General features: G+C 45.7%; 5 protein-coding genes, 1 long non-coding RNA gene and 1 pseudogene across 7 annotated transcripts; 6 read left to right on the top strand and 1 right to left on the bottom strand.

Annotated features, from left to right (window-relative positions):
- Positions 1-31,838: 31,838 nt before the first annotated feature.
- LOC142911189 (uncharacterized) lies at positions 31,839-35,610 on the bottom strand. Of its 2 annotated transcripts, none has more exons than XR_012933333.1 (3): positions 35,347-35,610; positions 32,340-32,484; positions 31,839-32,059 (listed from the first exon to the last, which is right to left on the bottom strand). It is a non-coding gene; the product is annotated as an uncharacterized LOC142911189 (long non-coding RNA). The 2 variants fall into 2 exon arrangements; XR_012933332.1 differs by lacking the exon at positions 35,347-35,610 and adding an exon at positions 33,169-33,364.
- Positions 35,611-42,368: 6,758 nt separating this feature from the next.
- Positions 42,369-53,678, top strand: LOC142911171 (uncharacterized). The gene is made up of 4 exons (XM_076060277.1): positions 42,369-42,378; positions 42,663-43,651; positions 48,208-48,415; positions 53,024-53,678. The coding sequence occupies exons 1-2, from the start codon at positions 42,369-42,371 to the stop codon at positions 43,565-43,567; spliced, it is 915 nt and encodes a 304-aa protein (XP_075916392.1). The 3' UTR covers positions 43,568-43,651; positions 48,208-48,415; positions 53,024-53,678.
- A 7,286-nt stretch (positions 53,679-60,964) lies between these two features.
- Positions 60,965-64,523, top strand: LOC142911129 (beta-1,4-galactosyltransferase galt-1-like). Its single transcript, XM_076060203.1, has 2 exons — positions 60,965-61,527; positions 62,675-64,523. Exon 2 carries the CDS (start codon positions 62,759-62,761, stop codon positions 63,644-63,646), a length of 888 nt encoding a protein of 295 aa, XP_075916318.1. The 5' UTR covers positions 60,965-61,527; positions 62,675-62,758; the 3' UTR covers positions 63,647-64,523.
- LOC142911170 (uncharacterized) lies at positions 63,722-93,801 on the top strand. The gene is made up of 3 exons (XM_076060276.1): positions 63,722-64,120; positions 91,577-92,323; positions 93,757-93,801. The coding sequence occupies exons 1-3, from the start codon at positions 63,722-63,724 to the stop codon at positions 93,799-93,801; spliced, it is 1,191 nt and encodes a 396-aa protein (XP_075916391.1).
- A 7,165-nt stretch (positions 93,802-100,966) lies between these two features.
- On the top strand, positions 100,967-116,705 carry LOC142911169 (uncharacterized; annotated as a pseudogene).
- LOC142911128 (uncharacterized) lies at positions 115,427-119,058 on the top strand. The gene is made up of 3 exons (XM_076060202.1): positions 115,427-115,480; positions 115,798-115,866; positions 116,964-119,058. Exon 3 carries the CDS (start codon positions 116,974-116,976, stop codon positions 118,072-118,074), a length of 1,101 nt encoding a protein of 366 aa, XP_075916317.1. The 5' UTR covers positions 115,427-115,480; positions 115,798-115,866; positions 116,964-116,973; the 3' UTR covers positions 118,075-119,058.
- A 3,257-nt stretch (positions 119,059-122,315) lies between these two features.
- Positions 122,316-136,290, top strand: LOC142911168 (uncharacterized). Its single transcript, XM_076060275.1, has 4 exons — positions 122,316-123,714; positions 123,836-123,845; positions 133,377-133,461; positions 134,559-136,290. The coding sequence occupies exons 1-4, from the start codon at positions 122,383-122,385 to the stop codon at positions 135,772-135,774; spliced, it is 2,643 nt and encodes an 880-aa protein (XP_075916390.1). The 5' UTR covers positions 122,316-122,382; the 3' UTR covers positions 135,775-136,290.
- The last annotated feature ends 7,889 nt before the right edge of the window (positions 136,291-144,179 follow it).

The raw sequence follows: 144,179 nt of genomic DNA, 5'->3' as shown, positions 1-144,179 counted from the left end.
AAGTGTCTGTATGTAAGTGTCTGTATGTAAGTGTCTGTATGTTAAGTGTCTGTATGTAAGTGTCTGTATGTAAGTATCTCAGTGTTTGTATGTAAGTTTCTGTATGTAAGTGTCTGTATGTAAGTGTCTCAGTGTCTGTATGTAAGTGTCTGTATGTAAGTGTCTGTATGTAAGTATCTGTATGTAAATGTCTGTGTGTAAGTGTCTGTATGTAAGTGTCTTAGTGTCTGTATGTAAGTGTCTGTATGTAAGTGTCTGTATGTGTCTGTATGTAAGTGTCTGTATGCAAGTGTCTGTATGTAAGTGTCTGTATGTAAGTGGCTGTATGTAAGTGTCTGTAAGTGTCTGTATGTAAGTATCTGTATGTAAGTGTCTGTATGTAAGTTTCTGTATGTAAGTGTATGTTTGTAAGTGTCTGTATGTAAGTGTCTGTATGTAAGTGCCTGTTTGTAAGTGTCTTATGTAAGTGTGTGTATATAAGTGCATGTATGTAAGTGTCTGTATGTAAGTGTCTCAGTGTCTGTATGTAAGTGTCTGTATGTAAGTGTCTCAGTGTCTGTATGTAAGTGTCTGTATGTAAGCTTCTGTATGTAAGTGTCTGTAAGTAGTGGCTCTATGTAAGTGTCTCAGTGTCTGTATGTAAGTGTCTGTATGTAAGTGTCTCAGTGTCTGTATGTAAGTGTCTGTATGTAAGTGTCTGTATGTAAGTGTCTGTATGTAAATGTCTCAGTGTCTGTATGTAAGTGTATGTAAGCGTCTGTATGTAAGTGTCTATGTAAGTGTCTCAGTGTCTGTATGTAAGTGTCTGTATGTAAGTGTCTGTATGTAAGTGGCTTAGTGTCTGTATGTAAGTGTCTGTATGTAATTGTCTGTGTGTAAGTGTCTTTATGTAAGAGTCTGTATGTAAGTGTCTGTATGTAAGTGTCTAAGTGTCTGTATGTAAGTGTCTTTATGTAAGAGTCTGTATGTAAGTGTCTGTATGTAAGTGTCTAAGTGTGTGTATGTAAGGGTCTGTATGTAAGTGTCTGTATGTAAGTGTCTGTATGTAAGTGTCTGTATGTAAGTGTTTGTATGTAAGTGTCTGTATGTAAGTGTCTCAATGTCTGTTTGTGTCAGTATGTAAGTGTCTGTATGTAAGTGTCTATGTAAGTGTCTGTATGTAAGTGCCTCTATGTAAGTGTCTGTATGTAAGTGTCTGTATGTAAGTGTCTGTATGTAAGTGTGTGTATGTAAGTGTCTGTATGTAAGTGTCTGTATGTAAGTGTCTGTACGTAAGTGTCTGTATGTAAGTCTCAGTGTCTGTATGTCAGTGTGTGTTTGTAAGTGTCTGTATGTAAGTGTCTGTATGAAAGTGTCTGTATTTAAGTGTCTCAGTGTCTGTAAGTAAGTGTCTAAGTAAGTGTCTGTATGTAAGTGTCTCTATGTAAGTCTCAGTGTCTGTATGTCAGTGTGTGTTTGTAAGTGTCTGTATGTAAGTGTCTGTATGTAAGTGTCTCAGTGTCTGTATGTAAGTGTCTGTATGTAAGCATCTGTATGTGTCTATGTAAGTGTCTCAGTGTCTGTATGTAAGTGTCTGTATGTAAGTGTCTGTATGTAAGTGTCTCAGTGTCTGTATGTAAGTGTATGTAAGTGTCTGTATGTAAGTGTCTCAGTGTCTCTATGTAAGTGTATGTAAGCATCTGTATGTAAGTGTCTATGTAAGTGTCTAAGTAAGTGTCTGTATGTAAGTGTCTGTATGTAAGTGTCCGTATGTAAGTGTCTCAGTGTCTGTATGTAAGTGTCTGTATGTAATTGTCTGTATGTAAGTGTCTTTATGTAAGAGTCTGTATGTAAGTGTCTGTATGTAAGTGTCTAAGTGTCTGTATGTAAATGTCTCTATGTAAGAGTCTGTATGTAAGTGTCTGTATGTAAGTGTCTAAGTGTCTGTATGTAAGGGTCTGTATGTAAGTGTCTATATGTAAGTGTCTGTATGTAAGTGTCTGTATGTAAGTGTCTGTATGTAAGTGTTTGTATGTAAGTGTCTGTATGTAAGTGTCTCAGTGTCTGTTTGTAAGTGTCAGTATGTAAGTGTCTGTATGTAAGTGTCTATGTAAGTGTCTGTATGTAAGTGCCTGTATGTAAGTGTCTGTATGTAAGTGTCTGTATGTAAGTGTCTGTATGTAAGTGACTATGTAAGTGTGTGTATGTAAGTGTCTGTATGTAAGTGTCTGTATGTAAGTGTGTCAGTATCTGTATGTAAGTGTCTGTATGTAAGTGTCTGTATGTAAGTGTCTCTATGTAAGTCTCAGTGTCTGTATGTCAGTGTGTGTTTGTAAGTGTCTGTATGTAAGTGTCTGTATGTAAGTGTCTGTATTTAAGTGTCTCAGTGTCTGTAAGTAAGTGTCTAAGTAAGTGTCTGTATGTAAGTGTCTGTATGTAAGTGTCTGTATATAAGTGTCTGTATGTAAGTGTCTGTATGTAAGTGTCTAAGTGTGTGTATGTAAGGGTCTGTATGTAAGTGTCTGTATGTAAGAGTCTGTATGTAAGTGTCTGAATGTAAGTGTCTGTATGTAAGTATCTGTATGTAAGTGTCTGTATGTAAGTGTCTGTATGTACGTGTCTTAGTGTCTGTATGTAAGTGTCTGTATGTAAGTGTCTGTATGTAAGTGTCTGTATGTAAGTGTCTCAGCGTCTGTATGTGTCTGTATGTAAGTGTCTGTATGTGTCTGTATGTAAGTGTCTGTATGTAAGTGTCTGTATGTAAGTGTCTGTATGTTAAGTGTCTGTATGTAAGTGTCTGTATGTAAGTATCTCAGTGTCTGTATGTAAGTTTCTGTATGTAAGTGTCTGTTTGTAAGTGTCTCAGTGTCTGTATGTAAGTGTCTGTATGTAAGTGTCTGTATGTAAGTGGCTGTATGTAAGTGGCTGTATGTAAGTGTCCGTATGTAAGTGTCTGTATGTAAGTGTCTGTATGTGTCTGTATGTAAGTGTCTGTATGTAAGTGTCTGTATGTAAGTGTCTGTATGTAAGTGTCTGTATGTTAAGTGTCTGTATGTAAGTGTCTGTATGTAAGTATCTCAGTGTCTGTATGTAAGCATCTGTATGTAAGTGTCTGTATTTAAGTGTCTCAGTGTCTGTAAGTAAGTGTCTAAGTAAGTGTCTGTATGTAAGTGTCTCAGTGTCTGTATGTAAGTGTCTGTATGTAAGCTTCTGTATGTAAGTGTCTGTAAGTAATGTCTCTATGTAAGTGTCTCAGTGTCTGTATGTAAGTGTCTGTATGTAAGTGTCTCAATGTAAGTGTATGTATGTAAGTGTCTGTATGTCAGTGTCACAGTGTCTGTATGTAAGTGTCTGTATGTAAGTGTCTCAGTGTCTGTATGTAAGTGTCTGTATGTAAGCATCTGTATGTGTCTATGTAAGTGTCTCAGTGTCTGTATGTAAGTGTCTGTATGTAAGTGTCTGTATGTAAGTGTCTCAGTGTCTGTATGTAAGTGTATGTAAGTGTCTGTATGTAAGTGTCTCAGTGTCTGTATGTAAGTGTCTGTATGTAATTGTCTGTATGTAAGTGTCTTTATGTAAGAGTCTGTATGTAAGTGTCTGTATGTAAGTGTCTAAGTGTCTGTATGTAAGTGTCTCTATGTAAGAGTCTGTATGTAAGTGTCTGTATGTAAGTGTCTAAGGGTCTGTATGTAAGTGGCTATATGTAAGTGTCTGTATGTAAGTGTCTGTATGTAAGTGTCTGTATGTAAGTGTTTGTATGTAAGTGTCTGTATGTAAGTGTCTCAGTGTCTGTTTGTAAGTGTCAGTATGTAAGTGTCTGTATGTAAGTGTCTATGTAAGTGTCTGTATGTCAGTGTCACAGTGTCTGTATGTAAGTGTCTGTATGTAAGTGTCTCAGTGTCTGTATGTAAGTGTCTGTATGTAAGTGTCTCAGTGTCTGTATGTAAGTGTCTGTATGTAATTGTCTGTATGTAAGTGTCTTTATGTAAGAGTCTGTATGTAAGTGTCTGTATGTAAGTGTCTAAGTGTCTGTATGTAAGTGTCTCTATGTAAGAGTCTGTATGTAAGTGTCTGTATGTAAGTGTCTAAGTGTCAGTGTCTAAGTGTCTGTATGTAAGTGGCTATATGTAAGTGTCTGTATGTAAGTGTCTGTATGTAAGTGTCTGTATGTAAGTGTTTGTATGTAAGTGTCTGTATGTAAGTGTCTCAGTGTCTGTTTGTAAGTGTCTGTATGTAAGTGTCTATGTAAGTGTCTGTATGTAAGTGCCTGTATGTAAGTGTCTGTATGTAAGTGTCTGTATGTAAGTGTCTGTATGTAAGTGACTGTATGTAAGTGTGTGTATGTAAGTGTCTGTATGTAAGTGTCTCTATGTAAGTCTCAGTGTCTGTATGTCAGTGTGTGTTTGTAAGTGTCTGTATGTAAGTGTCTGTATGTAAGTGTCTGTATTTAAGTGTCTCAGTGTCTGTAAGTAAGTGTCTAAGTAAGTGTCTGTATGTAAGTGTCTGTATGTAAGTGTCTGTATATAAGTGTCTGTATGTAAGTGTCTGTATGTAAGTGTCTAAGTGTCTGTATGTAAGTGTCTATATGTAAGTGTCTGAATGTAAGTGTCTGTATGTAAGTATCTGTATGTAAGTGTCTGTATGTAAGTGTCTGTATGTTCGTGTCTTAGTGTCTGTATGTAAGTGTCTGTATGTAAGTGTCTGTATGTAAGTGTCTGTATGTAAGTGTCTCAGCGTCTGTATGTGTCTGTATGTAAGTGTCTGTATGTAAGTGTCTGTATGTAAGTGTCTGTATGTAAGTGTCCGTATGTAAGTGTCTGTATGTAAGTGTCTGTATGTGTCTGTATGTAAGTGTCTGTATGTAAGTGTCTGTATGTAAGTGTCTGTATGTAAGTGTCTGTATGTTAAGTGTCTGTATGTAAGTATCTCAGTGTCTGTATGTAAGTTTCTGTATGTAAGTGTCTGTTTGTAAGTGTCTCAGTGTCTGTATGTAAGTGTCTGTATGTAAGTGTCTGTATGTAAGTGGCTGTATGTAAGTGGCTGTATGTAAGTGTCCGTATGTAAGTGTCTGTATGTAAGTGTCTGTATGTGTCTGTATGTAAGTGTCTGTATGTAAGTGTCTGTATGTAAGTGTCTGTATGTAAGTGTCTGTATGTTAAGTGTCTGTATGTAAGTGTCTGTATGTAAGTATCTCAGTGTTTGTATGTAAGTTTCTGTATGTAAGTGTCTGTATGTAAGTGTCTCAGTGTCTGTATGTAAGTGTCTGTATGTAAGTGTCTGTATGTAAGTATCTGTATGTAAATGTCTGTGTGTAAGTGTCTGTATGTAAGTGTCTTAGTGTCTGTATGTAAGTGTCTGTATGTAAGTGTCTGTATGTGTCTGTATGTAAGTGTCTGTATGCAAGTGTCTGTATGTATGTGTCTGTATGTAAGTGGCTGTATGTAAGTGTCTGTAAGTGTCTGTATGTAAGTATCTGTATGTAAGTGTCTGTATGTAAGTTTCTGTATGTAAGTGTATGTTTGTAAGTGTCTGTATGTAAGTGTCTGTATGTAAGTGCCTGTTTGTAAGTGTCTTATGTAAGTGTGTGTATATAAGTGCATGTATGTAAGTGTCTGTATGTAAGTGTCTCAGTGTCTGTATGTAAGTGTCTGTATGTAAGTGTCTCAGTGTCTGTATGTAAGTGTCTGTATGTAAGCTTCTGTATGTAAGTGTCTGTAAGTAGTGGCTCTATGTAAGTGTCTCAGTGTCTGTATGTAAGTGTCTGTATGTAAGTGTCTCAGTGTCTGTATGTAAGTGTCTGTATGTAAGTGTCTGTATGTAAGTGTCTGTATGTAAATGTCTCAGTGTCTGTATGTAAGTGTATGTAAGCGTCTGTATGTAAGTGTCTATGTAAGTGTCTCAGTGTCTGTATGTAAGTGTCTGTATGTAAGTGTCTGTATGTAAGTGGCTTAGTGTCTGTATGTAAGTGTCTGTATGTAATTGTCTGTGTGTAAGTGTCTTTATGTAAGAGTCTGTATGTAAGTGTCTGTATGTAAGTGTCTAAGTGTCTGTATGTAAGTGTCTTTATGTAAGAGTCTGTATGTAAGTGTCTGTATGTAAGTGTCTAAGTGTGTGTATGTAAGGGTCTGTATGTAAGTGTCTGTATGTAAGTGTCTGTATGTAAGTGTCTGTATGTAAGTGTTTGTATGTAAGTGTCTGTATGTAAGTGTCTCAATGTCTGTTTGTGTCAGTATGTAAGTGTCTGTATGTAAGTGTCTATGTAAGTGTCTGTATGTAAGTGCCTCTATGTAAGTGTCTGTATGTAAGTGTCTGTATGTAAGTGTCTGTATGTAAGTGTGTGTATGTAAATGTCTGTATGTAAGTGTCTGTATGTAAGTGTCTCAGTATCTGTATGTAAATGTCTTTATGTAAGTGTCTGTATGTAAGTGTCTGTACGTAAGTGTCTGTATGTAAGTCTCAGTGTCTGTATGTCAGTGTGTGTTTGTAAGTGTCTGTATGTAAGTGTCTGTATGAAAGTGTCTGTATTTAAGTGTCTCAGTGTCTGTAAGTAAGTGTCTAAGTAAGTGTCTGTATGTAAGTGTCTCTATGTAAGTCTCAGTGTCTGTATGTCAGTGTGTGTTTGTAAGTGTCTGTATGTAAGTGTCTGTATGTAAGTGTCTCTATGTAAGTCTCAGTGTCTGTATGTCAGTGTGTGTTTGTAAGTGTCTGTATGTAAGTGTCTGTATGTAAGTGTCTGTATTTAAGTGTCTCAGTGTCTGTAAGTAAGTGTCTAAGTAAGTGTCTGTATGTAAGTGTCTGTATGTAAGTGTCTGTGTATAAGTGTCTGTATGTAAGTGTCTGTATGTAAGTGTCTAAGTGTGTGTATGTAAGGGTCTGTATGTAAGTGTCTGTATGTAAGTGTCTGTATGTTCGTGTCTTAGTGTCTGTATGTAAGTGTCTGTATGTAAGTGTCTGTATGTAAGTGTCTCAGCGTCTGTATGTGTCTGTATGTAAGTGTCTGTATGTAAGTGTCTGTATGTAAGTGGCTGTATGTAAGTGTCCGTATGTAAGTGTCTGTATGTAAGTGTCTGTATGTGTCTGTATGTAAGTGTCTGTATGTAAGTGTCTGTATGTAAGTGTCTGTATGTAAGTGTCTGTATGTTAAGTGTCTGTATGTAAGTGTCTGTATGTAAGTGTTTGTATGTAAGTGTCTGTATGTAAGTGTCTCAGTGTCTGTTTGTAAGTGTCAGTATGTAAGTGTCTGTATGTAAGTGTCTATGTAAGTGTCTGTATGTCAGTGTCACAGTGTCTGTATGTAAGTGTCTGTATGTAAGTGTCTCAGTGTCTGTATGTAAGTGTCTGTATGTAAGTGTCTCAGTGTCTGTATGTAAGTGTCTGTATGTAATTGTCTGTATGTAAGTGTCTTTATGTAAGAGTCTGTATGTAAGTGTCTGTATGTAAGTGTCTAAGTGTCTGTATGTAAGTGTCTCTATGTAAGAGTCTGTATGTAAGTGTCTGTATGTAAGTGTCTAAGTGTCAGTGTCTAAGTGTCTGTATGTAAGTGGCTATATGTAAGTGTCTGTATGTAAGTGTCTGTATGTAAGTGTCTGTATGTAAGTGTTTGTATGTAAGTGTCTGTATGTAAGTGTCTCAGTGTCTGTTTGTAAGTGTCTGTATGTAAGTGTCTATGTAAGTGTCTGTATGTAAGTGCCTGTATGTAAGTGTCTGTATGTAAGTGTCTGTATGTAAGTGTCTGTATGTAAGTGACTGTATGTAAGTGTGTGTATGTAAGTGTCTGTATGTAAGTGTCTCTATGTAAGTCTCAGTGTCTGTATGTCAGTGTGTGTTTGTAAGTGTCTGTATGTAAGTGTCTGTATGTAAGTGTCTGTATTTAAGTGTCTCAGTGTCTGTAAGTAAGTGTCTAAGTAAGTGTCTGTATGTAAGTGTCTGTATGTAAGTGTCTGTATATAAGTGTCTGTATGTAAGTGTCTGTATGTAAGTGTCTAAGTGTCTGTATGTAAGTGTCTATATGTAAGTGTCTGAATGTAAGTGTCTGTATGTAAGTATCTGTATGTAAGTGTCTGTATGTAAGTGTCTGTATGTTCGTGTCTTAGTGTCTGTATGTAAGTGTCTGTATGTAAGTGTCTGTATGTAAGTGTCTGTATGTAAGTGTCTCAGCGTCTGTATGTGTCTGTATGTAAGTGTCTGTATGTAAGTGTCTGTATGTAAGTGTCTGTATGTAAGTGTCCGTATGTAAGTGTCTGTATGTAAGTGTCTGTATGTGTCTGTATGTAAGTGTCTGTATGTAAGTGTCTGTATGTAAGTGTCTGTATGTAAGTGTCTGTATGTTAAGTGTCTGTATGTAAGTGTCTGTATGTAAGTATCTCAGTGTCTGTATGTAAGTTTCTGTATGTAAGTGTCTGTTTGTAAGTGTCTCAGTGTCTGTATGTAAGTGTCTGTATGTAAGTGTCTGTATGTAAGTGGCTGTATGTAAGTGGCTGTATGTAAGTGTCCGTATGTAAGTGTCTGTATGTAAGTGTCTGTATGTGTCTGTATGTAAGTGTCTGTATGTAAGTGTCTGTATGTAAGTGTCTGTATGTAAGTGTCTGTATGTTAAGTGTCTGTATGTAAGTGTCTGTATGTAAGTATCTCAGTGTTTGTATGTAAGTTTCTGTATGTAAGTGTCTGTATGTAAGTGTCTCAGTGTCTGTATGTAAGTGTCTGTATGTAAGTGTCTGTATGTAAGTATCTGTATGTAAATGTCTGTGTGTAAGTGTCTGTATGTAAGTGTCTTAGTGTCTGTATGTAAGTGTCTGTATGTAAGTGTCTGTATGTGTCTGTATGTAAGTGTCTGTATGCAAGTGTCTGTATGTATGTGTCTGTATGTAAGTGGCTGTATGTAAGTGTCTGTAAGTGTCTGTATGTAAGTATCTGTATGTAAGTGTCTGTATGTAAGTTTCTGTATGTAAGTGTATGTTTGTAAGTGTCTGTATGTAAGTGTCTGTATGTAAGTGCCTGTTTGTAAGTGTCTTATGTAAGTGTGTGTATATAAGTGCATGTATGTAAGTGTCTGTATGTAAGTGTCTCAGTGTCTGTATGTAAGTGTCTGTATGTAAGTGTCTCAGTGTCTGTATGTAAGTGTCTGTATGTAAGCTTCTGTATGTAAGTGTCTGTAAGTAGTGGCTCTATGTAAGTGTCTCAGTGTCTGTATGTAAGTGTCTGTATGTAAGTGTCTCAGTGTCTGTATGTAAGTGTCTGTATGTAAGTGTCTGTATGTAAGTGTCTGTATGTAAATGTCTCAGTGTCTGTATGTAAGTGTATGTAAGCGTCTGTATGTAAGTGTCTATGTAAGTGTCTCAGTGTCTGTATGTAAGTGTCTGTATGTAAGTGTCTGTATGTAAGTGGCTTAGTGTCTGTATGTAAGTGTCTGTATGTAATTGTCTGTGTGTAAGTGTCTTTATGTAAGAGTCTGTATGTAAGTGTCTGTATGTAAGTGTCTAAGTGTCTGTATGTAAGTGTCTTTATGTAAGAGTCTGTATGTAAGTGTCTGTATGTAAGTGTCTAAGTGTGTGTATGTAAGGGTCTGTATGTAAGTGTCTGTATGTAAGTGTCTGTATGTAAGTGTCTGTATGTAAGTGTTTGTATGTAAGTGTCTGTATGTAAGTGTCTCAATGTCTGTTTGTGTCAGTATGTAAGTGTCTGTATGTAAGTGTCTATGTAAGTGTCTGTATGTAAGTGCCTCTATGTAAGTGTCTGTATGTAAGTGTCTGTATGTAAGTGTCTGTATGTAAGTGTGTGTATGTAAATGTCTGTATGTAAGTGTCTGTATGTAAGTGTCTCAGTATCTGTATGTAAATGTCTTTATGTAAGTGTCTGTATGTAAGTGTCTGTACGTAAGTGTCTGTATGTAAGTCTCAGTGTCTGTATGTCAGTGTGTGTTTGTAAGTGTCTGTATGTAAGTGTCTGTATGAAAGTGTCTGTATTTAAGTGTCTCAGTGTCTGTAAGTAAGTGTCTAAGTAAGTGTCTGTATGTAAGTGTCTCTATGTAAGTCTCAGTGTCTGTATGTCAGTGTGTGTTTGTAAGTGTCTGTATGTAAGTGTCTGTATGTAAGTGTCTCTATGTAAGTCTCAGTGTCTGTATGTCAGTGTGTGTTTGTAAGTGTCTGTATGTAAGTGTCTGTATGTAAGTGTCTGTATTTAAGTGTCTCAGTGTCTGTAAGTAAGTGTCTAAGTAAGTGTCTGTATGTAAGTGTCTGTATGTAAGTGTCTGTGTATAAGTGTCTGTATGTAAGTGTCTGTATGTAAGTGTCTAAGTGTGTGTATGTAAGGGTCTGTATGTAAGTGTCTGTATGTAAGTGTCTGTATGTTCGTGTCTTAGTGTCTGTATGTAAGTGTCTGTATGTAAGTGTCTAAGTGTCTGTATGTAAGGGTCTGTATGTAAGTGTCTATATGTAAGTGTCTGTATGTAAGTGTCTGTATGTAAGTGTCTGTATGTAAGTGTTTGTATGTAAGTGTCTGTATGTAAGTGTCTCAGTGTCTGTTTGTAAGTGTCAGTATGTAAGTGTCTGTATGTAAGTGTCTATGTAAGTGTCTGTATGTAAGTGCCTGTATGTAAGTGTCTGTATGTAAGTGTCTGTATGTAAGTGTCTGTATGTAAGTGACTATGTAAGTGTGTGTATGTAAGTGTCTGTATGTAAGTGTCTGTATGTAAGTGTGTCAGTATCTGTATGTAAGTGTCTGTATGTAAGTGTCTGTATGTAAGTGTCTCTATGTAAGTCTCAGTGTCTGTATGTCAGTGTGTGTTTGTAAGTGTCTGTATGTAAGTGTCTGTATGTAAGTGTCTGTATTTAAGTGTCTCAGTGTCTGTAAGTAAGTGTCTAAGTAAGTGTCTGTATGTAAGTGTCTGTATGTAAGTGTCTGTATATAAGTGTCTGTATGTAAGTGTCTGTATGTAAGTGTCTAAGTGTGTGTATGTAAGGGTCTGTATGTAAGTGTCTGTATGTAAGAGTCTGTATGTAAGTGTCTGAATGTAAGTGTCTGTATGTAAGTATCTGTATGTAAGTGTCTGTATGTAAGTGTCTGTATGTACGTGTCTTAGTGTCTGTATGTAAGTGTCTGTATGTAAGTGTCTGTATGTAAGTGTCTGTATGTAAGTGTCTCAGCGTCTGTATGTGTCTGTATGTAAGTGTCTGTATGTGTCTGTATGTAAGTGTCTGTATGTAAGTGTCTGTATGTAAGTGTCTGTATGTTAAGTGTCTGTATGTAAGTGTCTGTATGTAAGTATCTCAGTGTCTGTATGTAAGTTTCTGTATGTAAGTGTCTGTTTGTAAGTGTCTCAGTGTCTGTATGTAAGTGTCTGTATGTAAGTGTCTGTATGTAAGTGGCTGTATGTAAGTGGCTGTATGTAAGTGTCCGTATGTAAGTGTCTGTATGTAAGTGTCTGTATGTGTCTGTATGTAAGTGTCTGTATGTAAGTGTCTGTATGTAAGTGTCTGTATGTAAGTGTCTGTATGTTAAGTGTCTGTATGTAAGTGTCTGTATGTAAGTATCTCAGTGTCTGTATGTAAGCATCTGTATGTAAGTGTCTGTATTTAAGTGTCTCAGTGTCTGTAAGTAAGTGTCTAAGTAAGTGTCTGTATGTAAGTGTCTCAGTGTCTGTATGTAAGTGTCTGTATGTAAGCTTCTGTATGTAAGTGTCTGTAAGTAATGTCTCTATGTAAGTGTCTCAGTGTCTGTATGTAAGTGTCTGTATGTAAGTGTCTCAATGTAAGTGTATGTATGTAAGTGTCTGTATGTCAGTGTCACAGTGTCTGTATGTAAGTGTCTGTATGTAAGTGTCTCAGTGTCTGTATGTAAGTGTCTGTATGTAAGCATCTGTATGTGTCTATGTAAGTGTCTCAGTGTCTGTATGTAAGTGTCTGTATGTAAGTGTCTGTATGTAAGTGTCTCAGTGTCTGTATGTAAGTGTATGTAAGTGTCTGTATGTAAGTGTCTCAGTGTCTGTATGTAAGTGTCTGTATGTAATTGTCTGTATGTAAGTGTCTTTATGTAAGAGTCTGTATGTAAGTGTCTGTATGTAAGTGTCTAAGTGTCTGTATGTAAGTGTCTCTATGTAAGAGTCTGTATGTAAGTGTCTGTATGTAAGTGTCTAAGGGTCTGTATGTAAGTGGCTATATGTAAGTGTCTGTATGTAAGTGTCTGTATGTAAGTGTCTGTATGTAAGTGTTTGTATGTAAGTGTCTGTATGTAAGTGTCTCAGTGTCTGTTTGTAAGTGTCAGTATGTAAGTGTCTGTATGTAAGTGTCTATGTAAGTGTCTGTATGTCAGTGTCACAGTGTCTGTATGTAAGTGTCTGTATGTAAGTGTCTCAGTGTCTGTATGTAAGTGTCTGTATGTAAGTGTCTCAGTGTCTGTATGTAAGTGTCTGTATGTAATTGTCTGTATGTAAGTGTCTTTATGTAAGAGTCTGTATGTAAGTGTCTGTATGTAAGTGTCTAAGTGTCTGTATGTAAGTGTCTCTATGTAAGAGTCTGTATGTAAGTGTCTGTATGTAAGTGTCTAAGTGTCAGTGTCTAAGTGTCTGTATGTAAGTGGCTATATGTAAGTGTCTGTATGTAAGTGTCTGTATGTAAGTGTCTGTATGTAAGTGTTTGTATGTAAGTGTCTGTATGTAAGTGTCTCAGTGTCTGTTTGTAAGTGTCTGTATGTAAGTGTCTATGTAAGTGTCTGTATGTAAGTGCCTGTATGTAAGTGTCTGTATGTAAGTGTCTGTATGTAAGTGTCTGTATGTAAGTGACTGTATGTAAGTGTGTGTATGTAAGTGTCTGTATGTAAGTGTCTCTATGTAAGTCTCAGTGTCTGTATGTCAGTGTGTGTTTGTAAGTGTCTGTATGTAAGTGTCTGTATGTAAGTGTCTGTATTTAAGTGTCTCAGTGTCTGTAAGTAAGTGTCTAAGTAAGTGTCTGTATGTAAGTGTCTGTATGTAAGTGTCTGTATATAAGTGTCTGTATGTAAGTGTCTGTATGTAAGTGTCTAAGTGTCTGTATGTAAGTGTCTATATGTAAGTGTCTGAATGTAAGTGTCTGTATGTAAGTATCTGTATGTAAGTGTCTGTATGTAAGTGTCTGTATGTTCGTGTCTTAGTGTCTGTATGTAAGTGTCTGTATGTAAGTGTCTGTATGTAAGTGTCTGTATGTAAGTGTCTCAGCGTCTGTATGTGTCTGTATGTAAGTGTCTGTATGTAAGTGTCTGTATGTAAGTGTCTGTATGTAAGTGTCCGTATGTAAGTGTCTGTATGTAAGTGTCTGTATGTGTCTGTATGTAAGTGTCTGTATGTAAGTGTCTGTATGTAAGTGTCTGTATGTAAGTGTCTGTATGTTAAGTGTCTGTATGTAAGTGTCTGTATGTAAGTATCTCAGTGTCTGTATGTAAGTTTCTGTATGTAAGTGTCTGTTTGTAAGTGTCTCAGTGTCTGTATGTAAGTGTCTGTATGTAAGTGTCTGTATGTAAGTGGCTGTATGTAAGTGGCTGTATGTAAGTGTCCGTATGTAAGTGTCTGTATGTAAGTGTCTGTATGTGTCTGTATGTAAGTGTCTGTATGTAAGTGTCTGTATGTAAGTGTCTGTATGTAAGTGTCTGTATGTTAAGTGTCTGTATGTAAGTGTCTGTATGTAAGTATCTCAGTGTTTGTATGTAAGTTTCTGTATGTAAGTGTCTGTATGTAAGTGTCTCAGTGTCTGTATGTAAGTGTCTGTATGTAAGTGTCTGTATGTAAGTATCTGTATGTAAATGTCTGTGTGTAAGTGTCTGTATGTAAGTGTCTTAGTGTCTGTATGTAAGTGTCTGTATGTAAGTGTCTGTATGTGTCTGTATGTAAGTGTCTGTATGCAAGTGTCTGTATGTATGTGTCTGTATGTAAGTGGCTGTATGTAAGTGTCTGTAAGTGTCTGTATGTAAGTATCTGTATGTAAGTGTCTGTATGTAAGTTTCTGTATGTAAGTGTATGTTTGTAAGTGTCTGTATGTAAGTGTCTGTATGTAAGTGCCTGTTTGTAAGTGTCTTATGTAAGTGTGTGTATATAAGTGCATGTATGTAAGTGTCTGTATGTAAGTGTCTCAGTGTCTGTATGTAAGTGTCTGTATGTAAGTGTCTCAGTGTCTGTATGTAAGTGTCTGTATGTAAGCTTCTGTATGTAAGTGTCTGTAAGTAGTGGCTCTATGTAAGTGTCTCAGTGTCTGTATGTAAGTGTCTGTATGTAAGTGTCTCAGTGTCTGTATGTAAGTGTCTGTATGTAAGTGTCTGTATGTAAGTGTCTGTATGTAAATGTCTCAGTGTCTGTATGTAAGTGTATGTAAGCGTCTGTATGTAAGTGTCTATGTAAGTGTCTCAGTGTCTGTATGTAAGTGTCTGTATGTAAGTGTCTGTATGTAAGTGGCTTAGTGTCTGTATGTAAGTGTCTGTATGTAATTGTCTGTGTGTAAGTGTCTTTATGTAAGAGTCTGTATGTAAGTGTCTGTATGTAAGTGTCTAAGTGTCTGTATGTAAGTGTCTTTATGTAAGAGTCTGTATGTAAGTGTCTGTATGTAAGTGTCTAAGTGTGTGTATGTAAGGGTCTGTATGTAAGTGTCTGTATGTAAGTGTCTGTATGTAAGTGTCTGTATGTAAGTGTTTGTATGTAAGTGTCTGTATGTAAGTGTCTCAATGTCTGTTTGTGTCAGTATGTAAGTGTCTGTATGTAAGTGTCTATGTAAGTGTCTGTATGTAAGTGCCTCTATGTAAGTGTCTGTATGTAAGTGTCTGTATGTAAGTGTCTGTATGTAAGTGTGTGTATGTAAATGTCTGTATGTAAGTGTCTGTATGTAAGTGTCTCAGTATCTGTATGTAAATGTCTTTATGTAAGTGTCTGTATGTAAGTGTCTGTACGTAAGTGTCTGTATGTAAGTCTCAGTGTCTGTATGTCAGTGTGTGTTTGTAAGTGTCTGTATGTAAGTGTCTGTATGAAAGTGTCTGTATTTAAGTGTCTCAGTGTCTGTAAGTAAGTGTCTAAGTAAGTGTCTGTATGTAAGTGTCTCTATGTAAGTCTCAGTGTCTGTATGTCAGTGTGTGTTTGTAAGTGTCTGTATGTAAGTGTCTGTATGTAAGTGTCTCTATGTAAGTCTCAGTGTCTGTATGTCAGTGTGTGTTTGTAAGTGTCTGTATGTAAGTGTCTGTATGTAAGTGTCTGTATTTAAGTGTCTCAGTGTCTGTAAGTAAGTGTCTAAGTAAGTGTCTGTATGTAAGTGTCTGTATGTAAGTGTCTGTGTATAAGTGTCTGTATGTAAGTGTCTGTATGTAAGTGTCTAAGTGTGTGTATGTAAGGGTCTGTATGTAAGTGTCTGTATGTAAGTGTCTGTATGTTCGTGTCTTAGTGTCTGTATGTAAGTGTCTGTATGTAAGTGTCTGTATGTAAGTGTCTCAGCGTCTGTATGTGTCTGTATGTAAGTGTCTGTATGTAAGTGTCTGTATGTAAGTGGCTGTATGTAAGTGTCCGTATGTAAGTGTCTGTATGTAAGTGTCTGTATGTGTCTGTATGTAAGTGTCTGTATGTAAGTGTCTGTATGTAAGTGTCTGTATGTAAGTGTCTGTATGTTAAGTGTCTGTATGTAAGTGTCTGTATGTAAGTATCTCAGTGTCTGTATGTAAGTTTCTGTATGTAAGTGTCTGTTTGTAAGTGTCTCAGTGTCTGTATGTAAGTGTCTGTATGTAAGTGTCTGTATGTAAGTGGCTGTATGTAAGTGGCTGTATGTAAGTGTCCGTATGTAAGTGTCTGTATGTAAGTGTCTGTATGTGTCTGTATGTAAGTGTCTGTATGTAAGTGTCTGTATGTAAGTGTCTGTATGTAAGTGTCTGTATGTTAAGTGTCTGTATGTAAGTGTCTGTATGTAAGTATCTCAGTGTCTGTATGTAAGTTTCTGTATGTAAGTGTCTGTATGTAAGTGTCTCAGTGTCTGTATGTAAGTGTCTGTATGTAAGTGTCTATATGTAAGTATCTGTATGTAAATATCTGTGTGTAAGTGTCTGTATGTAAGTGTCTTAGTGTCTGTATGTAAGTGTCTGTATGTAAGTGTCTGTATGTGTCTGTATGTAAGTGTCTGTATGCAAGTGTCTGTATGTAAGTGTCTGTATGTAAGTGGCTGTATGTAAGTGTCTGTAAGTGTCTGTATGTAAGTATCTGTATGTAATCAGAATCAGAATCAGAAAGGGTTTTATTCGCCATGTAAGTTCACACCGACACGGAATTTACTTTGGCAGGATGGTGCATACATTCAACATATAGGAATCTAAAATCTTAAATAAGTTTTAAACAAGTCTTACTATAATAAGGGTTAAAAGTCTAACACTAAGGGGCTGAAGTATATAAAATTAAATAAATATCGAATATAAAATAGCTTTAAGATATAATTTAAAAATACAAATAGGGAAACATAGTTAATATCAGCAACGTGTCGTTATGTAGATCAAATGTTAAAAACAGTGTTAGCCCTTGGCCTTGTTTAACAGGCCAGCAGCAGATGGGAAGAAACTGTTTTTATGGCGTGAGGTTTTGGTCCTGATGGACCGAAGCCTTCTGCCGGAGGGGAGTAGCTGAAACAGAGAGTGTCCAGGGTGGGAGAAATCGGCCATAATCTTCCTCGCTCGCCTCATAGACCTTGTCGTGTGCAGGTCCTCGAGGGTCGGTAGATTGCAGGCAATTACCTTCTCAGCAGTGTGGATGATACGCTGCAGTCTGTTCTTGTCCTTGGCAGTGGCAGCAGTGTACCAGACGGTTATGGAGGAGGTGAGGATGGATTCAATGATCGCTGTATAGAATTGCACCATCATTGTCTTTGGCAGGTTGAATTTCTTCAGCTGCCGTAGAAAGTACATCCTCTGTTGAGCTTTCTTGGTGAGGGAGCTGATGTTCAATTCCCACTTGAGGTCCCGGGAGAGAATAGTGCCCAGGAAGCGGAAGGACTCTACAATTTTTACTGGGGAGTCTAACAGGGTGATGGGGGTGAGTGGTGCTGTATTCTTCCTGAAGTCCACAACCATCTCAACTGTCTTTAGAGCATTTAGCTCTAAGTTGTTCTGGCTACACCAGGTCACCAGATTGTCAGCTTCCCACCTATAGTCAGACTCATCCCCACCAGAGATCAGCCCAATGAGGGTGGTGTCATCCGCAAACTTCAATAGTTTGACGGACAGATGATTGGAGGTGCAGCTGTTGGTATACAGGGAGAAGAGCAGAGGGGAAAGGACGCAGCCCTGAGGAGTTCCGGTGCTGATGGACCTGGAGCCAGAGACTTGTGTTCCCAGCTTAACGCACTGCTTCCTGTCAGACAGGAAGTCTGTGATCCATTTACAGGTGGTGTATGGCACGTTCAGCTGGAAGAGCTTGTCCTGAAGCAGGGCAGGGATGATGGTGTTGAAGGCAGAGCTGAAGTCCACAAACAGGATCCTGGCATAGGATGCTGGGGCGTCCAGATGCTGTAGGGTGAAGTGGAGGGCCATGTTAACTGCATCGTCCACAGACCTGTTGGCTCTGTAGGCAAACTGAAGGGGGTCCAGGAGAGGGTCTGTGATGGCTTTGAGGTGTGCCAGGACCAGGCGCTCAAAAGACTTCATTACCACAGATGTAAGGGCGACCGGTCTGTAATCATTTAGTCCTGTTGGCCTTAGCTTTTTGGGCACAGGGATGATGGTGGAGGACTTGAGACAGGCTGGTACATGGCATGTCTCCAGGGAGGTGTTAAAGATGTTGGTGAACACCGGAGACAGCTGGTCAGCGCAGTGCCTGAGGGTGGCTGGAGAGACAGAGTCCGGCCCGGCTGCTTTGCGTGGATTCTGCCTCTTGAAAAGTCTATTAACTTCTCCCTCCTGAAAGGAGATAGTCGTCTCTGTAGTATTGGTGGGGGATGGGGCCTCTTGGGTTGGAAGGGGTGGTTCAGGACAGTCCAATTGTCTTTCAAATCTACAGTAGAACTCGTTCAGGTCGTTGGCTAGGCGGGAGTCGTTAGTGGTGTGGGGGGCTCTGGGTTTGTAGTTGGTGATCTGCCTGAGCCCTCTCCAGACAGAAGCAGCGTCGTTTGTAGAGAACTGGTGTTTTAGTCTCTCTGAGTACAGTCGTTTAGCCTCTCTCACCGCTTTGCTAAACCTGTTCTTCGACTCCTTGAATCTGTCTCTATCTCCACTCCTAAACGCTTCCTCCTTCTCCAACCTCAACCTTCTGAGCTTTGCTGAGAACCAGGGCTTATTGTTGTTAAAGTTCACCCTGGTACGTGTTGGGATACAGCAGTCCTCACAGAAGCTGATGTAGGACGTCACAGCCTCTGTGAGTTCATCCAGACTATTGGTAGCAGTCGTGAACATATCCCAGTCAGTACAGTCTAAGCACGCCCGCAAATCTTCCACAGCCTCACTGGTCCACTGTTTAGATGTCCTCACAGCAGGTTTACAGAGTTTTAGTTTCTGCCTGTATGTAGGAATCAGGTGGACCATGGCATGGTCAGAGTGTCCTAGTGCTGCTCGGGGGACGGCGTGGTAGGCTCTACTGACTGTAGTGTAGCAGTGATCCAGAGTGTTCCCTTCTCTGGTTGGGCATTTAATGAATTGTATGTATTTGGGGAGTTCGTGACTGAGATTACCTTTGTTAAAGTCGCCAAGTACGATAACCAACGAATCTGGATTTGCTCGCTCCACACTCAGAATCTGATCGGCGAGCATGCGTTGGGCCTCTTTAACCTGAGGACAAGGCGGCAAATAAACTCCGACCAAAATGAGCGACGCGAACTCGCGAGGCGAGTAAAACGGTTTACAGGTTATAAAAATTGATTCAAGGAGTGGAGAACAATGTTGCAGAATCACTGTGACATCTACACACCAGCCACTGTTAATGTAAAAACAAATACCACCGCCTTTCGTCTTGCCGGAGAGTGCTATGTCACGATCCGATCTTACAAGATGGAATCCTGCTAGTTGTAGCGAAGTGTCCGGAATCAAATCACACAGCCATGTTTCCGTGAAGCACAATGCAGAAGCTGAAAGAAAGTCTTTGTTTTTTACCATCAGTAGCTGAAGTTCATCCATTTTGTTGTACAGTGAACGTACGTTGGAGAGGAAAAAGCTCGGAAGCACTGTTCGGATCCCGCGTCTGCGTAGCCGTACTAGAGCCCCCGACCGTTTACCCCTTGGGCGGCGTTTCGTTGCTTGAGCAAAGCCTAGCGCGGCATTGACTAGAATGCCTACTAATTCTGCCGCTGGAAGCAGAAAAGTAGGAATTAAATCCACAGGAGTTGTTTCCCTGATATTTAAAAGTTCGTCTCTTGTTAGAGAACTCCGAAAATCTTGGCAAAACACTGAATTGACAGACAAAACAAGACAAAACAGGGCGCACCGACCGGCTGAGGCTACCATCATCAGCGCCATCTTCGCACCAGCACGGGTGTGCTGAACAGCAGGACTCTCTCACCAGCACTGGTGTGTTGAACAGTAGGCCCCTCTCACCAGCATGGGAGTGGTGAACAGCAGGCCCCTCTCACCAACACGGGTGTGATGAACAGTAGGCCTCTCTCACCAGCATGGCAGTGAACAGCAGGCCCCTCTCACCAACACGGGGGTGATGAACAGCACGCCCCTCACACCAGCACGGGTGTGATGAATAGTAGGCCTCTCTCACCAGCACGGGTGTGATGAACAGCAGGCCCCTCTCACCAGCACGTGTGTGTTGAACAGCAGGCCCCTCTCACCAGCACGGGTGTGTTGAACAGCAGGCCCCTCTCACCAGCACGGGTGTGTTGAACAGCAGGCTCCTCTCACCAGCACGGGTGTGCTGAACAGTAGGCCCCTCTCACCAGCACGGGTCTGTTGAACAGCAGGCCCCTCTCACCAGCACGGGTGTGCTGAACAGTAGGCCCCTCAACACGGGTGTGCTGAACAGCAGGCCTCTCTCACCAACACGGGTGTGCTGAACAGCAGGCCCCTCAACACGGGTGTGCTGAATAGCAGGCCTCTCTCACCAGCACCGGTGTGCTGAACAGCAGGCCCCTCTCACCAACACGGATGTGATCAACAGCAGGCCCCTCTCACCAGCATGGGTGTGCTGAACAGCAGGCCTCTCTCACCAGCACGGGTGTGATGAACAGCAGGCCCCTCTCACCAGCACGGGTGTGTTGAACAGCAGGCCCCTCTCACCAGCACGGGTGTGTTGAACAGCAGGCCCCTCTCACCAGCAAGGGTGTGCTGAACAGCAGGCCCCTCAACACGGGTGTACTGAACAGCAGGCCTCTCTCACCAGCACGGGTGTGATGAACAGCAGGCCCCAAAACAGCAGGCCTCTCTCACCAGCACGGGTGTGATGAACAGCAGGCCTCTCTCACCAGCACGAGTGTGTTGAACAGCAAGCCCCTCTCAAGACAAAACAAGACAAAACTGGACAAAACAGGGCGCACCAACCGGCCGAGGCTGCCATCATCGGCGCCATGATGGTGGTAAGTGTCTGTATGTAAGTTTCTGTATGTAAGTGTATGTTTGTAAGTGTCTGTATGTAAGTGTCTGTATGTAAGTGCCTGTTTGTAAGTGTCTTATGTAAGTGTGTGTATATAAGTGCATGTATGTAAGTGTCTGTATGTAAGTGTCTCAGTGTCTGTATGTAAGTGTCTGTATGTAAGTGTCTCAGTGTCTGTATGTAAGTGTCTGTATGTAAGCTTCTGTATGTAAGTGTCTGTAAGTAGTGGCACTATGTAAGTGTCTCAGTGTCTGTATGTAAGTGTCTGTATGTAAGTGTCTCAGTGTCTGTATGTAAGTGTCTGTATGTAAGTGTCTGTATGTAAATGTCTCAGTGTCTGTATGTAAGTGTATGTAAGCGTCTGTATGTAAGTGTCTATGTAAGTGTCTCAGTGTCTGTATGTAAGTGTCTGTATGTAAGTGTCTGTATGTAAGTGTCTTAGTGTCTGTATGTAAGTGTCTGTATGTAATTGTCTGTGTGTAAGTGTCTTTATGTAAGAGTCTGTATGTAAGTGTCTGTATGTAAGTGTCTAAGTGTCTGTATGTAAGTGTCTTTATGTAAGAGTCTGTATGTAAGTGTCTGTATGTAAGTGTCTAAGTGTGTGTATGTAAGGGTCTGTATGTAAGTGTCTGTATGTAAGTGTCTGTATGTAAGTGTCTGTATGTAAGTGTTTGTATGTAAGTGTCTGTATGTAAGTGTCTCAATGTCTGTTTGTGTCAGTATGTAAGTGTCTGTATGTAAGTGTCTATGTAAGTGTCTGTATGTAAGTGCCTCTATGTAAGTGTCTGTATGTAAGTGTCTGTATGTAAGTGTCTGTATGTAAGTGTGTGTATGTAAGTGTCTGTATGTAAGTGTCTGTATGTAAGTGTCTCAGTATCTGTATGTAAATGTCTTTATGTAAGTGTCTGTATGTAAGTGTCTGTACGTAAGTGTCTGTATGTAAGTCTCAGTGTCTGTATGTCAGTGTGTGTTTGTAAGTGTCTGTATGTAAGTGTCTGTATGTAAGTGTCTGTATGTTAAGTGTTTGTATGTAAGTGTCTGTATGTGAATATCTCAGTGTCTGTATGTAAGTGTCTGTATGTAAGTGTCTGTATGTAAGTGTCTCAGTGTCTGTATGTAAGTGTCTTTATGTAAGAGTCTGTATGTAAGTGTCTGTATGTAAGTGTCTAAGTGTCTGTATGTAAGTGTCTCTATGTAAGAGTCTGTATGTAAGTGTCTGTATGTAAGTGTCTAAGTGTCTGTATGTAAGGGTCTGTATGTAAGTGTCTATATGTAAGTGTCTGTATGTAAGTGTCTGTATGTAAGTGTCTGTATGTAAGTGTTTGTATGTAAGTGTCTGTATGTAAGTGTCTCAGTGTCTGTTTGTAAGTGTCAGTATGTAAGTGTCTGTATGTAAGTGTCTATGTAAGTGTCTGTATGAAAGTGCCTGTATGTAAGTGTCTGTATGTAAGTGTCTGTATGTAAGTGTCTGTATGTAAGTGACTGTATGTAAGTGTGTGTATGTAAGTGTCTGTATGTAAGTGTCTGTATGTAAGTGTGTCAGTATCTGTATGTAAGTGTCTGTATGTAAGTGTTTATATTTAAGTGTCTCTATGTAAGTCTCAGTGTCTGTATGTCAGTGTGTGTTTGTAAGTGTCTGTATGTAAGTGTCTGTATGTAAGTGTCTGTATTTAAGTGTCTCAGTGTCTGTAAGTAAGTGTCTAAGTAAGTGTCTGTATGTAAGTGTCTGTATGTAAGTGTCTGTATATAAGTGTCTGTATGTAAGTGTCTGTATGTAAGTGTCTAAGTGTGTGTATGTAAGGGTCTGTATGTAAGTGTCTGTATGTAAGCGTCTGTATGTAAGTGTCTATGTAAGTGTCTCAGTGTCTTTATGTAAGTGTCTGTATGTAAGTGTCTCAGTGTCTGTATGTAAGTGTCTCAGTGTCTGTATGTAAGTGACTGTATGTAAGTGTCTCAGTGTCTGTATGTAAGTTTCTGTATGTAAGTGTCTGTATGTAAGTGTCTCAGTGTCTGTATGGAAGTGTCTGTATGTAAGTGTCTCAGTGTCTGTATGTAAGTGTCTGTTTGTAAGTGTCTGTATGTAAGTGTCTGTATGTAAGTGTATGTATGTAAGTGTCTCAGTGTCTGTATTGTAAGTGTATGTAAGCATCTGTATGTAAGTGTCTATGTAAGTGTCTCAGTGTCTGTATGTAAGTGTCTGTATGTAAGTGTCTGTATGTAAGTGTCTGTATGTAATTGTCTGTATGTAAGTGTCTTTATGTAAGAGTCTTATGTAAGTGTCTGTATGTAAGTGTCTAAGTGTCTGTATGTAAGTGTCTTTATGTAAGAGTCTGTATGTCAGTGTCTGTATGTAAGTGTCTGTATGTAAGTGTCTGTATGTAAGTGTTTGTATGTAAGTGTCTGTATGTAAGTGTCTCAGTGTCTGTTTGTGTCAGTATGTAAGTGTCTGTATGTAAGTGTCTATGTAAGTGTCTGTATGTAAGTGCCTGCATGTAAGTGTGTGTATGTAAGTGTGTGTATGTAAGTGTCTGTATGTAAGTGTCTGTATGTAAGTGTCTCAGTATCTGTATGTAAATGTCTTTATGTAAGTGTCTGTATGTAAGTGTCTGTATGTAAGTGTCTGTATGTAAGTGTCTGTATGTAAGTGTCTCAGTGTCTGTATGTAAGTGTCTTTATGTAAGAGTCTGTATGTAAGTGTCTGTATGTAAGTGTCTAAGTGTCTGTATGTAAGTGTCTCTATGTAAGAGTCTGTATGTAAGTGTCTGTATGTAAGTGTCTAAGTGTCTGTATGTAAGGGTCTGTATGTAAGTGTCTATATGTAAGTGTCTGTATGTAAGTGTCTGTATGTAAGTGTCTGTATGTAAGTGTTTGTATGTAAGTGTCTGTATGTAAGTGTCTCAGTGTCTGTTTGTAAGTGTCAGTATGTAAGTGTCTGTATGTAAGTGTCTATGTAAGTGTCTGTATGAAAGTGCCTGTATGTAAGTGTCTGTATGTAAGTGTCTGTATGTAAGTGTCTGTATGTAAGTGACTGTATGTAAGTGTGTGTATGTAAGTGTCTGTATGTAAGTGTCTGTATGTAAGTGTGTCAGTATCTGTATGTAAGTGTCTGTATGTAAGTGTTTATATTTAAGTGTCTCTATGTAAGTCTCAGTGTCTGTATGTCAGTGTGTGTTTGTAAGTGTCTGTATGTAAGTGTCTGTATGTAAGTGTCTGTATTTAAGTGTCTCAGTGTCTGTAAGTAAGTGTCTAAGTAAGTGTCTGTATGTAAGTGTCTGTATGTAAGTGTCTGTATATAAGTGTCTGTATGTAAGTGTCTGTATGTAAGTGTCTAAGTGTGTGTATGTAAGGGTCTGTATGTAAGTGTCTGTATGTAAGCGTCTGTATGTAAGTGTCTATGTAAGTGTCTCAGTGTCTTTATGTAAGTGTCTGTATGTAAGTGTCTCAGTGTCTGTATGTAAGTGTCTCAGTGTCTGTATGTAAGTGACTGTATGTAAGTGTCTCAGTGTCTGTATGTAAGTTTCTGTATGTAAGTGTCTGTATGTAAGTGTCTCAGTGTCTGTATGGAAGTGTCTGTATGTAAGTGTCTCAGTGTCTGTATGTAAGTGTCTGTTTGTAAGTGTCTGTATGTAAGTGTCTGTATGTAAGTGTATGTATGTAAGTGTCTCAGTGTCTGTATGTAAGTGTATGTAAGCATCTGTATGTAAGTGTCTATGTAAGTGTCTCAGTGTCTGTATGTAAGTGTCTGTATGTAAGTGTCTGTATGTAAGTGTCTGTATGTAATTGTCTGTATGTAAGTGTCTTTATGTAAGAGTCTTATGTAAGTGTCTGTATGTAAGTGTCTAAGTGTCTGTATGTAAGTGTCTTTATGTAAGAGTCTGTATGTCAGTGTCTGTATGTAAGTGTCTGTATGTAAGTGTCTGTATGTAAGTGTTTGTATGTAAGTGTCTGTATGTAAGTGTCTCAGTGTCTGTTTGTGTCAGTATGTAAGTGTCTGTATGTAAGTGTCTATGTAAGTGTCTGTATGTAAGTGCCTGCATGTAAGTGTGTGTATGTAAGTGTGTGTATGTAAGTGTCTGTATGTAAGTGTCTGTATGTAAGTGTCTCAGTATCTGTATGTAAATGTCTTTATGTAAGTGTCTGTATGTAAGTGTCTGTATGTAAGTGTCTGTATGTAAGTCTCAGCGTCTGTATGTCAGTGTGTGTTTGTAAGTGTCTGTATGTAAGTGTCTGTATGTAAGTGTCTCAGTGTCTGTATGTAAATGTCTGTATGTAAGTGTCTCAATGTCTGTATGTAAGTGTCTGTATGTAAGCTTCTGTATGTAAGTGTTTGTATTTACGTGTCTCAGTGTCTGTAAGTAAATGTCTAAGTAAGTGTCTGTATGTAAGTGTCTGTATGTAAGTGTCTGTATGTTAAGTGTTTGTATGTAAATGTCTGTATGTGAATATCTCAGTGTCTGTATGTAAGTGTCTGTATGTAAGTGTCTGTATGTAAGTGTCTCAGTGTCTGTATGTAAGTGTCTGTATGTAAGTGTCTGTAGGAGCCATCCCTTGACCGCACCCGGGCATCGATCAGCCTCCCATTATATCTGTACCATATGGAGATTCCCCCAGTACAGCTATTGAAGGCTACACGAACTACGTGGTCAAAATAGATGTTATATAATGTGGGAGCCAGAGGACATCCCTGTCGCACCCCAAGGTGTACAGGGAATGGCTCTGACTCCCGGCCACGTAGTTTTACCCGGGCCCGCTCACCATCATGAAGGTCCTTAATGATCGTGGTCAGGTACTCCAAAAGCACGAAGAACAACCCAGAGCCCAGGCCTACTGATGGTATCATAGGCCTTGACCAGGTCAATAAAGCAGAGATGTAGGTCTTGTTGGAATTCCCTACACCTCTGCTGTAGCAGACGGACAGAAAATATGGTATCTGTGCAGGACCGCCCTTTCCTGAAACCGCATTGGGGCTCCACAAGCCTCTCCTCAGCATGCCTGGCAAGGCGATGCTGAATAATCCTTGCCAGGACCTTTCCCGGCACACTGAGGAGTGAGATGCCCCTGTAGTTGTTACAGTCTGTGCGGTCCCCCTTCTTAAAGAGGGGGACGACCAGGGCATCCTTCCAATCCTGTGGAACCCGTCCAGCGGCCCAGACCGTTGTTATGATGTCATATAGGGCAGTCTGTGCACAAACGCCACCCTCCCTCAGCATTTCGCTTGGGAAATCATCTCTGCCCGCTGCCTTTCCTGGTCTCAGACTTCGGATCGCCTTCAGTACTTCCTCAACAGATGGCACCTCAGCCAGCCACTCACGGGGGGTGACTTCTTCCAATATTTGAGGCACCACAACCTCAGCAGGGTCATCCTCACTTTGTGCCACGATTTTTTCCTGGCTGAGGGATTTTCCCTCCCCCAGGACCTCACAGAAATGCTCAGCAAATCTGCAAACCTGTTCCTGGGGGTCGGAGATTGGATCACCGTTTTTTCCCCTAATGATGGTAATAGGTGTGGCGCTGCAGGTTACTTTTTTTATGGAGTTAAATAGAGATTTGTGATCACGGGCCACTGAGGCAGACTCCATCTCCTCAGCAACCCGCGACCACCACCCATCCTTGCAGCGCCTCACGGCTCTCCGAACCTCCGAGCGAAGGCTGCGGTAAGCCTCCTCATTCTCTGACGTGGGATTCTGTAGCCGATGACAGTGGGCCTGTCACTTTTTCTCAACCATCCTGAACACCTCCTCTGTCAGCCAGGGTCTCTGTGGAGGTCTGGACCGCGTACCCAAAGCAGCCATTGCAGCTGCATGAGTCACAGTCCTAAACCTCGCCCATTTACCCTCGACATCAGGAGGAGTCGGGGACGATGCCAATCCCAGCCGCAAGCGATGATGAAATTCTCGCTTGCAACTTTCATCAGATAACTGAGACCAGGCCACTTTAGGTCGGAATGGGGTCCTGGGTGTACACCCACCACCGGAGTGGAAGAATGGCAGGCGCATCTTACAGATGACTAGTCGATGGTCAGAGGGCAGATGAGCTCCACGGTAGGTCCTGGTGTCAAGGACATAGGCTCGCATCCGCTGGTCCGTCACTATGTAGTCCAGCAGATGTTCTTGCTTGGACCCGGCATGCATCCATGATGTTGTGTGGATGCGCCGATGCCGGAACAGCGTGTTGGTAATTACAAGCCCATGGGCTGCACAAAAATCTAGCAGCCTCCTACCGTTGTTATTGAGCTGATCTGGCCCATGCCCTCCAATCACTCCAGACCAGGTTCCAGTATCATGACACACACACACAGACACACACACACAGACACACACACAGACATACACACACACAGACACACACAGACACACACAGACACACAGACACACACAGACACACACAGACACACACACACAGACACACACACAGACACACACACACACACACAGACAACAACAACAACAACAACCGCCATTCGCCACTAAGTGGCGGTGACGTCACCACGACGCTTGTGCCAGGCTATGTGCACCCTGAGGCCACGTGAAGTGTCGAACGCCCGCTGGCAGGAGGTCACGGGGCAGACCCAGGTGCCACGGGTCGACTGACTGAGATGACTGGCTGATGCACCACCTGTGCCCCCTACTGTGCCAACCTGCTGTGCTTTAGCCACCCGGCGCTCCGCTCGTTGTTCTGAGCGTCGCTCCTCCGCCCTCCGTTGTTGTTGGAGGGCGACTACCTCCAACTGCCCAGTAGCGTCCTTCACGAGCCTCCTCCACAGATACCAACCTTGACACCGCTGGTACCAGTCATCGACAAGTCCACTCAGCTCCACGTCCTTCTGTACCACATCACTCCATCTCTTCTCTAGCCCGTGCCGCGCCCGTTTAGTCCCCTCGATCCGGCCGAACAAAAGCTGTTTCGGCATGCGGTGGCTGGGCATGCGGGCTACATGACCCAGCCATCGCAGCCTTGCCCGCCGGAGGAGCTCACCGATGGGACCTTGCCCAGATCTTTCAAGGATTTGTGAGCTCCTCACACAATCTAGTCTGGTTAAACCCAGGATGGATCGTAGGCAGGCCAGCCTAACTGTTTCTAACCGGTGAAGATGTTCCATTAGGGGGGTCCACGTTTCGCAAGCGTAGAGAAGGGAGGGAATGACCGTGGCCGAGAAGACCTGAAGCTTAGTGCGGAGCGATAGACCAGGTAGCTTCCACACAGCGTCACGCAACCGATGAAAAGATATTGCTGCTCGACTGATTCGGAGTGAGACCTCTGCTGTTAAACTGGAGCCGGTCATAAGCACACTGCCCAGGTATGGGAAACTCATACTCTTTGGTTCTATTCGGTGAAGTCACGTAGGTAAAAAATAAATATGGGAATCTCTCCACTCTCTCCACAACTGCCCCATCACCGATTGGGAGTTGTGGGGGTGGAGTGTCCGATGGTACAAAATACCCAGGCAGGTGCTTAGTTTTGGTGGGGGTGATGGTAAGGCCCCATCTCTTAGTGGCACGCTCCAGTCTCAGCAGCCAGCATCTCCAATTCCTCCTCTGAATGAGCAGCAATTACCAAATCATCGGCATACATAACGTGGTTGAGCAATAGGGAGCCATCCCTTGACTGCACCTGGGCATCGATCAGCCTCCCTTATATCTGTACCAAATGGAGATTCCCCCGGTACAGCTATTGAAGGCTTCACGAACTACGTGGTCAAAATAGATGTTAAATAATGTGGGAGCCAGAGGACATCACTGTCGCACCCCGGCCACGAAGTTCTACCCTGGCCCGCTCACCATCATGAAGTTCCTTAATGATCATAAGCAGAGCGTTAGGGACTCCGAAAGCACTAAGAACAACCCAGAGCCCAGGCCTACTGATGGTATCATAGGCCTTGAGCAGGTCAAAAAAGCGGAGATGTGGAATTTCCTACACTTCTGCTGTAGCAGACCGATAGAAAATATGGCATCTTTGCAGGACCGCCCTTTCCTGAAACCGCAATGGGGCTCTGCAAGCCTCGCCTCAGCGTGCCTGACAAGGCGATGTTGAATAATCCTTGCCAGGACCTTTCCCGGCACACTGAGGCATGAGATGCCCCTGTAGTTGTTACAGTCCGTGCGTTCCCCCTTCTTAAAGAGGGGGACCACCAGGGCATCCTTCCAATCCTGCGGAACCCGTCCAGTGGTCCAGACTGCTGTTATGATGTCATATAGGGCAGTCTGTGCTCAAATGCCACCCTCCCTCAGCATTTTGCTTGGGAGATCATCTCTACCCAGTGCCTTTCCTGGTCTCAGACTCCGGATCGCCTTCAGTACTTCTTCAACAGATGGCACCTCAGCCAGCCACTCACAGGGGGTGACTTCCTCTTCTATGAGGCACCGCAGCCTCAGCAGGGTCATCCTCACTTTGTGCCACGATGTTTTCCAGGTTGGGTGATTTCCCCTCCCCCAGGACCTCCCAAAAATGCTCAGCAAATCTGCAAACCTGTTCCTGGGGGTCGGAGATTGGATCACCGTTCTTTCTCCTAATGATGGTAATAGGTGTGGCGCTGCAGGTTACTTTTTTGATGGAGTTAAATAGGAATTTGTGATCACAGGCCATTGGGGCAGACTCCATCTGCTCAGCAACCTGCAACCACCAACCATCCTTAAGGCGCCTCACGGCTCTACGAACCTCCGAGCGAAGGCTTCGGTAAGCCTCCTCATTCTCTGACATGGGATGTTGTAGATGATGAGAGTGGGCCTGTCGCTTTTTCTCAGCCAGCCTGAACACCTCCTTTGTCAGCCAGGGTCTCTGAGGAGGTCTGGACCGTGTACCCAAAGAAGCCATTGCAGCTGCATAAGCCACAGTCCTAAACCTCGCCCATTTCCCCTCGACATGAGGAGGTTTGGGATGATGCCAACCCCAGCTGCAAGCGATGATTAAATTCTCGCTTGAAATTTTAATCAGCTAGCTGAGACCATGCCACTATGGGTTTGAATGGGGTCCTGGGTGTACACCCACCACCGGAGTGGAAGAATGGCAGGCACATCTTAAAGATGCCAAGTCGATGGTCAGTGGGCAGATCAGCTCCTGGTGTCAAGGACATGGGCCCGCATCCACTGTTCCATCACAATGTAGTCCAGCAGATGGTCTTGCTTGTGTAGTGACTGTGATTGTCACTGTGTGGTGCCGGGCTTACGAAACCGCAGCGGATAATGTCTTGGCATTATGTGTAGTCCGCTTACTGGGCGAAGTACCAGCCCTCACGGGGCTTGGGTGAGCGCTGTGCAGCGTGGAGGCACCATGTGCGGTGTGCGGTGCGGGCTCCCGGTGAGGGAGCGAGAGGGAGTGTCAGCCAGCCAGGGTTACGTTGGGGCATGATACGCTGGTTGGCCTGCCGACACGTAACCGGATGATATTGGAGGGGGGCCTCCGGTGGACGGGGGCCGCTGGGTGGTCACGTGGTATAGCAGAGCTCTTGGGGAGCCTTCAGAAAGAGCCGGAGAGATCTGGAAGGTGGGCGGGGCGAGGGGCGGAGCCAACCCCAGCCCAGGCCGATATAACGGGGGCCCCGGGAGGGGCTCGGGGTTCTTCGTGTTACTGGTGATGAAGATCCACGTCGGGTTGAAGAAGCCTCTAGCCACGTGGTCTGGGCCGGGATAGCGAACCGTGTCTAGTTCTGCCGTAGCGTGGCTAGATGAGCATTCAACACCCAAGTGTAGGTTGTGTTATGTTACGTTGAGTTTCTGAATAAAGTGTTGCTCCCAAGACAACGTCTGCGACTCAGTTGAACTCGTTACACTTGGACCTGGCATGCATCCATGATGTTGTGTGGATGTGCCGATGCCGGAACAGCGTGTTGGTAATTACAAGCCCATGGGCTGCACAAAAATCTATCAGCCTCTTACCGTTGTTATTGAGCTGATCTGGCCCATGCCCTCCAATCACTCCAGACCAGGTGCTAGCATCATGACCAACTCGGGCATTGAAGTCACCCAACAAGATGACTCTATCCCGAGGGGCCACTTTAGCCAGTATCTTTGACAGGAGGTCATAGAAGCCATCTGACTCATCGGCCTTGCCTGCATCCTTCCAGATGTTCGTCTTCAGTGGGGGCATACATAACCACGACCACCACTCCTTGCCTCTGGTTGATGGGAAGGCGAGCCCAAAGTAGCCTGGGGATTACAGCATCCCACACCTGACCGCCACACTCCCACGCCCCCTTCATTCTTTTGTTCAGAAGAAGAGCCATTCCCTGTTGTTTGGCAGTCTCCTGCCCCGAGTAAAGGACTGTCCACCCCTCATGGTGGCAGGAGCCAGAGCCGGTCCCCTGGACCTCCTGAATACCATAGAGATGCAGGCGGTACCGGTCCAGCTCCCAACAAAAGAATGGAAGCCTCTCCTCCGCAATGAGCGTTCGAACATTCCACGTGGCCATCCGTAGAGGCTTTTTGTTGTTTCTGAAGAAGCCCCGAGGATAAAGATTCAATCTCCTCGCTCCGCCAAATGGGGTTTGGCCAGGAGACGTCATAGACGCCCGTACCCCTGGTGCCTCCGGCACAAACTTAATAAATGCATTACCTCGTATTTTAGTGGTAGTTAATTGAAAGTGGAGGGGTTACCAGTCCCTCGCACCGGTCCAAAGCCCCCTTTTGGCCATTGTGGTGGTAACAAATGCCATGAAGGGAAAGGCCAATCTAAATTGGCCCTCCCCCCACGGCACTGCCCACCACAATTTTGCCGTCCGGCACCTCGAGGAGGTAGGGGGTTGTTTTTGCCGGACAATACACACACACGGACATACATACACATACATCCACACACGTGTACATACATACACATACATAAACAAAGACCCTCCATATAGCCTCAACAGACTGTAGGGGCAAGTGCTGTTAGCGAGCACCTATGAAGAGACCGGAACGGCACACGAGGGGGTTGGTGGCAAGCACAACGCCCGACCACCTTTGTCTGCTCAGTGGCGATGTTTACACACCACACCAGGTACTCAATTGAGGCTGAGTACACCTAGGGGAGGCCCAGGACCATTTCAGATAATCTTCACCGGTGTTGGCCACGAGCGGGAATTGAACCCGGGTCGCCGGGTTCGTAGCGCTAACCACTACTTTACCACTACCCATCTTGGTGTGGGGGTCACCTGAGTCTCGATGTTGTGCCCTTTGAGTGCCGAGCGGATGAAGTGCAGCACGCAGTCCACCAGCCCCTCGCACTGCCGCATGCTCAGCCGCCTGTCCGGGTCTGCCAAGCTCAACTCCCTGCAACGTCACCGCCGTGACGTGAACCCTGACGTCCCCGTCACGTCAACCACGACATTCCCGTCGCGTCCACCGCAACGTCCCCGTCACGTCTGTCTCGGCGCGCCTTACCGCAGGCACGCCAAGGCGTTGCAGAACGCCGCGGAAGGCGAGGCGGGCGAGCTGAGTGAGGAGGGTGAGACGGGCGAGCTGGGTGAGGACGGTGAGGAGGGTTTGTCTCCAACGTTGCTCCTCCAGCCGCTCTCTGGCACCAGCACGAGCTCCACCAGCGCCGGGAGGCAGAGCTCCACCAGCGCAGCCCTCAGAGGCTCGTGGCACGACAGGTTCCACAGCGTGCCTGGGGTAGGGGTGGCGAGGGTGGGTGGGTGGTGAGTGTGAGTGGTGAGTGTGGGTGGTGAGCATGGCGAGAGTGGTGAGCCTGGTGAGAGTGGTGAGCCTGGTGAGAGTAGTGAGCGTGGTGAGAGTGGTGAGCGTGACGAGCGTGGCGAGCATGGGTGGTGAGTGTGGGTGGTGAGTGTGGGTGGTGAGCGTGGGTGGTGAGTGTGGGTGGCGAGAGTGGGTGGTGAGTGGTGAGTGTGAGTGGCGAGAGTGGGTGGTGAGTGTGGGTGGGTTGCTACCGGTGATCTTCTCCAGGGTGTGAGGGTTGTGAGTGCGTCCCAGCAGGCTGGCGAAGGCCGCGATGCCTCCATTGTTGCAGAGGGCCAATGCGCCAACATGGTTGGAGCTGAGGACTTGCAACACCTCACATGCATATGCACGCACCTGTGGGGGCACGGGGAGATGAGGAGATGCACAAACAACAACCGCCATACGCCACCAAGTGGCGGTGATGTCACCACGACGCTTGTGCCAGGCTATGTGCACCTTGAGGCCACGTGAAGTGTCGAACGCCCGCTGGCAGAAGGTCAAGGGACAGACCCAGGTGCCACGGGTCGACTGACTGAGATGACTGGCTGATGCACCGCCTGTGCCCCCTCCTGTGCCAACCTGCTGTGCTTTAGCCACCCGGCGCTCCGCTCGTTGTTCTGAGCGTCGCTCCTCCGCCCTCCGTTGTTGTTGGAGGGCGACTGCCTCCAACTGCCCAGTAGCGTCCTTCACGAGCCTCCTCCACAGAGGCCGATTTTTACACCGCTGGTACCAGTCATCGGGAAGTCGACTCAGCTCCACGTCTTCTTGTACCACGTCACTCCATCTCTTCTCTAGCCCGTGCTGCGCACAGACAAAGATACCCCGTATAGCCTTAACAGACTGTAGGGGCAAGTGCTGTTAGCGAGCGCCTTTAAAGGCCGGCACAGCACACGAGGGGGTGGGTGGCCAGCACTATGCCCGGCCGCCTTTGTCTCCCTAGCGGCGATGTTTACACATCCCTCCAGGTACTCATTTGAGGCTGAGTCGACCTACACACACACAGACACATATCCTTGTGCGCCCCACCCGTGGTCTCACCTGGTCGTCGTCCTCACGGTCAGTGAGCAGCGTGAGGAGTGAGCGCGGCGTCCCAGCCGCCCTCACCACTGCCACCGCCCACTCCTCGGGTTGCTCGCAACCACCACTGCCACCACGGCCACCACCCCCACCAACACCACCACCACCGCCACCACCACCAACACCACCACCCCCACCACCACCAACACCACCACCGCCACCAACACCACCACCGACAACACCACCACCACCAACGCCACCAACACCACCACCAATAACACCACCACCAACACCACCACCAACACCACAGCCAGCGGCGGTGGTGTTGGTGGTGGTGCAGCAGCAGCAGCAGCGTCTGAGAGCGCCCAGGAAGCCGAGCCACCAGCGGCACAGCGGGGAGCCAAGCGGCAGTGCGGCAGTAGCAGCAGGGACAGCAGCAGGAGCAGCAGCAGGGACAGCAGGGGCAGCGGCGGCAGGGGCAGCAGGGGCAGCGGCGGCAGGGGCAGCAGCAGCAGGGACAGCAGCAGCAGGGGCAGCAACAGCAGGGGCAGCAGCAGCAGGGACAGCAGCAGGGACAGCAGGGACAGCAGCAGCAGGGACAGCAACAGCAGGGACAGCGGGGGCAGCAGGGGCAGCAGCAGCAGCAGGGACAGCAGCAGGGGCAGCAGGGACAGCAGGGACAGCAGGGACAGCAGCAGCAGGGGCAGCAGCAGCAGGGACAGCAGGGGCAGCAACAGGGGCAGCAGGGACAGCGGGGGCAGCAGGGACAGCAGGGGCAGCAGCAGCAGGGACAGCAGGGGCAGCAACAGCAGCAGGGACAGCAGAAGGGTCAGGGCGCAGAGCGTGAGACAGGGAGGCCGCGTTGGCCATGGTGGTGACAAAGTCCTCGTCCTGGGGGGGAGGGAGGGGGAGTGGGGGAGTGGTGAGTGTACTAGTGGTGAGTGTACTAGTGGTGAGTGGTGAGTGTACTAGTGGTGAGTAGTGGTGAGTGTACTAGTGGTGAGTGGTGAGTGTACTAGTGGTGAGTAGTGGTGAGTGGTGAGTGTACTAGTGGTCAGTGTACTAGTGGTGAGTGGTGGGTGTACTAGTGGTGAGTAGTGGTGAGTGGTGAGTGTACTAGTGGTGAGTGTACTAGTGGTGAGTGTACTAGTGGTGAGTGGTGAGTGTACTAGTGGTGAGTGTACTAGTGGTGAGTGGTGAGTGTACTAGTGGTAAGTGTACTAGTGGTGAGTAGTGGTGAGTGGTGAGAGTACTAGTGGTGAGTGTACTAGTGGTGAGTAGTGGTGAGTGGTGAGTGTACTAGTGGTGAGTGTACTAGTGGTGAGTGGTGAGTAGTGGTGAGTGGTGGGTGTACTAGTGGTGAGTATACTAGTGGTGAGTGTACTAGTGGTGAGTAGTGGTGAGTGGTGAGTGTACTAGTGGTGAGTAGTGGTGAGTGTACTAGTGGTGAGTAGTGGTGAGTGGTGAGTAGTGGTGAGTGGTGAGTAGTGGTGAGTGTACTAGTGGTGAGTGGTGAGTGTACTAGTGGTGAGTAGTGGTGAGTGTACTAGTGGTGAGTAGTGGTGAGTGGTGAGTAGTGGTGAGTGGTGAGTAGTGGTGAGTGTACTAGTGGTGAGTGTACTAGTGGTGAGTGTACTAGTGGTGAGTAGTGGTGAATGTATTAGTGGTGAGTGTACTAGTGGTGAGTGGTGAGTAGTGGTGAGTAGTGGTGAGTGTACTAGTGGTGAGTGGTGAGTAGTGGTGAGTGTTGAGTGTACTAGTGGTGAGTGTACTAGTGGTGGGTAGTGGTGAGTGGAGAGTAGTGGTGAGTGTACTAGTGGTGAGTGTACTAGTGGTGAGTGGTGAGTAGTGGTGAGTGTACTAGTGGTGAGTAGTGGTGAGTGTACTAGTGGTGAGTGTACTAGTGGTGAGTAGTGGTGAGTGTACTAGTGGTGAGTGGTGAGTGTACTAGTGGTGAGTGTACTAGTGGTGAGTGTACTAGTGGTGAGTAGTGGTGAGTAGTGGTGAGTGGTGAGTGTACTAGTGGTGAGTGGTGAGTGTACTAGTGGTGAGTGTACTAGTGGTGAGTAGTGGTGAGTGGTGAGTGTACTAGTGGTGAGTAGTGGTGAGTGTACTAGTGGTGAGTGGTGAGTAGTGGTGAGTGTACTAGTGGTGAGTGTACTAGTGGTGAGTAGTGGTGAGTGTTGAGTGTAAACTCACCAGGCGATGCTGAACCCCCCAAACCCGGATCCAACTCCACACGACGAACCGGTTCCAAACACAAGTCGACAAGGTATTGATTCAGACTCTAAGTCGATTCCTCATGCAATTCAATGAGCAATCGAATTCTAATACAACTCTTCAATCCGATTCCCCGTGCAAGTCAATAGGAGTCGATTCTTAATGCGTTTAAAAAGGAGTCGACTCCTCACGAAACAATGTTGAGAATCAATTTATACGGTGGCGTCACGGAGGTAAAATAAAACAAAATAAAAGAAAACAATTAAATCACGACGTTTTGGAGGCAACACAAGTCTCCTTCTTCAGGTGGAACAGACACAACGGTGTACTAGTGGTGAGTGGTGAGTAGTGGTGAGTGGTGAGTGTACTAGTGGTGAGTGTACTAGTGGTGAATAGTGGTGAGTGGTGAGTAGTGGTGAGTGGTGAGTGTACTAGTGGTGAGTAGTGGTGAGTGGTGAGTAGTGGTGAGTGGTGAGTGTACTAGTGGTGAGTGGTGAGTGTACTAGTGGTGAGTGTACTAGTGGTGAGTGTACTAGTGGTGAGTGTACTAGTGGTGAGTAGTGGTGAGTGTACTAGTGGTGAGTGTACTAGTGGTGAGTAGTGGTGAGTGGTGAGTAGTGGTGAGTGGTGAGTGTACTAATGGTGAGTGTACTAGTGGTGAGTAGTGGTGAGTGGTGAGTAGTGGTGAGTGGTGAGTGTACTAGTGGTGAGTGTACTAGTGGTGATTGGTGAGTGTACTAGTGGTGAGTAGTGGTGAGTGGTGAGTAGTGGTGAGTGGTGAGTGTACTAGTGGTGAGTGTACTAGTGGTGAGTAGTGGTGAGTGGTGAGTAGTGGTGAGTGGTGAGTGTACTAGTGGTGAGTAGTGGTGAGTGGTGAGTAGTGGTGAGTGGTGAGTGTACTAGTGGTGAGTGGTGAGTGTACTAATGGTGAGTGTACTAGTGGTGAGTAGTGGTGAGTGGTGGGTGTACTAGTGGTGAGTGTACTAGTGGTGAGTGTACTAGTGGTGAGTAGTGGTGAGTGTACTAGTGGTGAGTGTACTAGTGGTGAGTAGTGGTGAGTGGTGAGTAGTGGTGAATGGTGAGTGTACTAGTGGTGAGTAGTGGTGAGTGGTGAGTAGTGGTGAGTGGTGAGTGTACTAGTGGTGAGTGTACTAGTGGTGAGTAGTGGTGAGTGGTGAGCAGTGGTGAGTGGTGAGTGTACTAGTGGTGAGTGGTGAGTGTACTAGTGGTGAGTGTACTAGTAGTGAGTAGTGGTGAGTGGTGAGTGTACTAGTGGTGAGTGTACTAGTGGTGAGTAGTGGTGAGTGGTGGGTGTACTAGTGGTGAGTGTACTAGTGGTGAGTGTACTAGTGATGAGTGGTGAGTGTACTAGTGGTGAGTGGTGGGTGTACTAGTGGTGAGTGTACTAGTGGTGAGTGTACTAGTGGTGAGTGTTGAGTAGTGGTGAGTAGTGGTGAGTGTACTAGTGGTGAGTGTACTAGTGGTGAGTGTACTAGTGGTGAGTAGTGGTGAGTGTACTAGTGGGGGAGTGGTGAGTGTGCTAGTGGTGAGTGTACTAGTGGTGAGTGGTGAGTGTACTAGTGGTGAGTGTACTAGTGGTGAGTGTATTAGTGGTGAGTGTACTAGTGGTGAGTGGTGAGTAGTGGTGAGTAGTGGTGAGTGTACTAGTGGTGAGTGTACTAGTGGTGAGTAGTGGTGAGTAGTGGTGAGTGTACTAGTGGTGAGTGTTGAGTAGTGGTTAGTGTACTAGTGGTGAGTGTACTAGTGGTGAGTGGTGAGTGTACTAGTGGTGAGTGTACTAGTGGTGAGTAGTGGTGAGTGTACTAGTGGTGAGTGGTGAGTGTACTAGTGGTGAGTGTACTAGTGGTGAGTAGTGGTGAGTAGTGGTGAGTGTACTAGTGGTGAGTGTACTAGTGGTGAGTGTACTAGTGGTGAGTGGTGGGTGTACTAGTGGTGAGTGTACTAGTGGTGAGTGGTGAGTGTACTAGTGGTGAGTGTACTAGTGGTGAGTGGTGAGTAGTGGTGAGTGGTGAGTGTACTAGTGGTGAGTAGTGGTGAGTGTACTAGTGAGTAGTGGTGAGTGTACTAGTGGTGAGTGTACTAGTGGTGAGTGTACTAGTGGTGAGTGGTGGGTGTACTAGTGGTGAGTGTACTAGTGGTGAGTGGTGAGTAGTGGTGAGTGTACTAGTGGTGAGTGGTGAGTAGTGGTAAGTGGTGAGTGTACTAGTGGTGAGTGTACTAGTGGTAAGTGGTGAGTAGTGGTAAGTGGTGAGTGTACTAGTGGTGAGTGTACTAGTGGTGAGTAGTGGTGAGTGTACTAGTGGTGAGTAGTGGTGAGTGTACTAGTGGTGCGTAGTGGTGAGTGTACTAGTGGTGAGTGTACTAGTGGCGAGTGTACTAGTGGTGAGTAGTGGTGAGTGTACTAGTGGTGAGTGTACTAGTGGTGAGTAGTGGTGAGTGTTGAGTGTAAACTCACCAGGCGATGCTGAACCCCCCAGACCCGGATCCAACTCCACACCACGAACCGGTTCCAAACACAAGTCGACAAGGAATTGATTCAGACGCTAAGTCGATTCCTCATGCAATTCAATGAGCAATCGATTTCTAATACAATCTACAATCCGATTCCCTGTGCAAGTCAATGGGAGTCGATTCTTAATGCGATTAAAAAGGAGTCGACTCCTCACGAAACAATGAGAATCAATTTGTACGGTGGAGTCACGGAGGTAAAATAAAATAAAACAAAAGAAAACAATTAAATCACGACGTTTCGGAGGCAACACAAGTCTCCTTCTTCAGGTGGAACAGACACACCGGAACATCAGTGTCAAGCGGACAGCTCAGTGACACAGAATTAGTAAAGTTGGACTACATGTTTATTTCTCGAAAGCATTTTGGCTGTAGACCAGTGTAACAAGTCAAAAATTTAACTGGAGGCTTTATTTCTTCCAGCACAAGACGCATGATATGGTAGCTGCAGTAAGCCACCCACCGCCGACACACAAACACACACCTGTACTTGTGGATGCACTAAGTCCGACACACACACCGACCCATCTGTACTGGTGGATGCACTAAGTCCGACACACACACACACACCGACCCACTGTTCTGGTGGATGCACTAAGTCCGACACACACACACCTGTACTTGTGGATGCGTTAAGTCCGACACACACACCGACCCACCTGTACTGGTGGGTGCACTAAGTCCGACACACACACACACCTGTACTTGTGGATGCACTAAGTCTGACACACACACACCTGTACTTGTGGATGCACTAAGTCCGACACACACACACACACCTGTACTTGTGGATGCACTTAGTCCGACACACACACACCTGTACTTGTGGATGCACTAAGTCCGACACACACACCTGTACTTGTGGATGCACTGAGTCCGACACACACACACCTGTACTGGTGGATTCACTAAGTCCGACACACTCACACACCGACCCACCTGTACTTGTGGATGCACTAAGTCCGACACACACACACCTGTACTTGTGGATGCGTTAAGTCCGACACACACACACCGACCCACCTGTACTGGTGGATGTCCTCGAAGGACTTGGAGTTGTTGATGGCGAAGACGCAGAGGAAGTGCTGGCGGTCGGAGACTGAAATGGTGGCGGCTGAGGAGCTTGTTCACTAGCTCACTCCTTGTTTAAAAAATGTTGCTTTGAAGGTCTCCCTCTCAAAATAACGCTCCCAAATAATCAACAGATATTGGTAGTGTGCTGCTATCGACCGCCTAGTGGGAAGGATGTTGAAGCTGCGTCTGCACTGAGAGAGCTTTTTGGGCGCCTCCCTAAAGGTGAAATAGTTTTAGTGGGTGATCTAAATTGGAATTGGCTAAACCCGCCGGCCGTGGCCACACATTTTGCAGATGAATTTAATCTGTTTCAATTAATAAATGTCCCCACAAGACCCAACCTAAAATATTCGGGACAGTCAACTCTGCTTGACGTCCTATTGACATATGCCCCTCACAATTTCACACTGACTGGTGTTCTGGGTAATAACCTTAGTGATCACTCCTTCATTTTTGGAGTGAGATCATCAGCCAGACCCAAAGCCCCCCTAAATTGGTTGAAAAGCACTCTATGAGACACTTCAGCACTCAGGCATTTGCTAATGATGTGCTTCACTCGGATATTGACAAGGTCTGTGATATCCCCAACCTGATTACGGCTTGGGAGACTTTCAGGTACACGTTTCCCCAAATTCTTAACAAGCATGCTCCGTTGGTTAGATTTAAAACTAAATGCAACCGCCCACCATGGTTTGATCATTTGATTACAAAGCTAATGAAAACTAGGGACAAGGCTTGGGCATGTGCTGAGAAAAGTAATTTGGTCAATGACTGGCTAGAATACAGGATTTTAAGGAATAGATGCGTCAAAAAAAACGGCATGCAAAAAATGCCTACTTTTTCTCCACTCTCCTGGAATCACATGGAAATGCCAGGATTTTCTTGAAAACAAATATATCGAAAAGGCATCCAAAACAGACAATCTGCCCGTTGAGCTTAACCGAAATGGGGAATATTTTTCAGATCCCAAAAAAATAGTTGACAATTTTAACCTTCATTTTTCTGAAGCTGGTAATCTTTTTTTATAATGTATTGGGAGTCACCTCTGCTCATGCAAATTCCTACACCCCTGTCCAAACATTAAACGAATTTAGTTTCCAGACAATCCACGAAAGTAATGTTCTGAAACAACTGTCTTACCTCAAAGGGTCTTCCTCTTCCGGAGCAGATAGTATTCCCGTCTTTGCTCTACTAACTGTTGGTCACCTAATATACAAACCTATAGCCCATATTTTCAACCTGTCCATCAAAGAAGCATCAGTTCCTCTAGAATGGAAACATTCCTATGTCCGTCCACTTCACAAAGGGGGCCCTAAAGATGATCCAAATAACTACTGACCTATCTCAATTTTGTCCCCGTTGATGAAAATTTTTGAAAAATTATTGACCTACCAAATTAGCAGTTTCCTGTCCACCAACAATCTACTACATCTAAAACAATCTGGGTTCGGAAAAAAATACAGCACCACATCTGCTGCATTAGACTCTCTGAATCACATTTACAGTAGCCTTGATAATAAGCAGTACTGTACCTGTCTTTTTCTAGACCTGTCCAAAGCTTTTGATACAGTAGACCACAACACCCTGCTTAGTAAATTAAGTTCCTCGGTTTTTCCGAAAACACAGTAAAATGGTTACAAAATTACCTCTTTTCTCGCACCCAAACTGTATTCACAGATGGTTGGAGGTCAAACAGTGTTAAGATAACAAAAGGGGTTCCACAGGGTTCCATCCTCGGCCCCCTTTTCTTCTCTCTTTATGTCAATGACTTGGGCACTGACCTGGATCATTCCAGGGTAAATCTTTTTGCAGATGACACAATAGTGATTACTGCTGGCCACTCTCCGGATGACGTGATTGCTAAGCTACAGGGTGATTTCAACAAACTACAACATCAGCTAGTTGCTCTTAAACTAGTCCTGAATACCTACAAAACCAAGGTGCTATGCTTCTCACCAGGACTAAAGCAGGAAGTCATGTTTCCCCAATTACATTCCTTAAATAATTATAAAATAGAGCAAGTCAAGATCTATAAGTATCTTGGGGTCATCCTGGATTCAAAACTGAATTTTGAAGATCACATTGATTATATTGGTAAAAAGACACAAATAAAAATTGGTTTTCTGTATCGACACAAGCACTGCTTCCCCCCAATGTTCCGTTTGGAATTGATAAAAGCTACCATACTGCCTCTACTTGACTACTGTGACATCGTGTATAAATCAGCCCCAAGTACTGTACTGAAGAAGCTTGATTCCATCTATCACTCGGCCTTAAAATTTACATTGAACTGCACATATAGGACTCACCACTGTGATCTCTACATTGGGTCAAACTTAACGTCTCTTAATGTTCGACGGCTTGTGCACCAGATCTTATTTATTCACGATGTACTTACAAAAAAATCCACAGACTACCTGCTGGATCTCCACTCTATTTCAAATAACAAATTTGACCTCAGGTCTTCGCTCATTTACCAGCTTCACATTCCCTATTGCCGTAGGAAGGGCCTTTGCTATTGATGCCCCCAGAGTCTGGAATGCTATTGCCAATAAACTGCAACTTGAATCGCTACCAATGAGATCTTCTCTCAAAACTGCTCTCGAGGAGTTGTACACCCCTAGCTGCCACTGCTATTCATTGGCGTAACATAAAATAAAATGTTTCGCTCCGGATGACGCTCCAAAGTATTATCTGTATTTTGATTTAGCGTGCTGATCTTAAAGGTACATTGAGTAATTTGATACTCAGACCGATGCATCTGTTGTTGTGGAGTAACTCATGCAGCCAACTATGGCTCTAGGATTTGGTGTTACATGTTATTTATGTAGTTAATTGTAAAAATTCGGTCACAGTCCCTGTGATCACTGTTACGCTGCAATTATGGCTTTATTTTTTGGTGATTTGGAAAACGTTTTTAGGTTTGGACATGTTTGTTTTGTTGTAGTACGGAGTTAAACTGATGGCCTTAATCTAAGTTGTTGTGGTTGTTGTTTGACTTGCATCCCACTGGGATTTTTTGCACACAGCGTTGGTGTACGGCTAATTTTCAGGAATATTTTGCTGTTTTTTTCATGGATTTTCTGTTTGCACAGTCACATAGTCACTTTAAGATGTTTTTCTTGTTCGTGTTTTTGTTTTTTTTGTTTGTTGTGGTTGCACCCGATTCAAGAGCCGAATCGCTCACAGGGCTAAAATAAACTGAAAACTGAACTGGGCCTTCAAACCGTCACGGAGAGACGTGGGTGGAGGAGGGGCGGGGTTTGAAGGGGGCGTGGTGGAAGGAGGCGGGGCGGGGTGGAAGAGGGCGGGGCGGTGCAAGGGGGCGGGGTGTAAGGGGGCGGGGTGGGGGTGTAAGGGGCGGGGTGGACGGGGGGCAGGGTGGGCGGGGTGGGGAAATGCCCCTCGGTTTAAAAAAACGCCGCGTATTTCTATTGGTCGAGAAGCATGCACGTGACCCGCTTTATATTTCATGCAGTTCACATTCCTGGTTCTTTCGGTAAAGTCACGTAGATAGAAAATAAAAATTAAATTAAAAATTACTAAAATGAAACACAAAGCAAAAAACCCACGACGTTGAGCGGAAGAGAAACAAATCCCCCTCCCCCCACAATCCCGCCCACGTGGCGCTACCCAGAGTGCATTGCAGTGCCAGTGGCGTGTCCGTGAACACGTGGGGGATACGCCGTGAGTTGTTGCCATCATCATCAACACCATCATCATCATCAACAACACCACCATCATCATCAACATCACCATCATCATCAACACCATCCTCATCAACACCATCATCATCAACATCATCAACACCACCATCATCATCAACAACAACACCATCATCATCATCATAAACACCACCATCATTAACACCATCATCACCATCATCAACAACACCACCATCATCATCATCAACACCATCATCAACATCACCATCATCATCAACACCATCATCATCAACATCATCAACATCATCAACACCACCATCATCATCAACATCACCATCATCATCAACACCATCATCATCAACACCATCATCATCAACATCATCAACACCACCATCATCATCAACATCACCATCAACAACAACACCATCATAAACACCACCATCATTAACACCATCATCACCATCATCAACAACACCACCATCATCATCATCATCAACACCATCAACATCACCATCAACAACAACACCATCATCATAAACACCACCATCATCATCAACACCACCATCATCAACACCACCATCAACACCACCACCATCAACACCACCACCATCAACACCACCACCATCAACAAGACCATCATCATCAACACCACCAACATCATCAACACCACCACCATCAACAACACCACCACCATCAACACCACCACCATCAACACCACCATCAACAACACCACCACCATCATCACCATCATCAACACCACCACCAACACCATCATCATCATCGTCGTCGTCTCACGATCCGGGCCAAGTTCCCCCCTCCCCCCCCTCCTCCTGCCCGGCCCCACCAAGGCGGCCCCACCAGCCCCTCTCGTCGCCCGTAGCCAGAGCCGGCGACCATGGCCACTTGGGCGGCCTGCATGGGCGTCAGGATGAGCTTGCTCTCCATGGCGGGCATCCGCTACGAGGGCATCCTCTGTGACATCAACACGGACGACTCCACCGTCGTCTTGGCGAAAGGTTACGCACTGGGGGGTGGGGGTGGGTGGTTCACGGGATGACTGTGGACACCGCGAAGCTGCGGGTTAGGGGTTTAATGAAGCCGCTTGAGTCGTCCTAACAGGCGACTCGCTCGGGCAGCAGCAGCAGCAGGAGGAGGAGGAGGCCTTGGGACTGGGGAAAGTTTGCCAGGAGGAGGTGAACGTGTCGGCGACGTTGTCGCCTTCTGGACAGATTGGTGTGGGTGTCGTGGGGTCAATGTGTGGGGGGGGTATTAAAGAGGGGTTTGACCCTTTTCAGGGCAATCAAACAGGAGGTGTTAAGATGCTCAAACGACAAATAAGATAGTCTTTGGTTTTTTTCGGTAAAGTCACGTAGGTGAAAAAAATCAATAAAATAAATGAAAAAAAATAAATGAAATCATGATTGTATTGGATTGCTGTATGTACTTTTGCGTTTTCAATTAACCTGGATTTGTAAGAGAGTCCTTAATCTCAGTGGGAATTGCCCAGAAATGTTTAAAATAACAGCCATTGATACGTCACGTGGGGGTCAGACATTTGTGACGATGTGTGACGAGGGGCGGTGGGGAGTTGAGAAATGTGACGTCACATCAAAATTCGCAACTTTAAATATAGACAACACGTTCTACTTATCTTGGTTATTTCGGTAAAGTCACGTAGAATGGAAATAAAATAATAAAAATAAAGCAATAACATTTAATTTTCAATAAAATTTTATTATGTTTTATTATTTACTTTATTTGATTTTTTAATAAAATGTTATTTTATTATGTTTTATTTTATTTCCATTCTACGTGACTTTACCGAAAGAACCAATAAGATGGATCCCTGCAGTCACGAAAGCTTTAAATCAAAACGTTCTACTTAATTAAATAGACTTTTTAATAAATGTTTTCACCTACAACATCAGAGTGCAGCGCCACATTAAATACGCGCTACAATGATAATAGTTTAAAGAGATTTGAAGCATGTTTTATATTTTTTTTTTGGGGGGGGGTGGCAAAAATCGTCCAAAATCGCGCGACGTCATTTATGGCCGGCGCCTCTAGCTGTACTGGGGCAAAGTTCTTCAACTCGTCACCCGCTTAATCACGAATGTTCTGAGGTTGTTGTTCTTGCTGGTTCTGGGTCGCAGTGGTTTCAAGTATTTTTCAACGAAGGTTATTGGGTGCACAGCCGTTTCAATACGGGCACACATTGTTTCGTCCATCTGTTTGCGTTTCTCCCTTGGCAACGGGACCTCGTTGGCTAAACGTTGATGTTTATAAGGGCAGGGGGTGACCAATAAAGGTTTGAATCGATCTGTAACAATCTAGGGGCACTGATAAGGGGTTGACAGCTATGCCAACACGAACGCGCGATTAACCCCGTTGACCTGAAAAAGTTCGTGGTTTCGGTGCGTGCGCGTGTTCAAGTTTCAAGTTTCATTTATTAGGTATACCCCTGTGAGCCATGCGGCTCTTAAGTCGGGTGCAACCGCAACAAACAACATTTGAACACAGAACATCTTAAAGCGACAACGCGTAACAGAAACATTCTGGAATAAACCAGCAAATATTCCACACAAAAAAAAAACTTATTAAAACGCTGTGTGCAAAAATCAAGTGTTGAAGCCGGGTCGGTAGTCACAGGGCAATGAGACGTGGCTGGTCATAGACGGCGCGTGACCCGGCCAAAGAGCCCGGCGGTGCCACATAAGGGGCCGTCCATAAATGACGTCACGTGATTCTGAACGATTTTTTTGACCCCCCCCGCCCTCAAATATGACGTCACAAAGCTCTGCCCCCTCCCCCCTCACCCCCCCCCCCCCGCAAAAAAAAAAACACGCTTCAAATCGCTTTAAACTATTGTTGTCATTGTAGTGCGTATTTAATGTGCCGCTGCACTCTGATCTTGTAGGAGAAAACATTAAAAAGTCTAATTAAGTGGAACGTGTTGTCTATATTTAAAGTTGCGCATTTTGATGTGACGTCACATTTATCAAACTCCCCCCCCCCCCCAGTCGTCACACATCGTCACAAATGTCTGACCCCCCCCCCCCCCCAGGTGCGTGACGTCATTTCTGGACGGCCCCAAAACAGTTAATTTGGAAATGTTCCAGATTCATTTTTGCCTTCATTCACAGATTTGGGCCAACGGCACCTGTCGGGATTAAATTGGCACAATGGAGAACTTCTTCTTTGCGACGGTGATGATAGCGATTTGTGATGTTGATACCCATAAACATTCAATACCTGCAGGCATATGGCTAATGGATGACAGGCTATTGGTTTTAATACAGCTAAGACGTAATAAAATAAAATACATATAAAATAAATTTCATTTATATTTTATTTAAATAAAAATAAAATAAATTTCATTTTGAGTTTATGTTTTATTTTTTTTATTTTATTATTTCCCTTCTATGTGACTTTACCGAAAGAAACCAGAATATTTAATACAGCTTGTTGCAGGAAATAAATGAATCTCAATTTTTGGCTTGCAGAGTTGAGAAATGTGTGCAGCTCGAAACCCCGCGAGCTAGATTTGATTCCTGGCTACAGACAACGTCGTCGGTGGTGGCTTTGTATCCCAACACATTCTGGGCTTCGCGTAGGTAGACTGCCTTCAAGTGAAGTTACCTGGTGCGGTGTGTAAGTGAAAAAGATGATTAAATCAGCACTGGGGAGAATGAAGGTAGCTGAACCAGCTAGAAACTATTTTAAAGAATTGTTTAGGTTGCGGGTAAGGCCCACTTACTATATCGCTCTTTCAGAAGCGACCTGCCCACAAATGGTAGGTAACGCAACGAAGTGGCTTAGCGCGTGGGAACGTTTAGCTGCCAAATACTCTAAACGGATTCACAGATTTGGGCCAACGGCACCTGTCGGGATTAAATTGGCACAATGGAGAACTTCTTCTTTGCGACAGTGATGATAGGGATTTGTGATGTTGATACCCATAAACATTCAATACCTGCAGGCATATGGCTTATGGATGATGGGCTATTGGTTTTAATACAGCTAAGACATAATAAAATAAAATACATATAAAATAAATTTCATTTTAATTTTATTTAAATAAAAATAAAATAAATTTCATTTTTATTTTATTATGTTTTATTTTTATTATTTCCCTTTTACGTGACTTTACCGAAAGAAACAAGAATATTTAATATAGCTTGTTACAGGAAATAAATGAATCTCAATTTTTGGCTTGCATGGCTTGCAGAGTTGAGAAATGTGTGCAGCTCGGAACCCCGCGAGCTAGATTTGATTCCTGGCTACAGGATCAAACCCCACGACCTATTGTACTCCAGGCGAGGTAGTTAACATCTTGCCACTGCAGCAGTGCCATGGTTTAGGGGAGCGGTGGCACAGTGGTTGATGCGCTGCACCACAAACCCGCCTACGACCCACCGGGGTTTGATTCCCACTTACGGCCAACGCCAGGTGACGATTATCTGAAACGGTCCCGGGCTTTTCCTGAGGTCTATCCAATGAGCACCTGGTGCGATGTATAAACATCGCCACTGGGGAGAAGGCGGTCGGGCGTGGGTCTGGCTTCCCCACCTCCTCCGTGTGCTTTGCCGGCCTCGTAGTTGCTCGCACTGCACTTGCCCCGAACGTCCGTTAAGCCTTTAAGGGACATCTTTGGCAACATGTTGACAAAATGTGGAAAAAAAAGTCAACGCTGATCGGCCGCATTTCGGGCAAATTTTCCCTTCACGGCACTGGAATCGAGGAAGCCAGAGATGGTGGAGAATACGAGGTTGGAGACTGCACTTCACACTCGGGGGGCTTGATGAAAGTTGCATTTGAGAGTTACAATAGTTAGCTAACAGTGGTAGCTGTGGAGGGTTTTTACAGGTTGAGGAGGAGGAGATGGAAGAGGCTACCAAGATCCGAGCCCGGGTGCCAGCGTGCCAGTGGCTGAATTGCGCAACCCTTGGCACCTGATTGGCTCTCGGGTGATGACATCGCAATTATCCCTCCTCCTAAGACCGAAACGGGAGAATCTCTCATGGTAGCCTGATGGCTTACAGAGGTTCTCTGTAAGCCATCTGGCTACCATGAGAGATTCGTTCATGAGGCTATCCACATATACAAACACAGAGACAATTTCAACCGAGAGGAAGGAATTCTGGCTTAGCAATCATTGGAAGGATTTGATAAACCATTCCGGGTCTTAATTGATTGTTCACGCTTACGGTGGCTTTCAGACCGCATCCATCATTTTCGTCTCCCCCCTCCTCTTTTCTGAACATAGATGGACTTGTCCATCTGAATAACTGCCAAATCGCTCTCCGTGGTGCTAATGTAAAAAAAAACCTGCCACTTTTAAAAAAAAAATGTCTTGCTGTGGTTTTTACACCTGATGATGATTGCTTGTCTTGCAGTCGAAACGTCGTGAGAATTTTAAAGTTTTATATTTTTATTATTTTATTGTTTCCCTTCTACGTGGTGGTGACTTTACCGAAAGAACCAAGAAGGTGCATAAGAAGTTTGACATGCGTACGTCGTCCGTCGTGATTTGTTCTAATCGCTGCCTAACCCACCCTCACCCCCCGTCCAGTCCTCGCCGGGCACCCCGGGGGGGGGCGCTGCTCGCTGCCACACGTGCGGTATCGGAGCGGCGGCGAGCTGCCACTCCGCGCCGGGCACGTTGACCGGACCCCCCCGCGGTGCCACGGGCGGCCACCCGGGCCACGCGCGGCACGACGCCTGGGCCACAGCGGTCGGGCACCGTCCCTTCGTGCAGCCTGCGTACGGAGGAGCTGCGGGTACGGGAGGGGGGGGGTGCGGTGTGCGGTAAACATCGGCACTGCAGGGCTGCACCTTTGCCCTCTTAATGCCACGTGGTTTCCGTTGCCCAGTGGCCTTGCCTCGGGTCGTTTTCGCCTTTTGCTCGTTTAGAGGCAACTGCGTGATTTCAATGCGATCTTAATTGAACGCAGTTGAGTTGCAGCTATCTTCATGGAATTATTTCCGTAAGCGCATGCAGGAAAATAAAAGGCTCTGTGTATAACAGCTCGATGATGATGATAATGCGTAGTGCATGCGGACGAGCATTTTTGTTTTTACTTTGCGCTTGATGGTGATACCCAGTGATTGTATTTTAAATTGTCGCCTTTTCAAAATAACCCGTCATTTAAAGCGTTATTATTTGGTGCCCTGTCAATGAACTGCTCGGCGAAGGCCGCGCTGTCTTGTCATGCGGGGTGGGGTGGTTATTTCACCTGCCACGCTTCACTTGTGCGGTTGTGGTGAATGGGAAGGTGGGGAGCCAGCCACCGATTTGGATATAATTCGCTCGTGATGTGGCTGAGAATCGAGTTATTTTTTGCGTCGTTGGGTTCGTAGTTGTGCGAGAGCCACTCTTCTACCACGAGATAATACAAATGTGGTGCTAAATGGGTTTTGTTGTTTGCAATAACGGCGTTTATCAAGAAAGCCGCTTTATTCAATGATCATTTGTGGTAAAGTGGCTTCTGAAAAAGTGCAAATATAGCTCGGTGTCTTGCCTGATAAAAAATAAAAACGTTTTAAAATTACCCCTCTTCCACAACTTAACCCAATTAAGATTTGCACCAACAAAATGTAACTGCGGCTTCAAGGTCCTGCACGATGCATTTCTCCATGGCGATGATGAACGAAGACTTTCTTTTTTAAAATCTGTGGTTTTGTGAGAAACGAGGTTGCCAGAGGCAACTTGCTATATTGATCTCAACGAGGTGCTATCGTGGTGCTGAGGTTGTGGCCACCCTGTTCACTGGCTGGGTATTGAGAGAAGAGAGGATTTCTGATCGGATCTCCACCTGCATCTTTTACCAAACACCTGATGCCCGATTTTGTAATGCCTCCCTGAGGAAGTCACGTGACTTGTGTGGCCATCCCTGCTGAATCCCTTACCCTCTGCCCCCAAACCCCCCCCCTGTGAAAATACCCTGCTCCGTGGAGGATGATAGAGAGACCCTTTTAAGGTATTGTCCCTGATCCCATTTTTCCATTTGTCTGCTCTACCCCTTTCTATTCCTCTTCCCATTCATTACGTCCTTGACTCTACTCGCCTTCTCGTGGTTGTAGCCATGGGTACACTTCTAGATTTAAAGCTTTCGTGACTGCAAGGATCCATACTCTTTGGTTCTATTCGGTAAAGTCACGTAGGTAAAAAATAAAACAACAAAAATCACGACGTTTCGGCCACAACACAAGCGGCCTTCATCGGGTGAAGGGATCAGGCTGTCTCGAGGACAGCGCTGGAGTGAAACACAGCCACGCTCAGACCGCGACCTTTAAGCTGTGTGCGAGGAAACAAGGTGCCTTGACAAAGGAATTAGCATAAAAATTAGCATTTGATTGGCCGACTTAGCATAGAGGTGGTGTACGTGCGGGTGAACATGCCGTTTGGCGGGGGGGGGGGGGGGGAGTTTACCTATTGATGGTGTGAATGGGGAATTTTTAAGAGCTGCGAAAGTTTGGGGTACCACTACTTGAAAAATATACTGTACCATTGAAAATTAGTTTAATGTTTAGTTCGATTTAGAACATCTTTCCAATGGTTGCTTAATTTGAAACCATCTTCTCGGTGAAGGGATCAGGCTGTCTCGAGGACAGCGCTGGAGTGACTTTACCGAATAGAACCAAAGAGTATGGGTACACTACCGCATTTGCTCACATAATATAATTTGCGTATTATATCGTGAAAAACTTCTCAATCATCATTTATATAAAATCTTAAACATGACTAGATTTTTTTTATCGATCAATCGCATGCCAAATTTAATGCTTTTGTACGATCTGACCTGCTGGAGGGCTACATGTATAGTGGCCTTATTGACGTCGGAGACTGTTTACTTGAGGCAACACGTATTTATTACAGACACTTCTGTTACAGTTGCGAGTCTTATACTTGAAGAGGTAACGGCCTCTTCACCCGTACTTTATAGAGGGAAACGTTCCCCGAGCTTTAGCCCACGCTAGCTCCCTGGTTCCCTCTATCCTGTTCCTCTCCCGGGAGGCTATCTGACCTGGCCCAGCTTCGGCGCAGGTCCCGATCACCAGCCACACGAGTCCGGCCCTCAGAGGGACATCGGCCCTCGCGGCTCCGGTGTCGCACCCTGGCTTGCTTTGCCCGGCCCTCAGAAGGTCAGCGAATCAAAGGAGTTCCAGGGTCTGGCTAGTCAATCTTCGTTCTTCACTGGCTCTTCATCTTGCTTGAGTTGAACTGCCTCTCAGCTCCCCGGGTCCCACCTTTTATACTGTCTCTCACTGAGGGGCGGGGCTGGGAGTGATCACAGCATCCCCCACAGCCCCCCAGGGTGGTGACCGTAGCGGACGTGTTTGTGGCCACCGTTATACAACCGCGTGTCACCCTCCCGTAACACCTCTACACGTGTTTGGAAGATCAAGAGGTACAAGAATGGTTATGGCCAAGATTGGTACAGGTTTTCTTCAAGTGTCAGAATGTCCTCTTGACGATTCTATTTGGATGCCACGGTGGCTAGGAGATGTTAACTCACTTTGCCTGGTATGCAGCAGGAGGTCTGGGGTTCCATCCCAACCCCGACGCCTGCTGCATATTTGGAGTTTGCAAGTTCTCCCCGTGGTCATGTGGATTTTTCTCCGGGTCCTCTGTTTTTTTTTCCCTCCCACGTTTTTAAAAGCATGCGTTTTAGAGTATTTTGCTGCTATAAATGTCTACACGATAAGCCACTTCGTTGAGCTATCCATTTGTGGTGGCTGTCTCGGCCTCACTACGCTGCGTTGCATCACTGTCCGAGTAGTAAACCTTCAGAGCCAGGGTGACCATCCGACTCCAACGTATTTAACGAATAGAACGACATAAAACTCATGGGAAAACACAGCACAAAATAGAGCATCTGTTAATACTTGCAATATCAATATAATTAATTAACACTGCAACATCATAACATTGTCTTGGACAACATGAATCTCAATCATAGGTCCTGGATGGACCAGGCACCTACATTAGCACTGAATAGCTCTACAACAAGAGAATAAGCTACTATGTTCAATAAGGTCACTTTGTGTAATCACCATACTGCAGCCCAAATGTACAGCGCTGCTGCACATAACACTGAACTGTAGACGAGATACATCTTCATCCTTGCTCTCAAGAATGCATTAAAGTTACATGGGCACAAGTCTGGTTCGACTTATCTAATTACAAACAACTATTCACAATAATGCAAGTGGCAGGCTTCGTTGTTAACCAGGCCTCCATATTTATCGTAACAATTTAACAGCATTATAAAGGCATTTACAGCATTATAACGGCAATCCTAACATAACAGGAGTCCCAGTAATTATAAGAACACGAAGGGGTTTGGTGGCCAGCAGCACGCCCTGCCGCCTTTATCTCCCCAGTGGCGATGTTGACACCCAAGCAGTTACTCGTTTGGTGGCCGTGAGCGGGAATCGAACTCGGGTCGCCGGGTTCGTAGCGCAGCGTAGCGCTAACCACTACACTGCAATGCGTTACGCTTACACACACACACACAGATATACACAGATACACACACACACAGACACACACACAGACACATACACACACAAACAACGCTAACCACTACACTGCAATGCGTTACGCTTCCACATGCGATGGTCACGTGACAGATTTGACGCCACAGCTCACTTGCCGTGCAAAAAATCTATACATTATTGAGCTCCCCGCCCCCCCCCCTAAAAAAAAGTGTATTTTTTATCATTTTTGCGTGGTGTACAGTCTGGTAAGTACCCACATGGCCAATTTCCAGTTGGTTGCAAGTCGGGAAGTACGCTAAACATTTTGAACAGGCACACATTCACAACTTTGCCTTTTATATATATGGAGATAAACGAACTTGCAGACAATGATTCTTAAAGTCCCACAATGAGCAGATGCTTCCGTCTTCGCTGAGATGCTAATTGTGCCTCCATTTTGTACTCTTTGTAATGACTGACACCCCTGCCTTGCCTCGTCGCTTCGAGACCCTTAATGCGTCACTTCCAGGTCACGTGACCAAACTCGACACCATCATATCAGGAAGTTCCTGTGTAAACACAGCCCCATATCTGCCGTGGGGCAGAACAGTGGCCATGTCTCTCCGGAAAGAGCGCTGCATAGCTCCGTGGGCCTTACCTGATAAAATACAAATGTAGAGTAGTTTCTTTCAAATGGAGTTGGTTGGCAACGCTCTCGTGCCCAATTTTAGAGATTGACGAAGGGAATTGGATGGTTTGGAGAGGCAACTTGTCACCAAATCTTGGCCTAAATCGGGACCACGCAAACCAAATTCTCCAAATGAGAATGGAGCCCTTTGTGGGGTCGACGATGATCTGTTGGTTTTGCTTCTTGATGTCGGCAATGCTTGCTTTTGTTGTTGCAGGTTGCAGAGAACTTCCTCCCAGAGTGTACATATATTGGGGGTTTGCTTGATTTAAAAAGTTAAAATTTGTTGGGTCTGAAGAAACGTTACGTAGAGGGGTAGTGCAAGGACTGTATGTGGGTTGTGTTAATTGATATGCGATTCTTTTAATGTCTATGGTGTGTAAATAAGATACACACCTCGTTTAGTTGAACACTTTACACATTTATAATTGTAAGTATAGTTTTAAACTTTAGTCTAATGGGTGTGGTAAAACATTTCTGTAAAGTCGGACTTAACTTTAAAGCTTTAATTGTCTCCTAAAATTGGTTATTTTGTGCGACCGGTCTTAAGCTGTAATGAGCATGGACATGACAATTTAATTGAGTTTTGTTTGTATTTCACAAGGCAGCATTAAATGTTGCGGAATTTATATCGGTGCATTCGCTGTGGTGAAATGGCCGGCAAATAATTAAGTTGGCCAACTGTTAGCTTTACAACATTGCTTCGTTGAATTTTTACTGCATTGCTTTAGATTCCTGTAAACTTTGTCCGTAATGTAGTACAATGCATGGCTTTAACAGGATCGGGGATGGTGGGAGGGGGGGGGTTGCTGTATTTGAAAAAAGTAAAGTGCATTTCAATAAATTGAGGCATCTGTTCCAGCTTGAGGGCCGATTTTGAAAATTGAATCTGTGCTTGGTATGTTATGCAGCGTGGTGTGGCAGCCCAGCCCCAGCCTGCCAAGGTGCCACCTCGGCCGGCTGGGCAATCTAGGCGAGGCCGGGGGCTCTGCACGAGACTAGGCCTCACCACGGTACTCTGAGTAAGAAGTTAACTGCAATAGAGTCGGTATATACTACTGTTGAGTCGGTAGATACTGCTGCAGAGTAGATGCTACTTTAGAGTAATTAAATACTGTTATAGAGTAAGCAGACACTGCTATAGTCAGCTGATAATACTATAGTCAATAGATATGACTATCGATTCCATAGATACCGTGGTGCCACAGCAACGGAGCAACTCCGCCGGCGCCACCATCCCCTCGCACCCCTCCACACGAACGTACGCACACTCCCACTAAACACACACACACACTCACGTAGGGTCTCGAAGGGGGAGGCCTGGCCCACGGGCTTTCATCCGAAGGGCCCCTAGCAGGGATGTCCCCCGGTTTCCCATTGCCAGGAGATTGGCTGACCCCCCCCCCAGGCCGGATTACACGGCGGCCCCCCCTAAAATCAGCTTTAAAAAGTCGCAGGGGCGCATAGTGCTTTACAGACTGGCCGCAATGAAGCGCACGCAACACGGGAGATGGGGCCTCGAGGGCAGAACACTCCGCTGGCAGCGCAGACGTGGAGGTGGGAGGGAAGTTCCTAGCCACGCCGCGGGGTGGGGAGGACCGGGTAGGGAGGACCGGGTGGGGAGGAGGGGGTGGGGAGGAGGGGTGCGTAGACAATGGGTCAAGGCGCAACGGAAATTCACGCTCCAGGTAAGGGCGGGAACATCGGTTTAAAATCGAAATGTAGGCGCTCGATTGGTCTGCGCAGGATAACACCACGTGACCCTGGATCTTCGGATTCCCAGGGCGTCAAAGGGAGGGAGGTGAAAAAACGTTCAGGTGGTTCTCCTCCAGCCGTCCAGCCACCCCAGTCTGACTCCCGGCCGCTCGCGGCGTCCGAGGGACGCTGGCGAGCGCCGCTACGACTCTACCCCAGGCGGAGACCTCTTGGATCATCGTCCCTCCGACTCCCGCAGCTTCCGTGCGACACCGTGAGTGCATCTGCGAGTTGAGAAGTAGAGTGTGGGGGGTACACCCAGGGATTGAATAGGGATAGGCTACACGCTGCTCGTGGAATATTTACTACAGGGCCGCACAGGGTTTTCTTTAGACGCGTCATTAATAAACTTCAGTTCAGAAGATCGGTGCGGTGCGATTTCTGTGTGCGCGTGTGGGCGAACTTCGGCGTGGTATCTGTGATTTTTGAGTGGAGCGACTGCGTTCGGGGGGCGGGGTGCGTGAGAGAGCGAGCGCGGGGCTGCAGGGTGTCGGCGCGGGGTTGGTGTGTGAGGTGCGCATCTGTAGTGGATTCGAATTAGGTGCACACACAACTTCTTGGGAGGCAACACTTATTTATTAATGAACACAAGCTCTTACATTACGCATAGGGTGGTGACCACCGACTTACTCTAGCTAACACACACTTCTCAGATACCCTAGGGAGGTACAGCCTCCTGTCTTGGCGGGACTTACAACACGTCTACCGCTATCCTAGAGTCCTCCGGCTGGGACCTACACACGGATCTCTTCTTGGCGTCTTCACGATGCATCTTCATTCTTGATACGGGCAGCCTCGAAGCTCGTGAGGAGGCTGCTTATATGGGCCTCGGCGTGCCCGGGCTCCGCCCCGGCCACGCCTCCCTTCGAGAACCCTCTCGAAGCCCCCCCCCCCCCCCCCCCCTGCTGTCCACATGCCCCCCAAGGTGCCCCCTAGGCCCCCGGCCCCCACTGGGGTCCAGTCACGTGTCCAGCCGGGGTCACAGAGAGGGCCACGACCTCACACCACCCTCGTGGCCTCCCGAGTCCAGAACCGGCCCTGACATCATTCCCGCCTCCAGCCGGGATGAGGTCATGTGTGTGTGTGTAGACCGGCGTAGTAGTGACGCTCCCCCGCATAGTGACGTCACACGTGTGCGTGTGTACGCAGTAGTGACGCTACCATCACTACACATCTATTAACGTCTATACGACCGCAACTGGTTACACGGGGTATCGCGCGGTGTGTGTGTGTGTGTAGAAGACGCGCGTCTGCAGCGCAGCGTGAGCGATTAAGGTGGGGTTCGGGGTGCGCTAAATCCACTCCACCGCTGTGCGCGTAGATCGCCATCTCTACGACCCGCTACGGTTTACGTGAGGGTTTCGGCGTGGTGTGTGAGACGCGCGTCTGCAGCGCCGTGCGAGTGATTTGAGCGCGGTGCGCGTGAGGCGCTCCGTGTACTGCAGCACACGGAGCGGCCGTGCTCGCGTGCGTGTTGTTGCACAGCGCGCCTAACGCAGCGCGTTCGCACAGTAGCATTCACGTTAACGGTGAGGCGTTGCCCCATAGCCTGGTCCCAGCCGTTCCTTTCCTGCGTGCATTAGCACCTGTGCACAGCGGATTAAGGCTTATCCACGGTGGGGGGGGGGGGGGTGTGCATATTTGTAGTGTTCGATTTCACTCGGACAACTTTTGTCTTTCTTCGAACACCGCTTTATTTACAACTCTCCACATGCCCTCAATATTTCACAGTATCCATGTCGCCACGGCTCGCTCGCCGTGCTTCACTCGACTCGCTCGCCACCTTTGTCTCTCCACTCCCCACGATTACTGCGCTTACTCCGCCGCTAACTTCTTCGTCTCCGCTCTCCGCTATCACCGTCACTATGCTCTCTCCACTGCTAACTGCTTCGTCTCTGTTCAGCTCCGCTATCGCTACGCTCTCGCCACTGCTGGCTGCTTCTCTTCTTCAGCTCCGCTATCGCTACGCTGTTTCCAAGCTCCGTCTCCAACTCTGTCTCTCCAACTCTGTCCCTCCAACTCTGTCGCCAAGTTCTCTACCCTTCAATTCCCCGCTGCTGACTCCAAGCTCTCCAACTTCAACAACCTCGCTCCAATTCCCGACTTCCCAATTTATCCCCGCTCTCATTACTCCCCAATTAATTAGTCCGTGCCCCAACGACGCTCTGCGTCGTTCGCACCTGTTTCTTACCCAGACCTTTAGGCGCCACTCTAGCCTTAACAACAGCTCCAGCCAATCACAGCCATCCTTGGCTCTCCCAGCTTAATTGCCCTAACATAACCTGCACTGTATTTGCCTTCGCTACAGGCTGACCCAACATAACCCGTACTGTCTGTGTTATCATGTAATCACGCTGTTTGCACTACACACCTTCCTACTCCACTACATATTCATACTGCCGCCAGTTATTTTCAGTTAGCATTGCGGGCACGCGGATTAGGCCTTAATCCCAGGAGGTGCGCGCGTGTTACTGACACAGCAGCAGCCGATTTCTTTGTTTAGCGCTCGGCGTGCGCGGGAGAACACCGGCGGCGGTGAGCCGGCCGTGTAGAGATGTCCCTCGGAGCTGGTGCGGGGGGGGGGGGTGATCACTCGATCGGCGGGGGCCCAGCGAGAGGTGGCCAACGAGGAGGAGGAGGGGGGAGTTGAGGGGGTGGATGTCGCGCCCTGCATGCTCACGGGGAGTGGGGAGGTGGGCGTCTGCCCCCACAAACGATGCTGTGCCAACTCCCTTCACCGTGGGCGTCAATCGACGACGAGCCACGCGACCCCCCCTGGCTCGCCGGGAGATGACGACATGGCAACGAGGCGTGGACTCCGCCTGTTGCCTCTCCACGGGGAGGCGAATCCCCATCACCTCCCCGATGTTGCACCGCACACTCGGCTTTAGGGTGCGAAAGAAGTTTCGACGTGACATGGGGGACTCACAGACGACCCGTAGACTCATAGACTCACCCATGGGTGTCTGTTGTGTGTGGGTGTCTGTTGTGTGTGGGTGTCTGTTGTGTAGATTCACTGGAGGAGCGGCGCTTGACGTCACCTTGCGGGTGCCCCTTTCTCTGACGCGGGGCCACACGCCATGCGTTGCCGTGACGTCGATAACACACGGCGTGAAATAATGGAAAACAACAGCAAAGGTGGCAAACAAAATAAACGTTCTGATATTATTTTAATGTGACCATCACTAAAGGATTCGTGTACGACGGTGTTTTACCTTACTTGTTGGCTGTGTCGGGTGGTGGCGGGTTTAACGACATTTAGATATTTACGCGATCTAACCCACACACCTCTGTTATGGATGAACTGCATCGTTTTGCAAGTCGTCAGAGTGGACGAAACGTTTGCAGCTTGACGTTAATTGCAAGACAATTCACACAGGGTGACTGTAGCAGTGTGACACACAGGGTGACTAGCAGTGTGACACAGGGTGACTGTAGCTGTGTGTCACGTGACTGTAGCTGTGTGTCACACAGGGTGACTGTAGCTGTGTGTCACACAGGGTGACTGTAGCTGTGTGTCACACAGGGTAACTGTAGCTGTGTGTCACAGCTACAGTCACCCTGTCAGACTGGACGAAACGCAAACGTTTCATCCAGTCTGACGACTTGCAAAACGAAGCAGTTCATCCATAACAGAGGTGTGTGGTTTAGATCGCGGAAATATTAAAATGTGTCGTTAAACCCACTACCACCCGACACAGCCAACTAATAAGGTGAAACACCGTCGTACCCGAATCCCTTAGTGATGGTCACATTAAAATAATATCAGAACGTTTATTTTGTTTGCCACCTTTGCTGTTGTTTTCCCTTATTTCACGCCGCTTGTGTTATCGACGTCACGGCAACGCGTGGCGCGTGGCCCCGCATCAGAGAAAGGGGCACCCGCAAGGTGACGTCAAGCGCCGCTCCTCCAGTGAATCGGCTTCCTGATCTACACAACGGGCACGCCTTTCGTACGTCCCTTAAAAGGCGTCCGTCGCAAGTCAATGAAACCTTTGGAGCAAGAATGAATCAAAATGAAGTGAGACGCGCAGGAGAGCTCCATTCAGCGCATCCAGGGAGCCCACGGTGGGCCCTCCAGCCCAGGTCTCACTTCGGGTGGGTCCGCAGGATTATTTTGGCAAGAAACATTTTATTCTCTAGGTGCGGACCATTTTATTTCCATGTGCATATTTACGCGTGCGTGAATTGTACCTTCAATATTTTTTTGTAAATGCTTTGTATATGTTTACGCGTATATATGGTAAGCGGTGCAAAGATCCACCGGACCAATGTGAATTTGGATCGGGTAGATATGTAGCGTTCGATTTCACTCGGACAACTTTTGTCTTTCTTCGAACACCGCTTTATTTACAACTCTCCTCAATATTCCACGGTGTCCATGTCGCCACGTACACGATGTGTGCGCGCAAACACAGTACCATGTATACACGGAACACACATGCAGGATGTTTGCAATGATTATGAATGTAATGTCTTACACAGCACAAGTTCCACGGTACTGTTGAGTCCTTGTCGTACTTCCCAAAGCCACATTTACTACACCGTCATCAGTAGCTATGATCGATCCACTGCTGGGTGAAGGCCTAAGGTTAGAAAGCAAACATTTATTCCGTGGTGTATCCCCCAACCCTCTGCCCCCATCCCAACTCACCAGGCAAATTCAATGAATTGTCACAATTCAGGGTCGCGAATTGATTAAATAATCCATTCTTCTTTTATATATAAAATTGCGGTGAATGTATCGGCCACTAGTGGCTGCTGCGAGGGTTACACGATCCCATGACATGCAACATACGTATACGATTTCACCAAAACAAATATTATTCTTACATGTGCACGCACACACGATGATGCATCGTGAGGTTAATAATTCAACATGAATCAGTGCATCATCTCTAAGATGATGCACTGATTCATGTCTATGAAAGCAAATCTCAGCAATCTCTCCAATGGACTTGGCGGTCCCGCTGTGGTTAGAAATGGAATGTTTACGTCAGCAGTGGCAGGTAGTGTGCTCCTCAACACACTGTGGTGCTCACTTCCGGCTTTACTCTGAAACATTTTTTCCAACACCAACTTCTCTCTCTCTCTCTGCCCCCATCATGTTAATCCGCTGTTCTTTTACGTCGATCAACTGCGGGATGAATGCCTCCCCATGCCGAGCGGTCCGTGTGCGTTATTTGAACACATTTCATCGCGCCGGTCACTGCGGGTTGGTGAGAATGGAGGTGCGTATGAAGTGGGAGCGTAGAAGAACGCTACAACAATGAACTTTCCTGTACTGCCTTCTCCTACCACACCGCATTGCCCCTGCCCTCTTGTACACGGTGGTTACTCATCCATGCACTAGCTGGGCTCAAACCTGCTTAGCTTCTGAGTGTTTTGATGACCTGGTGCATTCCGAGAAAATTGGTCACACGCCCTCGAGGCGTTCTGTCACCAAGAACACGATTTTTTTATGTTGAGCCCCACAAGTCATCACAGTCAGCCAATTTTTGCAGTCCTCTCTTTCTCTCCTTCTTTCCTCCCACTGCTCGACTTTGAAATAAACAAAAAACTAAACTCTGAACTATTTTTCATTTCACCTGGAAAGGTCCCACTGAGCTACACACAGGCAGATATTTTTGTCAGAAGCGAGCAACCTGGCCACACATTATAGCTCAGCGAAGTGTGCTTATGTTGTGTGTGGTGGACATTTATAGCAGCCAAATATTCCAAATGCATGTTTCAAAAATGCGGAGGGAAATCCGGACCACGGGGAGAAACTGCAAACACCAAATATAAACATAAAATACCCCTCGTCACTTTTCTTAAGTTCTTATTACCTTGCTTATTGCAGGAAGTGTGTTGACGCTTCTCTTTTGCACTGTTTGTTGCTGGCTCATTGACATTTTGAGCACAAGGCAGGATTGTGACCACAGGCTTACCCCTGCCTTGAATGTCACACGTGCACGTACAACAAATCATGACTCTGGCTCAGATCAAGAACCGCGTTCCACTCCCATCAACCACAGCTCCCATCAGAGTGCTGTTTGTGCCTGGCCGCCTCGTGTGTTGGGCCTCTACTCAGCAACTGTTTGCACGCAAAATTTACAGGCAGAAACCATCGCTTTTATGATTTTATTATTTTTAATGTTCAATTTATTATTTTTATTTGAAAATGTTATTTTATTATTTTTATTTTCTATCTTCCTGACTTTACCGCAAAGAACCAAGAATATTGTAATACATTTACACTGTCAACTTTAGCTGTACATTGTGAATACGAAGTGTATATGGTATATTTATATGTTTTATATAACTTAACACAATCAGCCATATATCGGCGGGGTCGTGGTTCAAGTGCGGGGTCAGAGGTTGGCAGGAAGCGCGCGGCGGGGTCAGAGGTCAGCAGGAAGCGCGCGGCGGGGTCAGAGGTCAGCAGGAAGCACGTGGTGCTGGCGGCAACGCGGCCCAGTTCAGTTCCATGTATTTGGTATAACCCTGTGAGCCATTCAGCTCTTGAATCGGGTACGGCCCTTCCCTCTGCTGCTGCCCTCTGCTACTGCTGCTGCTGCCCTCTGCTGCTGCCCTCTGTTGGTGCTGCCCTCTGCTGCTGCTACTGCTGCTGCCCTCTGCTGCTACTGCTGCTGCCCTCTGCTGCTGCTGCCCTCTGTGCTGCTGCCCTCTGTTGCTACTGCTGCCCTCTGCTACTGCTGCCCTCTGCTGCTGCTGCCCTCTGTGCTGCTGCTGCCCTCTGCTACTGCTGCCCTCTGCTGCTGCCCTCTGTACTGCTGCCCTCTGTTGCTACTGCTGCCCTCTGCTACTGCTGCCCTCTGCTACTGCTGCTGCCCTCTGTGCTGCTGCTGCCTCCGGTGCCCGCGGGCTGCATTGAGCTTCGCGTGCGAGCCGAAGGGCGACGCGAAGCGGCGCTTCTACGGAGAGGAACAGCAGCAGGAGGAGCACAGCGCCCTCGACTGGCAGGTGCGGTGGTGGCGGCCTGGGGTCGTGTTAGTGCTGGCTATGGTGGTGGTTGTGGTGGTGGTAGTTGTGGTTGTGGTGGCTATGGTGGTGGTTGTGGTGGTGGCTGTGGTGGTGGTAGTGGTGGCTATGGTGGTGGTTGTCGTAGTGGTGGTTGTAGTGGTTGTGGTGGTGGTGGCTATGGTGGTGGTTGTGGTGGCTATGGTGGTGGTTGTGGTGGTGGTTGTGGCTCTGGTTGTGGTGGTGGTGGTTGTGGTGGCTATGGTGGTGGTTGTGGTGGTTGTGGTGGCTGTGGTGGTGGCTGTGGTGGTGGTTGTGGTGGCTGTGGTGGTTGTGGTGGTGGCTGTGGTGGCTGTGGTGGTGGTTGTGGTGGCTGTGGTGGTGGCTATGGTGGTGGTGGTGGTGGCTGTGGTGGTGGCTGTGGTGGTGGTGGTTGTGGTGGTGGCTGTGGTGGCTGTGGTGGTGGCTGTGGTGGCTGTGGTGGTGGTGGTTGTGGTGGTGGCTGTGGTGGTTGTAGTGGCTGTGGTGGTGGTGGCTCTGGTTGTGGTGGTGGTGGTGGCTGTGGTGGTGGTGGTTGCGGCTCTGGTTGTGGTGGTGGCTGTGTAATTGGTTGACAATATTTTGTATTTCAATAGATTTTATAATTAGTATTGGCCAGTATTAAGACTAAAATAACACCAAAGAAATATGTTGATGTTTGCGTAAAACAAATTATTATTGGCCACGACTATTTAGATCATCTGTTGAAATTGAGAGAAATAAAAAACAATTTCACCGTTCTGACAGCTGCAGGATCAGTGCTGCTGGGAGCATATTGTTTAGCAATACATTTAACGCATGCTTATATCCAGGTTATCGTATGGTTACTCTTTGGTTCTTTCGGTAAAGTCACGTATGTAAAAATAAAATAAAACAAAAATAAAAACTAAATTAAATCACGACGTTTCGGGCGCAACACAAGCGTCAAATATTGCATTCACTTGCAGAGAGTTGTACCTGTACATATCCGCCCTGAGGCCAATACAGTCTTTTGATTTTGGAGAGCTTTTGTTTTTCTGTGAGGTTTACCTGAAATGGAATTGTGTAAAGTGTTGTGCATTTTTAACGCGAAGCTCTCTGTGTGTGTGTTTTTACGTAAATGTAATCACAGGCCGAGCGATATCAGACTTTTCGTCCTGAGACGGCGGTCTAGAGATTTGATCCAGACGTCTTGTCTCCTTGCACGCCTCGAAAGATGATGAAGCTACGCCTCCCGGTCCTGTTCCTCTCGCTGCTGCTGCTCAGCGTCTCATTGCTGCTGAGCATCTGGTACATGTACAGCTGGACAGGCTTCCTCGTTCGCGACCTCGATGCACTCGGCAACTCGTCCGTCTTCAGGCCAAAGCCGGGGTCTGCTTCCGATAAGATCAACCACGTGACACTGTGCGGGCAACGGGGAGCGCTGCAGAACACGTCGATGATGCGCGTGCGCGACACCAAGATATTCTTGGTGTCGGCGTACCACGACCAGCGCGAGGCCGGTCAGAGCACACGCATCATCGGCATCGCCAACCGGTATGAGCCGGACGTGCTCTCGTGCCACTTCTGCTGCCGAGGGCACTCGGAGATCCTGACGGTCACCGCCAGCGCCTACGTCCACTCGGATCACTTTGACTTCCCGTACGGCACGGCCGACTTCCTGTGCACGGAGCCGCTGGACTGCGAGCTGGGACACGTGTCCGTCCAGCGCATGCGCACAATACCGGACGAGGAGGAGGCCGAGTGGGTCTTCATGCCCGTGCGAAATCGGCTCTACATGCCCCCCACCTTCACACAGGAATTCAGCGTCTGCATCTCCACGCTCTTCGGGAACTACGGCAACGTCCTGCAGTTCGTGCAGGCGATCGAAATGTACCGCATCTTGGGTGCGGGCCGCGTGACGGTATACAACACAAGCTGCAGCTCTGAGCTGAACAAAGTGCTCCTCTACTACATCAAGACCGGCCTCGTCGAGGTCGTTCAGTGGCCCATCACGGACTACGTGTGGGTGTCCAGAGGGTGGCACTACCCCGAGCACCCAGGCGAGCTGCACTACTATGGCCAGATAGCGGCGCTGAACGACTGCGTGTCTCGGCACATGTAGAGCACGCGCTACCTGGTCCTCACGGACATCGACGAAGTGATCATCCCTTTGAAGCACACAAACTGGAAGGACCTCATGCGGTACTTGAACGACAAGTACGGCGCCGACATTTACACATTCGAAAACCACGTGTTTCCCTACACGGTATCGGAAGAGTTTGGGTCGAAGTTCCAGGCGTGGAACGCCATCCCGGGCGTCAACATCATGCGCCACATTAGACGGGAGCCAAACCTGCCGGAGGTCTTCAACCCGACCAAGATGATCCTGAACCCACGCGCGGTGCTGCAGACGTCGGTGCACAGTACGCTCAACGCGCTGGGCATCTCGCAGATGGTGCCCGGAGACATCGCGATCACGCACCACTACCGATCGCCCGAGCAGCCCGACCTGGCGCTCGACTCGCTGGTCGTGGACCTCACGCTGTGGAGATACAATGCCACTCTGATCAGAAATGTCAACAAGGTCCTCAACAGGGTCTTCTGGAATGAGTAGGCACAACGGGCGGCGGTGGCGGCGGCGGCGTTGATTGTCGTCTTGCGTTTTTTGCGGTCTTGCAATTTAAGTTAAACACCGGTGTTTGTGAGTTTTCCGTTTGCGAATGTGGTCAATGTATGGGACATATTTATTTGCTAATCTTATGATTGCGCTTACAGTTAAAATTTGTTATCTTCATTTTTTTCTGCATTTTAATCCACCAGGGCACAATAGGGTTTGTATTGGTATGTCTTATGGAAGCTAGGGAAGTTAACATTGGTTTATTTTAAACCAATCCTAATTATTTCTATTGCTTTTGGGAGTACCACTCGAAATGTTTTCAGGTTAAAACATTTAAAATGTGGCACAAATTTATTTAAATAAATGTTCAGTGTGCATGTTCTACCAGTCTCTAATGAGCTTATTGTTTTCATGACTCGTGTCCACGGAGGATAGTCAAATCCCAGAGGATGGTGGCAGGATTTTAAAAAGTAAATCCTGTGGTGATAAAAAAAAATGTACATACGATATTAAACTTTTAATTTGAGTGATAATTTGAATGACAGGTGTGTTTTGGGCCAAATGAGCTAGTAAAGACTCACATTAAACATTATAATAGATTCAGTAGGAATATATTTATACATCCAAATGTATATAGTTGTGTATTTGAATATGTAACAACACCAGCTGTTGATACATACAACTCATTTTAAATTATAAAGCCATGTTAATGTATTCCTAAACAATACATGGAGTTTACATTGCTGAATTGTTGCATTAGATAGGTCACGATGGATTATTCAGCAGAAATCATCATTATCACGTATTATCAATCTTGCAAACCAGTTTTAAACATATACAGCAAAATGCTATTACTATTCTTTATCTACATATATAATATCACAGATCTGTCCTGTCATTCTGTGACTGTGATTAACGCCCCCGGATTGGTTTAAGTGCGTCACGTGACCCCGAGCAAGCAGCCAACCAGGGGTGCGCCCCCCCAAACATGTACGCCCCCGGATTGGTTTAAGTGTGTCACGTGACCGCGAGCAACCATCCAAGCAGAGATGAGCCCCTCCCAAACATGTACGCCCCCCGATGCTGCCCTGAGGCAGAGCCGTGCTCGGGCCGCTACTGCCCTGAGGGAGATGGGTGAGGAGACAGGTGACAGGAGAAGGGTGAGTGAGAGTGAGGAGAAGGGTGAGAATGAGTGAGGAGAAAGGTGATTGAGAATGGTGAGAGTGAGGAGAAGGGTGAGTGAGAGTGAGGAGAAGGGTGAGTGAGAGTGAGAAGGGTGACAGTGAGAATGGTGAGAGTGAGGAGAAGGGTGAGTGACAGGAGAAGAGTGACAGGAGAAGGGTGAGTGAGCGTGAGGAGAAGGGTGAGTGACAGGAGGATGGTGAGGAGAAGAGTGAGTGAGAGTGGAGAATATATGTAATTTGTACGTGTTTATCTTAGGGATGATCCTTTGGTAGAATACTTCAATACAAAACTTCCATAAGTCGTTAACAAGTTTATATGCTTAACCCAGATATCATGGCACTTATGTATTTGTAATGAGAGTGCGCCACCTACAGGACGACCGGGGGGTTATTGCAGACACGTGCTATGTTGTCTCACATCCAATCAGTAAGGGGGATCCCATCTGGGTGAAAGGTAAATGGGTAGAGCTAGCGGGAAGCCTCGAGAGCCCTCTAAAATGTTCCGAGAGGGGCGTGGCTAGAGGCGGAGCTTAGCACCGCCGAGAGGGATATAAGCAGAAGCAGCAGAGGACTCTGGGTCGTCGGTGTGAAGAGCCTGGGTCCGAACGTCGTCACCACCTGCGCTACCACCCATCGGCCACGTGGCGGGCTCCACCAGCTGAGCCTCCCCTCTCTCCGACACGCCGTCAGCCAGCGGCGAGGCGGAGAAAGAGTGAGTGCCACGGCGGCGGGAGGCAAAGCGTGCGCCGCCGTCCCGGGAGCAAGAGAGAAGCCAGCTGCGCAGGGAGACACGTGCTGTACTGCAACTTGAGAATAAATACAACTGAAGTTTAACCCATGTCGGAGACGCTGATTACATATTGATAAGTGGATGTTAATAAAACATGCAACTAGTCGTAGTCAAAACCTTCTGTATTGTCATGTAACAATGTATCCGTTCACAAAAGTTAACATTTAAAATCGTGACGTTTAACAATATTCACATGCAGCGGTTGGCAATTTTACGTTTCAACTTTCCAGGCACTCGGGTTTGTTAATTCAGAGAGTGAAACAGCAAGGGACATTCTCGTCTCTTTGTCCTCTGTTTGCCTTCGGGTGCAGTGAGTTTATGGTGTTTTGCCATGGGTCCTCCCTTGCTCTCTCAGAAATTCCCTGAGTCACTTCTTGCCCATGGAAGAGTTATTCCTTTATGGCCTTTCATTAACGTTTCACCTTTTGCTACATGAGTTAGGTTTATTCCTGAGAAGCGAAATATTCGACGGCTTTAAGGCCTTCCTCAGCTCTGGTTATTCTCATCATGCCCATCTGATCAATGTCTCTTGTATTATGTTTACCCGTTTCTCATTATAGTGCTGTTTTGGCTTCGTCATCTGGTTTTCCCAAGCTTCAGCATGCAGGGAACGCATATTTGTCTCCAAGGAGCCATGATATAAAAATAGACAATATTACACTAACATTTTTTTGGAAGAGGCATATATACAACAGGTGTGGGAGCATGGCGCTGAGGTTTAGGAAACTGTAAGTCCCAGGCTTCTATGGTCTGGCCTTCCCATAAACAAAACACGAGGAATGGTAAGGGTGGTTGCTTACGCCTCCACCGACTATTAACTCCAGTGGAGGGATGGAGGCAAGGCCGGTGAGTCAGATGCCTTCTATGACCTGTCACAAGTACTAGCTAAAGTCGCCCCTTGGGATGGAGTCATCCTGTCGGGTGACTTTAATGCCTGAGTGGGTCATGACACTGGCATCTGGGCCAAAGTGATTGGAAGGCATCGGCCAGAACAGCTCAATAACAACGGTAGGAGGCTGCTAGACTTCTATGCGGCACTCTGGGCTTACCAACACGCTGTTCCGGCATCGGCGCATCCACACAGCATCATGGATGCACACTGGGTCCAAGCAGGGACATCTGCTGGACTATATAGTAACAGAACACCGAATGCAAGCCCATGTCCTTGACACCAGGACCTACCGTTGAGGTGATCTGCCCGTTGACCATATGCTTGACATCTGTAAGATTTTCCACTCCGGTGGTGGGTGTCCATCTAGGACACCATTCAAAGCCACATTGGCCTGGTCTCAGCTAGCTGATGAACGTTGCAAGTTAGAATGTCATCATCTCTTGCAGGAGAATACAAGTTAGGAAGCATTAAAGTCAGAACACAGATCAGAACATTTAATTAAATGACTGCGTGTTGTCTTGGTGTGGTCTGGGACTGTTTTGTTGGTGTTTTACTGCCTTGCCCTAGCTTGCGTTCGGTATTGATACATCGGCAGGCATGTATGTACTCATTTAATTTGTACTTAGATACTATATTTATAGTCGTACATTTTTAGTGACTTGCATTACTTTTTTCTATTTTGTACTCCTAACAAAATTGTATTGCTTGTTGTAACTTGATCCGCCCCTGCTGGACATTTGTGAAAAAGACCAGAAACCTTCACATTACAGGCATCGCAGAGTCCAATTCCAGTTGCCTCCAGACACTCAGACCGCCACACGCAAGCCCGCACTTTGTTGAAGGAACTGGTTCCCAGAGAGTTGGCTGCAACAATCCAACACAACCAATTTAACGGGGTTCAGGAGTTACATGAGGTGCATCCGAAGTCAACGCTACATATTGACAGAAATAATTGAATCACGCTCTATTGGGGGGCAGAGTGGTGCACCAGAATGTGTCTGGGATCGATTCCAGACTCGTGTGCTTTTTTGGGTGGGGTTGGCATGTACTCCCCTTGTTCTGCATGAGGGTGAGTGAGCGTGTGAGTGAGTGGAGTTGGAATGTACTCCCCTTGTTCTGCATGAGGGTGAGTGAGTGAGTGGAGTAGGAATGTACTCCCCTTGTTCTGCATGAGGGTGAGTAAGCATGTGAGTGGAGTTAGAATGTACTCCCCTTGTTCTGCATCAGGGTGAGTGAGCATGTGAGTGGAGTTGGAATGTACTCCCCTTGTTCTGCATGAGGGTGAGTGAGCGTGTGAGTGAGTGGAGTTGGAATGTACTCCCCTTGTTCTGCATGAGGGTGAGTGAGCATGTGAGTGAGTGGAGTAGGAATGTACTCCCCTTGTTCTGCATGAGGGTGAGTGAGCGTGTGAGTGAGTGGAGTTGGAATGTACTCCCCTTGTTCTGCATGAGGGTGAGTGAGCGTGTGAGTGAGTGGAGTTGGAATGTACTCCCCTTGTTCTGCATGAGGGTGAGTGAGCGTGTGAGTGAGTGGAGTTGGAATGTACTCCCCTTGTTCTGCATGAGGGTGAGTGAGCGTGTGAGTGAGTGGAGTTGGAATGTACTCTCCTTGTTCTGCATGAGGGTGAGTGAGCGTGTGAGTGGAGTTGGAATGTACTCCCCTTGTTCTGCATGAGGGTGAGTGAGCGTGTGAGTGAGTGGAGTTGGAATGTACTCCCCTTGTTCTGCATGAGGGTGAGTGAGCGTGTGAGTGAGTGGAGTTGGAATGTACTCCCCTTGTTCTGCATGAGGGTGAGTGAGCGTGTGAGTGAGTGGAGTTGGAATGTACTCTCCTTGTTCTGCATGAGGGTGAGTGAGCATGTGAGTGGAGTTGGAATGTACTCCCCTTGTTCTGCATGAGGGTGAGTGAGCATGTGAGTGAGTGGATTTGGAATGTACCGTGGCGAGGCCCTAATCCGCTGTGTACCAATGCTAATGATAACGAAAAAGGGATGGCTGCGGCAGGACTCTGGGTGCACGCCTCGCCGCTAAGGCTGTTTTTACTATGCACACGCTGTGTAGGTGCGCGCGAGTGCCAGCAAGTGGGCCCCACACCGAAACCCTGCAGCCCCGCACACACCCTCTCATGCACACCATCTCCCCACAAAAATCACAGACTCCACGCCGAGGCTCTACCCACACACACAGAAATGAACTAAAGTTTATTAACGGCACAAAAACCCGCTACCTGGAGGGGGAATATTTTGTGAGGAGAGCCTAGCCTAACTCTGCCTATGACCCCAGTTACACAAACGTCCTACCATGTACCTCGTAGCTGTTCTCACGGCATCGCACGGACGCTATGAGAGTCAGAGGGAGACGGACAAGCGAAACCCTTGCCTATCGCTGCCTCATAGCAGCACTCGCTGGCATCACATGGACGCTGCGAGCGGCTCGAGGAGGCAGGACGGCAGGCAGTGGGTCTGGATTGCCCGGAGGTTGAAGACAACTGCCCCAATCGTCCCGGGGCTCCCACCTTCATTCTCTAAACTTAAAAGGCCCAGGGTGGAATTGTACCGCGCGGCCAATCGCGCGCTTAACCTGCGCCGTCTAAATGGAGGGCCACGGGGTCTGCTGCCGCTCACCCATTGTCCTCCCGTGCTCATTAATTCTAACCCACTGGTCTGCTCTTCTGGCCAATTACTCCACACTCCGCCTATCCCAAGGTCGTGAGTAACTCATCGCGGTTGGTCCAGTGAACCTTTCCCTTCTGCGCCCATAAAATCTTCAGCCAATTTAGGGGCACCGCAGTGTAACCTGTCCTGTGGGGGGTCGGCCAATCTCCTGGCACCGGGAAAACTCTGTGCGGCAAGGCGTTTTCAGATTCATATATTCTTGTAACACCAGAGAACACACACGGGAGAGAAACCCTTCAGGTGCACTCTGTGCGGGAAGGCGTTTACAGTTTCACCAAAGCTTAAAGTACACCAAAGGACACACACGGGAGAGAAACCCTTCAAGTGCAGTGTGTGCGTGAAGGCATTTGCACAGTCATCCGATCTTGTAAAACACCAGAGAACACACACAGGAGAGAAACCCTTCAAGTGTGCTCTGTGCGGGAAGCCGTTTGCAGATTCATCAAATCTTCGAAGACACCAGAGAACACAAAAGAATCACAAGGAGCAAAGTCGGAGTCTGAAATCAGCTTGTGAAAGTCAAAGTGCCGCAATGAGCCCATCCCTCATGAAACACGAACCGGAAGAAAATCCCAGCTTGGACACTTTTAAAGGTATAAAGGTGAAATATGAAGAGGTGATGGTGAAATGTGAAGATGAAGATTCATTTCCAGAATGGGACCTTCACATTGATGAAGGCAACGTGAAGCAGGAGGAGAATTCTGACTGAGGCAGAGCGAGGCAACTCCCAGCAGTTTGTGGAAGTGGAGGTGTGGGTGGACTTGCTTCTAGACAATACAAAGTCAAGTGGAGACCCGGTAGATGTGTAAGCTTGAGACGATGTCGCTACAATAGATGCACCTTTGTCACAGGCCTTTAATGACAGGAACGTGAAGTTGAACACTTTGTGGGCCCGTGGGTTGGGTAGATCTCTAACCAGGAACAAGAGCCAATAAGCTCCCAAGCATTCACTATGTTATCATAATAATTGATTTTACATGGTGCTTGGTTAATTCCCTCAGCAACTCGGAGTTTTGTGTCGTACCTCGTCTGAAACACTCGAAGAGCATCCCCAAGTAGCAGGGTTTCTCTCCTGTGTGTGTTCTCTGGTGTTTTACAAGATCGGATGACTGTGCACAAGGTGGTGGCCCTGCACCAGCCTGCATGTGGACAAGAGCCTGTCAGTAGGGGGCGATGATTGATGCGTCATCTCAGTTGTGTAGTTTGTAGGCAATCTTCATTCGAAGCTTTCGTGACTGCAGGAATGCACACTCTTGAGTTATTTCGGTAAAGTCACCACGTGGGTAGAAACATAACAGATCACGGCGTTTAGATCACAACACAAGCAATCGTCATCAGGTGGGACAACCACAGCAAGAGAAACTGCTGAAGTAGTAGGCGCCTACTCCAGCAGTTTCTTCTTATTGCTGCTGTGCTTGTCCCACCTGATGACGATTGCTTGTGTTGCCATCGAAACGCCGTGATCTGTTATTTGTAGTGTGATGTTTTAAATTTGCTACATTTTGACCCAGACGCCAGCATGCAACGGCCTACTCGTTTTGAATGACGCAACAATAGTACGTTGTACATACACTGTTAAGCAGACGGTGCGTATTTGTAAAATAACTTCTTGTTAATACGATGTAACGTGATGCAGTCGATTTCGCTGCAGTAATTCAATGTTGCTGATATGCCCGTCAATGATTTATAATGAATACTTGTCTGATTGTGCATGTAACATTATCTGAGGGTCACACATTGAACAAGTGATGTTAGGACAAAGTGTGTGTGTGTGTGTGTTTGGAAGTAACCTGTACAGAGAACTCAGGTGAGACCAGTTGTTCTTGTGATACAGGTCAAAGGGTACTTTTGTGTTTCACGAAGCGTCTGCCTCTGGAGCAACTCATCGTCTTTGAAATAGGGAGCACGCTCGGATCATTCATCAGTTACAAGGCATACCACTTGAAAGTTACACGTATAGGAGGAGGTACATTCTCTAAAACACGAATTGTAGTTTTGTCTTACGTGTTAACGTAGATTTTGTCTAACTAGGACTAGAAATGCTCCTTGCTAATTGACGTCTGGATGTTCGTTACCTATCGGTTGAAGCAAACCCCACTGCTGTTGTTGAGAGGCTGTGCACCAATAATGGTCCAACACATTGACGGCCTTCAGACCAGGAAAGTCACAACATTTGCACACGAAGGACACATTCACACAAGTACCCCATGCTCCGTTTTGAAGTTTTAAAATGAAACATCTTTGAATTGTGTTGTGTTATGAATTAGATGATTTTATTTTTTCATTAAAAGCTTGTATCAATTTACATCTGGAAGACTTCATTGAAAAGGACATTTCGTGTGAATTTTCTCTCGTCATTAAGTAGATGGCCTTTGCCGGGGGTTCGGACACACAGTGTACACACACAGTGTACACACAGTGTACACATGCACACAGTGTACACACACACAGTGTATACACACATAGCGTACACACACACAGTGTATACACAGTGTACACACACACAGTGTACACACACATTGTACACGCACACAGTGTATACACTGTACACATACACAGGGTATACACTGTACACACAGTGTACACACATACAGTGTATACACAGTGTACACACACGGTACACACACAGTGTATATACACACAGTGACACATAGTGTGCACACGCAGTGTACACACACTGTATGTGTACACAGTGTACACACGCAGTGTACACACAGTGACACAGTGACACAACAACAACCGCAATTCGCCACTAAGTGGCGGTGACGTCACCACGACGCTTGTGCCAGGCACAGTGACACACACAGTGACACAGAGCGACACACAGTGACACACAGTGTATACACATAGTGTACACACACACAGTGTACACGCACACAGTGTATACACAGTGTATGTCCACACAGTGTATATATGTACACACACACAGTGTATACACAATAATGTCCACGTTGTTGCTGAGCTCACACACCAAAGGGAGGGAGCAATGGAAAATTAATCTAAATCAGCTTAAACTCCAACTCTGTGACGTCACCACTCTGCATACGTCATCGGCGTGAAACGCCAGGGTGAGGTGTACCTCGCTAGTGACGTCATGTCACCAAGGTATTCCACCGTGCTCTTGAACGTGACGTCACCTCCGCCAGTGTCACTGCCGATATCTTTCCAGTGGCAATCCTTATTTGGGCAAAGCTACGCCCAGTGACTGGCGGCTCATTAACATAATGTGACCGTTAAAGCCGTCTCGATTTTATTGCGACGGGTTCAGCGCCCACGCCCCCATCCCTCCACATATGGGCCGGCCTCATTAACATAATTTATTCAGGTACAGAGCCGCTCTTGGGAGGGAAGTGACGTCATACTACTTCCTGCTGTCGCTAGGCAACAGGAAGCTGCCCTGTGCGCGCTTGCACTGAAATCCGAGGTGAGAAATTCTCATCGTTGTGGTGGTGGTCGTTGTGGTGGTGGTGGTTGCTGTTGTTGTTTACCAAGGTAGAGCCTCGCTCTCTCTCGTAGGGATGTCAGTTGAGTAGCAGCGAGCATGGGAATCGATGTCCAGGTTGGAACTTTACAACGCGGGGCCTAGCCACGCGGGGCCTTGCCTCCTGCCCTCGCCTGATTGCGTTTACTTTATCTCGCTTAAGTTTAATTTGTCTTCACCCGGCTCGCCACTTTGTAACTTTGTTTTATTGTAAATATTCATGCAGTTTTTATTTTCTTTTTCACCAGGCCAAGCCCGCTTGAGCTGCTATACCGCTCTTGTTATCAGAAGCGACCTACCCACAACAACACAAGGTGAGGCTTTGTCAACGTGTGTGAATGTTTTGACTTAAAACTTTGGTGACTGCAGGAATTAATATTCTTGGTTATTTCGGTAAAGTCACGTAGATAGAAAATAAAATAAAAATAACATAACAAACGTAAAAAATAGTAAATAAAGCAAAAAAACCCACGTTTTGATCGCAGCACAAGTAGTCTTTATTTAATGTAATTGTATTATCTGTTATTGTTATTTTCTATCTACGTAACTTTACAGAAAGAACCAAGAATACGTGTGTCAATGTCTATCGGTCAAAGACGCTAAACGGAGTGACGCGCAAACTCCAAATATACAGCAGGCGTCAGGGTCGGGATCGAACCCACGACTTCCTGTATACCAGGTGAGGTAGATAACATCTCACCACGGAGAGAGACACGCAAACTCCAGTTAGCCTCGGCTATGTTCGTTGATCCTCAATTACTTGGTGCAGTGAGGAAGCATTCATGCCAAGTAGATGAAGGTGGCCAGGCGTGATTCTAGACACACCACCGCCTGTTTACCCAGTGACAGTGTACAGTTTGTGTTTGCAGTAACGTCTATTAAATCTGTTGAACACGGAGGTTATATCATAACAATAGTTTACTTTTGTTTTCCTCTGGAACTCTTTTTAAGAATGGAAACAGGAAGTTAACACAGCACACACATGCAGCTGAAGTCGGAACTGTTCATCCCAGCATTTAAGGACATCTGAGCCTGGATTCACACCTCTAAGTTGCGATTGAACATTAATTTATGCATTTCTGCCTAACACAAATAGTATTGTTTTCAAAATCTTTTGCTATGTCAGCTGAATTTAGCTCTCATAAATATTCCATTTGTAGCCAGACAGCCGAAATTGTGTACTCGGAGTTTTGGGTGAACATTCATTTTGAAGATACGAGGACTTCCAGGCATGTTTATAACCATTTGCCCTCTCATTGTGTGCCATCACAGCCCTGTGATGAATTTGGGAAACGTTTTTACTACATCATAAATATATTAATATAGACGTGTAAGTCACATGTGACTATATATGCATTCCTCTGTGCCTCGATACTGTCGTGTAGATGGTGTGGATATTATTTTTTTGTGTCTGCAGCTGGCGCTGGTCTGATGGAGGAAAGGCAGTCAGCACAGCAGCTCGGTACTACAAGTCAACAATGCGACTAGCGTGCATACAGCACGGATCGGACTGGAAATTTGACACAGCACCAGAGAACTCACACAGGAGAGAAACCCTTCAAGTGCACTGTGTGTGGGAAGACATTTGCTTGGCCATCAGTTCTTCAGACCCACCATAGAACACACAAGGGAGTGAAACCCTTCAGGTGCACGGTGTGCGGAAAGGCGGCGGTGGTGGTAGCAGTCCTGACGTGGCACTGTTCCTCATCAAGGTGCTTCTCCTCCAAGAGGCGCTTCTCCTCCTTGACGCTCTTCATGTTGGTGAGACACTTCTTCTCCTCATCCTCCTCCAGACGGTTCTCTTCAAGACACTTCATTTCGCAAAGACGCTTCGCATCCGTGAAGCACTTCCCTTTAACGAGGCGCCTCTTGAGGAGATAGTCTCGGAAGCACTTCTCCTCTTTGCGGCACTTCACCCTGGCAAGCCACTGCACCTCAAATAGGCGCTCCTCTACCATGAGGCGTTTCTCCGTTGCAAGGTCCTTCTCCTCCTGGAGATGCTTCACCCTGCGGAAGTCTTTCAACTCCCCAATTATCTTCTGTTCAAGCAAAGATAACCACAGGAATATTCAGACATGCACATGCAAATACATACTCACACATCTGTGTACAGATGCAGACATCCACGTTCACTCATTCAAACTTGGTTAGCACACACATGAATATACACAATCACCTGATGTTAACATAAGGCCTTATCCATCAATACTTTGATCACATTGTACGTGTAGCCATAACGTCTAAATATCCCAAACCCCTACAGAATCAAAATCCATGTTACATCCTCAAATATCCTCACAAACCCCATACATGCACTTAAGGCTGTGATCGACTGTGAAGATTTGATATATGTTGGCAACAATCATCACTGGCAATAGTTTCCACATGTTCCACTTTAACGATCTGGAAGCCCATAATGATGACAAATTTCACTGCAGTGCCCATAATGGGCAACTGGAATGGCAACTTCCAATCAACTAACATAAATAATTAATGTGACTGATTTATATCATTCTGTCTTCATTGTTAATAAATGACCACTTCAAGTGCTTGCATGAGTGGGATGGTCGAGAGATTGGGTGATGGTGTTGGGAGATGGTGTTGTTTTATGAAGAAGTGAAGTAGTGGAATGTTCTAGAGAGATGGTGTCTTGTGATGGTATAGAGACATGATGAGGCTCTATGATGGAGTATTTAAATGATGGTGGTGTGGTGTGATGAGAAAGGTGATGTGGAGAGATGGTTTAGTGATATTTTGGTGTGATGGTGTGATGACACTGTGCTAGTTTTGGAGAGAATGTTGTGTTTGACCCCACAGATCCCATACACACCTTTGGGGAGCGATGCTTGTAACCTTGGCCTGGGAAAGGGTCCACATTATCCATAATGTCCCCCCATGAGGTCGACTGGCAAGACGACTCCCGGCCTACGAAGAACAGAAAATTCATTCAAAGGACGAGTAATGAATTAGAGAACGAAGGACATGGAGTTTCACAGAACTAATTTTAAGATCCCTGTAATTACCTCTTAGCACACAACAGGACCTGCTATTGAGAAATATTCATCACGTAGCAGTAAAACTTTACAAGTCATTTTTTTGTGGGCATGCTGAGACTATTAAATGCATAAGCTTGAGACATCTGTTTAAACAAGGATGGCTGAAACTCAGATCTAAACCCATCGTCTCTGCCACACTCGATCATTACGTCTTCCCATCACCACCAAGCCATGTCTACTAAAATTAATTGATCAAGGACCCTCCTCTGCATATATGCCACGTGATGCAGGTATCAGGGAACTTACCCTCATAGTCATCCAAGATCTCAGCCCACTTGATTTGTCCGTCCATGTTGTTACAAAGGAGTAGATTCTGTTTGAAGTTGGATGGTCTGGGGAGGTTGGAACAACGCTCGGATTTAGCAACAATTTGAATCACTGATCCTCTCAATTATTACATATTTGACCACTCACTGTACCAATCCAATCACTTCCCTGCCAGTTGCCTTCAAGCCCACTCACTCGCTTGTTTGCCCACTCATGCGTGTGTCCATCACTCATTCATCCACCAGCACCAACATGTTTATTCCAACTGCCCATTGCATTAAACATAATCGCCAGACTTAATTATATTTAATCTCTAATCCAGACATGCATCTAAATGTACACCCTATTTGTATTAATCAAATATATGATCAAGCTCCCCCCCCCACCCCCCCCCCCCCCGTGATTTCATAAAGCAGTGCCTCATCAAAGTCACAGAAATAATGTGCCCGGAAAAAGTGCAGGATTTCAACAGCGTGAGCTTATGCAGAAATACAGTGGTGCAGAGAATCGAGGACTTGTCAGCTAACTTGAAACTTCAGCTGAGAGACAAAGCTTGTGCTTTTGATTTTTACTCGATAGCATGCGATGAGAGCACAGATGCCACAGACACCGCGCAGCTGTTAATTTTTTTGCGGGGAGTAGATGATAATTTTTGCTGTACGGAGGAACTGCTTGATATGATGAGCCTAAAAGGCACAACGACGGGTAGAGATATTTTTTAAGCTGTGTCAGAGGCAGTTGAAAAGATGGGGCTTAAATGGGACAAGCTCTGTGGAGTAACAACGGATGGAGCTCCGGCCATGACGGGCGAGCGCAAAGGAATGGCATCGATGGTGTGCGCCAAGGTAAAAGAGAGCGGAGGTGAGGCTCTTAGGATGCACTGTATAATCCACCAAGAAGCACTGTCTGCCAAGACTGTCCAGCTGGGCGATGTGATGAACACTGTTGTAAAAACTGTCAACATAATTCGAGCTAGAGGACTGTACCACAGAGAATTTCAAGCTTTCCTATCTGATGTGGATGCTGAATACGGGGATGTACTCTACCACTCTGATGTGCGCTGGCTCAGCCGCGGCTCTGTGCTGCAGCGGTTTTATTCGCTGAGATCAGAAATCGACCAGTTTTTGAAAGAGAAGGGCCGACCTCTTCATGAACTGAGTGACCCTCTGTGGCTGGCAGACCTGGCATTTTTAGTTGATCTTACTCATCATCTGAATACACTGAACAAGAACCTACAAGGCAAAGAACAGCTGGTGCCACACCTGTATGTGCACATGAAAGCCTTCTGTGCAAAGCTCCGCCTATTTGAGACACTACGGAGCTTTAATGCTGCACACTTCCCTGCGCTGTCTGAAATCAAGTATGCTTTTCCAAAGGCCGACCTTTCTGCTAAACAGGAGAAATATGTGTCTGTGATTGTATCTCTCGTGACAGAATTCAACCAGCGTTTCCAAGATTTTTCTGTCATTGAAAAACAAATCAAGCTGTTCTTGACCCCCTTCCTGGTGGATGCAGAAGTGGAAGAGAGTCTGCAGTTAGAACTGATTGAAATGCAATGTGATGATTCTCTGAAGAGTCAACATCAGCTTCTCTCCCTCCCTGACTTCTATCAGTTTGGATAATGCCAAGTTTCCTCTGATGAGACGCCACGCAAAAAGAATGATGAGCCTGTTCGGCTCAACATACATATGTGAACAAACATTTTCTCTGTTAAATCAGAACAAAAGCAGACTGAGAACCAGAATGACTGACAGCCATCTCTGTGAAGTCCTTCGTGTCTCAACCACCAAACTTTCTCCTGACATGTCAGCCATCCTTCAATCCAAAGGACAGCATCACTGCTCCCACTGAGTGCAATTTTCTTCACATTATAGGTGAGTTAGAAATACACACAGTATTCATGTGTCAATGTCACCTCAAGTGTGTGGCCTGGCCTTTTGTTTCTTTTTCTGTATTTGGCCCTCACTAAAAAAACTTTGGACACCCCTGGTGTAGTGTATAGTAGTGTAGTGTATAGTGGAGTGTATAGTGTAGTGTATAGTGTAGTGGATAGTTTAGTATACTAGTTATCACGTGACTAGTGTAGCTAGCCAGGTGGTGACCACACTCGTGCGTGCATCTCCACTCGTCCGTGTCTGCAAGTAAGCGCTCGTGTGTGTATGTGCACCCGCGTGTTTGTTCGTGTCTGTATGTACGCACACTGTTGCACATGGTTCGCTCGTGTGGGTGTAGTGGAACGCACTGCTCATGAAAACGTTGCCTCGTTACGCGGTAAATGCTGCGGCACAACAGGAGGGAACTGCAGGGATGAGGATCTCCAGTCTTGGTGCTGTGAATTAAAACAGCGCCAGGGTGGAGAATCCTGTCCCTACAGCTCGTAGCTGTGACGGAGTGAGAGTGATCAGCGGACAGCCACCATGGTTGCCAGGTAAGGGGAGACTTCACCCGGAACTCTCCTCCACACGTGTTCCCCTTGAACATTGTCGCAATAAACGTACGATCAGGAATCTTTAAAATATCCGACCTTTGTTGTTCCGCAAGAATATTAACGCTCAAACTCGTATCGAACTCTTCATGAATTCACTTGGTCAAACAGTTCAGGTACTCGGCAAAGCATTTCACCACCCGGTATGCAACAGTTAAACAATCTACTCCAAATCAACACCGAAATGTCAAATTATCATCCACCATTGACTTCCACATCGATGGAAGCCATTTACCACGACGTCCAAGCCATTAAACACCGGAACAACGAACGTGCCATTCAAGTACATCTTGAAACCCATTATCTGAAGTAATTTGTATTAAACAATAACTAAATAATAGAAACACGTTTACAATATTGAGCGAAGTTATAATCACGGACTTTTTCCAACTTTAGCTCAACAGGACCACAAAAGCTCAGATATGCGGTGCATAATAAATGAATCAATCTGATTGAAATCATCAACTGGCCAAACACTTTTCGATTTGAACATCACCTTATAAAATAATATTTCAAATATAAGCGCACAACTTTATCTATCTGTGATGAGCGCTGCACTTTCCGTTGATTTCATGCAGGGGGCGCTGCAAACCTACGCACCCCCTGCATGGACGATGGAGGCGCAGGGACAGACGTTCAATTACGTTGGAATCGATCTGCAGACGGCGGTCTTCTCGCACGGCCAGCAGCTCCCTGTCGCCTTATCTCGATCCCGCAATCCCAACCAGGTGAAAGTCCGCATCGAACCGAACCCCCGGCAAGGCCGTCTACTTAACGTTGAGAGAAAATTCACACGAAATGTCCTTCTCAACAAAGTCTTCCCGATGTAAATTGATACAAGCTTTTAATGAAGAAATAAAATTATCTTATTCAAAACACAACACAATTCATCTCAACAACAGCAGTGGGGTTTGCTTCAACCGATGGTTACGAACATCCAGACGTGAATCAGCAAGGAGCATTTTTAGTCCCAGTTAGACAAAATCTACGTCAACACGTAAGACAAAACTAAAATTCGTGTTGCAGAGAATGTACCTCCTCCTATACGTGTAACTTTTAAGTGGTATGCCTTGTAACTGATGAATGATCCGAGTGTGCTACCTATTTCAAAGACAATGAGTTGCTCCAGAAAGTTCGTGGATCACAAAAACACCGTTTGACCTGTATCACAAGAACAACGGGTCTCACCTGAGTTCTCTGTACAGGTTACTTCCAAACAGACACACACTTTGTCCTAACATAACTTATTCAATATTTGACCATTATAGATCAAATGTTACAAGTATGCACAAAACCTGACAAGTATACATTCTAAATTATTGACAGGCATATTAACAAAATTGGATTACTGCAGTGAAATATAATGCATCACGTTACATCGTATTAACAAGAAGCTTTTAAAAAAAGTTGCACAGTCTGCTTCACAGTGAATGTAAAACATACTATTGTATCATTCAAAACGAGTAGGCCATTGCATGCTGGCGTCTGAGTGAAAATGTAGCAAATTCTAAACATTACCTACAAACTACACAACTGAGATGACACATCAATCATCGCCCCCTACTGACAGGCTCTTGTCCACATGCAGGCCGGTGCAGGGCCACCACCTTGTGCCACACAGGGGCAGCTGCTACTTGGGGATGCTCTTCGAGTGTTTCAGACGAGGTACGACACAAAACTCCGAGTTGCTGAGGCGGTTAAGCAAGCACGGTGTAAATGCAATTATTATGATAACATAGTGAATGCTTGGGAGCTTATTGGCTCTTGCTCCTGGTTAGAGATCTACCCAACCCACTGGCCGCCCTTACTCTGCAGGATGAACTTAAGAAATGAGAGTTCAACTTCACATTCTAGTCATTAAAGGCCTGTGACAAAGGTGCATGTATTGTAGCAACATCGTATCTGGCTTACACATCTACCGGGTCTCCACTTGACTTTGTATTGTCTAGGAGCAAGTCCACCCACACCTCCACTTCCACAAACTGCTGGGAGTTGCCTCACTCTGACTCAAGAGTCAAAATTCTCCTCCTGCTTCACGATGTGAAGGTCCCATTTTGGAGTTGAATCTTCATCTTCGCATTTTACCTTCACTTCTTCGCTTATCACCTCTTCACATTTCACCATCACCTCTTCATATTCCACCTTTATACCTTTAAAAGTGTCCAAGCTGGGATTTTCGTCTGGTTCTTGTTTCATGAGGGATGGGCTCATTGCGGCACTTTGACTTTCACAAGCTGATTTCAGACTCCGACTCCGCTCCTTGTGATACTTTTGTGTTCTCTGGTGTCTTCGAAGATTTGATGAACCTGCAAACGGCTTCCCGCACAGAGTACACTTGAAGGGTTTCTCTCCTGTGGGTGTTCTCTGGTGTTTTACAAGATCAGATGACTGTGCAAATGCCTTCACGCACACACTGCACTTGAAAGGTTTCTCTCCAGTGTGTGTTCTCTGGTGTGTTTTAAGAGCAGATGACTGTGCAAACGCCTGCACGCACACACTGCACTTGAAGGGTTTCTCTCTCGTGTGTGTTCTCTGGTGTACTTCAAGATTTGATGAACGTGCAAATGCCTTCCCGCACAGAGTGCACCTGAAAGGTTTCTCTCCCGTGTGTGTTCTCTGGTGTGTTACAAGATGCCATGAATCTGAAAACGCCTTGCCGCACAAAGTACACTTGAAGGGTTTCTCTCCTGTGTGAGTTCTCTGGTGTTTTATAAGACTAGATGACCATGAAAATGCCTTCCCACAAACACTGCACTTGAATGGTTTCTCTCCCGTGTGTGTTCTCTGGTGTAATACGAGATTATATGACTGTGTAAACGCCATCCCGCACATCGTGCACCTGAAGGGTTTCTCTCCTGTGTGTGTTCTCTGGTGGGTCTGAAGAACTGATGGCCATGCAAATGCCTTGTTACACACAGTACATTTGAAGGGTTTCTCTCCTGTGTGACTTCTCTGGTGCCGTGTCAAATTTCCAGTCCGATTCGTGTTGTATGCACGCTGGTCGCATTGTTGACTTGTCGTACCGAGCTGCGCTGAGTGCCTTTGCTCCATCAGACCAATTCTGCAGAGGAAGAGTCAGCTGCAGACAGAAAAAAGAATATCCACACCATCTAGACGTCAGGCACAGAGGAATTCACACGTGACTTACACGTCTATACTTATTAATATATTCATGATGTAATGAAAAGTTTCTCAAATTCATCAGATTTGATGAACGTGCAAACGCCTTCACGCACAGAGTGCACCTGAAGGGTTTCTCTCCACAGGCTGTTACGGCACACAATGAGAGGGCAAATGTCATTAATATGCCTGGAAGCCTTCATATCTTCCAAGATGAATGGTAACTCAAAACTCTAAGCACACAATTTCGGCTGTCTGACTACAAAAGGAATATTTATGATAGCTGAATTCAGCTGACATAGCAAAGGGTGTTGAAAACAATGCTATTTGTGTTATGCAGAAATTAATGTTCAATCACAACTTAGAGGTGTGAATCCAGGCTCAGATGTCCTTGAATGCTGGGATGAACAGTTCCGAATTCAGCTGCATGTGTGTGCTGTGTTCACCTCCTGTTTCCATTCTTACAAAGCGTTCCAGAGGAAAACAAAAATAAACTATTGTCTTGATATAACTTCTGTGTTCAACAGAGTTAATAGACTTTACTGCAAATACAAACTTGACACTGTCACACACTGCCATGAGTAAACAGGTGGTGGTGTGACCAGAACCATGCTTGGCCACCTTCATCTGCTCAGCATTAATTCTTCCTCACTCCACCAAGTAATGAATCGAGGATCAATCAACATAGCCGAGGCTATCCGTGTCTCTGTCTCTCTCTCCCCGTGGTGAAGGTGTTCCCCTCCACACATTCAGAGTCAACAGCGGCACACGCTTAGCGTCTTTGACCGATAGACATTGACACACGTATTGTTGGTTCTTTCAGTAAAGTCACGTAGATAGAAAATAAAAATAACAGATAAAATTCAATAAGATAAAGAGCACTTGTGTTGCGATCGAAACGTCGTGGGTTTTTTTATTCATTTTCAATTTTTTTATTTTTCATTTAATTGCATTATTTTATTTTATTTTCTATCTACGTGACTTTACCGAAAGAACCAATAATATTAATTCCTGCAGTCACCAAAGTTTTAAGTCAAAACATTCACACACGTTGACAAAGCCTCACCTTGTGTTGTTGTGGGCAGGTCGCTTCTGATAACAAGAGCGGTATAGCAGCTCAAGCGGGCTTGGCCTGGTGAAAATAAATAAAAACTGCGTGAATATTGACAATAAAACAAAGTTACAAAGTGGCGAGCCGGGTGAAGACAAATTAAACTTAAGCGAGATTATTAAAGTGAATGCAATCAGGCGAGGGCAGGAGGCAAGGCAGTGACCCAAGCGGAGGTGACATCACGCTCAAGAGCGCTGTGGACGGGGTTGGGGGAGTGTGAATACCTTGGTGACATGACGTCACTAGCGAGGTACACCTCCCGCTGGCACTTCATGCCGATGAGGTCATGGGGATGGAGTTTAAGTCGATTTAGATTCATTTTCCATTGCCCCCTCCCTTGAGTGCGTGAACTCAGCAACAACAACGTGGACATTATTGTGTATACGTACACACTGTGTACACTTTGAGGCCACGTGAAGCGTCAAAGGCTCGCTGGAAGGAGGAAGTCGCGTGACAGACTCAGGAGTTGCGATGGGTTAACTGACGGATGGCTATCGATTAGAAATCACAGATCCCTGAGTCTCACCTGTTGTGGATCCCCACGTGGCTCGGAGCCTCAAAAGCTCCGTGACTCCTGGGTGGTGACACAAAGACAAAGATCCCCCGTGTAGCCTTAACAGACTGTTGGGGCACGTGCTGTTAGCAAGTAGCAGCACCACCTATGAAGGCCGGCGCGACACGCGAAGGGAGTGGGTGGCCAGCACCGCGCCCGACCGCCTTTGTCTCCCCAGTAATGATGTTTATACACCACACCGGGTACTCACTTGAGGCTGAGTCGACCTAGGCGAGGCCCTGAACTGGTTTAAATAATCGTCACTGGGTGTTGGCTGTGAGCGGGAATCAAACTCGGGTCGTTATGTTCGTAGAGCAGCGTACTAACCGCTGGACTACCGCACACACGCACAACACACACACAGCACACACAGTACACACACACACAGTACACACACACGGTGCACACACACGCACGACACACACGCACAGTACACACACACGCACAGTACACACACACACGCACGACACACACAGACACGCACGGTACACACACACACGCACAGTACACACACACGGTACACACACACACACAGTACACACACACGGCACGCACGATACACACACACACGCACAGTACACACGCACGAAACACACACACACGTTACACACACACACGCACGATACACACACACACGCACGGTACACACACGCACGGTACACACGCACACACACGGTACACACACGCACGGCACGCACACACACGCACGGTACACACACACACGCACGGTACACACACGCACAGCACACACACAGACGTTACACACACACAGTACACACACACACACACGGTACACACACACAGTACACACACACACGGTACACACACACGCACGACATACACGCACAGCACACACACGCACAGTACACACGCACGGCACGCACACACTCACGCACAGTACACACACACACGCACAGTACACACACACACACGCACGATACACACACACACGCACAGTACACACACACGCACAGTACACACACACGCACAGTACACACACACACGCACACACTCACAGTACACACACACGCACGGTACACACACAAGCACAGTACACACTCACGCACAGTACACACACACACGCACAGTACACACACACACACGCACGATACACACACACACGCACAGTACACACACACGCACAGTACACACACACGCACAGTACACACACACACGCACACACTCACAGTACACACACACGCACGGTACACACACAAGCACAGTACACACACACGCACAGTACACACACGCACACACACGCACAGTACACACACACACGCATGGTACACACACGCGCACGGTACACACTCACGGTACACACGTACGCACGGTACACACACACACGCACGGTACACACACACACACGCACAGTACACACACGCACAGTACACACACACGGTACACACACACGGCACACACACACACACACAGTACACACACAGTACACACACACACGGTACACACACACACACACGACACGCACGGTACACACACACACACGCACAGTACACACACAGAGTACACACACACGTTACACACACAGTACACACACACAGTACACACACACAGTACACACACACACACAGCACACACACGTACGCACGGCACGCCCACACTCCTTCAGTCACGTGACTAAGGTTGACGCGCTGCCCCGTCTCCCGAGGTGACCTCTTGGCTCTCTCGTCTCTCCTCGACACGTAGATTCATTTCTTACTCTTACCTAGAAACGTCATTGTCTGTCTGTCTCTGTGGACGCAACTTGCGAGGAATTGTACTCACAAACTGTGGAGTTTACGTTTCAAATAAAGTGCCCAGATACCACGCGATAAGCCCCGTGGTGAGACAGTGCTATTCGTAGTTCCAATCCGTCAACATGAAAGTAGTTAAATTAACAATTTATTACTAATCTCCATATGTATCAAAGGCAAAGTTGTGAATGTGTGCGTCTGTTCAAAATGTTTAGCGTACTTCCTGACATGCACCAAGCTTGAAATTTGCCATGTGGGTAATTTCCAGACTGTACACCGTGCAAACATTATAAAAATACACTTTTGTATATTTTTTTTGGGGGGCGCGCAATAATGGATAAGCATGAAAACACCACGATACATAGGACTTGCTTTGATTAGAATCTAGGAATTGATTGTGTACATGTTGCAATTGGTAAATGAGCATTTTGAGCACACTGCTGTTTTAATAAATGTTCATGATTCTGAGAATATAAGTGTAATTCTGAGCATCATAATGACCACATTGGAATTGTCATGAATGGGGGGTACAATGATTTTTAATAACAATAGGAATGCGGTTTTGAGCATGACTATTGATATTTCGGACTCATTTATGACAATAGATTCACGATTAAATTGCGGTTTTGTTTTGCTCATCAATCAGGACACTGTTAATGATGCGCATGCCCATAAATTGTTGAAATGACTAGAAATGCAAGTTGTGTATACTCTCCAACCCCATTCCTCTACCTACCCATTCCCTTGACAGGCTCCGTGCCCACTTAAACCCATGGCGGTGACGATTCCACCTCTTGCTGTAACAATCAAAGCACCTCCAACTTCTGAATGCAAAGGTGCTGGTTGGTGTAACGCCAAAACACATCGTCAACGCCGCTCCCAAGCCCGCCCTACGTTAAGTTACATCGTTAGGATCAACAAAATAAAAAGTTCCACAGAGGAAACTAAAATGACATTACGCAATCCCCAAAGTCGCACGCGGTAGGCTACACGACTCGGAGAACAGCGTCAGACTTCAAGACTTGCATCGCCATCATCATCATTCTTCCTCTCCACAAGTCATCGCACGTCAATATTCAACAAGCTGCACACACGTGCAAGTAACCTCTCGACCCGCCACCTGCACAGTTAACGCGATCAGACCCGGGGGTCAAATTAAAATTGTGTCGTCTTTGGTGACGTATTACAATCGGTGTAATTTTAATGTACATACAGCAACTGCTGTATGTACATCGAATTATATCATTGACAACGCGGTCCGCTTTTGCGGTATCTGCGTGCGGTCTTTTAATTATATAGATAGGTAGTCAGTTCATTAGTATGGGGTTCCTCTATAAGGAATTGTAAAATGTATTACTTAATTATACGATTCCAGGCCGCACTTAGCTTGTAGCAGTCAGAGCAGTTAAAATGACTGTACATGTGTAGGTATAAAATAAAATAAATTTAATTAAAATAACATTTAATTTAATGTAGGTATAAAATAAATTTAAAATAAATAAATTTACTAAAAAATTTAACATAGGTATAAAATAAATGTAAATAAATGAAATTTATTAAAAATTTAATTTAACGTAGGTATAAAATAAATGTCATTTAAATAAATGTAATTTATTAAAAATTCAATTTAACGTAGGTATAAAACAAAATCAATTGAAATGTAATTTATTAAAAATTTAAATTAAACGTAGGTATAAAATGAATTTAAATAAATTAAATTTATAAAAAATTTCAATTTAACGTATGTATGAAATAAAATTTAATTTATTACAAAATTAAATTAAATTCAATGTAGGTATAACGTAAAATACATTTAATTTAAATTATAAAAAAATATTCATTTATAAAAAAATACGTAGGTATAAAATAAGTTTCAATTAACTTAATTAAAAATGTAAATTAAATTTAACGTAGGTATAAAATAAAATGTAATTAAATTAAATCATAAATACATTCTATTTTCTACCTCCGTGACTTTACCGAAAGACGCAAAGAGTGTGGACCCACGTGACATCAAGGCTGTCCTAGTCTAGGCAAGGCCTCAGGGTGTACCGGGCCTTTCACAACAACAGCCGCAGCAGCAACAACGGTTCTCTTGAGAAAATGCTTTAAAAAATAAAGTCAACGTAGCTTACCTTGACACTCGCGAACTTTAATGATTAAAATAATTAAAACAAAACTAAACACTCACACGCACATGGGCGCGCGGCATTCAGCGTGCAGGGCATTAAAAATGGTAGCGTCCTCCCCGCGATCTGATTGGTCGCCGCGTGCCAAAGTGGGGAGGGGGGGAGGGTCAGCGATCCGATTGGTCGAGAGGCAAACCTGGGCGCGTCTCCGACGATGGTGCGCAGCGATTGGTCAACGGTTGTCCTATGCTAATTTTGGTATGCTAATTAATTTTAATCTGTATGCTAATGCAGAATATTTATCCATACTCATTAAGTTTAATGTTTATCCTAAATTAGTTAAAAATGTATGCTCGTTTAGTTAACATTCTATGATAGTATCGTTATATTTTTGTTATGCTATGATAACAGCAGTGCATAGTGGCTGTGGTGGTACCTGCTATGATTACAGCAGTACATACTGATCGTAATGGTATGTTGCACACTCGAAATGAAGGACATGGGCAAGTGCTCCAAATCGAGGAGAAGCACATTTATTGTGGTTAATCTGTAATCTTGTGAAGAACAGCACCATCACTCTGTAAAATGCACCAACACGTATGTCACACACAGCATTTCTTCCGAGTCACCATTAACCATGTGGCGGGTTTACAAGCGTGGTTAATCATTAACAGTTTTCTCTTACACCCAATTCTACTACTGATAAACCATCTTTGTCTTTGACAATCACATTTGCACGTCTTTGTTGTCGCTGCAAGTTTACTCATGCATGGGGTGACTTGGCTTCGCAGTCTCTTTGCGCCATGTGTTGGTGAGCCGTTGAACAGCTGAAAAGTGTAAAACTATTCCTTGTTACTTGTTGTTATGGCATTCATTTAAGTTGTTTAGACTGCTGTTGCTGCTGCTGCTATTATGGCACAGATAATCTAAAGCAAACAGAAGATCCAGCATCACGCTGTCACGGTTACGGTTGAAGTGCGTCCGTTGACATCATGGATGCATGTGGCAGACGTGAACTCTGAAACCACAATAATCACAGGACGTAATTTTTTCACGAAAATATTTTAGACATCTTTAAAATAAATATACACGGTGAGTTTTCTTTTCCCCTCGGAGATCCGAAGTGTAATACTATTGCAGTTGGCTTCTTGATAAAAAAAAAACCCAGCCAGATGAGTCCCACGTATGCAAAAACGGTTCACAGTTTTAGTTTTGTCACACTTCACATGTCCAGGAACAGTGTTGATGATGTGGGGGGGGGGGGGGGGGCCCGCTCGCGTTGGGCTTGTGTGCCCCCCACACCGCCGATTAGCAACTCCAGTGAGGCGACTGGTGGTGTCAGTGCCGGATTAAGCTAGTGCGGGGCCTGTAGCATATGTTTATAAAGGGGCCTTAAACATTTTTTCAAACATTTTTTTACTTGCATAGTAAAGTAATTGTATTTTTTCATTCGCTATACAGCAAGATAATACGACAAATCGCTAACCTTAAACACTCAGTTGTCGTTCATAAAAGTTGAAAGCGGTATAGTACTATAGTAATAGAGCAATGTGTGTAGGTCAAAAACGCCGCGGTCCCTAAACTGTGGAATCGCCTCGCCTGCTCCGTGTGAACGAGCTACGGGCACCCTCACTCCACACAAACAAAAGTTGTACATTGAAGATTGATTTATAAAATAACCAATTAATTCAAGTAAGCGTTGATGTGGGAGATGGCGCTGCATCATTGACGTACTTCTCGATGGTCAGTTGAACGAAGTTGTGACAAAAAAGTTATTAAACTTCATTCCTGTGTTTGATGTCGTGGTCAAATCTTGTACTCAAGATGCCGTCCACTTCCCGTTGTCCAATCGATTTCTTTACTTTTTAGTGCACTTTAAAATAAAACCGTTTTTAAAAGGAGTTTTTCACTATTCAAAAGCCACCACAACCATTTCAATGCTACGACGCTTGGGCAATTATAATTGAATTAATAAACATTCTTGTCATAACCATTCTTGTATTACTATCCGAGTGTCTACCCTTAATTAACTACTGTCTGGTTCTCATGAATTAACCAAAGCAGCATTACATTTTTGTGAACAGGGCTGAGGGTTCAGAGCATATACATTCTAATCTCAAATCATCAGTGACGTCGATAACTGGAACAGATGAGTATTCTTGGTTTTTTTGGTAAAGTCACCTCGTAGAAGGAAAACAATAAAATAATAAAAATATAAAACGATAAAATTATCACGACGTTTTGACTGCAACACAAGAAGCAATCATCAGGTGTGAAAACCACAGCAAGAACATTTCAAAAAAATTATTGCTGTGGTTTTAACACAAGAAAATTTGAAAAAAATTATTTCTGTGGTTTTCATACCTGATGATGATTGCTTCTTGTGTTGCAGTCGAAACGTCGTGAGGGGAGACCTTCGTCCAGCAGACCTTCGTCCAGCAGCGGAGCGGAAGAGCAGCTGTCCGTGTGCGCAATGGGAACCGTCAATGAGACCGGGACGCGCATGGAGCTTTGTTTTCAAGGAGTCTTTCATTAAAGCCAGACGCCTGTTTGAACGATGAGCTCCTGCAGGCATATTGCCACGTGACGTTGGCGCTGATGTTACGTAGGCCAGGCGTTATTCGTAATGTTTGGGACGCTTTCAATCGGCAACCCAAGCAATTGGGATGGCGAGATTAATCTTCTTGGTTCTGTCGGTAAAGTCACGTAGAATGGGAATGAAATAATAAAATAATAAAAATAAAACATTAACTAAAGCGCTGTCTTCCCGACAGTTCTGTTTCTTCACCTGAGGAAGGCTACTTGTGTTGTGGCCGAAACGTCGTGAGAATTTTATTTTATTATGTTTTATTTTTATTTTTTCATTATTTTATTATTTCCATTCTACGTGGTGACTTTACCAAAAGCACCAAGAAGATGAATTCCTGCAGTCACGAAAGCTTTAAAAAGGCAAGATTAATGTTTAGTTTTTGGCTGCTACAAATTTAAAGCTCGTTGAGCTTTAATTTGAGATAGCAAGGTCGCTTCTGAAATAGAGCTATATAGCTCACTGAGCCTTACCTGGTAAAGTAATAAATAGTTGTAATAGTTTAGTTGTAATGTACCATCCAAGGTTGGCATGCTCATATATATGTGTGTGATATAACCTATCCTTGGTACATTAGCAGTGGGATGATTGGCTGCCACCGTGTTCTAAACTTGTATTTACTACTGCACTTGTAATGACTATCGATCTATGACTTAAAGTTCTCGTTTTTAAACTCCTGGGGAATTTGATTGGACAAGCACACACACACATCTCATTTTCATTATTTCCTTTTGGGAGCACAAATCTGCTCTGGAGCTGATTTGTTCATACGTCAGAGGTATTCCTGTGAGTTCCAAAAGCGTTCTGGTTCCATACACCTGCAAATCGGATTAGAAGAACCAAACATCGGCAAGAGAGGAAGGGCGGAGGTCAAGTAGACATTTAAACAAATATTTGTTGCGGCTAAGGTTGGGGGTGTTAATACTTTAGCTCTGTCTGTCTGTAACTTGGGCTCACAATTGCTCTCGTCAAAATGATCCAATACGCGTACAACTTTAGTTTTAACTTGCGTTACTAGAGACTTGCCCAAAAAGAAAACGAGACAATTTGACCAAAGGGTTTCCCAAAACGTTTTCTGGCCAAGGTGATGATGTCAGAAAGCATGACGTCGTGTGACATCATCTCATTGTCAAACTTAGAAGGCGATGCCATTGAATCATCACGTTCGTTACGTACGAAACATCACGTTAATCACGCGTCAGTTTTCACATTGATCACTCGTCAGTAATCACATTAATCACTCGTCCGTAATCACATTGATCACTCGTCATTAATCACATTGATCACTCGTCATTAATCACATTGATCACTCGTCATTAATCACATTGATCACTCGTCATTAATCACAAAAACACCAGAGAACACACACGAGAGAGAAACCATTCAAGTGCACTGTGTGTGGGAAGGCATTTCCAGATTCATCTAATCTTCAAAGACACCAGAGAACACACACGGGAGAGAAACCCTTCAAGTGCACTGTGTGTGGGAAGACATTTTCAGATTCATCTGCTCTTAAAACACACCAGAGAACACACACGGGAGAGAAACCCTTCAGGTGCAGTGTGTGTGGGAAGACATTTTCAGATTTATCTACTCTTAAAAAACACCAGAGAACACACACGAGAGAGAAACCATTCAAGTGCACTGTGTGTGGGAAGGCATTTCCAGATTCATCTAATCTTCAAAGACACCAGAGAACACACACGGGAGAGAAACCCTTCAAGTGCACTGTGTGTGGGAAGACATTTTCAGATTCATCTGCTCTTAAAACACACCAGAGAACACACACGGGAGAGAAACCCTTCAGGTGCAGTGTGTGTGGGAAGACATTTTCAGATTCATCTACTATTAAAAAACACCAGAGAACACACACGGGAGAGAGACCCTTCAGGTGCAGTGTGTGTGGGAAGGCATTTTCACAGTCATCTGCTCTTAAAACACACCAGAGAACACACACGGGAGAGAAACCCTTCGAGTGCAGTGTGTGTGGGAAGACATTTTCAGATTCATCTGCTCTTAAAACACACCAGAGTACACACACGGGAGAGAAACCCTTCAAGTGCAGTGTGTGCGGGAAGGCATTTGCACATTCATCAAATCTTCAAGTACACCAGAGAACACAGAAGCATCAGAAGATCCACAAGGAGTGCAGTCTGAAATCAGCTTGTGAAAGTCAAAGTGCCGCAATTAGCCCAGCCGTCATGAAACACGAACCGGAAGAAAATCCCAGCTTGGACACTTTTAAAGTTATCGAGGTGAAATGTGAAGAGGTGATGGTGAAATGTGAAGAGGTGATGGTGAAGAGGTGATGGTGAAGAGGGAAGAAGTGATGGTGAAGAGGGAAGAGGTGATGGTGAAGAGGGAAGAAGTGATGGTGAAGAGCGAAGAAGTGAAGGTAAAATGTGAAGATGAAGATTCAACTCCAAAATGGGACCTTCACATCGATGGAGGCAACGTAAAGCAGGAGGAGAATTCTGACTGTGAGGCAGAGCGAGGCAACTCCCAGCAGTTTGTGGAAGTGGAGGTGTGGGTGGACTTCCTCCTAGACAATACAAAGTCAAGTGGTGACCCGGTAGATGTGTAAGCCAGAGACGATGTCGCTCCAATAGAAGCACCTTTGTCACAGGCCTTTAATGACAAGAACGTGAAGTTGGACACTCAGTTCCTAGGTGCAACCTGCAGAGTAAGGGCGGCCAATCTTTGTGGACCTGTGGGTTGGGTAGATCTTTAACCAGAAGCGAAAGACAATAAGCCCCCAAGCATTCACTATGTTATAATAATAATTGCATTTACACGGTGCTTGCTTAATCGCATCAGCAACTCAGAGTTTTGTGTCGTACCTCGTCTGAAACATTCGAAGAGCATCCCCAAGTAGCAGCTGCCCCTGTGTGGCACAAGGTGGTGGCCCTGCACCAGCCTGCATGTGGACAAGAGCCTGTCAGTAGGGGGCGATGATTGATGCGTCATCTCAGTTGTGTAGTTTGTAGGTAATCTTGATTCGAAGCTTTCGTGACTGCAGGAATCCACACTCTTGAGTTATTTCGGTAAAGTCACCACGTGGGTAGAAACATAACAGATCACGGCGTTTAGATCACAACACAAGCAATCGTCATCAGGTGGGACAACCACAGCAAGAGAAACTGCTGAAGTAGTAGGCGCCTACTCCAGTAGTTTCCTCTTATTGCTGCTGTGCTTGTCCCACTTGATGACGATTGCTTGTGTTGCCATCGAAACGCCGTCATCTATTATTTGTAGCGTAATGTTTTAAATTTGCTACATTTTGACCCAGACGCCAGCATGCAACGGCCTACTCGTTTTGAATGACGCAACAATAGTACGTTGTACATACACTGTTAAGCAGACGGTGCGTATTTGTTAAATAACTTCTTGTTAATACGATGTAACGTGATACAGTCAATTTCGCTGCAGTAATCCAATGTTAATATGCCCGTCAATGATTTAGAATGAATACTTGTCTGATTGTGTGCGTACGTGTAACATTTTGTATGAGGAACAAACATTGATGGAACAACACCAGGGGCTGGTGTGGACAGAACCATGGCTGGCCGCTCTCAAATTCTGATGTTAGCACCCCCACCCACCTTACCACCTCCTTAATTATGGCTGAGTCCACCTAAGTGACGCTCGGGACTGCTTCAGGTAAGGGGCCGACCTTAAATGACGTCACGCGATTTTAGAGGATTTTTGACCCCTCCCCCATCGTCATACGACGTCACGAAAAGTCAGACCCCTCCCCCTCAAATATGACATCACAAAGCTCTGCCCCCCCCCCAAAAAAATAAAACATGCTTCAAATCCCTTTAAACTATTGTCATTGTAGTGCGTAGTTAATGTGGCGCTGCACTCTGATGTTGTAGGTAGAAAACATTACAAAGTCTAATTAATTAAGTAGAACGTGTTTATATTTATTTAAAGTTGCGCAATTTGATGTGACGTCACATTTCTCAACCCCCCCCCCTCTAGGTGTGTGACGTCATTCACGAACGGCCCCTAATTGTCGCTGGCATTGGCCGTGAGCGAGAATGGCGCAGCGCCGCTAACCGCTACGCCGTGATGGTGCCCTTACCTGCCTGAACGGAGACGCGGTCAGACGATGGGTGAGCTGTTGGTGCGGGCAGGACGAATGATCTCGGGCGTACCTCCTGACGTGGAAGGCGAGGGAGGTCGGAGTGCGCGTGTGAAGAGAGACGGCAAGGGGCGGGAGAAGAGGGGGGCGATCGGACGGAGCGGAAGCAGGAGGACGAGGGCAGGAGAGACAGCGGAGCCGTGGAGGAGTCTGGGCACGCTTGATGGTGAAAGTTGACGTGGACGCACGCTGCAGAAGAGAAGAAAATCTTCACGCTCGGCGCCACACACAGCCAGACGTAGCTCACCTCATCCATCTTGCTGACGATGTGTAGGATGACTAGACTCTGATTGTCTTGTAGCTCTGTGGAAAGAAGGAGAGGTGTCAGGTACCACTAGTCAGTATGTACTGCTGTAATCATAGCAGGTACCACCACAGCAATATGCACTGCTGTTATCATAGCATAAAAAAATATAACGATACTATCATAGAAGGTTAACTAAACGAGCATACATTTTTAACTAACTTTGGATAAACATTAAACTTAATTAGTATGGATAAATAAACTACATTAGCATACAGATTAAAATTAATTAGCATACCAAAATTAGCATAGGACAACCGTTGACCAATCGCTGCGCACCATCGCCGGAGACGCTCCCAGGTTTGCCTCTCGACCAATCGGATCGCTGGCCCTACCCCCCTCCCCACTTTGGCACGTGGCGACCAATCAGATCGCGGGAGGACGCTACCATTTTTAATGCCCTACACGCTGAACGCCGCGCGCCCATGTGCGTGTGAGTGTTTAGTTTTGTTTTAATTATTTTAATCATTAAAGTTCGCGAGTGTCAAGGTAAGCTACGTTGACTTTTTTAAAGCATTTTCTCAAGAGAACCGTTGTTGTTGCTGCTGCTGTTGTTGTTGTGAAAGGCCCAGTACACCCTGAGGCCTTGCCTAGACTAGGACAGCCTTGATGTCACGTGGGTCCACACTGTTTGTTTCTTTCGGTAAAGTCACGGAGGTAGAAAATATAATTTTTTTATTATTTAATTGAATTAATTTTTATTTTATACCTACGTTAAATTTAATTTAAAATTTTAATTAAGTTAATTGAAACTTATTTTATACCTACGTATTTTTTTTATAAATGAATATTTTTTATAATTTAAATTAAATTAATTTTATGTTAAACCTACGTTAAATTCAATTTAATTTTGTAATAAATTCAATTTCATTTCAATTTATTTTATTTCATACCTACGTAAAATTAAATTGAAATTTTTAATAAATTAAATATATTTTATTTAAATTACATTTATTTTATTTAATACCTACGTTTAATTGAATTTTTAAAATATATTACATTACTTTATTTTAATTAATTTTATTTTATACCTACGTTACATTAATTTTTTAATAAATGAATTTTTTTTGTCATTTAATTAAATTTATTTTATTTAATTTGCATTTATTTTATACCTACGTTAAATTAAATGAAATGTTTTAATAAATAAAATGTATTTTATTTAAATTAAATGTATTTTATTTCATACCTACACATGTGCAGTCATTTTAACTGCTCTGACTGCTACAAGCTAAGTGCGGCCTGGAAGCGTATTATTAAGTAATACATTTTACAATTTCTTATAGAGGAACCCCATACTAATGAACTGACTACGTATCTATATAATTAAAAGACCGCACGCAGATGTCGCAAAAGCGGACCCCGTTGTCAATGATATAATTCGATGTACGTACAGCAGTTGCTGTACTGCATTCCTATTGTTATGATGTACGTACAGCAGTTGCTGTACGTACATCATTAAAATTACACCGATTGCAATACGTCACCAAAGACGACACAATTTTAATTTGACCCCCGGGTCTGATCGCGTTAACTGTGCAGGTGGCGGGTCGAGAGGTGACTTGCACGTGTGTGCAGCTTGTTGAATATTGACGTGCGATGACTTGTGGAGAGGAAGAATGATGATGATGATGGCGATGCAAGTCTTGAAGTCTGACGTTGTTCTCCGAGTCGTGTAGCCGACCGCGTGCGACTTTGGGGATTGCGTAATGTCGTTTTAGTTTCCTCTGTGGAACTTTTTATTTTGTTGATCCTAACGATGTAACTGACGTAGGGCGGGCTTGGGAGCGGCGTTGACGATGTGTTTTGGCGTTGCACCAACCAGCACCTTTGCATTCAGAAGTTGGAGGTGCTTTGATTGTTACAGGGAGAGGTGGAATCATCATCGTCATGGGTTTAAGTGGGCACGGAGCCCGTCAAGGGAATGGGTAGGTAGAGGAATGGGGTTGGAGAGTATACACAACTTGCATTTCTAGTCATTTCAACAATTTATGGGCATGCGCATCATTAACAGTATCCTGATTGATGAGCAAAACAAAATCGCAATTTAATCGTGAATCTATTGTCATGAATGAGTCTGAAATATGAATAGTCATGCTCAAAACTGCATTCCTATTGTTATAAAAAATCATTGTACCCCCATTCATGATGACACTTCCAATATGGTCATTATGATGCTCAGAATTACACTTATATTCTCAGAATCATGAACATTTATTAAAACAGCAGTGTGCTCAAAATGCTAATTTAACAATTTCAACATGTACACAATCAATTCCAAGATTCTAATCAAAGTAAGTCCTATGTATCGTGGTGTTTTCATGCTTATACATTATTGCGCGCCCCCCCCCAAAAAAATATACAAAAGTCTATTTTTATAATGTTTGCACGGTGTACAGTCTGGAAATTACCCACATGGCAAATTTCAAGCTTGGTGCGTGTCGGGAAGTACGCTAAACATTTTGAACAGACGCACACATTCACAACTTTGCCTTTGGTATATATGGAGATTAGTAATAAATTGTTAATTTAACTACTTTCATGTTGACGGATTGTAACTACGAATAGCACTGGCTCACCACGGGGCTTATCGCGTGGTATCTGGGCACTTTATTTGAAACGTAAACCCCACAGTGTGTGAGTACAATTCCTCGCAAGTTGCGTCCACAGAGACAGACAGACAATGACGTTTCTAGGTAAGAGTAAGAAATAAATCTACGTGTCGAGGAGAGACGAGAGAGCCAAGAGGTCACCTCGGGAGACGGGGCGGCGCGTCAACCTTAGTCACGTGACTGAAGGAGTGTGGGCGTGCCGTGCGTACGTGTGTGTAGTGTGTGTGTACTGTGTGTGTACCGTGTGTGTGTACTGTGGGTGTGTGTACTGTGCGCGTGTGTGTGTACTGTGTGTGTACTGTGCATGCGTGTGTACTGTGCGTGTGTCGTGTGTGTACCGTGTGTGTGTACTGTGCGTGTGTGTGTGTACCGTGTGTGTGTGTGTACTGTGTGTGTGTGTATCGTGTGTGTGTGTGTGTGTACCGTGCGTGTGTGTGTACCGTATGTGTGTACTGTGTGTGTGTGTACTGTGCGTGTGTGTGTACTATGCGTGTGTGTGTACTGTGCGTGTGTACTGTGCGTGTGTGTGTACCCTGTGTGTGTACTGTGCGTGTGTGTGTACTGTGTGTGTGTGTACCGTGTGTGTGTACTGTGCATGTGTGTGTACTGTGCGTGTGTTGTGTGTGTGTGTACCGTGTGTGTGTACTTTGCGTGTGTGTGTACTGTGCGTGTGTGTGTACCGTGTGTGTGTGTACCGTGCGTGTGTGTGTGGACCGTGTGTGTGTGTACCTTGTGTGTGTACCGTGCGTACGTGTGTACCGTGCGTGTGTGTGTACTGTGCGTGTGTGTGTACTGTGAGTCTGTGCGTGTGTGTGTGTACTGTGTGTGTGTGTACTGTGCATGTGTGTGTACTGTGCGTGTGTGTACTGTGCGTGTGTGTGTGTGTGTTCCGTGCGTGTGTGTTCTGTGCGTGTGTGTGTGCGTGCCGTGCGTGTGTACTGTGCGTGTGTGTGTGTGTGTACTGTGCGTGTGTGTCGTGCGTGTGTGTGCACCGTGTGTGTATACTGTGTGTCTGTGTACCGTGCGTGTGTGTGTGTACCGTGCATGTGTGTGTACTGTGAGTCTGTGCGTGTGTGTGTGTACTGTGTGTGTGTGTACTGTACGTGTGTGTGTACCGTGCGTGTGTGTGTGCGTGCCGTGCGTGTGTACTGTGCGTGTGTGTGTGTACTGTGCGTGTGTGTGCACCGTGTGTGTGTACTGTGTGTGTACTGTGTGTGTGTACTGTGTGTGTGTGTACTGTGCGTGTGTGTGCACCGTGTGTGTGTACTGCGTGTGTGTGTAGTGTGTGTGTGTACTGTGCGTGTGTGTAACGTGTTCGGCGGTAGTCCAGCGGTTAGTACGCTGCTCTACGAACATAACGACAGCCAACACCCAGTGACGATTATTTGAACCGGTTCTGGGCCTCCCCTAGGTCCACTCAGCCTCAAGTGAGTACCCGGTGCGGTGTGTAAACATCATTACTGGGGATAGAAAACAAAAAATAAACAAAATAAAATATAAAAAAATGAAAAAATGTAATACAAATAAAAATAATACATTTTAAAAAATTAATTGATGAGAAGATGCCATGGGTCGACTGACTGAGATGTCTGGGCAATGCACCGCCTTTACCCTCCACTACACGCCGCACACACACACTGTGTGTGTGTACACACACACACTGTACACACAATAATGTCCACGTTGTTGCTGAGTTCACGCACCCAAGGGAGGGGGCAATGGAAAATTAATCTAAATCAACTTAAACTCCATCTCCGCTCTGTGACGTCACCACTCAGCATGACCTCGTCGGCATGAAGTGCCAGTGGGAGGTGTACCTCGCTAGTGACGTCATGTCACCAAGGTATTCACACTCCCCCCCCAACCTCGTCCACAGCGCTCTTGAGCGTGACGTCACCTCCGCTTGGGTCACTGCCGATATCAATCCAGTGCCGACCCTTATTTGGGCAAAGCTACGCCCAGTGACTGCGTTTCATTAACATAATTTGTTTGTTGAAGCCGTCGGGTTCAGCAGCTACGCCCCATCCCTCGACATATGGGCCGGGCTCATTAACATAATTTATTCAGTTACAGAGCCGCTCATTATGGGAGGGGCGTGTCTCTTACCCCGGAAGTGATGTCATGTTACCTGCTTACCCCGCGTGACGTCGCGAGGTAACAGGAGGCTGCCGATCCGTGCTTGCACTGAAATCCGAGGTGAGAAATTCTCATGGTGGTGGTGGTGGTTGTTGTTGTTGTTTACCAAGGTAGAGCCTCTCTCTCGTAGGGATGTCAGTTGAGTAGCAGCGAGCATGGGAATCGACGTCCAGGTTGGAACTTTACAACGCGGGGCCTAGCCACGCGGGGCCTTGCCTCCTGCCCTCACCTGATTGCATTCACTTTAATAATCTCGCTTAAGTTTAATTTGTCTTCACCCGGCTCGCCACTTTGTAACTTTGTTTTATTGTCAATATTCACGCAGTTTTTATTTTCTTTTGTTACCAGGCCAAGCCCGCTTGAGCTGCTATACCGCTCTTGTTATCAGAAGCGACCTGCCCACAACAACACAAGGTGAGGCTTTGTCAACGTGTGTGAATGTTTTGACTTAAAACTTTGGTGACTGCAGGAATTAATATTCTTGGTTCTTTCGGTAAAGTCACGTAGATAAAAAATTAAATTAAAATAACAGAAAATAAAATTAAATGAAGAATTTTTTTTTAAATAAAGAAAAAAACCCACGACATTTTGATCGCAACACAAGTGGTCTTTATCTTATTAAATTTAATCTGTTATCTTTATTTTCTATCTACGTGACTTTACTGAAAGAACCAACAATACGTGCGTCAATGTATTTATCGGTCAAAGACGCTAAGCGCGTGCCGCTGTTGACTCTGAATGTGTGGAGGGGAACACCTTCACCACGGGGAGAGAGAGACAGAGACACGGATAGCCTCGGCTATGTTGATTGATCCTCGATTCATTACTTGGTGGAGTGAGGAAGAATTAATGCTGAGCAGATGAAGGTGGCCAGGCATGGTTCTGGTCACACCACCACCTGTTTACTCATGGCAGTGTGTGACAGTGTCAAATTTGTGTTTGAAGTAAAGTCTATTAACTCTGTTGAACACGAGGATATATAAAAACAATAGTTTATTTTTGTTTTCCTCTGGATCTCTTTATACGAATGGAAACAGGTGAACACAGCACACACATTCAGCTGAAGTCGGAACTGTTCATCCCCAGCATTCAAGGACATAGCCTGGATTCACACCTGAGTTGCGATTGAACGTTAATTAATGCATTTCTGCACAACAGAAATAGTATTGTTTTCAACACCCTTTGCTATGTCAGCCGAATTTAGCTTTCATAAATATTTCTTTTGTAGTCAGCCGAAATTGTGTGCTTAGAGTTTTGGGTTAACATTCATCTTGAAGATATGAAGGCTTCCAGGCATAGTAATGACATTTTCCCTCTCATTGCGTGCCATAACAGCCCGTGGAGAGAAACCCTTCAGGTGCACTCTGTACGTGAAGGCATTTGCACGTTCATCAAATCTGATTAATTTGGGAATTTTTTTCACTACATCATGAATATATTAATAAGTATAGACGTGTAAGTCACGTGTGCATTCCTCTGTACCTGACGTGTAGATGGTGTGGATATTCTTTTTTTCTGTCTGCAGCTGACGCTTCCTCTGCAGAATTGTTCTGATGGAGCAAAGGCAGTCAGCGCAGCTCGGTACGACAAGTCAACAATGCGACCAGCGTGCATACAGCACGGACCGAACTGGAAATCTGACACGGCACCAGAGAAGTCACACAGGAGAGAAACCCTTCAAATGTACTGTGTGTGGGAAGGCATTTTCATGGTCATCTGCTCTTAAAAATCACCAGAGAACACACACGGGAGAGAAACCCTTCAAGTGCAGTGTGTGTGGGAAGGCATTTTCAGATTTATCTACTCTTAAAAAACACCAGAGAACACACACAGGAGAGAAACCCTTCAGGTGCACGATGTGCGGGATGGCGTTTGCACAGTCATGTAATCTTGTAACACACCAGAGAACACACACAGGAGAGAAACCCTTCAAGTGCAGTGTGTGTGGGAAGACATTTTCAGATTTATCTACTCTTAAAACACACCAGAGAACACACACAGGAGAGAAACCCTTCAAGTGCAGTGTGTGCGTGAAGGCATTTGCACAGTCATCTGATCTTGTAAAACACCAGAGAACACACACGGGAGAGAAACCCTTCAGGTGCATGATGTGCGGGATGGCGTTTGCACAGTCATGTAATCTTGTAACACACCAGAGAACACACACAGGAGAGAAACCCTTCAATTGCACTGTGTGTGGGAAGACATTTTCATATTCATCTCATCTTCAAAGACACCAGAGAACACACACGGGAGAGAAACCCTTCAAGTGCAGTGTGTGTGGGAAGACATTTTCAGATTTATCTACTCTTAAAACACACCAGAGAACACACACAGGAGAGAAACCCTTCAAGTGCAGTGTGTGCGTGAAGGCATTTGCACAGTCATCTGATCTTGTAAAACACCAGAGAACACACACGGGAGAGAAACCCTTCAGGTGCATGATGTGCGGGATGGCGTTTGCACAGTCATGTAATCTTGTAACACACCAGAGAACACACACAGGAGAGAAACCCTTCAATTGCACTGTGTGTGGGAAGACATTTTCATATTCATCTCATCTTCAAAGACACCAGAGAACACACACGGGAGAGAAACCCTTCAAGTGCAGTGTGTGTGGGAAGACATTTGCAGATTCATTTGCTCTTAAAACACACCAGAGAACACACACGGGAGAGAAACCCTTCAAGTGCAGTGTGTGTGGGAAGGCATTTTCACATTTATCTACTCTTAAAAATCACCAGAGAACACACACAGGAGAGAAACCCTTCAAGTGCAGTGTGTGTTGGAAGACATTTTCAGATTTATCTACTCTTAAAAAACACCAGAGAACACACACAGGAGAGAAACCCTTCAAGTGCAGTGTGTGCATGAAGGCATTTGCACAGTCATCTGATCTTGTAAAACACAATAGAACACACACAGGAGAGAAACCCTTCAGGTGCACGATGTGCGGGATGGCGTTTGCACAGTCATGTAATCTTGTAACACACCAGAGAACACACACAGGAGAGAAACCCTTCAATTGCACTGTGTGTGGGAAGACATTTGCATATTCATCTTATCTTCAAAGACACCAGAGAACACACACGGGAGAGAAACCCTTCAAGTGCACTGTGTGTGGGAAGACATTTGCAGATTCATTTGCTCTTAAAACACACCAGAGAACACACACGGGAGAGAACCCCTTCAAGTGCAGTGTGTGGGAAGGCATTTTCACATTTATCTACTCTTAAAAAAACACCAGAGAACACACACAGGAGAGAAACCCTTCAATTGCACTGTGTGTGGGAAGACATTTTCATATTCATCTCATCTTCAAAGACACCAGAGAACACACACGGGAGAGAAACCCTTCAAGTGCAGTGTGTGTGGGAAGACATTTTCAGATTTATCTACTCTTAAAACACACCAGAGAACACACACAGGAGAGAAACCCTTCAAGTGCAGTGTGTGCGTGAAGGCATTTGCACAGTCATCTGATCTTGTAAAACACCAGAGAACACACACGGGAGAGAAACCCTTCAGGTGCATGATGTGCGGGATGGCGTTTGCACAGTCATGTAATCTTGTAACACACCAGAGAACACACACAGGAGAGAAACCCTTCAATTGCACTGTGTGTGGGAAGACATTTTCATATTCATCTCATCTTCAAAGACACCAGAGAACACACACGGGAGAGAAACCCTTCAAGTGCAGTGTGTGTGGGAAGACATTTGCAGATTCATTTGCTCTTAAAACACACCAGAGAACACACACGGGAGAGAAACCCTTCAAGTGCAGTGTGTGTGGGAAGGCATTTTCACATTTATCTACTCTTAAAAATCACCAGAGAACACACACAGGAGAGAAACCCTTCAAGTGCAGTGTGTGTTGGAAGACATTTTCAGATTTATCTACTCTTAAAAAACACCAGAGAACACACACAGGAGAGAAACCCTTCAAGTGCAGTGTGTGCATGAAGGCATTTGCACAGTCATCTGATCTTGTAAAACACAATAGAACACACACAGGAGAGAAACCCTTCAGGTGCACGATGTGCGGGATGGCGTTTGCACAGTCATGTAATCTTGTAACACACCAGAGAACACACACAGGAGAGAAACCCTTCAATTGCACTGTGTGTGGGAAGACATTTGCATATTCATCTTATCTTCAAAGACACCAGAGAACACACACGGGAGAGAAACCCTTCAAGTGCACTGTGTGTGGGAAGACATTTGCAGATTCATTTGCTCTTAAAACACACCAGAGAACACACACGGGAGAGAACCCCTTCAAGTGCAGTGTGTGGGAAGGCATTTTCACATTTATCTACTCTTAAAAAAACACCAGAGAACACACACAGGAGAGAAACCCTTCAAGTGCAGTGTGTGTGGGAAGACATTTTCAGATTTATCTACTCTTAAAAAACACCAGAGAACACACACAGGAGAGAAATCCTTCAAGTGCAGTGTGTGCGTGAAGGCATTTGCACAGTCATCTGATCTTGTAACACACCAGAGAACACACACAGGAGAGAAACCCTTCAGGTGCACGATGTGCGGGATGGCGTTTGCACAGTCATCTACTCTTGTAACACACCAGAGAACACACAGAGGAGAGAAACCCTTCAATTGCACTGTGTGTGGGAAGACATTTTCAGATTCATCTACTCTTAAAACACACCAGAGAACACACACTGGAGAGAAACCCTTCAGGTGCAGTGTGTGGGAAGACATTTTCACATTCATCTGCTCTTAAAAAGCACCAGAGAACACACACGGGAGAGAAACCCTTCAGGTGCAGTGTGTGGGAAGACATTTTCACATTCATCTCTTAAAAAGCACCAGAGAACACACACGGGAGAGAAGCCCTTCAGGTGCAGTGTGTGTCGGAAGACATTTTCAGGTTCATTTGCTCTTAAAACACACCAAAGAACACACACAGGAGAGAAACCCTTCAAGTGCAGTGTGTGTGGAAAGGCATTTTCAGATTCATCTCATCTTCAAAGACACCAGAGAACATGCACGGGAGAGAAACCCTTCAAGTGCAGTGTGTGTGGGAAGACATTTTCAGATTCATTTGCTCTTAAAACACACCAGAGAACACACACAGGAGAGAAACCCTTCAAGTGCAGTGTGTGTGGAAAGGCATTTTCAGATTCATCTGCTCTTAAAACACACCAGAGAACACACACGGGAGAGAAACCCTTCAAGTGCACTGTGTGTGGGAAGGCATTTGCACAGTCATCTGCTCTTTAAAAACACCAGAGAACACACACGGGAGAGAAACCCTTCAAGTGCACTGTGTGTGGGAAGACATTTTCAGATTCATCTGCTCTTTAAACACAACAGAGAACACACACGGGAGAGAAACCCTTCAAGTGCACTGTATGTGGGAAGGCATTTGTACAGTCATTTGCTCTTAAAACACACCAGAGAACACACACGGAAGAGAAACCCTTCAGGTGCAGTGTGTGGGAAGACATTTTCACAGTCATCTGCTCTTAATACACACCAGAGTACACACACGGGAGAGAAACCCTTCAAGTGCAGTGTGTGTGGGAAGGCATTTTCACAGTCATCTGCTCTTAAAACACACCAGAGTACACAGAAGCATCAGAAGATCCACAAGGAGTGCAGTCTGAAATCAGCTTGTGAAAGTCAAAGTGCCGCAATGAGCCCATCCCTCATGAAACACGAACCGGAAAAAAATCCCAGCTTGGACACTTTTAAAGGTATCGAGGTGAAATGTGAAGAAGTGATGGTGAAGAGGGAAGAAGTGAAGGTAAAATGTGAAGATGAAGATTCAACTCCAAAATGGGACCTTCACATCGATGGAGGCAACGTAAAGCAGGAGGAGAATTCTGACTGTGAGGCAGAGCGAGGCAACTCCCAGCAGTTTGTGGAAGTGGAGGTGTGGGTGGACTTCCTCCGAGACAATACAAAGTCAAGTGGAGACCCGATAGATGTGTAAGCTTGAGATGATGTCGCTCCAATAGATGCACCTTTGTCAAAGGCCTTTAATGACAAGAACGTGAAGTTGGACACTCAATGGCTAGGTTCAACCTGCAGAGTAAGAGCGGCCCGTCTTTGTAGACCTGTGGGTTGGGTAGATCTTTTACCAGGAGCCAGAGGACATCCCTGTCGCACCCCAAGGTTAACAGGGAATGGCTCAGACTCCCGGCCACGTAGTTTTACCCGGGCCCGCTCACCATCATGAAGGTCCTTAATGATCGTGAGCAGAGGGTCAGGTACTCCAAAAGCACGAAGAACGACCCAGAGGCCAGGCCTACTGATGGTATCATAGGCCTTGACCAGGTCAATAAAGCAGAGATGTAGGTCTTGTTGGAATTCCCTACACCTCTGCTGTAGCAGACGGACAGAAAATATGGCATCTGTGCAGGGCCGCCCTTTCCTGAAATCGCATTGGGGCTCCGCAAGCCTCTCCTCAGCGTGCCTGGCAAGGCGATGCTGAATAATCCTTGCCAGGACCTTTCTCGGCACACTGAGGAGTGAGATGCCCCTGTAGTTGTTACAGTCTGTGCGGAACCCGTCCAGTGGTCCAGACTGTTGTTATGATGTCATATAGGGCAGTCTGTGCACAAACGCCACCCTCCCTCAGCATTTCGCTTGGGAGATCATCTCTGCCCGCTGCCTTTCCTGGTCTAAGACTCCGGATCGCCTTCAATACTTCCTCAGCAGATGACACCTCAGCCAGCCACTCACAGGGGGTGACTTCTTCCAATATTTGAGGCACCGCAGCCTCAGCAGGGTCATCCTCACTTTGTGCCACGATGTTTTCCTGGCTGAGGGATTTTCCCTCCCCCAGGACCTCACAGAAATGCTCAGCAAATCTGCAAACCTGTTCCTGGGGGTCGGAAATTGGATCACCGTTTTTTCCCCTAATGATGGTAATAGGTGTGGCGCTGCAGGTTACTTTTTTGATGGAGTTAAATAGAGATTTGTGATCACGGGCCACTGAGGCAGACTCCATCTCCTCAGCAACCTGCGACCACCACCCATCCTTGCAGCGCCTCACGGCTCTCCGAACCTCCGAGCGAAGGCTGCGGTAAGCCTCCTCATTCTCTGACGTGGGATTCTGTAGCCGATGACAGTGGGCCTGTCGCTTTTTCTCAACCATCCTGAACACCTCCTCTGTCAGCCAGGGTCTCTGGGGAGGTCTGGACCGCGTACCCAAAGCAGCCATTGCAGCTGCATGAGTCACAGTCCTAAACCTCGCCCATTTACCCTCGACATCAGGAGGAGTCGGGGACGATGCCAATCCCAGCCGCAAGCGATGATGAAATTCTCGCTTGCAACTTTCATCAGATAACTGAGACCAGGCCACTTTATGTTGGAATGGGGTCCTGGGTGTACACCCACCACCAAGCTTGTGCCAGGCACAGTGACACACACACAGTGACACACAGTGACACACACAGTGTATACACATAGTGTACATACACACAGTGTACACACACAGTTTATACACATAGTGTACACACACACAGTGTACACACACACAGTGTACATACACACACAGTGACACAGTGTATACACATAGTGTACACACACACAGTGTACACACACACTGTACACACACAGTGTACACACACACAGTGTACACACACACAGTGACACACACACAGTGTATACACACAGTGTACACACACATTGTACACACACACAGTGTATACACAATAATGTCCACGTTGTTGCTGAGCTCACACACCCAAGGGAGGGAGCAATGGAAAATGAATCTAAATCAACTTAAACTTCAACTCTGTGACGTCACCGCTCTGCATTACCTCGGCGTGAAACGCTAGGGTGACGTGTACCTCGCTAGTGACGTCATGTCAGCAAAGTATTCATCCCTCCCCCGTCCACCGCGCTCTTGAGCGTGACGTCACCTCCGCTCGGGTCACTGCCTATATCGTTCCAGTGGCAATCCTTATTTGGGCAAAGCTACGCCCAATGGCTGGCGGATCATTAACATAATGTGTTCGTTAAAGCCGTCGCGAGTTTATTGCGACGGGTTCAGCGCCCACGCCCCAATCCCTCCACATATGGGCCGGCAACATTAACATAATTTATTCAGTTACAGAGCCGCTCGTGGGAGGGAAGTGACGTCATACTACTTCCTGCTGTCGCGAGGTAACAGGAAGCTGCCGTGTGCGCGCTTGCACTGAAATCCGAGGTGAGAAATTCTCATCGTTGTGGTGGTGGTCGTTGTGGTGGTGGTGGTTGTTGTTGTTTACCAAGGTAGAGCCTCTCTCTCTCGTAGGGATGTCAGTTGAGCAGCAGCGAGCATGGGAATCGATGTCCAGGTTGGAACTTTACAACGCGGGGCCTAGCCACGCGGGGCCTTGCCTCCTGCCCTCGCCTGATTGCATTCACTTTAATTATCTCTCAAGTTTAATTTGTCTTCACCCGGCTCGCCACTTTGTAACTTTGTTTTATTGTAAATATTCACGCAATTTTTATTTTTTTCACCAGGCCAAGCCCGCTTGAGCTGCTATACCGCTCTTGTTATCAGAAGCGACCTGCCCACAACAACACAAGGTGAAGCTTTGTCAATGTGTGTGAATGTTTTGACTTAAAACTTTGGTGACTGCAGGAATTAATATTCTTGGTTCTTTCGGTAAAGTCACGTAGATAGAAAATTAAATGAAAATAACGATAAAATAAATAAAAATAAATTGTAAATAAAGCAAAAAACTCACGTCGTTTTGATGACAACACAAGTGGTCTTTATTTAATGTAATTCTATTATCAGTTATTGTTATTTTCTATCTACGTAACTTTACCGAAAGAAACAAGAATACGTGTGTCAATGTCTATCGGTCAAAGATGCTAAACGGAGAGACGCTCAAACTCCAAATATACAGCAGGCGTCAGGGTCGGGATCGAACCCACGACTTCCTGTATACCAGGTGAGGTAGTTAACATCTCACCACGGAGAGAGACACGCAAACTCCAGTTAGCCTAGGCTATGTTCGTTGATCCTCAATTAATTACTTGGTGGAGTGAGGAAGCCTTCATGCCAAGCAGATGAAGGTGGCCAGGCGTGATTTTCGACACGCCACCGCCTGTTTACCCAGTGACAGTGTACAGTTTGTGTTTGCAGTAACGTCTATTAACTCTGTTGAACACGAAGGTTATATCAAAACAATAGTTTATTTTTGTTTTCCTCTGGAACTCTTTGTAAGAATGGAAACAGGAGGTGAACACAGCACACACATTCAGCGGAAGTCGGATCTGTTTATCCCCAGCATTCAGGGATATCTGAGCCTGGATTCACACCTCTAAGTTGCGATTGAACATTAATTTATGCATAACACAAATGGTATTGTTTTCAACACCCTTTGCTATGTCAACTGAATTTAGCTCTCATAAATATTCCTTTTGTAGCCAGACAGCTGAACTTGTGTGCTCGGAGTTTTTGGTGAACATTCATTTTGAAGATACGAGGGCTTCCAGGCATGTTTATGACCATTTGCCCTCTCATTGTGTGCCATAACAGCCCGTGTGATGAATTTGGGACACTTGTGCCTTGATACTGACGTGTAGATGGTGTGGATATTCTTATTTTCTGTCTGCAGCTGACGCTGGTCTGATGGAGCAAAGGCCCTCAGCACAGCAGCTCGGTACGACAAGTCAACGTTGCGACCAGCGTGCATACAGCACGGATCGGACTGGAAATTATACACAGCACCAGAGAACTCTCACAGGAGAGAAACCCTTCAAGTGCACTGTGTGGGAAGGCATTTTCACAGTCATCTACTCTTGTAGCACACCAGAGAACTCACACGGGAGAGAAACCCTTCAAGTGCACTGTGTGTGTGAAGGCATTTGCAGGGTCATCTGCTCTTGTAGAACACCAGAGAACACACACAGGAGAGAAACTCTCCAGGTGCATTCTGTGCAGGATGGCGTTTGTACATGTGTCACATCTTCAAAGACACGAGAGAACACACACGGGAGAGAAACCCTTCAGGTGCACTCTGTGCGGGATGGCATTTTCACAGTCATCAAATCTGCAAAGACACCAGAGAACACACACGGGAGAGAAACCCTTCAAGTGCAGTGTGTGTGGAAAGGCATTTTCACAGTCATCTGTTCTTAAAAAACACCAGAGAACACACACAGGAGAGAAACCCTTCAGGTGCACTCTGCCGGAAGGCGTTTGCAGATTCATCAAATCTTCAAGTACACCAGAGAACACAGAAGCATCAGAAGATCTGCAAGGAGTGGAGTCTGAAATCAGCTTGTGAAAGTCAAAGTTCCACAATGAGCCCATCCCTCGTGATACAAGAACCGGAGGAAAATCCCAGCTTTGACACTGAAAAGGAACCGAGGTGAAATATGAACAGGTGATGGTGAAGAGCGAAGAAGTGATGGTGAAATGTGAAGATGAAGATTCAACTCCAAAATGGGACCTTCACATTGATGAAGGCAACGTGAAGCAGGAGGAGAATTCTGACTGTGAGGCAGAGTGAGGCAACTCCCAGCAATTTGTGGAAGTGGAGGTGTGGGTGGACTTCCTCCGAGACAATACAAAGTCAAGTGGAGACCCGGTAGATGTGTAAGCCAGAGACGATGTCGCTACAATAGATGCACCTTTGTCACAGGCCTTTAATGACAAGAATATGAAGTTGAACACTCAGTTCCTAGGTTCAACCTGCAGAGTAAATAGCGGCCAGTCTTTGTGGACCTGTGGGTTGGGTTGATCTCTAACCAGGAGCGAGAGCCACTAAGCTCCCAAGCGTTCAATATTTTACCAATTGCATTTATATGGTGCCTGCTTAATCGCCTCTACGTGACTTTACCGAAAGAACCAAGGAGTTTGGATCCCTGCAGTCACAAACTTCAAATCTAGATTGTCTCAGCAACTCGGAGTTTTGTATCCCGTCTGAAACACTCGAAGAGCATCCCCAAGTAGCAGCTGCCCCTGTGTGGCACAAGGTGGTGGCCCGGCACCAGCCTGCATGTGAACAAGAGCCTGTCAGTAGGGGGCGTTGGTTGATGTGGCATCTTAGTTGTGTAGTTTGTTGATAATTTTTCGATTTAAAGCTTTCGTGACTGCAGGGATTCATCTTCTTGGTTCTTTCGGTAAAGTCACCACGTAGAAGGGAAATAATAAGATAATAAAAATAAAACATAAAATAAAATTCTCACGACGTTTTGGCTGCTTGCGAACGTCGTGAGAATTTTATTTGATTATTTTTATTATCTTATTATTTCCCTTCTACGTGACTTTGTAGGTAATGTTTAGAATGTTATCAATTTTGACCGAGACGCCAGCGTGCAAATGGCAATAGTACGTTGTACATACACTGTTAAGTAGACAGTGCATATTTTTTTAAAAATAGCTTATTGTTAATACGATGTAACCTGATGCAGTATATTTCACTGCAGTAATTAAATTTTGTTAAAATGCCCGTCAATAATTTCAAATGAATGCTTGTCTGATTGTGCGTGTGCATGTAACATTTTGTCTGAGGGTCACACATTGAATAAGTGATGTTAGGACAAAGTGTGTGTGTTTTGGAAGTAACTTGTACAGAGAAGTCAGGTGAGATCCGTTGTTCTTGTGATACAGGTCAAAGGGTACTTTTGTGTTTCAGGAAGCGTCGGCCTCTGAAGCAACTCATCGTCTTTGAAATAGGGAGCACGCTCGGATCATTCATCAGTTACAAGGCATACCATTTGAAAGTCACACGTATAGGAGGAGGTACATTCTCTACAACACGAATTGTAGTTTTGTCTTACGTGTTGACGTAGATTTTGTCTAACTGGGACTAGAAATGCTCCTTGCTGATTCACATCTGGATGTTCGTTACCTATCGGTTGAAGCAAGCCCCACTGTTGCAGTTGAGTCGCTGTGCACCAATGAGGGTCCAAGCATTTTAGGGCCTTCGGCCAGGAAAGTCACAACATTTGCACACGAAGGACGCATTCACGCCAGCGCCCCCTGCTCCGTTTTGAAGTTTTAAAATGAAACATCTTTGAATCGTGTTATGTTTTGAATTAGATGATTGTTATTTCTTCATTAAAAGCTTGTATCAATTTACATCCGGAAGACTTCGTTGAGAAGGACATTTCGTGTGAATTTTCTCTCGTTAAGTAGACGGCCTTGCCGGGGGTTCGGTTCGATGCGGACTTTCACCTGGTAGGGGATCGCGGTATCGAGATAAGGCGACACGGAGCTGCTGGCCGTCTGCAGATCGATTCCAACGTAATCGAACGTCTGTCCCTGCGCCTCCGTCGTTGGTACAGGGGGTGCTGGATAATGTTTGGAATTACCCCAATTTTGACCGTGACACCAACATGCGTTGTGAATGACGCAACGTTATGTTTTACATCTGCCGTTTAGCAGACTGCGCATATTGTGGTGAATGTTACTGGGGTAGCCAGGTGTGCCCGTCCGTCGTTCGCATGCAGGGGGTGCGTGTAGGTTTACAGCGCCCCCTGCGTGAAAACGACGGAAAGTGCAGCGTTCATCACGGATAAAGTTGTGTGCTTATATTTTAAATGTTATTCTTTTATAAGGTGATGTTGATATCGAAAACTGACATATAACTGGCATGCCATAAATAGGAAATTAACTCTGCTTATTCGAATCAATGTATTCATATATGTTGATAAACTGTTTTCAAGAAGATTTTGTGTCTCTAACGGCGACTACAGGGACCACGTGATTGTTTAAAAATGTATTTGATTATAACTATAATTGCCTGCAATTCGTCATGTGTAGCTTATTTAGACTATAATTTATTCACTACCCAAAATGTATTGACTTGAAAACATAGAGCTAATATTTGTAAGCAATGTCTTTTTTATTTATATGTTTGAAAACATATATTTGCACAAATTGAACTTGTTCAGATACAAGGTGAATTCACAAGGCTTTGTAAAAAATCCAATATTTCAGAATTTTTGCCTTAACGGAGAATTTTTTTTTAAATGTTGGTAAAAATAAAGATTAAGAAATATATATTGTGCCGTGTCTACAATTTTATTGTAAAGTGGAATTGGTAAAAAAAAATGATGGTTCAATGAGCCACTCTGTCTACAGGAAAGCTACCCATACGGATGCTTATCTGAAACCGGATTCCCACCACCATCCATCACAGAAGAATTCTCTCATCAAGACTCTGTATCACAGAGCCCAATGCATATCCGACCAGGAACACATAGGCAGTGAACTCAAGCACGTACACCAAGCTCCTAAGGCTAATGGTTACTCCGACTATACAATCCGCAAAGCTATCACTCAAACCATGAAGAAGGACCCTTTTGAGGAGCCTTTCAAAACCATCACTTTACCCTACATTGCGGGGATCACAAAAAAGATTTCCAAAATCTTGAATAAACACAAGATCCAGGTCCGTTTCAACACATTACATAAAATCCGTGATCTGGTTCCGTCTGTAAAAGATGTGATTCCAGACATACAGTACCCTGGTGTCTACAATCTAAGTTGCCTCTGTGGTAGTAGTTACATTGGAGAAACAAAACGCCATGTCTCGGACCGCATTCGTGAACACAAAGCAGACCTTAAACACGGTAGGACCAACACCTCGGCCGTGGCAGATCACTGTTATAATTCAGTAGGCTCACATGACATTGACTTCTCCAAGACAGAGGTTCTTTGCAAGCCATCTGGCTACCATGAGAGATTCGTTCATGAGGCTATCCACATATACAAGCACAGAGACAATTTCAACCGAGAGGAAGGAATTCTGGCTTAGCAATCATTGGAAGGATTTGATAAACCATTTCGGGTCTTAATTGATTGTTCACGCTTACGGTGGCTTTCAGACAGCATACATTAATTTTTAGTCTCCCCCCTCTTTTCAAAACATAGATGGACTCGTCCTTCTAAATAAACTGCCAAATCATTGTCCGCGGCGCTAACGTCAATAAATAAATACAAACCGCGACTTTTTTCAAATGTTTCTTGCCGTTGGTTTTCACACCTGATGATGACTGCTTGTGTTACAGTCGAAACGTCGTGAGAATTTTATTGTTTTATATATATTTTTTTATTTATTTTATTGTTTCCCTTCAACGTGACTTTACCGAAAGAACCAAGAATATAATTCATTGTTTATTATGTTCGTGTTACATTTTCAACAGAAAATGTTTACGTTTGTGGGACCTCTTTGGCCCAGAATTAAAATGGCGACAGAGAAAGGGACGTGGCGTGAACACCTACACACACTCAGTGTACACACACAAAGAGTGTACACACACAGAGAAAGGGACGTGGCGCGAACACCTACACACACTCAGTGTACACACACACAGAGTGTACACACACAGAGAAAGGGACGTGGTGTGAACACCTACACACACTCAGTGTACACACACAAAGAGTGTACACACACAGAGAAAGGGACGTGGCGCGAACACCTACACACACTCAGTGTACACACACACAGAGTGTACACACACAGAGAAAGGGACGTGGTGTGAACACCTACACACACTCAGTGTACACACACAGAGTGTACACACACAGAGAAAGGGACGTGGCGTGAACACCTACACACACTCAGTGTACACACACACAGAGTGTACACACACAGAGAAAGGGACGTGGCGTGAACACCTTCTGCCTATAAACAAACAGCAGCAGCAGCAGTAGCTGTGAAGGTGTTGATCTGACTGGTGTCAGAACATCACAACAACAACCACCACTACCAGGGTGATGGGGGTGGTGGTGAAGGGTGGTGGGGGGGACTCCCCGGGACTGCCAGGTGGTGGCCTGTGTCTGTCTGTGTACACACACACAGTGTACACACACACACACTGTACACACACACAGTGTACACACACAGTGTACACACACACTGTACACTGTGTCTGTGTGTGTGTACACACACAGAGACAGTGTAAACACACACACAGTGTGTACGTACACACACAGTGTGTACACACACAGAGTGTGTACACACACATTGTACACACACACAGTGTACACACACACAGTGTAAACACAGTGTAAACACACACAATGTAAACACATAGTGTACATACAGTGTGTACACACACACAGTGTACACACAGACACAGTGTATACACACACAGTGTACACACACACACAGTGTATACACACACAGTGTACATACACACAGTGTACATACACAGTGTACACACACACAGTGTACACACACACACAGTGTGTACACACACTGTGCACACACAGTGTACACACATAGTGTACACACACAGTGTACACACACACACAGTGTACACACACACAGTGTGTACACACACACATTGTGTACACACACTGTGTGTACACATTGTGTACACACAGTGTGTGTACACAATAGTTTCAGTTTATTTTGGTATACCCCTGTGAGCCATTCGGCTCTTGAATCAAGTGCAACCACAACAAACACAAACACGAACAAGAAACACATCTTAAAGTGACTACTTTGTGTGACTCTGCAAACAGAAAATCCATGAAAAAAACATCAAAATGTTCCTGAAAAAAGCACTGTACACCAACGCTGTGTGCTAAAAATCCCAGTGGGATGCAATGTCCACGTTGTTGTTGTTGCTGAGTTCAAGGGAGGGAGCAATGGAAAATGAATCTAAATTAACTTAAACTCCAATCACGCTCTGTTACGTCACTACTCAGCATTACTTCATCGGCAAGAAACGCCGGGGGAAGGTGTCCCTCGCTAGTGACGTCATGTAACCAAGGTATTCATCCCTCCCCCGTCCATCGCACTCTTGAACATGACGTCACCTCCGCTTGGGTCACTGCCGATATCGGTCCATTGCCAATCCTTATTTGGGCAAAGCTACGCCCAGTGGCGGCTCATTAACATAATGTATCCGTTAAAGCCGTCGCGAGTTTATTGCGACGGGTTCAGCACCCACGACATATGGACGGTATCACATTAGCATAATTTATCCATCCTCTAATTTATTTATTTACGGAGCAGCTCATTGTGGGAGGAGTATGTCTCGTGCCAAGGAAGTGACGTCATGTCACCTGCTGCCGCGTGACGTCACGAGGTAACAGGAAGCTATCGCTTCCTGCACTGAAATCCGAGGTGAAAAAATTCTCATTGCGATTGTGGTTGTTGTGGTGGTGGTTGTGATGGTGGTGGTGGTTGTTGTTGTTTACCAAGGTAGAGCCTCGCTCTCCCTCGTAGGGATGTCAGTTGAGTAGCAGCGAGCATGGGAATCGATGTCCAGGTTGGAACTTTACAACGTGAGGCCTAGCCACGCGGGGCCTTGCCTCCTGCCCTCGCCTGATTGCGTTCGCTTTAATTATCTCGCTTAAGTTTAATTTGTATTCACCCGGCTCGCCACTTTGTAACTTTGTTTTATTGTAAATATTCACGCAGTTTTTATTTTCTTTTGTTAGCAGGCCAAGCGCGCTTGAGCTGCTATACCGCTCTTGTTATCAGAAGCAACCTGCCCACAACAACACAAGGTGAGGCTTCGTCAACGTGTGTGAATGTTTTGACTTAAAACTGTGGTGACTGCAGGAATTAATATTCTTGGTTCTTTCGGTAAAGTCATGTAGATAGAAAATAAGATAACAGTAACATAACAAACATAAAAAATTGTAAATAAAGCAAAAAAAAACCACGTTTTGATTGCAGCACAAGTGGTCTTTATTTAATGTAATTGTATTATCTGTTAATGTTATTTTCTATCTACGTAACTTTACCGAAAGAAACAAGAATACGTGTGTCAATGTCTATCGGTCAAAGACGCTAAACGGAGAAACGCTCAAAAACTCAAAACATACAGCAGGCGTCAGGGTCGGGATCGAACCCACGACTTCCTGTATATCCGGTGAGGTAGTTAACATCTCACCAGCTAACCTCGGCTATGTTAATTGATCCTCGATTAATTACTTGGTGTAGTGAGGAAGCATTAATGCTGAGCAGATGAAGGTGGCCAGGCATGATTCTAGACACGCCATCGCCAGTGTGTGACAGTGTCAAGTTTCTATTTGCAGTGAAGTCTATCAACTCTATTGAACACGGAGGTTATATCAAAACAATAGTTTATTTTTGTTTTCCTCTGGAACTCTTACTAAGAATGGAAACAGGATGTGAACACAGCACACACATGCAGCTGAAGTCGGAACTGTTGATCCCAGCATTCAAGGACATCTGAGTTGCGATTGAACATTAATTCATGCATTTCTGCATAACACAAATAGTATTGTTTTCAACACCCTTTGCTATGTCAGCTGAATTTAGCTCTCATAAATATTCCTTTTGTGACCAGACAGCCGACATTGTGTGCTTGGAGTTTTGAATTAACATTCATTTTGCAAATACGAGGGCTTCCAGGCATGTTTATAACCATTTGCCCTCTCATTGTGTGCCATCACAGCCCGTGTGATGAATTTGGGACACTTTTTCACTACATCATGAATATCTGAATAAGTATAGACGTGTAAGTCACATGTGACTATATATGCATTCCTCTGTGCATCGATACTGACGTGTAGATGATGTGGATATTATTTTTTTCTGTCTGCAGCTGACGCTTCCTCTGACGCTTCCTCCGCAGAATTGGTCTGATGGAGCAAATGCACTTAGTGCAGCTCGGTAGGACAAGGCTCCAATGCGACCGGTGTGCATACAGCACGGATCGTACTGGAGATTTCACACGGCACGAGAGAACTCACACAGGAGAGAAACCCTTCAAGTGCAGTGTGTGTGACAAGGCATTTTCATACCCATCTGCTCTTAAAATACACCAGAGAACTCACACTGGAGAGAAACCCTTCAAGTGCAGTGTGTGTAACAAGGCATTTGCACGGCCATCTGTTGTTAGAAGACACCAGAGAAGTCACACGGGAGAGAAACCCTTCAAGTGCACTCTGTGTGCGAAGGCGTTTACACTTTCATCACATCTTCAAGAACACCAGAGAACACACTCGGGAGAGAAACCCTTCAAGTGCAGTGTGTGTAACAAGGCATTTGCACGGCCATCTGTTGTTAGAAGACACCAGAAAAGTCACACGGGAGAGAAACCCTTCAAGTGCACTCTGTGTGCGAAGGCGTTTACACTTTCATCACATCTTCAAGAACACCAGAGAACACACACAGGAGAGAAACCCTTCAAGTGCACTGTGTGTGGGAAGGCGTTTGCACAGTCATCTCCTCTTGTAATTCACCAGAGAACACACACGGGAGAGAAACCCTTCAGGTGCACTCCGTGCGGGATGGCGTTTGCACAGCAACAACATCTTCAAGTACACCAGAGAACACAGAAGCATCAGAAGATCCACAAGGAGTGCAGTCTGAAATCAGCTTGTGAAAGTCAAAGTGCCGCAATGAGCCCATCCCTCATGAAACAAGAACCGGAGGAAAATCCCAGCTTGGACACTTTTAAAGGTATCGAGGTGAAATGTGAAGAGGTGATGATGAAATGTGAAGAAGTGATGGTGAAGAGGGAAGAAGTGATGGTGAAGAGCGAAGAAGTGAAGGTAAAATGTGAAGATGAAGATTCAACTCCAAAATGGGACCTTCACATCGATGGAGGCAACGTGAAGCAGGAGGAGAATTCTGACTGTGAGGCAGAGCGAGGCAACTCCCAGCAGTTTGTGGAAGTGGAGGTGTGGGTGGACTTCCTCCGAGACAATACAAAGTCAAGTGGAGACCCGGTAGATGTGTAAGCTTGAGATGATGTCGCTCCAATAGATGCACCTTTGTCAAAGGCCTTCAATGACAAGAATGTGAAGTTGGACACTCAGTTGCAAGGTTCAACCTGCAGAGTAAGGGCGGCCAGTCTTTGTGGACCTGTGGGTTGGGTAGATCTTTAACCAGGAGCGAGAGACAATAAGCTCCCAAGCATTCACTATGTTATAATAATTGCATTTGCACAGTGCTTGCTTAATCGCCTCAGCAACTCGGAGTTTTGTGTCGTACCTCGTCTGAAACACTCGTAGAGCATCGCCAAGTAGCAAATGCCCCTGTGTGGCACAGGGTGGTGGCCCTGCACCAGTCTGCATGTGGACAAGAGCCTGTCAGTAGGAGGCGATGATTGATGCGTCATCTCAGTTGTGTAGTTTGTAGGCAATCTTGATTCGAAGCTTTCGTGACAGCAGGAATCCACACTTGAGTTATTTCAGTAAAGTCACCACGTGGGTAGAAACATAACAGACCGCGGCGTTTAGATCACAACACAAGCAATCGTTATCAGGTGGGATATCCACAGCAAGAGAAACTGCTGAAGTAGTAGGCGCCTACTCCAGCAGTTTCTTCTTCTTGCTGCTGTGCTTGTCCCACCTGATGACGATTGCTTGTGTTGCCATCGAAACGCCGTGATCTATTATTAGTAGGTAATGTTTTAAATTTGCTTCATTTTGACCCAGACGCCAGCATGCAACGGCCTACTCGTTTTGAATGACGCAACAATAGTACGTTGTACATACACGGTTAAGCAGACGGTGCATATTTGTAAAATAACTTCTTGTTAATACGATGTAACGTGATGCAGTCAATTTCGCTGCAGTAATTCAATGTTGCTAATATGCCCGTCAATGATTTAGAATGAATACTTGTCTGATTGTGCATGTAACATTTTGTCTGAGGGTCAAACATTGAATAAGTGATGTTAGGACAAAGTGTGTGTGTGTTTGGAAGTAACCTGTACAGAGAACTCGGGTGAGACCCGTTGTTCTTGTGATACAGGTCAAAGGGTACTTTTGTGTTTCACGAAGCGTCTGCCTCTGGAGCAACTCATTGTCTTTGAAATAGGGAGCACGCTCGGATCATTCATCAGTTACAAGGCATACCGCTTGAAAGTTACACGTATAGGAGGAGGTACATTCTCTACAACACGAATTGTACTTTTGTCTTACGTGTTCACGTAGAATTTGTCTAACTGGGACTAGAAATGCTCCTTGCTGATTCACGTCTGGATGTTCGTACCTATCGGTTGAAGCAAACCCCACTGCTGTTGTTGAGACGCTGGGCACCAATAAGGGTCCAACACATTGACGGCCTTCAGGCCAGGAAAGTCACAACATTTGCACACGAAGGACGCATTCACGCAAGTGCCCCATGCTCCGTTTTTGAAGTTTTAAAATGAAACATCTTTGAATTGTGTTGTGTTTTGAATTAGATGATTTTATTTCTTCATTAAAAGCTTGTATCAATTTACATCTGGAAGACTTCATTGAAAAGGACATTTCGTGTGAATTTCTCTCGTCATTAAGTAGACGGTCTTGCCGGGGGTTCGGTTCGATGCGGACACAAACAGTGTACACACACAGTGTACACACCCACAGTGTACACACACACAGTCTACACACACAGTGTATACACACAGTGTACACAGTGTACACACACTGTACATACAGTGTACACACACAGTCTATACACACAGTGTACACACACAGAGTGTACACACATAGTGTATACACAGTGTATACACAATTAGTGTACACACACAGGGTATACACAGTGTACACACACACAGTGTACACAAACAGTGTACACACAGTGTACACACTGTACACACACAGTGTACACACACAATGTATACACAGTGTACACACACACAGTGTACACACACAGTGTACACACACACAGTGTACACACACAGGTAGACGCACACACACAGGTAGACACACACACTGTACACACACACAGTGTATACACACAGCGACACACAGTGACACACAGTGTACACACACAGTGTACACACACACACAGTGTATACACAATAATGTCCACGTTGTTGTTGCTGAGCTCACACACCCAAGGGAGGGAGCAATGGAAAATGAATCTAAATCAACTTAAACTCCAACTCTGTGACGTCACCACTCTTAATTACCTCATCGGCGTGGAACGCCAGGGTGAGGTGTACCTCGCTAGTGACGTCATGTCACTAAGGTATTCATCCCTCCCCTGTCCACCGCGCTCTTGAGTGTGACGTCATCTCCGTTTGGAGATCATTGGAGATCGTCATCTCCAGTGGCAATCCTTTTTTGGCAAAGCTACGCCCGGTGACTGGTAGCTCATTAACATAATGTGCCCGTTAAAGCCGTCGCGAGTTTATTGCGACGGGTTCAGCGCCCACGCCCCCATCCCTCAACATATGGGCCGGCTTCATTAACATAATTTATTCAGGTAGAGAGCTGCTCGTGGGAGGGAAGTGACGTCATACTACTTCCTGCTGTCGCGAGGCAACAGGAAGCTGTCGTGTGCGCGCTTGCACTGAAATCCGAGGTGAGAAATTCTCATCGTTGTGGTGGTGGTGGTTGTGGTGGTGGTGGTCGTGGTTGTGGTGGTTGTTGTTGTTTACCAAGGTAGAGCCTCGCTCTCTCTCGTAGGGATGTCAGTTGAGTAGCAGCGAGCATCGGAATCGATGTCCAGGTTGGAACTTTACAACGCGGGGCCTAGCCACGCGGGGCCTTGCCTCCTGCCCTCGCCTGATTGCGTTTACTTTAATTATTTCGCTTAAGTTTAATTTGTCTTCACCCGGCTCGCCACTTTGTAACTTTGTTTTATTGTAAATATTCACGCAGTTTTTATTTTCTTTTGTTACCAGGCCAAGCCCGCTTGAGCTGCTATACCACTCTTGTTATCAGAAGCGACCTGCCCACAACAACACAAGGTGAGGCTTTGTCAACGTGTGTGAATGTTTTGACTTAAAACTTTGGTGACTGCAGGAATTAATATTCTTGGTTCTTTCGGTAAAGTCACGTAGATAAAAAAATAAATTAAAATAACAGAAAATAAAATTAAATGAAGAATATTTTTTTTTAAATAAAGCAAAAAACCCACGACATTTTGATCGCAACACAAGTGGTCTTTATCTTATTAAATTTAATCTGTTATCTTTATTTTCTATCTACGTGACTTTACTGAAAGAACCAACAATACGTGCGTCAATGTATCTATCGGTCAAAGACGCTAAGCACGTGCCGCTGTTGACTCTGAATGTGTGGAGGGGAACACCTTCACCACGGGGAGAGAGAGACAGAGACACGGATAGCCTCGGCTATGTTGATTGATCCTCGATTCATTACTTGGTGGAGTGAGGAAGAATTAATGCTGAGCAGATGAAGGTGGCCAGGCATGGTTCTGGTCACACCACCACCTGTTTACTCATGGCAGTGTGTGACAGTGTCAAATTTGTGTTTGAAGTAAAGTCTATTAACTCTGTTGAACACGAGGATATATAAAAACAATAGTTTATTTTTGTTTTCCTCTGGATCTCTTTATACGAATGGAAACAGGTGAACACAGCACACACATTCAGCTGAAGTCGGAACTGTTCATCCCCAGCATTCAAGGACATAGCCTGGATTCACACCTGAGTTGCGATTGAACGTTAATTAATGCATTTATGCACAACAGAAATAGTATTGTTTTCAACACCCTTTGCTATGTCAGCCGAATTTAGCTTTCATAAATATTTCTTTTGTAGTCAGCCGAAATTGTGTGCTTAGAGTTTTGGGTTAACATTCATCTTGAAGATATGAAGGCTTCCAGGCATATTAATGACATTTTCCCTCTCATTGCGTGCCATAACAGCCCGTGGAGAGAAACCCTTCAGGTGCACTCTGTACGTGAAGGCATTTGCACGTTCATCAAATCTGATTAATTTGGGAATTTTTTTCACTACATCATGAATATATTAATAAGTATAGACGTGTAAGTCACGTGTGCATTCCTCTGTGCCTGACGTGTAGATGGTGTGGATATTATTTTTTTCTGTTTGCAGCTGACGCTTCCTCTGCAGAATTGTTCTGATGGAGCAAAGGCACTCAGCGCAGCTCGGTACGACAAGTCAACAATGCGACCAGCGTGCATACAGCACGGACCGGACTGGAAATTTGACACGGCACCAGAGAACTCGCACAGGAGAGAAACCCTTCAAATGTACTGTGTGTAACAAGGCATTTGCATGGCCATCAGTTTTTCAGAACCACCAGAGAACACACACAGGAGAGAAACCCTTCAGGTGCACGATGTGCGGGATGGCGTTTACACAGTCATGTAATCTTGTAACACACCAGAGAACACACACGGGAGAGAAACCCTTCAAGTGCACTGTGTGTGGGAAGGCATTTTCACAGTCATCAGCTCTTAAAATTCACCAGAGAACACACACGGGAGAGAAACCTTTCAAATACACAGTGTGTGGGAAGACATTTTCAGATTCATCTACTCTTAAAACATACCAGAGAACACACACAGGAGAGAAACCCTTCAAGTGCATTGTGTGTGGAAAGGCATTTTCAGATTCATCTACTCTTAAAACACACCAGAGAACACACACAGGAGAGAAACCCTTCAAGTGCAGTGTGTATGGAAAGGCATTTTCAGATTTATCTCATCTTAAAAGACACCAGAGAACACACACAGGAGAGAAACCCTTCAAATGCACTGTGTGTGGGAAGACATTTTCAGATTCATTTGCTCTTAAAACACACCAGAGAACACACACGGGAGAGAAACCGTTCAAGTGTACTCTGTGCGGGAAGGCGTTTTCAGATTCATATAATCTTGTAACACACCAGAGAACACACACGGGAGAGAAACCCTTCAGGTGCACTCTGTGCGGGAAGGCGTTTGCACATTCATCAAATCTTAAAGTACACCAGAGAACACACACAGGAGAGAAACCCTTCAAGTGCAGTGTTTGTGAGAAGGCATTTTCAGGTTCATTTGCTCTTAAAACACACCAGAGAACACACACGGGAGAGAAACCCTTCAAGTGCAGTGTTTGTGGGAAGGCATTTTCATGGTCATCTGCTCTTAAAAAACACCAGAGAACACACACGGGAGAGAAACCCTTCAAGTGCAGTGTCTGCGTGAAGGCATTTGCACAGTCATCTGCTCTTGTAAAACACCAGAGAACACACACGGGAGAGAAACCCTTCAAGTGCAGTGTGTGCGTGAAGGCATTTGCACAGTCATCTGATCTTGTGAAACACCAGAGAACGCACACAGGAGAGAAACCCTTCAAGTGTACTCTGTGCGGGAAGCCGTTTGCAGATTCATCAAATCTTCTAAGACACCAGAGAACACAAAAGCATCACAAGGAGTCGAGTCGGAGTCTGATATCAGCTTGTGAAAGTCAAAGTGCCGCAATGAGCCCATCCCTCATGAAACAAGAACCGGACGAAAATCTCAGCTTTGACACTTTTAAAGGTATCAAGGTGAAATATGAAGAGGTGAAGGTGAAATGTGAAGAAGTGATGAGCGAAGAAGTGAAGGTAAAATGTGAAGATGAAGATTCAACTCCAAAATGGGACCTTCACATCGTAAAGCAGGAGGAGAATTCTGACTGTGAGTCAGAGTGAGGCAACTCCCAGCAGTTTGTGGAAGTGGAGGTGTGGGTGGACTTGCTCCTAGACAATACAAAGTCAAGTGGAGACCCGGTAGATGTGTAAGCTTGATATAATGTCTATCCAATAGATGCACCTTTGTCACAGGCCTTTAATGACAAGAATGTGAAGTTGAACACTTTGTGGGCCCGTGGGTTGGGTAGATCTCTAACCAGGAGCAAGAGCCAATAAGCTCCCAAGCATTCACTATGTTATCATAATAATTGCTTTTACATGGTGCTTGCTTAATCTCCTCAGCAACTCGGAGTTTTGTGTCATACCTCGCCTGAAACACTCAATGAGCATCCCCAAGTAGCAGCTGCCCCTGTGTGGCACAAGGTGGTGACCCTGCACCGGCCTGCATGTGGACAAGAGCCTATCCATAGGGGGCGATGATTGATGTGTAATCTCAGTTGTGTAGTTTGTAGGTAATGTTTAGAATTTGCTACATTTTCACTCAGACGCCAGCATGCAATGGCCTACTCGTTTTGAATGACACAATAGTATGTTTTACATACACTGTGAAGCAGACTGCTTTTTTTAAAAAAGCTTGTTAATACGATGTAACGTGATGCAGGATATTTCACTGAAGTAATCCAATTTTGTTAATATGCCTGTCAATAATTTAGAATGAATACTTGTCTGATTTTGTGCATACTTGCAACATTTGATCTGCAAGGGTCAAACATTGAATAAGTGATGTTAGGACAAGGTGTGTGTTTGTGTTTGAAAGTAACCTGTACAGAGAACTCAGGTGAGACCCGTTGTTCTTGTGATACAGGTCAAATGGTGTTTTTGTGTTCCACGAAGCATCTGGAGCAACTCATTGTCTTTGAAATAGGTCACGCTCGGATCATTCATCAGTTACAAGGCATACCACTTAAAAGTTACACGTATAGGAGGAGGTACATTCTCTACAACACGAATTGTAGTTTTGTCTTACGTGTTGACGTAGATTTTGTCTAACTAGGACTAGAAATGTGCCTTGCTGATTGACGTCTGGATGTTCGTACCTATCGGTTGAAGCAAACCCCACTGCTGTTGTTGAGACGCTGTGCACCAATAATAGTCCAACATATTGACGGCCTTCAGGCCAGGAAAGTCACAACATTTGCACACGAAGGACGCATTCACGCAAGTACCCCATGCTCCGTTTTGAAGTTTTAAAATGAAGCATCTTTGAATTGTGTTGTGTTTTGAATTAGATTATTGTATTTCTTCATTAAAAGCTTGTCTCAATTTACATCTGGAAGACGTCATTGAAAACGATATTTCGTGTGAATTTTCTCTCGTCGATAAGTAGACGATGGCCTTGCCGGGGGTTCGGTTCGATGCGGACTTTCACCTGGTTGGGATTGCGGGATCGAGATAAGGCGACACGGAGCTGCTGGCCGTCTGCAGATCGATTCCAACGTAATCGAGCGTCTGCGCCTCCGTCGTTGGTACAGGCGGTGCGTGTCTCCGTTGTGGAGTTTCTGGATAATGTTTGGAATTTCCGCAATTTTGACCGTGACACCAACATGCAATGTGCGTTGTGAATGACGCAACGTTATGTTTTACATCTGCCGTTTAGCAGACTGCGCATATTGTGGTGAATGTTACTGGGGTAGCCAGGTGTGCCTGTCGGATTTTAACCTTGAACCTCTGCAAAGAACCAAGAATGTGCTACCACATTCTTGGTTCTTTCCGTAAAGTCACTTAGATAGAAAATTTAAAAAACAAGAAAATTGGAAAATAATAAATTGATGAAAAGATGCCCATTGGTCGACTGAGATGACTGTGCCCCCCACAATTTACACACACACACAGAGTGTACACACACACAGTGCACACAGTGCACACACCCTCAGTGTACACACACACAGTGTACACACACACAGTGTGTACGTGTACACACAGTGTACACACACACACAGTGTGTACACACACAGTGTACACACACAGTGTGTGTACACACACACAGTGTACACACACACAGTGTGTACGTGTACACACACACACAGTGTACACACACAGTGTACACACACACAGTGTACACACACAGTGCACACACACACAGTGTACACACACACAGTGCACACACAGTGTGTATGTGTACACACACAGTGTACACACAGTGTACACACACAGTGTACGTACACACAGTGTGTACACACACAGAGTGTACACAATAATTTCAGTTTATTTATTTTGGTATACCCCTGTGAGCCATTCGGCTCTTGAATCAAGTGCAACCACAACAAACACGAACAAGAAACATCTTAAAGTGACTACTTTGTGTGACTGCAAACAGAAAATCCATGAATAAAAAACAGCAAAATATTCCTGAAAAAAGCACCGTACACCAATGCTGTGTGCTAAAAATCCCAGTGGGATGCAATGTCCACGTTGTTGCTGAGTTCAAGGGAGGGAGCAATGGAAAATGAATCTAAATCAACTTAAACTCCAATCCCGCTCTGTGACGTCACTACTCAGCACACCTCATTGGCGTGAAACGCCAGGGGGAGGTGTCCCTCGCTAGTGACGTCATGTCATCAAGGTATTCACCCCACCCCGTCTACCGCGCCCTTGAGCGTGACGCCACCTCTGCCTGTGTCACTTCCGTTATCTGTACAATCCTTATTTGGGCAAAGCTACGCCCGGTGACTGGCGGCTCATTAACATAATATATTCGTGTCGACTGTCGCGAGTTTATTGCGACGGGTTCAGCACCCACGCCCCATCCCTCCACGTATGGGCCGGCCTCATTAACATAATTTATTTAAATTAAGACCCGCTCGTTGCGGGAGAGGAGTGTTCTTGTACCACGCAAGTGACGTCATCTCCTGCTGCCGCGTGACGTCACGAGGTAACAGGAATCTTCCGCTCCGCGCGTGAACTGAAATCCGAGGTGAGAAATTCTCATCGCGGTTGTGGTGGTGGTGGTTGTGGTGGTGGTGGTTGTTGTTGTTGTTTACCAAGGTAGAGCCTCGCTCTCTCTCCCGTAGGGATGTCAGTTGAGTAGCAGCGAGCATGGGAATCGATGTCCAGTTTGGAACTTTACAACGCGGGGCCTAGCCACGCGGGGCCTTGCCTCCTGCCCTCGCCTGATCGCGTTTGCTTCAATTATCTCTCTTAGTTGAGCAATCTTTGTAAGAAAGTAATCTACCAGGCTATGCGTTTATTGTGTGTTGACCGACTCTCTGTGTTGCATTGCATTACATTTCCAAGTTTTACTCAGTTTGTTTGATTAAGTGTGCTTTTGATTTAAAGCTTTCTTTACTGCAGGGATTCATATTCTTGGTTCTTTCGGTAAAGTCACCACCACGTAGAAGGGAAACAATAAAATAATAATATAAAACAATAAAATTCTCACGACGTTTCAACTGCAACACGAGCAATCATCATCAGGTGTGAAAACCACAACAAGAAAATGTTCTTTATTGTTTTATATTTGTATTATTTTATTGTTTCCCTTCTACGTGGTGACTTTACCGAAAGAACCAAGAATATAAGTGAGCTTTCTCTCTCTGCGTGTCCTCGTGTTATTATTATTTCCTGCAGTCACCAAAGTTCCAAATCTCTCATTGACACAAGGCCGTAATTATAATATATTATAATAATTATAATATATATTGGTGGGGGACATATCCCCCCCTAATAATCAAATATGCTCAAAATGTCCCCTTCAAATATATTGCTATAAAAATATATTTTTTAAAATAATAATTGCTATGCTATGTTAATAAAAACAACTTGCTAAACCTTGGCCACAAAATGTGGACTTGTCTTCATATAACAATGCGTAGATTTTTGTTTATATGATTGCCTTGTACTTTATGAACCCCTAATCTCTGCCATTACATACTATGAAACAAGAAAAGTTAAAAAATAAACAACAGCAATGTAATACAATATTATACATTATTGTATCAAATAATAAAAAATTCCATCCCATGTATTAGTGAAATTTTGCAATATTTTAGGAAATGAGTTTTCAAATTTAGATTTTTTTTTCCTGGAGGGGGACCCCAGAGCCCCTGGTAGATTTGGTCCCCCCCCAATGTTGACTCCATGGCTACGGCCTTGCATTGACTCACGGATTTCTCTACACCCCTCCCCTCTCTCTCTGCCCCCCTCTCTCTCTCTATTTAAGGCCTCGACACAGAGGCGTTGTTTCTCTGTGTGCCTACAGTGAGGGAAAAAAGTATTTGATCCCCTGCTGATTTTGTACGTTTGCCCACTGACAAGGAAATGATTAGTCTATAATTTTAATGGTAGGTTTATTTGAACAGTGAGAGACAGAATAACAACAATAAAATCCAGATAAACGCATGTCAAAAATGTTACAAATTGATTCGCATTTTAATGAGGGAAATAAGTATTTGACCCCCTCTCAATCGGAAAGATTTCTGGCTCCCAGGTGTCTTTTATACAGGTAACGAGCTGAGATTAGGAGCACACTCTTAAAGGGAGTGCCCCTTATCTCAGCTCGTTACCTGTATAAAAGACACCTGTCCACAGAAGCAATCAATCAGATCCCAAACTCTCCACCATGGCCAAGACCAAAGAGCTCTACAAGGATGTCAGGGACAAGATTGTAGACCTACACAAGGCTGGAATGGGCTACAAGACCATTGCCAAGCAGCTTGGTGAGAAGGTGACAACAGTTGGTGCGATTATTCGCAAATGGAAGAAACGCAAAAAAAACTGTCAATCTCCTTCGGCCTGGGGCTCCATGCAAGATCTCACCTCGTGGAGTTGCAATGATCATGAGAACGGTGAGGAATCAGTCCAGAACTACACGGGAGGATCTTGTCAATGATCTCAAGGCAGCTGGGACCATAGTCACCAAGAAAACAATTGACAACACACTTCACCGTGAAGGACTGAAATCCTGCAGCGCCTGCAAGGTTTCCCTGTTCAAGAAAGCACATATACATGCCCGTCTGAAGTTTGCCAATGAACATCTGAATGATTCAGAGGACAACTGGGTGAAAGTGTTTTGGTCGGATTAGACCAAAATGGAGCTCTTTGGCATAAACTCAACTCGCCGTGTTTGGAGGAGGAGGAATGCTGCCTATGACCCCAAGAACACCATCCCCACCGTCAAACATGGAGGTGGAAACATGCTTTGGGGTGTTTTTCTGCTAAGGGGACAGGACAACTTCACCGCATCAAAGAGACGATGGACGGGGCCATGTACCGTCAAATCTTGGGTGAGATCCTCCTTCTCTCAGCCAGGGCATTGAAAATGGATGGTGGATGGGTATTCCAGCATGACAATGACCCAAAACACACGGCCAAGGCAACAAAGGAGTGGCTCAAGAAGCAGCACATTAAGGTCCTGAGGTGGCCTAGCCAGTCTCCAGACCTTAATCCCATAGGAAATCTGAAGGGAGCTGAAGGTTCGAGTTGCCAAACGTCAGCCTCGAAACCTTAATTACTTGGAGAAGATCTGCAAAGAGGAGTGGGACAAAATCCCTCCTGAGATGTGTGCAAACCTGGTGGCCAACTACAACAAACGTCTGACCTCTGTGATTGCCAACAAGGGTTTTGCCACCAAGTACTAAGTCATGTTTTGCAGAGGGGTCAAATACTTTTTTCCCTCATTAAAATGCAAATAAATTTATAACATTTTTGACATGCGTTTATCTGGATGTTTTTGTTGTTATTCTGTTTCTCACTGTTCAAATAAACCTTCCATTAAAATTATAGACTGATCATTTCTTTGTCAGTGGGCAAACGTACAAAATCAGCAGGGGATCAAATACTTTTTTCCCTCACTGTATGTGTGTATCTCTGTGTGTGTGTCTCTGTGTTATCTCTCTCTGTCTATGTGTCTCCGTGTCTGTGTTTTGTCTCTCTTTCAAATTGAGCAATCTTTGGAAGAACGTTATCAACCAGTTGGGGTGTTGACTCTTATGTTGGCCGACTCTCTGTGTTGTATTGCATTACATTTCTATTCTATATTTTAAAGCTTTCGTGACTGCTAGGATCCATACTCTTTGGTTCTATTGGGTAAAGTCACGTAGGTAAAAAAATAAAATAACAAAAATCACGACGTTTCGGCCACAACACAAGCGGCCTTCATCAGGTGAAGGGACGAGACTGTCTGGAGGACAGCGCTGGAGTGGAAAAAGCCACGCGCAGATCACGACCTTTAAGCTGTGTGAGAAGAAACAAAGCGCCTTGACAAAGGAATTAGCATATAATTTAGCATTGAAATGGCTCATTGAAATAGCTAAGTTAAAGTATACACATCCGCAGAGGCACCCCTTGACAAAGGAATTAGCATAGAATTTAGCATTGAAATAGCTGAGTGATTAGCTTGTAACTGGTCACAGAAATAGCTATGTTAAAATCAGAGCATATACATTCACCGAGGCACCTAGTACAAATCAAACAGGAGAATTTTGCGAAACACAACCACGCTCAGACCGCGGACCTTTAAACTGTGTGCGAGCAAACAAGGTGTCCTGACAAAGAAATTAGCATTAAAATTAGCATTTGATTGGCCGATTTTAGAAAAGAGGTGTTGTACGTGCCGGTGGACTTGCCGTTTGGCGCGGGGGGGGGGGGGAGAGTTTACCTATTGATGGTGTGAAAAGGGAATTTATAAGAGCTGCGAAAGTTTGGGGTACCACTACTTGAAAAATATACTGTACCATTGAAATTAGTTTAATGTTTAGTTCGATTTAGAACATCTTTTCAATGGTTGCTAAATTTGAAACCATCTTCTCGGTTGAAATTGTGTCTGTGTTTGTAGATCGGAATTGCCTCGTGAACAAATCTCTGATAAAAACCCGTGGGTTTGCAAAGAACCTTGGTATCGGAGAAAATTATATCGTGATCACCCGCAGCGTTGTAACAGTGATCAGCCACGGCAGAAGAATTCGTTTTGCCGTGTTTCAAATCTGATTTGTGCTCGCAAATTCGGTCAGAGACATGTCGCTTTGTCTCCCTGATATTGCAATCACCGCAGGTACAACTCAATTTGTAAACCCCGGGGTACTGTAAGTCAGGAATGACATCCTTCACGGATGGGATCAGATCACGAATTTTGTGTACTGTATTGAACCGGACCTGGATCTTGTGTTTGTTTAGAATTTTGGAAATCTTTTTAGTAACGCCTGCTATATATGGTAGTGTGGTGGTTTTGACCGGAGTATCAAGTGGTTGTTTCTGTATGGAGGGAGAAACAGCTTGGCGGATGGTACGGTCAGAGTAACCATTCCTTTTGAGGGCCAGGTGTACATGTTTTAATTCACTGGTCAGGTGGTGTTGGTCCGAAATGCAATGAGCCCTATGGTATAAAGTTTTGATGAGATAATTCTTTTTCGCTGGGTAGTGGTGGGAATCAGGTTTCAAGTAGGAATCTGTGTGGGTGGGTTTCCTGTAGACAGAATGCCCCAATGAGCCATCAGGTCTCCTCTCAAACAGAACATCTAAGAATGGTAGCTTGCCGTCTTTCTCCACTTCCATGGTGAATTTGATGGCGGGATGTTTGGAATTGATGTGGTGTAGGAAAAGGTTCAGAGCTGGGAGGCCATGTGGCCAAATGACGAAAGTGTCATCCACATATCTCTTCCACAGGGAAGGTCTGAGGGTGGAAGTCTGGATGGCGTCTGATTCAAATTTCTCCATGAAAATATTGGCTATCACTGGTGATAAGGGGGATCCCATGGGGGTACCCTCATTTTGTTTGTAGAAGGAGCCATTCCAAGTAAAGTAGGTATTGTTGAGGCAGTGCCTAACCAGTGCAGGTGTGTCGGGGTCTAGTCCATGTTGGACCAAATTTTCAATTATTTCAATGGTATCAGGTACTGGGACCTTGGTGAACAAAGAGACCACATCGAAGCTGACAAGGATATCGTCAGGGGACAGTACAACGTCTTTTACCTACGTGACTTTACCCAATACAACCAAAGAGTATGGATCCTTGCAGTCACGAAAGCTTTAAATCTAGAAGTGTACACACACAGTGTACACACACACAGTGTACACACACACACTGTACACACACACAGTGTACACACACAGTGTACACACACACACTGTACACACACACAGTGTACACACACAGTGTACACACACACACAGTGTACACACACAGTGTACACACACAGTGTACACACACACACAGTGTACACACACAGTGTACACACACACAGTGTACACACACACAGTGTATACACACAGTGTACACACACACTGTACACACACACACTGTGTACACACATAGTGTACACACACACAGTGTACACACACACAGTGTACACACACACAGTATACACAGACACACACAGTGTATACACACAGTGTACACACACACAGTGTATACACAATAATGTCCACGTTGTTGTAGCTGAGCCCACGCACCCAAGGGAGGGAGCAATGAAAATGAATCTAAATCAACTTAAACTCCAACCCCGCTCTCTGACGTCATCACTCAGCATTACTTCATCGGCGTGAAACGCCAGGGAGAGGTGTACCTCGCTAGTGACGTCATGTCACCAAGGTATTCCACCGCACTCTTGAGCGTGACGTCACCTCTGCTTGGGTCACTGCCAGTGCCAATCCTTTCTAGATTCAAAGCTTTCGTGACGGCTAGGATCCATACTCTTTGGTTCTATTGGGTAAAGTCATGTAGGTGAAAATAAAATAACAAAAAATAACAAAAGAAACGTCGTGATTTTTTGTTATTTTATTTTTACCTACGTGACTTTACCCAATAGAACCAAAGAGTATGGATCCTAGCAGTCACGAAAGCTTTAAATCTAGAATTGATTACCTCTACGGGGAGGGCTTTCACCTATCTGTTAGAGCTTTTAACAGACAACGGGACAAGAAGTCGCAACTCATCGAGACGCTGACCTTCCTCAAAAGATGCCGTGATCACAAGGCGCTTTGTTTCTTCTCACACAGCTTAAAGGTCGTGATCTAAGCGTGGCTTTTTTCACTCCAGCGCTGTCCTCCAGACAGTCTCGTCCCTTCACCTGAGGAAGGCCGCTTGTGTTCTGGCCAAAACTTCGTGATTTTTTGTTATTTTATTTTCACCTACGTGACTTTACCCAATAGAACCAAAGAGTATAGTGCCAATCCTTATTTGGGCAAAGCTACGCCCAGTGACTGGCGGTTCATTAACATAATGTGTTCGTTAAAGCCGTCGCGAGTTTATTGCGACGGGTTCATTGCCCACGACATATGGGACGAGTAACATTAACATAATTTATTTATTCTCTAATTTATTTAGCTACGGAGCCGCTAATTGTGGGAGGAGCGTGTCTCGTACTCCGGATGTGACGTCACGTCACCTGCTTCCGCATGACGTCACGAGGTAAACAGGTAGCTATCGCTTCCTGCACTGAAATCCGAGGTGAGAAATTCTCATCGTTGTGGTGGTCGTTGTGGTGGTGGTTGTTGTTGTTTACCAAGGTAGAGCCTCTCTCTCGTAGGGATGTCAGTTGAGTAGCAGCGAGCATTGGAATCGATGTCCAGGTTGGAACTTTACAACGCGGGGCCTAGCCACGCGGGGCCTTGCCTCCTGCCCTCACCTGATTGCGTTTACTTTAATTATCTCGCTTAAGTTTAATTTGTCTTCACCCGGCTCGCCACTTTGTAACTTTGTTTTATTGTAAATATTCACGCAGTTTTGATTTTTTTCACCAATCCAAGCCCGCTTGAGCTGCTATACCGCTCTTGTTATCAGAAGCGACCTGCCCACAACAACACAAGGTGAGGCTTTGTCAACGTGTGTGAATGTTTTGACTTAAAACTTTGGTGACTGCAGGAATTAATATTCTTGGTTCTTTCGGTAAAGTCACGTAGATAGAAAAATAAATAAAAATAACAATAAAAATAATTAAAACATTGTAAATAAAGCAAAAAAACTCACGTCGTTTTGATCGCAACACAAGTAATCTTTATTTAATGTAATTGTATTATCTGTTATTGTTATTTTCTATCTTCATAACTTTACCAAAAGAAACAAGAATACGTGTGTCAATGTCTATCGGTCAAAGACGCTAAACGGAGGGACCCGCAAACTCCAAATATACAGCAGGCGTCAGGGTCGGGATCGAACCCACGACTTCCTGTATACCAGGTGAGGTAGTTAACATCTCACCACGGAGAGAGACACGCAAACTCCAGTTAGCCTCAGCTATGTTCGTTGATCCTCAATTAATTACTTGGTGGAGTGAGAAAGCAATCATGCCGAGCAGATGAAGGTGGCCAGGCGTGATTCTAGACACGCCACCGCCTGTTTGCCCAGTGACAGTGTACAGTTTGTGTTTGCAGTAACGTCTATTAACTCTGTTGAACACGGAGGTTATAGCATAACAATAGTTTACTTTTGTTTTCCTCTGGAACTCTTTATAATAATGGAAACAGGAAGTTAACACAGCACGCACATGCAGCTGAAATCGGAACTGTTCATCCCAGCATTCAAGGACATCTGAGCCTGGATTCATTAATTTAGTATTGTTTTCAACACCCTTTGCTATGTCAGCTGAATTTAGCTCTCATGAATATTCCTTTTGTAGCCAGACCGCCGAAATTGTGTGCTTGGAGTTTTGGGTGAACATTCATTTTGAAGATACGAGGGCTTCCAGGCATGTTTACGACCATTTGCCCTCTCATTGTGTGCCATAACAGCCCTGTGATGAATTTGGGAAACGTTTTTACATCCTGAATATATGAATAAGTATAGACGTGTAAGTCACATGTGACTATATATGCATTCCTCTGTGCCTCGATACTGACGTGTAGATGGTGTGGATATGATTTTTTTCTGTCTGCAGCTGACGCTTCCTCTGACGCTTCCTCCGCAGAATTGGTCTGATGGAGCAAATGCACTCAGCGCAGCTCGGTATGACAAGTCAACAATGCGACCAGCGTGCATACAGCACGGATCGTACTGGAGATTTCACACGGCACAAGAGAACTCACACAGGAGAGAAACCCTTCAAGTGCAGTGTGTGTGGGAAGGCATTTGCATGGCCATCTGCTCTTGTAGAACACCAGAGAACACACACGGGAGAGAAACCCTTCAAGTGCAGTGTGTGTGGGAAGGCGTTTGCACATTCATCTACTCTTGTAATACACCAGAGAACACACACGGGAGAGAAACCCTTCAAGTGCACTGTGTGCGTGAAGGCGTTTGCACGTTCATCTCTTCTTGTAGAACACAAGAGAACTCACACAGGAGAGAAACCCTTCAAGTGCAGTGTGTGTGGGAAGGGGTTTGCACAGTCATCTACTCTTGTAGCACACCAGAGAACACACACGGGAGAGAAACCCTTCAAGTGCAGTGTGTGTGGAAAGGTGTTTGCATATTCATCTGCTCTTGTAATACACCAGAGAACACACACGGGAGAGAAACCCTTCAAGTGCAGTGTGTGCGTGAAGGCGTTTGCACGTTCATCTCTTCTTGTAGAACACCAGAGAACTCACACAGGAGAGAAATCCTTCAAGTGCAGTGTGTGTGGGAAGGCGTTTGCAGATTCATCACATCTTCAAGTACACCAGAGAACACACACGGGAGAGAAACCCTTCAGGTGCACTCTGTGCGGGATAGCGTTTGCACAGCAACAACATCTTCAAGTACACCAGAAAACACAAAAGCATCAGAAGATCCACAAGGAGTGGAGTCTGAAATCAGCTTGTGAAAGTCAAAGTGCCACAATAAGCCCATCCCTCATGAAACACGAACCGGAAGAAAATAACAGCTTGGACACTTTTAAAGGTATCGAGGTGAAATATGAAGAGGTGATGGTGAAGAGGGAAGAAGTGATGGTGAAGAGCGAAGAAGTGAAGGTGAAATATGAAGAAGTGATGGTGAAGAGGGAAGAAGTGAAGGTGAAATGTGAAGATGAAGATTCAACTCCAAAATGGGACCTCCACATCGATGGAGGCAACGTGAAGCAGGAGGAGAATTCTGACTGTGAGGCAGAGCGAGGCAACTCCCAGCAGTTTGTGGAAGTGGAGGTGTGGGTGGACTTCCTCCGAGACAATCCAAAGTCAAGTGGAGACCCGGTAGATGTGTAAGCCAGAGACGATGTCGCTCCAATAGATGCACCTTTGTCACAGGCCTTTAATGACAAGAATGTGAATTTGAACACTCAGCTCCTAGGTTCAACCTGTAGAGTAAGAGTGGCCAGTCTTTGTGGACCTGTGGGTTGGGTCAATCTCTCACCAGGAGCGAGAGCCAATAAGCTCCCAAGCATTCATGATGTTCTAATGATAATTGCTTTTACATGGTGCTTGCTTAATCGCCTCAGCAACTCGGGAGTTTTGTATCTCGTCTGAAACGCTCGAAGAGCATCCCCAAGTAGCAGCTGCCCCTGTGTGGCACAGGGTGGTGGCCCTGCACCGACCTGCATGTGGACTAGAGCCTGTCAGTAGGGGGGTATGATTGATGCGTCATCTCAGTTGTGTCGTTTGTAGGTAATCTTGATTCGAAGCTTTTGTGACTGCAGGAATCCACACTCTCTAGTTATTTCGGTAAAGTCACCACGTGGGTAGAAACATAACAGATCACGGCGTTTAGATCACAACACAAGCAATCGTCATCAGGTGGGACAACCACAGCAAGAAGAAGATGCTGAAGTAGTAGGCGCCTACTCCAGCAGTTTTATCTTCTTGCTGCTGTGGTTGTCCCACCTGATGACGATTGTTTGTGTTGCGATCGAAACTCCGTGATTTATTATTTGTAGGTAATGTTTAGAATTTGCTACATTTTGACCCAGATGCCAGCATGCAATGGTCTACTCGTTTTGAATGACACTACAATAGTACGTTGTACATACACTGTTAAGCAGGCGGTGCGTATTTTAAAAATAGCTTCTTGTTAATACGATGTAACCTGATGCAGTATATTTCACTGCAGTAATTACATTTTGTTAATATGCCTGTCAATAATTACGAATGAATACTTGTCTGTGCGTATTTTAAATGTTATTCTTTTATAAGGTGATGTTGATATCGAAAACTGACACATAACCGGCATGCCATAAATAGGAAATTAACTCTGCTTATTCGAATCAATGTATTCATATATGTTGATAAACTGTTTTCAAGCAGATTTTGTCTCTAACGGCGACTACAGGGACCACGTGATTGTTTAAAAATGTCTTTGATTATAACTATAATTGCCTACAATTCGTCATGTGTAGCTTATTTAGACTATAATTTATTCACTACCCAAAATGTATTTACTTGAAAACATAGAGCTGATATTTGTAAGCAATGTCTTTTTTATTTATACGTTTGAAAAAAAATATTTACACAAATTGAACTTGTTCAGATACAAGGTGAATTCACAAGGCTTTGTAAAAAATCCAATATTTCAGAATTTTGCCTTATGGGAGAATATTTTTTTAAATGTTGGTAAAAATAAAGATTCAGAAGTATATATTGTGCCGTGTCTACAATTTTACTGTAAAGTGGAATTGGTAAAAAAAAATTAATGGTTCAATGAGCCACTCTGTCTACGGGAAAGCTACCCATATGGATGCTTACCTGAAACCGGATTCCCACCACCATCCATCCCAGAAGAATTCCCTCATCAAGACTCTGCACCATAGAGCCCAATGCATATTCGACCAGGAACACATAGCCAGTGAACTCAAGCACGTACACCAAGCTCTTAAGGCTATTGGTTACTCCGACTACAATCCGCAAAGCTATCACTCCAACCATGAAGAAGGACCCTCTTGAGCCTTTCAAAACCATCACTTTGCCCTACATTGCGGGGATCACAAAAAAGATCTCCAAAATCTTGAATAAACACAAGATCCAGGTCCGATTCAACACATTACATAAAATCCGTGATCTGGTTACGTCTGTAAAAGATGTGATTCCGGACATACAATACCCTGGTGTCTACAAACTAAGTTGCCTCTGTGGTAGTAGTTACATTGGAGAAACCAAACGCCATGTCTCGGACCGCATTCGTGAACACAAAGCAGACCTGAAACACGGTAGGACCAACACCTCGGCCGTGGCAGATCACTGTTATAATTCAGTAGGCTCACATGACATTGACTTCTCCCAGACAGAGGTTATTTGTAAGCCATCTGGCTACCATGAGAGATTCGTTCATGAGGCTATCCACATATACAAACACAGAGACAATTTCAACCGGGAAGATGGATTCTGGCTTAGCAATCATTGGAAAGATTTTATAAACCATTTCGTGTCTTAATTGATTGTTCACGCTTACGGTGGCTTTCAGACCGCATTCATTATTTTCGTCTCCCCCCTCCTCTTTTCCGAACATAGATGGACTCGTCCTTCTAAACAAACTGTCAAATCACTCTCCGTGGTGCTAACGTTAAAAAAAACCCGCCACTTTTTTCAAAATTTCTTGCTGTGGTTTTCACACCTGATGACGATTGCTCGTGTTGCAGTCGAAACGTCGTGATAATTTTATTGTTTTATATTTTTATTATTTTATTGTTTCCCTTCTACGTGGTGACTTTACCGAAAGAACCAAGAACATGAATTCCTCGCAGTCACGAAAGCTTTAAATGAACATTATTACTTCGTTAACACCTTTCACTTTCGCACGCCGCTAATTTTTTGCGACAAGAGGTTTCATTACCACAGGTTACACGCGCAGTGGGTCCAAGACGAGGCGAGACGGTTCGCTGGAGGCAACACGTTTATTCAACAAGGGAACCACAACACAGAGGGGTGACGACCCCTCACAGCCGATAACCTCAGGAGGCAGTTCCTCCACACTACGGTGCCCTTACTCTGGTTCTAGCGCTAACCCTACACTGGTTATGTCTGAACCCGACCCTAGCCAGGGTCACTGGGCTCTTCGCTTCAGGGTCTTCAGAGTAGCGCTCAGAGTCTTCTTCAGAGCTTCAGGTGGACGAGGACCGCCAAACCCGTTCAGGGGTCCGGCTTTTATCCCCGTTCCAGGGTCTCTCCGCCCCTGGCCAAGCCTTCTGGGACTCTCTAGGGGGCCCTGGAACATCCCCCAGCCCCCCCCCCCCCTCTTGGGGTCTGGGGGCCCTGTTCGTCCCACCTGGTCTGTACACCACCCCCTGCTGACGCATGTCCGCTATTACAGGTCAGCTCCCGTGGTAATACGCATACAGCCCAACAATGGCGCTACATCATCCCCCCCCCCCCCCCCCTTGTAACATCTAGGCGTCTGCTACGTTCACAGGAAGCCCTAGACGCATGCACGAATATGCTCAAGGTGCCATGTCATACATGCGAGCGTATGGATGTCCCCGACTTATTTATTACCTTTACATGTAATCCAACTTGGCCTGAGATAAAACAAAAACTTTCATTCGGCCAGACACCCAGCCGTCGATACGACTTCACAGCCAGGGTGTTCAGACAAAAGCAAGTTAAATTCATCGAGAGCATTCACTGAGAGTCGTGTTTTTTGGAGAATCAAGATGCTGGATGTACTCAACTGAGTGGCAGAAACGAGGACTTCCACATCATAGGGGTTTCCCCTTTTTGTCTGGCAACAAAACTGAAACCTTTTGGCGTCCTCTGCTCGAGGACCAATTGAGTCGAGGCTCTAAAGAAAGCCGTCCCTTGGTGTGGACCAATCGGTTTCAAGGACAATGCATCAATCGGTGATGGGGGCAGGGGGTCAATCGGTGATGGGGCAGTTGTGGAGAGAGTGGAGAGTTTCCCATACCTGGGCAGTGTGCTTATGACTGGCTCCAGTTTAACAGCAGAGGTCTCACTCCGAATCAGTCGAGCGGCAATATCTTTTCATCGGTTGCGTAACGCTGTGTGGAAGCTACCTGGTCTGTCGCTCCGCACTAAGCTTCAGGTCTTCTCGGCCACGGTCATTCCCTCCCTTCTCTACGCTTGCGAAACGTGGACCCCCCTAATGGAACATCTTCGCCGGTTAGAAACATTTAGGCTGGCCTGCCTACGATCCATCCTGGGTTTAACCAGACTGGATTGTGTGAGGAGCTCACAAATCCTTGAAAGATCTGGGCAGGGTCCCATCGGTGAGCTCCTCCGGCAGGCAAGGCTGCGATGGCTGGGTCATGTAGCCCGCATGCCCAGCCACCGCATGCCGAAACAGCTTTTGTTTGGCCGGATTGAGGGGGCTAAGCGGGCGCGGCACGGGCTAGAGAAGAGATGGAGTGATGTGGTACAGGAGGACGTGGAGCTGAGTGGACTTGCCGATGACTGGTACCAGCGGTGTCAAGATCGGCCTCTGTGGAGGAGGCTCGTGAAGGATGCTACTGGGCAGTTGGAGGCAGTCGCCCTCCAACAACAACGGAGGGCGGAGGAGCGACGCTCACAACAGCGAGCGGAGCGCCGGGTGGCTAAAGCACAGCAGGTTGGCACAGTAGGGGGCACAGGTGGTGCATCAGCCAGTCATCTCAGTCAGTCGACCCGTGGCACCTGGGTCTGCCCCGTGACCTCCTGCCAGCGGGCGTTCGACACTTCACGTGGCCTCAGGGTGCACATAGCCTGGCACAAGCGTCGTGGTGACGTCACCGCCACTTAGTGGCGAATGGCGGTTGTTGTTGTTGTTGTGTCAGTGTGTGTGTCAGTGTGTGTCTGAGTGACTGAGTGTCTAAGTGAGTGACTGACTGTCTGAGTGAGTGACTGAGTGTCTGAGTACGTGTCTGAGTGACTGAGTGTCTGAGTGACTGAGTGTCTGAGTGAGTGACTGAGTGACTGAGTGAGTGTCTGAGTAAGTGTCTGAGTGAGTGACTGAGTGGCTGAGTGTCTGAGTACGTGTCTGAGTGACTGAGTGTCTGAGTGACTGAATGTCTGAGTGAGTGTCTGAGTGAGTGACTGAGTGTCCGAGCGAGTGAGCGAGTGAGCCACTCCCAACGCCCTCACCCGCTGCCCTGGAGTCTCCTCACCCTCCTCCTCACCACCCTACACCTCACCACCCAGCCCCTCCTCACCACCCTACACCTCACCACCCAGCCCCTCCTCACCACCCTACACCTCACCACCCAGCCCCTCCTCACCACCCTACACCTCACCACCCAGCCCCTCCTCACCACCCTACACCTCATCTGCTCCTCCTCACCCTGCATCTCCCCTCCAGCTGGGGTATCTCAGCCATGATGTCGTCTATCTGCTTGAGAATCCGGCACTCCTCCACCCTCTTGAGACTCGCCACGCTCTCCTCCTCCTCCTCCTCCACCTCGTCGCCCGACTTGCAGTCGCCATCATCGGCTGCACTGCGTGATCTCCGTAGTCCCCTCCTCCTCCTCTTCTTCTTCTTCCTCCTCCTCCTCGTCTTCCTCTCCTCCTCCTCCTCCTCGTTCTCCTCCTCCTCGTTGTCCGCCACCTCCCCATCGTCTCGTGCTCTGTCGACGCTCGGCTGCAGGCGGCTGGTGCAAAACTTCAGCAGCAGCCTGCGGACGCCCCCTGTAGACTCCACCACCTCCTCCTCCTTGTCGTCCCTCCGCTCCTTCACCTCGTCACCCTCCACCACCACCTCCCCCTCCTCCTCCTCGTCGTCCGTCCGCTTCTTCACCTCGTCACCCTCCACCACCACCTCCCCCTCCTCCTCCTCCTCCTCGTCCCTCCGCTCCTTCGCCTCGTCACCCTCCACCACCACCTCCTCCTCGTCCCTCCGCTCCTTCACCTCGTTACCCTCCACCACCACCTCCTCCTCGTCCCTCCGCTCCTTCGCCTCGTCCCCCTCCACCACCTCCTCCGGCGATGACGACGACGATGATGAAGACGACGACAACGACGATGCGTCCGAGAACGACCAACAGTTGGACGACGATGACGACGCTCTCTGCTGCCGGTATTGTTGCTGAATTTGTCTCCGTCGCTGCCGCTGCTTCTCCAGAGCGCGACCCCGGCGCCTCCCGGTGGGCGGTGGTGGCGGCTCAGCCAGCGGCCACGGCATCAGCGAGAAGAAGTGGAACGTCGCCCCAGGCGGGGCCGAGCGCGGAGGAGGCGGAGGAGGCGGAGGAGCGCGGCAGGTAGAGGAGCCCGGGCAGGGATCGGGATTCGGTCCCGCCGGACAATCCGCCGCCGCCGCCGCCTCCCGCCGCTTGCTTAGCGGCGACTGCCCGGTCAAAACCTCCTCCTCCTCCTCTTCCTCCTCCGCCTTCATCGCCGCCTCGGCCTCCTCTTCCCCTCCTTCTCCTCTCGCTCCACCTCCTCCTCCTCCGCCCCTCCTGCTGCTCGCCCTCCTGCCCACGCCCTGCCACCAAAAGTCGAAGTGTCTCTTCCACGCCGCACGCGGTCCAAACGCGGCCTCCCTGCGTCTCTCCGCCTCCTCCTCCTCCGCCTCCTCCTCGCCCGCTGCCTCGTCAGCGCCAAGCGCCGGCCCCGACTCTCCGCCGCCGTCTCCGCGCTCCGGGGCGACCCTCGGGCCGATTCCCGGCGTCGGCGTCGTCCGGGCGCCGCCGCTGCCGCCGCTGCCGCCGCCGCGGGAGCTCTCCTGGGGGGGCGCCGCCGCCGCCGCCGGAGTCTCCCGGCAGCGGCGCCCCCCCTCGAGAGCCCGGAACGTCACGGGGCGACGAAGATGACGGTCGCGGCGGGGAGGCCCCGGCGCGGGCCCCGGCCCCCTGGCGTCGTCATCGTGGAGCGGGCGAGCGACCTTGGAGGGCGCCGCGTGGGACTCGGCTCCTCCTCCTCCGGCGTCGTCCGCGGAGCGCTTGGGCACCCGGATGGGCCGGGAGGAGCGAGCCCTCACGGAGGGGGCGGCCGTGGTCGTGGTCGGGGTCGGGGCCCGGGCCGGGGGAGGCCGTCTAGGAGGCCGCTGGTGAGGGGGGAGGGCCGGAGGAGAGGGAGGAGACGTGGGATCAGATTCCAGCATTCAGCACGCAAACGTCCCGGTAGTGGTGGTGGTATTGGTGGTAGCGGTAGTGGTCAGTGATTGTAGTGATGTTGGTAATGGTGTTGGTGATGGTAGTGATGGTAGTGTACGGTAGTAGAGTAGTGGTGGTGGTGGTATTGGTGGTGGTAGTGATGGTAGTGTATGGTAGTAGTGGTGGTGGTGGTAATGGTGGAAGTGGCGGTAGAAGTGGTGGTGGTGATGGTGCTAGTGGTGGTGGTAGTAGTGGTGGTGTAATGGTGGTGGTAGCGTTGCTGGTAGTAGTGGTGGTAATGGTGGTGGTGGTAGTGATGGTAGTGTATGGTAGTAGTGGTGGTAATGGTGGAAGTGGTGGAAGTGGTGGTGGTGATGGTGCTAGTGGTGGTGGTAGTAGTGGTGGTGTAATGGTGGTGGTAGTGTTGGTGGTAGTAGTGGTGGTAATGGTGGTGGTGTCCGGCAAAACAACCCCCTACCTCCTTGTGGTGCCGGACGGGCAACGCTGCCGTGGGCAGTGCCGGGGGGGAGGGACAATTCGGATTGGCCTTTCCCCTCATGGCGTTTGTAACCACCACAGTGGCTAAGTGGGGGCTCTGGACAGGTGTGAGGGGCTGGAAACCCCTCCACCTCCAATTAATTACCACTAAACCACGACCACAACATTTTATAAATAAGCTTGTGCCGGACGCCCCGGGGGGACAGGCGTCTATGACGTCTCCTGACCAAACCCCATTTGGCGGAGCCAGGAGACTGAATCCTTCCCCTCGGGGCTCCTCCAAAAACAACAAAAAAAAACTACGTGTGGCCACGTGGAATGTTCGAACGCTCACTGCGGAGGAGAGGCTGCCACTCCTCTGTCAAGAGCTGGACCGGTACCGCCTGGATCTCTGTGGTAATAAGGAGGTCCTGTGGACCGGCTCTGGCTCCTGCCACCATGAGGGGTGGACAGTCCTCTATACGGGGCAGGAGACTGCCAAACAACAGGGTGTGGCTCTTTTTCTGAATAAAAGAATGAAGGGCTGTGGGAGCGTGGTGATGAGGTGTGGGAAGCTGTAAGCTCCAGGCTACTTTGGGCTCGCCTTCCCATCAACCACAGGCGAGGAGTGGTGGTCATGGTAACTTATGCCCCCACCAAAGACGAACATCCCTGGAGGGATGCAAGCAAGGCCAATGAGTCAAATGCCTTCTATGACCTCCTGTCACAGGTGCTGGCTAAAGTGTCCCCTCGGGATAGAGTCATCTTGTTGGGTGACTTCAATGCCCGAGTTGGTCATGATGCTGGCACCTGGTCTGGAGTAATTGGAAGGCATCGGGCAGATCAGCTCAATAACAACGGCAGGAGGCTGCTGAATTTTTGTGCAGCCCATGGGCTTGTAATTACCAACACACTGTTCCGGCATCGGCGCATCCACACCACATCATGGATGCATGCCGGGTCCAAGCAAGAACATCTGCTGGACTACATAGTGACGGAACAGCGAATGCGAGCCCATGTCCTTGACACCAGGACCGACCGTGGAGCTGATCTGCCCACTGACCATCGACTTGTCATCTGTAAGATGCACCTGCAATTCTTCCACTCCGGTGGTGGATGTACACCCAGGACCCCATTCAAACCCTTAGTGGCATGGTCTCAGCTAGCTGATGAAAGTTACAAACGAGA

Source organism: Petromyzon marinus, unplaced genomic scaffold, assembly GCF_048934315.1.
Source record: "Petromyzon marinus isolate PM22_M1 ecotype Great Lakes invasive population unplaced genomic scaffold, UKy_Petmar_22M1.pri1.0 PM_G_Scaffold_17, whole genome shotgun sequence".
In the NCBI taxonomy this organism is placed as follows: Eukaryota; Metazoa; Chordata; class Hyperoartia; order Petromyzontiformes; family Petromyzontidae; genus Petromyzon; species Petromyzon marinus.
This window is presented reverse-complemented; position numbering and strand designations above follow the sequence as displayed.

What these genes read in the sequence shown, in the direction of transcription:
- LOC142911168 (XM_076060275.1), top strand. Translation starts at nt 122,383, where the DNA reads ATGTGCGGGATGGCGTTTACACAGTCATGTAATCTTGTAACACACCAG. An exon ending in CCTGCCCACAACAACACAAG is followed by an intron (nt 133,462 to 134,558) that starts GTGAGGCTTTGT and finishes CTTCCTCCGCAG; the next exon opens with AATTGGTCTGATGGAGCAAA.
- LOC142911129 (XM_076060203.1), top strand. Translation starts at nt 62,759, where the DNA reads ATGATGAAGCTACGCCTCCCGGTCCTGTTCCTCTCGCTGCTGCTGCTC.
- LOC142911170 (XM_076060276.1), top strand. Translation starts at nt 63,722, where the DNA reads ATGCGGTACTTGAACGACAAGTACGGCGCCGACATTTACACATTCGAA. An exon ending in TCAACAAGGTCCTCAACAGG is followed by an intron (nt 64,121 to 91,576) that starts GTCTTCTGGAAT and finishes CAAAAACACCAG; the next exon opens with AGAACACACACGAGAGAGAA. An exon ending in CACATTCATCAAATCTTCAA is followed by an intron (nt 92,324 to 93,756) that starts GTACACCAGAGA and finishes GAACAACACCAG; the next exon opens with GGGCTGGTGTGGACAGAACC.
- LOC142911128 (XM_076060202.1), top strand. Translation starts at nt 116,974, where the DNA reads ATGGAGCAAATGCACTTAGTGCAGCTCGGTAGGACAAGGCTCCAATGC.